This window comes from Oncorhynchus keta, chromosome 24 (genome assembly GCF_023373465.1).
Source record: "Oncorhynchus keta strain PuntledgeMale-10-30-2019 chromosome 24, Oket_V2, whole genome shotgun sequence".
NCBI classification, from domain to species: domain Eukaryota; kingdom Metazoa; phylum Chordata; class Actinopteri; order Salmoniformes; family Salmonidae; genus Oncorhynchus; species Oncorhynchus keta.
The window spans coordinates 18285678-18429856 of NC_068444.1; the positions used below are offsets into that span (position 1 = coordinate 18285678).

At 43.2% G+C, this 144179-nt stretch overlaps 4 protein-coding genes, 2 long non-coding RNA genes and 1 pseudogene across 21 annotated transcripts; 3 read left to right on the forward strand and 4 right to left on the reverse strand.

The window, feature by feature from the left end:
- Window positions 1–11391: 11391 nt before the first annotated feature.
- Window positions 11392–49597, reverse strand: LOC118402789 (SMC5-SMC6 complex localization factor protein 2-like). 15 transcript variants are annotated; one of them, XM_035801037.2, is made up of 17 exons: window positions 49359–49597; window positions 42672–42715; window positions 41675–41820; window positions 36193–36650; window positions 35298–35355; window positions 34664–34820; window positions 32849–34340; window positions 32461–32534; window positions 29269–29379; window positions 27203–27370; window positions 20731–20833; window positions 20047–20276; window positions 19704–19968; window positions 15532–15855; window positions 14295–14459; window positions 14013–14081; window positions 11392–12244 (listed from the first exon to the last, which is right to left on the reverse strand). In XM_035801037.2, exons 3-17 carry the CDS (start codon window positions 41688–41690, stop codon window positions 12110–12112), a joined length of 3825 nt encoding a protein of 1274 aa, XP_035656930.2. In that variant the 5' UTR covers window positions 41691–41820; window positions 42672–42715; window positions 49359–49597; the 3' UTR covers window positions 11392–12109. The 15 variants fall into 15 exon arrangements, with proteins under 15 accessions (XP_035656930.2, XP_035656931.2, XP_052333872.1 ...); XM_035801038.2 differs by lacking the exon at window positions 49359–49597 and adding an exon at window positions 47872–48025; XM_052477912.1 differs by lacking the exon at window positions 49359–49597 and adding an exon at window positions 47795–47939.
- Window positions 48269–48856, forward strand: LOC118402791 (uncharacterized). Its single transcript, XR_004829564.2, has 2 exons — window positions 48269–48378; window positions 48507–48856. It is a non-coding gene; the product is annotated as an uncharacterized LOC118402791 (long non-coding RNA).
- Window positions 49598–49749: 152 nt separating the features above from the next.
- On the reverse strand, window positions 49750–60526 carry LOC118402790 (phosphoglycerate mutase 1-like). Its single transcript, XM_035801049.2, has 4 exons — window positions 60235–60526; window positions 58391–58665; window positions 52590–52770; window positions 49750–52092 (listed from the first exon to the last, which is right to left on the reverse strand). Exons 1-4 carry the CDS (start codon window positions 60371–60373, stop codon window positions 51923–51925), a joined length of 765 nt encoding a protein of 254 aa, XP_035656942.1. The 5' UTR covers window positions 60374–60526; the 3' UTR covers window positions 49750–51922.
- Window positions 60527–60963: 437 nt separating this feature from the next.
- On the forward strand, window positions 60964–72852 carry LOC118402788 (phosphatidylinositol 4-kinase type 2-alpha-like). 2 transcript variants are annotated; one of them, XR_008078328.1, is made up of 10 exons: window positions 60964–62572; window positions 65753–65953; window positions 66026–66157; window positions 68330–68483; window positions 68598–68659; window positions 68795–68894; window positions 70431–70564; window positions 70782–70841; window positions 72025–72373; window positions 72498–72852. XR_008078328.1 is itself a non-coding variant. In XM_052477917.1 (9 exons), exons 1-9 carry the CDS (start codon window positions 62249–62251, stop codon window positions 72184–72186), a joined length of 1329 nt encoding a protein of 442 aa, XP_052333877.1. In that variant the 5' UTR covers window positions 60964–62248; the 3' UTR covers window positions 72187–72852. The 2 variants fall into 2 exon arrangements, 1 of the variants encoding a protein (XP_052333877.1); XM_052477917.1 differs by having other exon boundaries at window positions 72025–72852.
- Window positions 72853–74471: 1619 nt separating this feature from the next.
- Window positions 74472–85782, reverse strand: LOC127911408 (uncharacterized). Its single transcript, XR_008078329.1, has 3 exons — window positions 85637–85782; window positions 78613–78785; window positions 74472–76288 (listed from the first exon to the last, which is right to left on the reverse strand). It is a non-coding gene; the product is annotated as an uncharacterized LOC127911408 (long non-coding RNA).
- A 1753-nt stretch (window positions 85783–87535) lies between these two features.
- Window positions 87536–88875, forward strand: LOC118402792 (MARVEL domain-containing protein 1-like). The gene has a single exon (XM_035801050.2). It carries the CDS (start codon window positions 87797–87799, stop codon window positions 88283–88285), a length of 489 nt encoding a protein of 162 aa, XP_035656943.1. The 5' UTR covers window positions 87536–87796; the 3' UTR covers window positions 88286–88875.
- A 38897-nt stretch (window positions 88876–127772) lies between these two features.
- Window positions 127773–128755, reverse strand: LOC118357695 (toll-like receptor 4; annotated as a pseudogene).
- Window positions 128756–144179: the final 15424 nt, after the last annotated feature.

Sequence of the window (144179 nt, forward strand, 5' to 3'; positions counted from 1 at the left end):
TGTCCCTTTAGAGTATGAGTATAATATGTTAAATCTGCTATGGAGCTATAGCTAGACATCTTTATTCATACTCTTACTTACTTTGTGTAAAGGCTGAAAGGTCTCATCATAAAAGTGTTTATGTAACCGATGTGAAATGGCTAGCTAGTTAGAGGTGGTGCGTGCTAATAGCGTTTCAATCGGTGACGTCACTTGAGACCTCGAAGTAGTTGTTCCCCTTGCTCTGCAAGAGCCGTGGCTTTTGTGGAGCGACGGGTAACGATGCTTCGTGGGTGTCAGTTGTCTATGTGTGCAGAGGGTCCCTGGTTTGAGCCCGGGGAGGGGATAGACTAAAGTTATACTGTTACATTTTGTTAAAATGGGGTTACCTGTCCCTCTCTGCTGGACATAATGCATTCCTATGAGATTTGACCCAAAGTGACAATTACAGGGTAGGTTTTCTGTTACATTTCTATAACTTTTTTTCAAAAAGGACTTCTTTAGTTAGACATGTGTGTGAAATTTGGTGGACTATCAAAGTTTAAACAAATTCACGTAGCAGCTGGGCTACAGTCAAATGTACCTCAATATGACCTCCATGAAGGGCTTAAGAGTACTTTATGATCAGAAGTATTTTCTATGGCCTCCCGAGTGGTGTAGTGGTCTAAGTCACTGTAGCCTGTGGTTTGATCCCAGGCTACGTCACAACTGGCCGGGACCGGGAGTCCCAAAGGGTGGTGCACAGTTGTCCGTATATTATATGTGGGGTTTATTTAGTGGGTAGATGACCCTATTTTCATCTAGAATGTGGCTGCAAATACAGATGTTTCACGGTCGCCACCCCTCAAGCCCCTCCGGAAACTGCTTTCTCAAAGCTAAAGATCCGGATCACAAACTGCTTTCACAAAGCTAAGGATCCGGATCACAAACTGCTTTCTCAAAGCTAAGGATCCGGATCACAAACTGCTTTCTCAAAGCTAAAGATCCGGATCACAAACTGCTTTCTCAAAGCTAAAGATCCGGATCACAAACTGCTTTCTCAAAGCTAAAGATCCGGATCACAAACTGCTTTCTCAAAGCTAAGGATCCGGATCACAAACTGCTTTCTCAAAGCTAAGGATCCAGGATCACAAACTGCTTTCTCAAAGCTAAAGATCCGGATCACAAACTGCTTTCTCAAAGCTAAGGATCCAGGATCACAAACTGCTTTCTCAAAGCTAAAGATCCGGATCACAAACTGCTTTCTCAAAGCTAAAGATCCGGATCACAAACTGCTTTCTCAAAGCTAAGGATCCGGATCACGTTCTGCGCTTGTGTTATTTTATGCACACTGCATAGCTGCTGCTCACACTCCCCCTCTTATGTTTCTCTCTTTACTCCCCAGCCTCTCTGAACCATGATGAAGTATCTCTACCTCATATTTCTGAACAGGTGAAAAAAAGAAACTGCCGATTTGAACGAACATTCCCAAAAATATGTATTGAAGGCTATAAAACCTTCTCTGTCAGTTGTAACGGATATTGCATTTGCACAATAATTGCTGCAAAGAAACAACTACTAAAGGACACCAATAATAAGAAGAGACTTGCTTGGGCCAAGAAACATGAGCAATGGATATTAGACCGGTGGAAATCGGTCTTTTGTGAGACACAAAGTAGGTGAACGGATGATCTCCGCATGTGTGGTTTTCACCGTGAAGCATGGAGGTGGTGCGATGGTGCTTTGCTGGTCACACTGTCTGTGATTTACTTAGAATTCAAGGCACACTTAACCAGCATGGCTACCACAGCATTCTGCAGCGATACGCCATCCCATCTGGTTTGGGCTTAGTGGGACTATCATTTGTTTTTCAACGGGACAATGACCCAACATACCTTGAGGCTGTGTAAGGGCTATTTGACTAAGAAGGTGATGGAGTGCTGCATTAGATGACCTGGCCTCCACAATCACCCGACCTTAACCCGATTGAGATGGTTTGGGATGAGTTGGACTGCAGAGAGAACGAAAAGCAGCTAACAAGTGCTCAGCATATGTTTGAACTTCTTCAAGACTGTTGGAAAAGCATTCCAGGTGAAGCTGGCTGAGAGAATGCCAAGAGTGTGCAATGCTGTCATCAAGGCAACGGGTGGCTACTTTGAAGAATGTAAAATATAAAATAGATTTTGATTAGTTTAACACTTTCTTTGGTTACTACATGATTCCATATGTTTCGCTGAGTCATGGCTGAACGACAACACGGATATTATACAGTTGGCTGGGTTTTCCGTGCTTCGGAAAGACAGAACAGGTAAATCCGGTAAGCCAAGTGGTGGTGATGTGTGTCTGTCTGTCAATAACAACTGGTGTGTCTAATATTAAGGAAGTCTTGAGGTATTTCTTGCCTGGGGTAGGGTACCTCATAAGCTGTAGAACACACTACCTACAAAGAGTTTTCATTCACTTTTTTCAGAGATGTTTATTTACTACCACAAACCAATGCTGGCAATAAGACCTCACTCATCGACCTGTATAAAGCCATAAGCAAACAAGAAAATGCTCACCCAGAAGCGGCGCTCCTAGTGGCAGGGTACTTTAATTCAGGCAAATTTGAACATGTTTTACCTCATATATATACCAGCACGTCACATGTGCAACCAGAGGGGATAAAAACTCTAGACCACCTTTACTCCACACACAAACATTCGTACAAAGCTCTCCCTCTCCCTCCATTTGGAATTACCATAATTCTATCCTTCTGATTCCTGCTGACAAGCGAAAACTAAAGTAGGAAGTAGCAGTGACTCACTCAATACGGAAGTAGTCAGATGACGCGGACACTATGCTACTGTTTTGCTAGCACAGACTGGAATATGTTCCAGGATTCATCCAATGGCATTGAGGAGTATACCACGAGCAAAGAAACAGGCCCATATAGGATTAAGATTGAATCCTACTACCGGCTCTGATGCTCGTCGGATGTGGCAGGGCTTGCAAACTATTTACGGAATCACAGCTGCGAGCTGCCAAGGGACGCGAGCCTAACAAACGAGATAAATGCCTTTGATGCTCGCTTCGAGGCAAGCAACACTGAAGCATGCTTGAGAGCATCAGCTGTTCTGGACGACTCTGTGTCTCCATAGCCGATGTGAGTAAGACCTTTAAACATTCACAAGGCCGCAGGGCCAGACGGATTACCAGGATGTGTACTCAGAGCATGCATGGATAAACTGGCTCAAAATTATTTGTTTTAATGTAGTGTTGAGCTGGTCTTTTTTTTAGCAATCTTAAGAGCTGTCATTTTATTGTGAGGAACTGCAGTTTTATCAGACATTTTCTGTTTTGTCCTCTCCCTGACCAAGTCTGTAATAACTACATGTTTCAAGCAGACAACCATAGTCCCTGTGCCCAAGTACACGAAGGTAACCTGCCTAAATTATTACCGCCACGTAGCAATCACATCGGTAGCCATAGTGATTTGAAAAGTTGGTCATGGCTAACAACACTATCATCCCAGAAACACTAGACCCATTCCAATTCGCATACCGCCCCAACAGGTCCACAGATGACGCAATCTCAATTACACTCCACACTGCCCTTTCCCACACGGAGAAAAGGAACACCTATGTGAGAATGCCGTTCATTGACTAGGAAAGGCAAAGGCAAAGGGGGATACCTAGTCAGTTGTCCAACTGAATGTAATTCAACTGAAATGTGTCTTCCGCATTTAACCCAACCCCTCTGAATTAGAGAGGTGCGGGGGGCAACCTTAATCGACATCCACATCTTCGGCGCCAGGGGAACAGTGGGTTAACTGGCTGCAGCTCACTGTTCAACACCATAGTGCCCACAAAGCTCATCACTAAGCTAAGGACCGTGGAACTAAACACCTCCCTCGCAACTGGATCCTGGACTTCCTGACGGGCCACCACCAGGTGGAAAGGCTAGGCAATAACACTTCTGCCACACTAATCCTCAACATGGGGGCCCCTCAGGGGTGCGTGCTTAGTCGCTTCCTGTACTCCCTGTTCACCCATGACTCTGTCCAAGCACGATTCCATCACCATCATTAAGTTTGCTGGCGATAAGGTTTGGCACTATGTATTCAGGTAGGTAGCGATCTCTTGGCATCCACCAAACCCAGATTCGTCCATCGGACTGCCAGATGGTGAAGCTTGATTCATCACTCCAGAGAATGCATTTCCAAAGTGTTATGAAATGTAATGTCATATAGTATTTTTAATTGTATGTACCTGCCTTAATGTTGCTGAATCCCAGTAAAAGTAGCTGCTACCTTGGCAGGAGCCAATGGGGATCCTTAATAAACACCAGGAAGATTACCTGCTGCCTTGATCAATAGCTAACGACTACATAATCATCTCCTCCACCAGACTTCTCTCTGCCAACATGGAAACTAGCTAATTGTGTTTCAGTCCAGAGCTGTTTTAACTTAACACTATTATCTATTCTAGTCCCTGAGAGGACCTTCCATGCAGTGCAGTGTTCAATTTCTGCCGACCAAGGGGAATGAAGTGTTAATTTCTGCTTACAAGAACAAAAGCCACTGGTTCTGATCAAGTTAGAGTCGATTGTGTGTTGTCCAAAGGCGCTCCTTCAAGGAATACCAAGCCGGAGAAGGGTCATCATTCTCCATTGACCCTAATGTCTCTCTAACACACTCTAACATGTCCTGGGAGAGAAGTGTTACAGGAGACGAGCGGGAAACCTTAGATCGCTTAGACCCCCCCACACACACAGAGAGAGACCATGTATCACTCATAACATACTACTTCATTCCCTCTCCTGTGGGACGACAGGAGTTATTTTACCCAGCATAAGCTAAACAAGACAGAAAATTCACATTACACTGCCTGAAAATTAGACGATAACCTGTTTACGTCCTGCTGTTTGGTTGTTTTTGCACATTCAGTGAACACGCTTCCTTGAGTAACAGAACAGATACCTTCCTCGTGGGTTTTCTGTATTCCCTTGGCTGCTGCATTGTTAACTGGCATATTACCTATTATTGTATTTAACACAGGCGTTGGACTACTGAAGATGCTGACGGAGCTCAATGTGACACATTAGGAAACCATCTTCTGTTATGGAGACTCTCAAGGTGGGCCCTTCACTTAAGATGGTTTCCTTTAGTGCTCTTATGGAAGATGTCTGTCAGGGCTCTGTCATGATTTTATGTGGTCCTGTAAGGCTCAGTTGCAACAAGATTATCGTGTGTTCAATTTCTGGGACCAGCCATAGTTGAAATGTAGACACACATGACTGGAGGTCGCTTTGGATTAAAGCCTGCTAAATGTTATATTATGTACATGATTTGACGTCTGGCAACTTCAGGCCTCTGAATTTTACCAATGTTAACGAAAGCGCTTTAGATGTATGCTAAATACTATTAAAATAGGTCATATAAATGGTTAGAATGGAGTCAAGGCTTACTGGAAAATACTTCAGTTATCTTACTAACAAAAATATTTCTGCATCAACATGCCGTTCACCTGAAAATATATTTATTTAAACCTACTTTCAACATTGTGAAATCTTCTTTTTCCTTAACTGGAATTAAAAGTTGAAATCGCTCAGTCTACTTGTTCGTCTATCACTGGCTGATTCAGAATCAGCAAAAAAAATACTGTCATTTAAAACTATTTATAGAATTGTGTCAGTGTTATACGAAGCTAAACATTGAAATCACACCATGATATACAGTAGGTCAGTGAAATTGTTGAGTGAATAATGTGGATTTGGCCTACGTTAATTCCAACTGCAGTAAAGGGTTCCATGTGTAGACAATGCCCATTTGCTTATCGGTCTGAGATGCCGTCTGTGTATTCGGGGCCTGTATTTAAGTGGAGGACATTTTTGGTTTTATGCAACAGCTGCACCACCTTGTGGAAAATAATAAAATGGCAAACAAGAATATATATATTTTTTAACTGTACACCTATTATTTATTGTCTTTATAGCCTCGGAAATCAATCACATTTGATTTGTTTGTCTCCTTTTGTAAATACCTTTGTAATAAAGTGCAACCTGGTCCTAAACCCAACACAGAGCGAGCAGAAAGAAGCCACACCTTGCAGGAGTTTAACAACCCAAACACACACACGTTGCAGCACAGATGACAGGAGAGATAGGTAGAATTCATAGAGGACTCATCTTTGTATCTGGCCATCTCCATTTTGAAGTTGTACATTTTCTTAACAATAGGCTGACAGTGCCTTGCAAAAGTATACACCCTCCTTGGCATTTTTCCTATTTTGTTGCATTACAACCTGTAATTTAAATTGATTTTAATTTGGATTTCATGTAATGGACATACACAGAATAGTCCAAATTGGTGATGTGAAATGAAAAAAAGAACTTGTTTCAAAAAACTCAAAAGAATAAAAACCTGAAAAGTGGTGCGTGCCGATGTATTCACCCCCTTTGCTATGAAGCCCCTGAATAAGATCTAGTGCCACCAATTACCTTCAGAAGTCACACAATTAGTTAAATAAAGTCTACCTGTGTGCAATCTAAGTGTCACATGATCTGTCACATGATCTCAGTATATATACACCTGTTCTGAGAGGCCCCAGAGTCTGCAACACCAGAAAAAAATAAGCAAACACATTTGGTGTTCACCAAAAAGCATGTGGGAGACTCCCCAAACATATGAAGAAGGTACTCTGGTTAAATGAGAATAACATTAAGCTTTTTGGCCATCAAGGAAAATGCTATGTCTGGCGCAAACCCAACACCTCTCATCACCCCGAGAATATCATCCCCACAGTGAAGCATTGTGGTGGCAGCATCATGCTGTGGGTATGTTTTTCATCGGAAGGGGCTGGGAAACAGGTCAGAATTGAAGGAATGATGTATGGCGCTAAATACAGGGAAATTCTTGAGGGAAACCTGTTTCAGTCTTCAAGAGATTTGATACTGGGAGGGAGGTTCACCTTCCAGCAGGACAATGACCCTAGGCATACTGCTAAAACACTTGAGTGGTTTAAGGAGAAACATTTCAATATCTTGGAATGGCTTAGTTCAAGTCCAGACCTCAATCCAATTGAGAATCTGTGGTATGACTTAAAGATTGCAGTACACCAGCAGAACCCATCCAACTTGAAGGAGCTGGGGCAGTTTTGTAAGAATGGGCAAAAATCCCAGTGGCTAGATGTGCCAATCTTATAGAGACATACATCAAGAGACTTGCAGCTGTAATTGCTGCAAAAGGTGGCTCTACAGAGTATTGACTTTGGGGGGTGAATAGTTACGCAGATTAAAGTTATGTTTTTTTGTCTTATTTCTTGTTTGTTTCACCCAAAAATATTTTGCATCTTCAAAGTGTTAGGCATTGTGTAAATCAAATTATACACCCCCCCCAAAAAAAACATTTTAATTCCAGTTTGTAAGGCAACAAAATAGGAAAAAATGCCAAGGGGGGTGAATACTTTTGCAAGCCGCTGTAACTTGATGACTCGGTTGGACATGACTCTAACAGGGTCACCATGAGGGATTAGCCAGTGAAGTTGGAAGTCCCACCCAGTTGACTGCATTAAAATGGTGGAAGCTAATACTGCCATTTGGCCACTAATGGCCTCTTATAATTCTCTATGGGAGCATCTCAATTGCATACTCCTTGCACACCCTCTCTCCTCGCATTCTCAAAACCCATTGGAGGAAAAGGTCAGAGGGGAGGGACCTCTGGCTTTCTTATTCAATGGGTTTTGAGAAGGAGGTGAGGGAATGCTAACATAGTCAAAGGCTGATAGATTAGGAATGGGCTAATATCAGCCCAAAATACCATCCCAACCGATTGTCGGTCGGTTTCTAGTTGGCAGCACTTTTTACAATTTTCTTCACACTCATCTCTAGTTGGTCAAGTTCCTTATTCTGCACAGGTGTAAAGAGAAACTATTTCCACTCCATAACAGAAGTGATATGTGGGGGGGCATGTGTACTAATGATGCAGTGAAGAAATTCTACTCAAACACAATTGGGATTTGTTTGACAAACTACATTTATTTTTTACCACTTCTGCAATTGCAATAAAAAATGTATTTTTGGAAATAAGTTATTCAACAGCAGAAATGTTACAAAAAAACACGTGCAAATAGTAAAAGGAATGAACAGAACAGGTGAAATATATATAGGTAGGTCAATCCTACTAGGATTCATCTTTTACATTGTTCAACAAAGTGCCTGAAAGAAATCACGTGACGTTTGTTCACTTGAAGTGATTTACCTGAGAAAGTGGAACATGTAGACAGGTGAGTCCCAAATGGCACCCTGCTCCCTATATCATGCCCTACTTTTGACCAGAGCCCCATGGGACCTGGTCAAAAGTAGTGCACTACACAGGGAATAGGCCGGGGTGCCATTTTGGATGCAATCTTGGTCCAGTCTAGACGACAGGCAGTGGGTCTAGACAGGCACAATTCTATTTGGAAGCAGCCAGGTTATCTTCCATTGCATTCTTCTTTGGTTTCTTTCTGCCTCCTTCCTTCATAGAATCTTCATCCCTCCTCTCTGTGCTTCTCCCAGTCTCTTCCTTCAGTTCGGTGCTTCTCTCTGCTTCCCTTGTTTCTCCACCACTTTGCCCCATCTCTGAATCTTTCTGTAAATTGCCTCTCTCCTCAGTCTCTCCCTTCTGTCTGTTCTTCCCTTCTCTCCTCAGTCTCTCCCTTCTGTCTGTTCTTCCCTTCTCTCCTCAGTCTCTCCCTTCTGTCTGTTCTTCCCTTCTCTCCTCAGTCTCTCCCTTCTGTCTGTTCTTCCCTTCTCTCCTCAGTCTCTCCCTTCTGTCTGTTCTTCCCTTCTCTCCTCAGTCTCTCCCTTCTGTCTGTTCTTCCCTTCTCTCCTCAGTCTCTCCTCAGTCTCCCCCTTCCGTCTGTTCTTCCCTTCTCTCCTCATTCTCTCCTCAGTCTCTCCCTTCCGTCTGTCCCTCTCCTCAGTCTCTCCCTTCCGTCTGTTCTTCCCTTCTCTCCTCAGTCTCTCCTCAGTCTCTTCCCTTCCGTCTGTCTGTTCTTCCCTTCTCTCCTCAGTCTCTCCTCTGTTCTTCCCTTCTTTCCTCACTCTCCCCTTCTTGTCTGTTCTTCCCTTCTCTCCTCAGTTCTTCCCTTCTCTCCTCAGTCTCTCCTCACTCTCCCTTCCGTCTGTTCTTCCCTTCTCTCCTCAGTCTTCTCCTCAGTCTCTCCCTTCCGTCTGTTCTTCCCTTCTCTCCTCAGTCTCTCCTCAGTCTCTCCCTTCCGTCTGTCTCTCAGTCCCTTCCGTCTGTTCTTCCCCCTTCTCTCCTCAGTCTCTCCTCAGTCTCTCCCTTCCCTTGTCTGTTCTTCCCTTCTCTCCTCAGTCTCTCCTCAGTCTCTCCCTTCTGTCTGTTCTTCCCTTCTCTCCTAAGTCTCTCCCTTCTGTCTGTTCTTCCCTTCTCTCCTCAGTCTCTCCCTTCTGTCTGTTCTTCCCTTCTCTCCTCAGTCTCTCCCTTCTGTCTGTTCTTCCCTTCTCTCCTCAGTCTCTCCCTTCTGTCTGTTCTTCCCTTCTCTCCTCAGTCTCTCCCTTCTGTCTGTTCTTCCCTTCTCTCCTCAGTCTCTCCTCAGTCTCTCCCTTCCGTCTGTTCTTCCCTTCTCTCCTCAGTCTCTCCTCAGTCTCTCCCTTCCGTCTGTTCTTCCCTTCTCTCCTCAGTCTCTCCTCAGTCTCTCCCTTCCGTCTGTTCTTCCCTTCTCTCCTCAGTCTCTCCCTTCCGTCTGTTCTTCCCTTCTCTCCTCAGTCTCTCCTCAGTCTCTCCCTTCCGTCTGTTCTTCCCCCTTCTCAGTCCCTCTCTCCTCAGTCTCTCCTTCCGTCTGTCTTCTCCTCAGTCTCTCCCTTCCGTCTGTTCTTCCCTTCCCAGTCTCTCAGTCTCCTCAGTCTCTCCTCTGTCTGTTCTTCCCTTCTCTCCTCTCTCCCTTCCGTCTGTCCTTCCCCTCTCTCCTCTCTCCCTTCCGTCTGTCCTTCCCCTCTCTCCTCAGTCTCTCCTCAGTCTCTCCCTTCCGTCTGTCCTTCCCCTCTCTCCTCAGTCTCTCCTCAGTCTCTTCCCTTCAGTCTCTCCCTTCCAGTCTCTCCCTTCCGTCTGTTCTTCCCTCTCTCCTCAGTCTGTCCTTCCCCTCTCTCCTCAGTCTCTCCTCAGTCAGGTCTCTCCCTTCCGTCTGTCCTTCCCCTCTCTCCTCAGTCTCTCCCCTTCCAGTCTCTCCTGTCTCTCCCTTCTGTCTTCTTCCCCTCTCTCCTCAGTCTCTCCTCAGTCTCTCCCTTCAGTCTGTCCTTCCCCTCTCTCCTCAGTCTCTCCCTTCCGTCTGTCCTTCCCCTCTCTCCTCAGTCTCTCCCTTCAGTCTGTCCTTCCCCTCTCTCCTCAGTCTCTCCCTTCCGTCTGTCCTTCCCCTCTCTCCTCAGTCTCTCCTCAGGTCTCTCCCTTCAGTCTGTCCTTCCCCTCTCTCCTCAGTCTCTCCTCAGGTCTCTCCCTTCAGTCTGTTCTTCTCCTCAGTCTCTCCTCAGTCTCTCCTCAGTCTGTCTTCTCCCTCCTCAGTCTGTCAGTCTTCCCCCTCTCTCCTCAGTCTCTCCTCAGGTCTCCTCTCCCTTCAGTCTGTTCTTCCCCTCTCTCCTCAGTCTCTCCTCAGGTCTCTCCCTTCAGTCTGTTCTTCCCTTCTCTCCTCAGGTCTCTCCCTTCAGTCTGTTCTTCCCTTCTCTCCTCAGTCTCTCCCTTCCGTCTGTCCTTCCCCTCTCTCCTCAGTCTCTCCCTTCCGTCTGTCCTTCCCCTCTCTCCTCAGTCTCTCCCTTCCGTCTGTCCTTCCCCTCTCTCCTCAGTCTCTCCTCAGTCTCTCCCTTCCGTCTGTCCTTCCCCTCTCTCCTCAGTCTCTCCCTTCCGTCTGTCCTTCCCCTCTCTCCTCAGTCTCTCCTCAGTCTCTCCCTTCCGTCTGTCCTTCCCCTCTCTCCTCAGTCTCTCCCTTCCGTCTGTCCTTCCCCTCTCTCCTCAGTCTCTCCTCAGTCTCTCCCTTCAGTCTGTCCTTCCCCTCTCTCCTCAGTCTCTCCTCAGGTCTCTCCCTTCCGTCTGTCCTTCCCCTCTCTCCTCAGTCTCTCCTCAGGTCTCTCCCTTCAGTCTGTCCTTCCCCTCTCTCTCCCTTCAGTCTCTCCTCAGTCTCTCCCTTCAGTCTCTCCCTCAGGTCTCTCCCTTCAGTCTCCTTCTCCCAGTCTCTCCTCAGTCTCTCCCCTTCCGTCTGTCCTTCCCCTCTCTCCTCAGTCTCTCCTCAGGTCTCCTCCCTTCAGTCTGTTCTTCAGTCCCTCTCTCCTCAGTCTCTCCTCAGGTCTTCCCCAGTCTGTCCTTCCTCTCCTCAGGTCTCTCCTTCAGTCTGTTCTTCCCCCTCTCTCCCTTCAGTCTGTCTGTCCTTCCCCTCTCTCCTCAGTCTCTCCTCAGTCTCTCCCTTCCGTCTGTTCTTCCCTTCTCTCCTCAGTCTCTCCTCAGGTCTCTCCCTTCAGTCTGTCCTTCCCCTCTCTCCTCAGTCTCTCCTCAGGTCTCTCCCTTCAGTCTGTCCTTCCCCTCTCTCCTCAGTCTCTCCTCAGGTCTCTCCCTTCAGTCTGTCCTTCCCCTCTCTCCTCAGGTCTCTCCCTTCAGTCTGTTCTTCCCCTCTCTCCTCAGTCTCTCCTCAGGTCTCTCCCTTCAGTCTGTTCTTCCCCTCTCTCCTCAGTCTCTCCTCAGGTCTCTCCCTTCAGTCTGTTCTTCCCCTCTCTCCTCAGTCTCTCCTCAGGTCTCTCCCTTCAGTCTGTTCTTCCCCTCTCTCCTCAGTCTCTCCTCAGGTCTCTCCCTTCAGTCTGTTCTTCCCTTCTCTCCTCCTCCGCTGCTTCCCTCTTTTCTGTGACCCTCAGTTCTACTTCTGTCCTTTCTGCCACCATGTCTTCCATATCTGGTTCCTCATCTGAATCCTCTAGCGTAAGTTCCACAATCTCCTCCATCTTTAGGAATGTATCTTCCTCCTCCCCCTGAATGTCCTTTTCTTCCTCAGCTTCCTCCATGACTAAGTGCTTTTCTGGTGTCTTCTCTTTCTCATCACTCTCATCCTCCATTGCCAAAGACTTCACTGCAATCCTCTCCTCCTTGTCTTGTCCCTCTCCATCCATCACCTCGTCCCCCTCATCTTCTTCACCTTCCACCTCCCATGACCCTGTCCCCCTCTCTCTCTTCCTCCCCGTCGCTCTCCCTGTGGGAGTGTTGGCTCTCCTGGCTGCTGCTCACAGCATCCTCAGGCGGAGGCTGCCAGAAGTCATACAGTTTATCCTAGAGGCAATACACACATTATAAAACATATCACATTGCTATCAAACATAACCACAGCTTACCCTGTAGGGAATAAACATAATATTATTCTAACACTTTTACTCTGCAATAATAAACACAGCATTAAACCAAACACAGCTCTGCGATACTATAGTTACCCTGGGAATACTTCCCCGAACTAACTAACTACACACACACACACACACATATACACACAGTACCAGTCATAAGTTTGGACACCTACTCATTCAAGGGTTTCTCTTTATTTAACTATTTTCTACATTGTAGAATAATAGTGAATACATCAAAACTATGAAATAACACATATGGAATCATGTAGTAACCAAAAAGTGTTAAACAAATGAAAATATATTTGAGATTCTTCAAAGTAGCGACCATTTGCCGTGATGACAGCTTTGCACACTCTTGGCATTCTCTCAACCAGCTTCATGAGGAATGCTTTTCCAACAGTCTTGAAGGAGTTCCCACATATGCTGAGCACTTGCTGGCTCCTTTTTCTTTACTCTGCGGTCCAACTCATCCCAAACCATCTCAATTGGGTTGAGGTTGGGTGATTGTGGAGGCCAGGTCATATCTGATGCAGCGCACCATCACTCTCCTTCTTGGTCAAATAGCCCTTACACAGCCTGGAGGTGTTTTGGGTCATTATCCTGTTGAAAAACAAATGATAGTCCCACTAAGCCCAAACCAGATGGGATGGCATATCGCTGCAGAATGCTGTGGTAGCCATACTGGTTAAGTGTGCCTTGGATTCTAAATAAATAACTGACAGTGTCACCAGCAAAGCACCCCCACACCTCCTTCTCCATGCTTCAATGTGGGAACCACACATGCGGAGATAATCCGTTCATCTACTCGGTTGGAACCAAAAATCTCAAATTTGGACTCATCAGACCAAAGGACAGATTTCCACCAGTCTAATGCCCATTGCTCGTGTTTCTTGGCCCAAGCAAGTATGTTCTTCTTATTGGTGTCCTTTAGTAGTGTTTCCTTTGCAGAAATTCGACCATGAAGGCCTGATTCACAGTCTCCTCTGAACAGTTGATGTTGAGATGTGTCTGTTACTTGAACTCTGTGAAGCATTTATTTGGGCTGCAATTTCTGAGGCTGGTAACTCTAATTAACTTATCCTCTGCAGCAGAGGTAACTCTGGGTCTTCCATTCCTGTGGCGGTCCTCATGAGGTCAAGTTTCATCATAGCGCTTGATGGTTTTTGTGATTGCACTTGAAGAAACTTTAAATTCTTCAAATGTTCTGGTTTGAATGACCATGTCTTAAAGTAACGGTGGACTGTCATTTCTCTTTGCTTCTTTGAGCTGTTTTTGGACTTGGTCTTTTACCAAATAGGGCTATCTTCTGTATATCCCTCTACCTTGTCACAACACAACGGATTGGCTAAACCACATTAAGGAAAGATATTCCACAAATTAACAAGGCACACCTGTTAATTGAAATGTATTCCAGGTGACTACCCCATGAAGCTGGTTGAGAGAATGCCAAGAGTGTGCAAAGGTGGCTATTTTGAAGAATCTAAAATGTTAAATATGTTTTGATTTGTTTAACACTGTTGGTTACTACATGATTCCATGTGTTATTTCATAGTTTTGATGTCTTCACTATTATTCTACAATGTAGAAAATAGTCAAAATAAATAAAGATTGATTCCAGGGTTTATCTACACACACACACACATCTAGCTATGGCTTTATGTACTATAGCTGTACTGTATCTCTCTATGCATGTCTACCTGGAGAGGCCTGGTTCTCTGGACCAGCACGTGCCACTTGGTGTAGATCCTGGCAACAAGGTCCTTCACCTGGAGGGAGAACGAGTGAGCGATGAGGAAGAGAGAGCGAGAGGTGGGGTGGATGAGGAAGAGTGCGGAGAGAGAGGAAGAAGAGAAGAAAGAGGGAGAGAACGAGAAGGGTTAATAGCTGTTTAACTAGAGAGAACATATCATCATTAATGCATTCATGTGGTTTACAGTTCCCATAGAAATGTTGTCTATATGGAAGAAGTAACTACATACCCTGCTCCTGTAAAGCATCTTCTCACTCTCCCTGATGTCACTTTTGATGTGTTTCTCCAGCTCAGCACTTAGCAACAACAACTGGTTCTTTTGCTCCGAAGGGAAGAACTCAAAGTTGGTGGCTTCGTTGGCCAAGGCCAGGAGGCTGTAGCATAGGTAGTAGGCCTGAAAACAACAGTGTTCATTAGACACCAACTGGAAGAAAACAGGGATGACTTTGACAATTGGTCATATATATATACACACACACACATTTACATATATATACACACAGTTGAAGTCAGAAGTTCACATACACCTTAGCCAAATGCATTTAAACTCAGTATTTCACAATTCCTGACATTTAATCCCAGTAGAAATTACTTGTCTTAGGTTAGTAAAGATCACCACTTTATTTTTAAGAAAGTTAAATGTCAGAATAATAGTAGAGAGAATGACTTATTTCAGCTTTTATTGCTTTCATCACATTCCCAGAGGGTCAGAAGTTTACATACACTCAATTAGTATTTGGTAGCATTGCCTTTAAATTGTTGAACTTGGGTCAAACGTTTTGGTAGCCTCCCACAAGCTTCCCACAATAAGTTGGGTGAATTTGGCCCATTCCTCCTGACAGAGCTGGTGTAACTGAGTCAGGTTTGTAGGCTTCCTTGCTCGCACACGCTTTTTCAGTTCTTCGCACACGCTTCATTCATCAAATGATGTCAATTAGCCTATCAGAAGCTTCTGAAGCCATGACATAATTTTCTGGAATCTTTCATGCTGTTTAAAGGCACAGTCAACTTAGTGTATGTAAACTTCTGACCCACTGGAATTGTGATACAGTGAATTATAAGTGAAATAATCTGTCTGTAAACAATTGTTGGAAAAGTTACTTGTGTCATGCACAAAGTAGATGTCCTAACCGACTTGCCAAAACTATAGTTTGCTAACAAGACTTTTGTGGAGTGGTTGAAAAACGAGTTATACTGACTCAGGTCTAAGTGTATGTAAACTTCCGACTTAAACTGTATATACACTTCCCTTGCAAACCACTGTCGGTTGTGTGACCTAATGAACACAACCCCAGTTCTCCTGATTTAACCGGACAACAAGTGTAGTCACTTTGAACCAGACGCAAACAAACCTGGGAGGGACTAGCTGCTGCTCTTGTCCAATAAGAAACTCATATTTTGTTGCAAAACCAATTCTGTTGCAAAAATACCCTTATATACACCCTGGTAAATAACCCTTTGTTGACCTGCTGGTCCAGGGAGGCACAGTCCTCCGCTTCCTCCCGCTCTCTGTGTGGGTGGTGACTCCTCCTGTAGCAGGAGGTGGCCAGCCCCCGGAGGAGTGAGGAGGGCCGCATTTGGGAGAGGTAGGGACGCAGGTCTGACAGCTGGAACTCTGTGTTGGAGGGAATGTAAGTGCATCTGTTGTTTAGCAGCTTGGAGATCGCCGACACACTGAGGTGTCTCCTGAGTTGCTTGCCGCGCATGCTGTCTGGCAGGAGCTCAACCAGCCAGCGCAGGTTGTGGTGGTCCTCAGTCAGGGCAATCAGCGACATGCAGATCCTGGGTAGCTACAGAACAGGACAGGACAGGAGATCGATCAACATCAACAATCAGACAGGAGAAACAGACACACAACACAGTGAGATGAGTTTACCTAGGAAAGGAAAGAAAAGTTCAAACTAGCAAAATAAAGAAATGGTGACAAGCATTCATTCACCTCCAGCACCATACCAGTGTCTACATACAGTGAACTCCAAAAGTATTGGGACAGTAGCTAGGTTTCCATCCAATTCGTGACAGATTTTCATGGGAATATTTTTTTTAAAATCTGCATAGAATAACATGCTTATTTCCCACCAGAGATGTGTTTCCATCAAACTAACCTTTTGCGGATAAAAGGCTGTGCGTGATGATGTAGTGCACATAAAAATAACTTTTGCAGTTAAATTACAAGTTAAATGGGTTTCCATGGGGCCTCCCGAGTGGCGCAGCGGTCTAAGGCACTGCATCGCAGTATTTCCTCTGACACATTGGTGCAGCTGGTTTCCATTGGTGCAGCTGGTTTCCATTGGTGCAGCTGGTTTCCATTGGTGCAGCTGGTTTCCGGGTTAAGCGAGCAGTGTGTCCAGAAGCAGTGCGGCTTAGCAGGGTCGTGTTTCGGAGGACACATGGCTCTCGAGCTTCGCCCCTCCCGAGTCCGTATGGGAGTTGCAGCAATGAGATTGTAAATACCAATTTGATCTCACGAAATTGAGAAAAAAAAAGGGGTAAAAAGTAACATTTTATTTGTATATAAAATATGAGTTTCCATCGCATTTTCAACTTTACTGATGGTTTTGTAACAAAATTTTTTGCGTTATATTGCAAATGTGCCCACTCTAGTCTTGGCACATGCACATTAACCAACATCTCGCAGATACAGTGCTGGTAGGCTACCTATATTATGAGATTATTATGGAGAAGAGTGATATTTTTTGTATTTGTCAAACGGCAGCCAAGCATTGATGATCATGTCACCAGAATAAGACCCTCGATATTCATTGGAAAAGAGCATCAAGCTCATCACCTTGCACTTTCACCTCCTAACTTAGTTCATAATAAACAGCATGGTTTACAGATTTGGTAGTGGGAGGACCACACAGCATCGCGTGACTCCAACTTTACTTAAAAATGATGGTTATATTAATATTTGCTAATAAAGGCATTTCCACTGCCATTTCTCACATCATTTATTTTAGACTTAAAAAGATCCCACCATGTCGAATAAACAAATTGTCTGTTGGCATTTATACAATTGTACCGGCATCATGTTTCCATCAGCCCAGTCGTGATGGACTTTTTTCATGCGTCAGGTAATTCATCTGCATGAAATGGTTGGCTGGAAGCCTGGTTGGTGACACATTTTTTGGGGTGTTGGCTCTGGTCTACAGCACTTTGGATTTGAAATTATACAAAGTTACAGAGGCACAAACATCATACCCCCTAAGAAATGTTAACCTCTCCTGTTCTTGTAATGGTGAGAGATTAGCATGTCTTGGAGTTATGATATAAAATGCTAATCTCTACTGTTCTTGTAATGGTGAGAGGTTAGCATGTCTTGGAGTTATGATATAAAATGCTAATCTCTACTGTTCTTGTAATGGTGAGAGATTAGCATGTCTTGGAGTTATGATATAAAATGCTAATCTCTACTGTTCTTGTAATGGAGAGAGGTTAGCATGTCTTGGAGTTATGATATAAAATTCTAATCTCTCCTGTTCTTGTAATGGAGAGATGTTAGCATGTCTTGGGGGGATGATGTTTGTGCATCTGTAACTTTCTCACTCATCATTATTCATCATTGGGGCGGCAGGGTAGCCTAGTGTTTAGAGCGTTGGACTAGTAACTGAAAGGTTGCAAGTTCAAATCCCCGAGCTGACAAGGTACAAATCTGTTGTTTTGCCCCTGAACAGGCAGTTAACCCACTGTTCCTAGGCCGTCATTGAAAATAAGAATTATTTTTTGATAACTGACTTGCCTGGTTAAATAAATAAAAATAAATAAATGCAGTGACTGTTAATTCATTATCGAATCACAGCCTACTTCGTCAAACGGGTGATTATTTAACAAGCGCATTCGTGAAAAAAGCACTGTCGTTGCACCAATGTACCTAAACATCAATTCCTTTCTTAAAATCAATACACAAGTATATCTTTTTTTAAACCTGCATATTTAGTTAAAAGAAATTAATGTTAGCAGGCAATATTAACTAGGAAAATTGTGTCACTTCTCTTGTGTTCAGTATAAGCAGAGTCAAGGTATATGCAGCAGTTTGGGCCGCCTGGCTCAAACTGTGCGAAGACCATTTCTTCCAAAAAAGACTAATTCATTTGCCAGAATTTTACATAATTATGACATAACGTTGAAGGTTGCGCAATGTAACAGCAATATTTAGACTTATGGATGTGGTTCCGTATTTCACTGAAAGAATAAAGGTTTTGTTTTCTAAATGACAGTTTCCAGATTTGACCATATTAATGACCTAAGGCTCGTATTTCTGTGTGTTATTATGTTATAATTAAGTCTATAATTTGATAGAGCAGTCTGGCTGAGCGGTGGTAGGCAGCAGCAGTAAGCATTCATTCAAACAGAACTTTCCTGCGTTTGCCAGCAGCTCTTCACAATGCTTGAAGCACAGCTCTGTTTACGACTTCAAGCCTATCAACTCCTGAGATTAGGCTGGCAATACTAAAGTACCTATTAGAACATACAATAGTCAAAGGTATCTTAAATACAAATGGTAGAGAGAAATAGTCCTATCATTACTATAATAACTACAACCTAAAACGTATTAATTGGGAATATCGAAGAGGAACCACCAGCTTTCATATGTTCTCATGTTCTGAGCAAGGAACTTAAACTTTAGATTTTTTACATGGCTCATATTGTACATTTACTTTCTTCTCCAACACTGTTTTTGCATTATTTAAACTAAATTGTTTTTATTTATGTATTATATTAAGTTAAAATAAAAGTGTTCATTCAGTATTGTTGTAATTGTCATTATTACAAATATATATATAAAAAACGTCCGATTAATCAGTATCGGGGTTGAAAAATCATAATCGGTCGACCTCTAGCCACCACCCTTCTTCCATCTCCATATTTGACAGGGAAGCCTAAATGCTCCCATCCATGAGACTTAAATGAAGCGGGAGGCTTTTCCTGTTCTTCAGCTCCTCCGCCAGCCATGGCTGTCACTGCTCTTTTCTTCTTTGCTTTTTGCAACACGAGCATCCAGGATTGATACGTTGGGATTCAACACGTGAACAGTGAACACAACAGCTTTTTAAAAATTATTCAATCAGGCTTCAGAGCAAAACACAGCACTGTCTTTATCTTTTCAATGCATCGAGATTTAGAGAATTACTTTAAAAAGTAACAGCAGCAGTAAAATCACACTATGATGGTTAAACTCTGCAATTGATCTGCGGTTCACATGCGTGCTGAGCCGTGGGGGGTGATCTTTACGGATCACGGATCAACTACGGTCAATTACATCACTAGTCATGAGCATATGTAGATTAAGTGAAAGTGCAGCTTTTGTGATTGGACCTAGAAAATTCTTGACCCTGTTTTGGGACCGTGTTTAAAACAAGTCAGTGCTAACTCTGCTCCGGAGCAGGGCCAGCTAGCCCTGGGCTAAGGATGGTGCTAGTCCACTTTACAATGTGCAAGCGTGAACACTCCCTTACTTAGCCCTGGGCTTATTTAGACAGCAAATAACTGGATGGGAGAGACAAGCAAGTAGGAGATGAAGTTAGAAACGCTTAGGCGGGGATTGAACCCACAACCATTGGGGTTGCACATGTACACGTGTTTCTACGGCACCACGCAGAAGCCACAGAAGATGAAAGAAATAAAACAGTTGACTGACCATGATGTCCAAGTCCCTTATGCTGTTGACCAGGTTGTGCAGTAGGGAGCGGAGGTGCTCAGTGGGCTGGAGGGCGAGCTGCGTGTCCAGGCCCACTCTGCTCACCACCGTCAGGAGTAACAACAGTTCTCCGTCACTGTAGACCCGCGGGCACAACGACGTACAATGACACATGTACTTGACGACATTGTCAAAGTTGTGTTCAGGGAAAGTTCTGATCTCCTTCTTGCTGGACAGGCTCTCTGTGCTGATCTGGAGGCCCTCTCTACATACACACAGATAGTTATTATCTGTCTATCAAATTGTATGAACAAAGTAGTTATTGACACACATACATACTTACATCAGGTCTCCCTCAGTGAAGGGGGGTTGTAGGTTCTCCAGGGGGAAAAGGGTGACAAAGGGAACCCCCATGTTCATGAAGACCAGGGTCATGTCTCCAATACTGGGCACCCACACCTCAAACCTCTCACTCTTATTCAGTACCATGTGTTCAGCAGCAGAGCAGGCAATATCTCCAAGGGCCTTTAGTACCTGATGACAGGTCAGCCTGTCTGAGTGGACTGACATCATCTACAGGAGGGAGGGAGAGAGAAAAAGAGAGGCTGACGTTTTGTCTGTCTTTAATGAGCCATCCCCATTTGATTAAAAACAATTTAGTACCCCCTCGTTAGTCCTCCCCCTATGTTAGTCCCCCCCCTCGTTAGTCCTCCCCCGGGGCGGCAGGGTAGCCCGGAAGGTTGCAAGTTCAAACCCCCGAGCTGACACGGTACAAATCTGTCGTTCTGCCCCTGAACAAGGCAGTTCACCCACCGTTCCTAGGCCGTCATTGAAAATAAGAATTTGTTCTTAACTGACTTGCCTAGTTAAATAAAGATAAAATGTTAGTCCTCCCCACGAAAAAAGAGTTGCAAACCACCAAAGAGAGAGACATTAATACATTGATCAATTAAAATTAAGCAATTATACAAACAAATCAATCAATCTGATTAGTCTAGCACAGGTAAAAGGGGGTGTAGAGTAGTACCTGGAAGAGCCAGCGGGTCACCTGGGGAGGACAGGGGGAGGAGCAGTAGGCTCTCTGGAACAGCTGGGAACTGACCTGGGTCCTGAACTGGTCTGGAGAGGAGCTGAGAGACACAGAGGGAATGAGAGATGGTAGAGAGAGGGGGAAAACACACACCAGAGAGAGAAGGGAAAAACACACACCAGAGAGAGAGAGAGAGGGGAAAAACACACACCAGAGAGAGAGAGGAGAAAAACACCCACCAGAGAGATGAGAGGGGAAAAACACACACCAGAGAGATGAGAGGGGAAAAACACACACCAGAGAGAGAGAGAGGGGAAAAACACACACCAGAGAGAGAGAGAGAGGGGAAAACACACACCAGAGAGATGAGAGGGGAAAACACACACCAGAGAGATGAGAGGGGAAAACACACACCAGAGAGAGAGAGAGAGAGGGGAAAACACACACCAGAGAGAGAGAGAGGGGAAAACACACACCAGAGAGATGAGAGAGGGGAAAACACACACCAGAGAGAGAGAGGGGAAAACACACACCAGAGAGATGAGAGAGAGGGAAAAGCACACACCAGAGATGAGAGAGAGGGGAAAAACACACACCAGAGAGATGAGAGGGGAAACACACACCAGAGAGATGAGAGGGGGAAAACACACACCAGAGAGATGAGAGAGGGGAAAGCACACACCAGAGAGATGAGAGGGGAAAAACACACACCAGAGAGATGAGAGAGGGGAAAGGCACACACCAGAGAGATGAGAGAGGGGAAAAACACACACCAGAGAGATGAGAGAGGGGAAAGGCACACACCAGAGAGAAGAGAGAGGGGAAAACACACACCAGAGAGATGAGAGAGGGGAAAACACACACCAGAGAGAGAGAGAGGGGAAAACACACACCAGAGAGATGAGAGGGGAAAAGCACACACCAGAGAGATGAAAGAGAGAGAGGGAGGAAAAACACCAGAGAGATGAGAGGGGAAAACACACACCAGAGAGATGAGAGAGGGGAAAAACACACACCAGAGAGATGAGAGAGGGGAAAACACACACCAGAGAGATGAGAGAGGGGAAAAACACACACCAGAGAGATGAGAGGGGAAAAACACACACCAGAGAGATGAGAGAGGGGAAAACACACACCAGAGAGATGAGAGAGGGGAAAACACACACCAGAGAGATGAGGGGAAAACACACACCAGAGAGATGAGAGAGAGGGGAAAACACACACCAGAGAGATGAGAGAGGGGAAAAACACACACCAGAGAGATGAGAGAGGGGAAAACACACACCAGAGAGATGAGAGAGGGGAAAAACACACACCAGAGAGAGAGAGAGAGGGGAAAAACACACACCAGAGAGATGAGAGAGGGGAAAACACACACCAGAGAGATGAGAGAGGGGAAAAACACACACCAGAGAGAGAGAGGGGAAAAACACACACCAGAGAGATGAGAGAGGGGAAAAACACACACCAGAGAGATGAGAGAGAGGGGAAAACACACACCAGAGAGAGAGGGGGAAAACACACACCAGAGAGATGAGAGAGAGGGAAAACACACACCAGAGAGATGAGAGAGGGGAAAAACACACACCAGAGAGATGAGAGAGGGGAAAACACACACCAGAGAGATGAGAGAGGGGAAAACACACACCAGAGAGATGAGAGGGGAAAAACACACACCAGAGAGATGAGAGAGGGGAAAAACACACACCAGAGAGATGAGAGGGGAAAAACACACACCAGAGAGATGAGAGAGGGGAAAACACACACCAGAGAGATGAGAGAGGAAAAACACACACCAGAGAGATGAGAGAGAGGGGAAAACACACACCAGAGAGGAGAGAGAGGAAAAACACACACCAGAGAGATGAGAGAGGAAAAACACACACCAGAGAGAGAGAGAGGGGAAAAACACACACCAGAGAGATGAGAGGGGAAAACACACACCAGAGAGATGAGAGGGGAAAACACACACCAGAGAGATGAGAGAGAGGGGAAAACACACACCAGAGAGATGAGAGAGGGGAAAACACACACCAGAGAGAGAGAGAGAGGGGAAAAACACACACCAGAGAGATGAGAGAGAGGGGAAAACACACACCAGAGAGATGAGAGGGGAAAAACACACACCAGAGAGATGAGAGAGGAAAACACACACCAGAGAGATGAGAGAGGGGAAAACACACACCAGAGAGATGAGAGAGAGGGGAAAAACACACCAGAGAGATGAGAGAGAGGAAAAGCACACACCAGAGATGAGAGAGGGGAAAAACACACACCAGAGAGATGAGAGGGGAAAAACACACACCAGAGAGAGAGAGGGGAAAACACACACCAGAGAGATGAGAGGGGAAAACACACACCAGAGAGATGAGAGAGGATTAAAAACACACCAGACAGATGAGAGAGAGGGGAAAAGCACACACCAGACAGATGAGAGAGAGGGGAAAAACACACACCAGAGAGAGAGAGAGGGGAAAACACACACCAGAGATGAGAGAGAGGGGAAAACACACACCAGAGAGATGAGGGGAAAACACACACCAGAGAGATGAGAGGGGAAAGGCACACACCAGAGAGATGAGAGGGGAAAGCACACACCAGAGAGATGAGAGGGGAAAACACACACCAGAGAGAGAGAGGGGAAAACACACACCAGAGAGATGAGAGGGGAAAAACACACACCAGAGAGATGAGAGAGAGGGGAAAACACACACCAGAGAGATGAGAGAGAGGGGAAAACACACACCAGAGAGATGAGAGAGAGGGGAAAACACACACCAGAGAGATGAGAGAGAGGGGAAAAACACACACCAGAGAGATGAGAGAGGGGAAAACACACACCAGAGAGATGAGAGAGAGGGGAAAAACACACACCAGAGAGATGAGAGGGGAAAAACACACACCAGAGAGATGAGAGAGGGGAAAAACACACACCAGAGAGATGAGAGAGAGGGGAAAACACACACCAGAGAGATGAGAGAGGGGAAAAACACACACCAGAGAGATGAGAGAGGGGAAAACACACACCAGAGAGATGAGAGAGGGGAAAAGCACACACCAGAGAGATGAGAGAGGGGAAAAACACACACCAGAGAGATGAGAGGGGAAAAACACACACCAGAGAGATGAGAGGGGAAAACACACACCAGAGAGAGAGAGAGGGGAAAAACACACACCAGAGAGATGAGAGAGGGGAAAAACACACACCAGAGAGATGAGAGAGAGGGGAAAAACACACACCAGAGAGATGAGAGGGGAAAAACACACACCAGAGAGAGAGAGGGGAAAAACACACACCAGAGAGATGAGAGGGGAAAAACACACACCAGAGAGATGAGAGGGGAAAAACACACACCAGAGAGATGAGAGAGAGGGGAAAAACACACACCAGAGAGATGAGAGAGGGGAAAAACACACACCAGAGAGATGAGAGGGGAAAACACACACCAGAGAGATGAGAGAGGAAAAACACACACCAGAGAGATGAGAGAGGGGAAAACACACACCAGAGAGATGAGAGGGGAAAACACACACCAGAGAGATGAGAGAGGGGGATGAGGGGAAAACACACACCAGAGAGATGAGAGGGGAAAACACACACCAGAGAGATGAGAGGGGAAAACACACACCAGAGAGATGAGAGGGGAAAACACACACCAGAGAGATGAGAGAGGGGAAAAACACACACCAGAGAGATGAGAGGGGAAAAACACACACCAGAGAGATGAGAGAGAGGGGAAAAACACACACCAGAGAGATGAGAGAGGGGAAAAACACACACCAGAGAGATGAGAGGGGAAAACACACACCAGAGAGATGAGAGAGGGGAAAAACACACACCAGAGAGATGAGAGAGGGGAAAAACACACACCAGAGAGATGAGAGAGGGGAAAACACACACCAGAGAGATGAGAGGGGAAAACACACACCAGAGAGAGAGAGAGGGGAAAAGCACACACCAGAGAGATGAGAGAGAGGGGAAAACACACACCAGAGAGAGGAGAGGGGAAAACACACACCAGAGAGATGAGAGGGGAAAAACACACACCAGAGAGAGAGAGGGGAAAAGCACACACCAGAGAGATGAGAGAGAGAGAGAGGAAAAGCACACACCAGAGAGATGAGAGGGGAAAAACACACACCAGAGAGAGAGAGGGGAAAAACACACACCAGAGAGATGAGAGAGAGGGGAAAACACACACCAGAGAGAGAGAGGGGAAAACACACACCAGAGAGATGAGAGAGAGGGGAAAAGCACACACCAGAGAGATGAGAGGGGAAAAGCACACACCAGAGAGATGAGAGGGGAAAAGCACACACCAGAGAGATGAGAGGGGAAAAGCACACACCAGAGAGAGAGAGGGGAAAAGCACACACCAGAGAGATGAGAGAGGGGAAAAGCACACACCAGAGAGATGAGAGAGGGGAAAAGCACACACCAGAGAGATGAGAGAGGGGAAAACACACACCAGAGAGATGAGAGGGGAAAAGCACACACCAGAGAGATGAGAGGGGAAAAACACACACCAGAGAGATGAGAGAGAGGGGAAAAACACACACCAGAGAGATGAGAGAGGGGAAAACACACACCAGAGAGATGAGAGAGAGGGGAAAAACACACACCAGAGAGAGAGAGGGGAAAAACACACACCAGAGAGAGAGAGGGGAAAACACACACCAGAGAGATGAGAGAGAGGGAAAAACACACACCAGAGAGATGAGAGAGGGGAAAAACACACACCAGAGAGATGAGAGAGGGAAAACACACACCAGAGAGATGAGAGAGAGGGGAAAACACACACCAGAGAGAGAGAGGGGAAAAACACACACCAGAGAGAGAGAGGGGAAAAACACACACCAGAGAGAGAGAGAGGGGAAAACACACACCAGAGAGATGAGAGAGAGGGAAAACACACACCAGAGAGATGAGAGAGGGGAAAAACACACACCAGAGAGATGAGAGAGAGGGGAAAACACACACCAGAGAGATGAGAGAGGGGAAAACACACACCAGAGAGATGAGAGAGGGGAAAAACACACACCAGAGAGATGAGAGAGGGGAAAACACACACCAGAGAGAGAGAGAGAGGGGAAAACACACACCAGAGAGAGAGAGAGGGGAAAAAAACACACCAGAGAGAGAGAGAGGGGAAAAACACACACCAGAGAGAGAGAGGGGAAAAACACACACCAGAGAGAGAGAGGGAAAACACACACCAGAGAGATGAGAGAGGGGAAAACACACACCAGAGATATGAGAGAGGGGAAAAACACACACCAGAGAGAGAGAAGGGAAAAACACACACCAGAGAGATGAGAGAGGGGAAAAACACACACCAGAGAGAGAGAGAGAGGGGAAAACACACACCAGAGAGATGAGAGAGGGGAAAACACACACCAGAGAGATGAGAGGGGAAAACACACACCAGAGAGATGAGAGAGAGGGGAAAACACACACCAGAGAGAGAGAGGGGAAAACACACACCAGAGAGATGAGAGAGGGGGAAAACACACACCAGAGAGATGAGAGAGGAAAAACACACACCAGAGAGATGAGAGAGGGGAAAAAACACCACACCAGAGTGATGAGAGAGAGAGAGAGAAAAACACACACCAGAGAGATGAGAGAGAGGGGAAAACACACACCAGAGAGATGAGAGAGAGGAAAACACACACCAGAGAGAGAGAGAGGGGAAAAACACACACCAGAGAGAGAGAGGGGAAAACACACACCAGAGAGAGAGAGGGGAAAAACACACACCAGAGAGATGAGAGGGGAAAAACACACACCAGAGAGATGAGAGAGGGGAAAAACACACACCAGAGAGAGAGAGAGGGGAAAACACACACCAGAGAGATGAGAGGGGAAAACACACACCAGAGAGATGAGAGAGGGGAAAACACACACCAGAGAGATGAGAGAGAGAGGGGAAAACACACACCAGAGAGAGAGAGAGGGGAAAACACACACCAGAGAGATGAGAGGGGAAAACACACACCAGAGAGATGAGAGAGGGGAAAAGCACACACCAGAGAGATGAGAGAGGGGAAAAACACACACCAGAGAGATGAGAGAGGGGAAAAGCACACACCAGAGAGATGAGAGAGGGGAAAAACACACACCAGAGAGATGAGAGAGGGGAAAAGCACACACCAGAGAGATGAGAGGGGAAAGCACACACCAGAGAGATGAGAGAGGGGAAAAACACACACCAGAGAGATGAGGGGAAAAACACACCAGAGAGATGAAAGAGAGAGAGGGAGGAAAAACACCAGAGAGATGAGAGGGAGAGGGGAAAAACACACCAGAGAGATGAGAGGGGAAAAACACACCAGAGAGATGAAAGAGAGAGAGGGAGGAAAAACACCAGAGAGATGAGAGGGAGAGGGGAAAAACACACCAGAGATGGGGTATTGGGGCAAGAGAGAAGAGGACTGAACATTTCCTCTCAGTCACACACACACACACCATAGGATTGTTTTCTGTGTGGTGTCACACGGGGTGACGTTACAGCGTCTCAGCTGCAGTGTGTGTTGGCTGAAGAGACGGCCAAAGTTGTCCAGGTTGAACACCGCTTCCCCGGGGTGCAGGTCCTGGATGGCACTAGACAACACCGAGAAACGCTGCAGGAAATCCCTGGGGTTGACAAGAGATACACACATGGAAGTGTGGGATTGTGGTTATTAGTCTGTGTGTGTGTGTAGTTACCTCTGCTCCTAGGATTAACTGGAAATGGGGTACCTAGACAGTTCAACAGAAGATGTCCGCTGCATTTATCTGCCTTAAATCGACATCATTGGCGCCCGTAGAGCGGTTGTTGTTAAGTGCCTTGCTCACGGACAGAACAGCAGATTTTCCCACATTGCCCGGCTCAGGGATTCAAACCAGCGACCTCTGTTAACCTCTAGACTACCTGCACTCTGTTTTCTGTACGCTCCTCTTTTGTGTTTATATGGATGTACAGTACCAGTCAAAAGTACTAGGTTGACTTTATTTGTACTATTTTCTAGATTGTAGAATAATAGTGAAGACATCAAAACTATGAAATAACACATGGAATCATGTAGTAACCAACAGTGTTAAAAAAAATATATATATTTAACATTTGAGATTCTTTAAAGTAGTAGGAAAGGAAGACCCCAAGTTACCTCTGCTGCAGAGGATAAGTTCATTAGAGTTACCTCTGCTGCAGAGGATAAGTTCATTAGAGTTACCTCTGCTGCAGAGGATAAGTTCATTAGAGTTACCTCTGCTGCAGAGGATAAGTTCATTAGAGTTACTTCTGCTGCAGAGGATAAGTTCATTAGAGTTACCTCTGCTGCAGAGGATAAGTTCATTAGAGTTGCCTCTGCTGCAGAGGATAAGTTCATTAGAGTTACTTCTGCTGCAGAGGATAAGTTCATTACAGTTACCTCTGCTGCAGAGGATAAGTTCAAACCTCTGCTGCAGAGGATAAGTTGTTAGAGTTACCTCTGCTGCAGAGGATAAGTTCATTAGAGTTACCTCTGCTGCAGAGGATTTCATTAGAGTTACCTCTGCTGCAGAGGATAAGTTCATTGAGTTACCTCTGCTGCAGAGGATAAGTTCATTAGAGTTACTCTGCTGCAGAGGATAAGTTCATTAGAGTTACCTCTGCTGCAGAGGATAAGTTCATTAGAGTTACCTCTGCTGCAGAGGATAATAGTGTTCATCAAAGTTACCTCTGCTGCAGAGGATAAGTTCATGGAATCATGTACCTCTGCAACAGTGTTAAAAAAACTAAATATATTTTATAGTTACCTCTGCTGCAGAGGATAATTCTTTAAAGTTACCTCTGCTGCAGAGGATAAAAGAAGACTCTGCTGCAGAGGATAAGTTCATTAGAGTTACCTCTGCTGCAGAGGATAAGTTCATTAGAGTTACCTCTGCTGCAGAGGATAAGTTCATTAGAGTTACTTCTGCTGCAGAGGATAAGTTTATTAGAGTTACCTCTGCTGCAGAGGATAAGTTCATTAGAGTTACCTCTGCTGCAGGAGGATAAGTTCATTAGAGTTACCTCTGCTGCAGGAGGATAAGTTCATTAGAGTTACCTCTGCTGCAGGAGGATAAGTTCATTAGAGTTACCTCTGCTGCAGAGGATAAGTTCATTAGAGTTACCTCTGCTGCAGAGGATAAGTTCATTAGAGTTACCTCTGCTGCAGAGGATAAGTTCATTAGAGTTACCTCTGCTGCAGAGGATAAGTTCATTAGAGTTAACAGCCTCAGAAATTGCAGCCCTAATAAATGTTTCACAGAGTTCAAGTAACAGACACATCTCAACATCAACTGTTCAGAGGAGACTGTGTGAATCAGGCCTTCATGGTCAAATATATTTAGATTTTTTTAAACACTTTTTGGTTACTACATGATTCCATATGTGTTATATCATAGTATTGATGTCTTCACTATTATTTTACAATGTAGAAAATAGTAAAAATAAAGAAAAAGCCCAAACTTTTGACTGGTACTGTATGTTTTAAGTGTATGTGTGTGGGTGCATGTGTGCGTGCAGTTACTTTTGCTGCTGCGAGATAGCCTCCTCAATGTTCTCCTCCTCCTCTTCCTCAGCCAATCTCAGCAGTTTCTCCTTACAGGAGAGATGCAGCTTGGCTTCCATCTCCTTAGACCTGGGGAGAATAACCACGACATAGCACACATTGTTATGACATAGAACTCATTTAATTCTTAAAGTCTAAGCCGTTGGGGGGTTCTCAGCTGACATATGGAATTGTTTTAAGGTGGTCATACTATGGATCATTTAGCTATTTGATTTAGAATTTTTAGGTAACTAACAAAATATATATATTTGATAAAATATTGAATTTGGCCTTTACTACTATAGCCCAGAGAAACGCATTGAAAAACACATTCATAAATGGGAAAAAAGCCAGTCAAAAACTAAATCATGAGAAACAAGGTTTTGAAGTGTTTGCTCTATCTAGAGACATAAGAAAGAACAAGTATTTGATACACTGCCGATTTTGCAGGTTTTCCTACTTACAAAGCATGTAAGAGGTCTGTAATTTTTTTATCATAGGTACACTTCAACTGTGAGAGACGGAATCTAAAACAAAAATCCAGAAAATCACATTGTATGATTTTTAAGTAATTAATTAGCATTTTATTGCATGATATAAGTATTTGATCACCTACCAACCAGTAAGAATTTCCGTCTCTCACAGACCTGTTACTTTTTCTTTAAGAAGCCCTCCTGTTCTCCACTCATTACCTGTATTAACTGCACCTGATTGAACTCGTTACCTGTATAAAAGACACCTGTCCACACACTCAATCAAACAGACTCCAACCTCTCCACAATGGCCAAGACCAGAGAGCTGTGTAAGGACATCAGGGATAAAATTGTACACCTGTACAAGGCTGGGATGGGCTACAGGACAATAGGCAAGCAGCTTGGTGAGAAGGCAACAACTGTTGGCGCAATTATTAGAAAATGGAAGTTCAAGATGACGGTCAATCACCCTCGGTCTGGGGCTCCATGCAAGATCTCACCTCGTGGGGCATCAATGATCATGAGGAAGGTGAGGGATCAGCCCAGAACTACACGGCATGACCTGGTCAATGACCTGAAGAGAGCTGGGACCACAGTCTCAAAGAAAACCATTAGTAACACACTACGCCGTCATGGATTAAAATCCTGCAGCGCACGCAAGGTCCCCCTGCTCAAGCCAGCGCATGTCCAGGCCCTTCTGAAGTTTGCCAATGACCATCTGGATGATCCAGAGGAGGAATGGGAGAAGGTCATGTGGTCTGATGAGACAAAAATAGAGCTTTTTGGTCTAAACTCCACTCGCCGTGTTTGGAGGAAGAAGAAGGATGAGTACAACCCCAAGTACACCATCCCAACAGTGAAGCATGGAGGTGGAAACATCATTCTTTGGGGATGCTTTTCTGTAAAGGGGACAGGACGACTGCACCGTATTGAGGGGAGGATGGATGGGACCATGTATCGCGAGCTCTTGGCCAACAACCTCCCTCAGTAAGAGCATTGAAGATGGGTCGTGGCTGGGTCTTCCAGCATGACAATGACCCGAAACACACAGCCAGGGCAACTAAGGAGTGGCTCCGTAAGAAGCATCTCAAGGTCCTGGAGTGGCCTAGCCAGTCTCCAGGCCTGAACCCAATAGAAAATCTTTGGAGGGAGCTGAAAGTCCGTATTGCCCAGTGACAGCCCCGAAACCTGAAGGGTCTGGAGAAGGTCTGTATGCAGGAGTTGGCCAAAATTCCTGATGCAGTGTGTGCAAACCTGGTCAAGAACTACAGGAAATGTATGATCTCTGTAATTGCAAACAAAGGTTTCTGTACCAAATATTAAGTTATGCTTTTCTGATGTATCAAATACTTATGTCATGCAATAAAATGCTAATTAATTACTTAAAAATCATACAATGTGATTTTCTGGATTTTTGTTTTAGATTCCGTCTCTCACAGTTGAAGTGTACCTATGATAAAAATTACAGAAATTACATGCTTTGTAAGTAGGAAAACCTGCAAAATCGGCAGTGTTTCAAATACTTGTTCTCCCCAATGTATATATTCTTTACACATATTTAAGCCCTTTTGGGGTAGGCACAAATCTACCTTCATCCTTCCATTCCTTTTTTAAAATGGTACAGGTTACCTTCAGACGATACTTGTGGGGGGTCATAGAGCAAAATGGCGAACACCATCGTGTTTGTGTTTTGAAGCAAGAAATAGATCTCTGAACATTTCACCTATTACTACCTGTCAGGGCAATGAGATTGAGACTAACCTCATAAATATCTTGGAATTTTACTTGATGATGGCCTCTCTTTTAAATTGCATATTCAACAACTTACAAAAAAATTGAAGCTGGAGTTGGTATTTTATTTTAGGAATAAGGCCTGTTTTTCTGTCGAAGCCAGGAGGCTAGTATAAGCTACATGTATGCCTTTACTATACTGTGTTGATATTTTATATATGAATGCTTCCACTCAGTGTTTGAGATCAATTGACACCCTTTACCATTGAGCATTGAGATTTATTTTAAACTGCAAAACCCTTACGCACCACTGCACTTTGTATACCAGGGTTGGCTGGCCTTCTCTAGTCACTCGTAGGCTCAGTCACTGGTATACTTTTATTTACAAAGCCATTTTGGGTTTACTACAATTTTATTTGGGCATTTTTATTGTTCATAAATGTGGTGGGTACTCTCTTCGTTCGCTGGACTTTATCCTGCTAACTGTTCCAAATGTCCGAACTGAATTTGGTAAAAGGGCTTTTATGTACTCTGCACCATCGTCTTGGAACGCATTACAAAATACTTTTAAACCGGAAGAACTTGTCCTGATTGGTGTTTTTAAATCACTGATGAAGGACTTTGAGACTAATTCCCTGACCTGTCAATGTTTTTTTGAATTTGCTGTTTTATGATTTTGTTATATACATATTGTGAATATATATTGTGAATTCTATGGTTTGTACTAGATTACTTGTAGTTTTTCATGTTGTCTGTCTGTAATTGTGTAATGACTTGGTGCTGCCTATCTTGGCCAGGACGCTCTTGAAAAAGAGATTTCAAATCTCAATGAGCCCTTCCTGGTTAAACATTTTATTTTATTTTTTAAACGGTACGTTGTCATTTTAAAGCAATGCAGGGATTTCTCTATCTCCAAGACCCACATGGAGAAAATAGCACTATAATGTCACTTATGATAAAGTAATACCTTTGAATGCTCTCCTTTTCCTTCAGCATCTCATCCAGGTTGTTCCTGTAACTGGTGGCTTTAGATGAAGATGGCTGCCAGAGAAAACATCACATCAACGTTATCAACCCTTTTAGACTGAGGTAAAACACTGTAGCATGTTAGAGACGACTTGCACACTGTTTTACGGCATTTCAAATTAGTCCTTTGAACCTTTCTAACCTTCTACAATAAGTTACAACTAAACCATGTAAATGCCATTATAGAAAGTAGCTCCTTACAGACTGGTTATAGTGGCTATACTGGACCCCATTTAGGCCTACATCAAAACTGGAAAATTACAATAAGTGAATAAAACATTGTTGACCACGACCCATAGGGACACAGCCCTAAGAAAGTTGCATCTTACTGGTTGGCTGTGGTGTAGGAGCCCAATGGGGATGCTGGGTGCAGGGATGGTTCCTTCTTCTGGGGTGTCTGGAGGCCAGGCGGTACGGTCCAGGATCTGCTGCAGGGACGGCAGCTGGTCCTCGTCACTGCTGCTGCTGGTCTGGGATAGCGCCAACTCTAGCCCCAGGCTCAGGTCAAGGCCTAGGCTCAACTCCACATCCACAGGGTCCCCCTCCAGACTCTTACAGGAATTGTTCTTGATGCTTCTTTGTTCTCCTTCCTCAAGGAACGATAAACTCTTATGGACCTTCTGGTCTCCTTCCTTCCTCTCTTCACCCTCCTTTCCTTGTCCATGTTGGTCCAGGGTTGAGAAGGGACTGGTTTTGAGGTCTGCCGTCTCCATGCTAAATGACTTGTCCTTCCATGAGGATGAGGACTTTGCAGAGGCTGAGAGGGGGATAGTTTTCAGAACGGAGGACTCAGTCTTGAGGTAGGCATTCTCATCCTCATTCATAGTTGACACCAACTCTGCTGAAGCAATACCAGAAGATCTTGTTTTCAGTCCTGAGGCGACATCCTGAGGGGATGAGGGCTTCCCTGAGGATGATACAGTGCTGGTGATGGCTCTGTACAAGCCGGTCTCTAGTTTAGTCAAGTCATTCCTGCTCAACTCCAGCCTTACAAAGGAGGAGTAGATTTTGGGGTCCAGGAGTAGCTTACAGGGGTCCATTGCAGTGTCCGTACAGGAAGAGATCTTGGGACATGGGATTCGCTGTGAGCGGGATTTTGGGGGGATTTCTCTAGGGCTTGTTACATAGGGGGACCCCGGTTCCATACTAGCATCACTGACAGTAGCCAACACAACAGGCAGAGGAACCTTGTTGTGCACAGAGGGCGACCTGTCTCCTCTCTGGGGACTGGGAGAAAAGGTCATCGCTGCTCTAGACAGGCTAGAGGTTATGGGGTCAGGGGTGAAAAGGTCATTCAGGTCATCCGGCAAGGCAGACGTTCTCCGTGGGCGAGAGACGTGTCGCTTCTTTTCCAATGCGTGATGGCACCGAGAACTAGGGCAGCTCGAGTCCGAGCTCTGAGATTTTGAGTCGGGTTTGGGGGTTCTCCCGTCGGGGCGAACTGTCGGTTCTCTTCCTCCACTCTTTCGCTCTCTGGTCTCTTTAGCTCTACTACATTCTCCTCTACTAAGGATTGTGACTGGCAGGTTGGCTGGGTTGCCAGATTGGTGATTCATTCCCCTGTATCCGGCCTGAGGGTTGCTGTTCTCCCTCACATTATTGCAGCATGGTGTCTTTCCATGTGCGGTGCAGCGCTTCCTCGCAGGTTTGGGTGTGGAGAGTGGATAGGTTGGGAAAGTACTCCTGTCTCCCTCCATCCCTTCCTCTGTCTTCTTAGGGGTGAGACTCTCCTTCAACCTTAGAGTAGGACTTGAGCTCAGATTGTTCTTCATGAAGACTTTCTTCAGGTAGGATGGGTTGGGGTTGGTGGACATTTTAGAACTAGGAGTAAAGGGTCAAATGAAATCAAATGTATTCATAACAGAGCACTTAGCCATCACAAACCAGGCGTTACAGAGATCACAATCAGTAACATTTCTGGCTTTTCAATTGATGATATTATATTCATTGATCCTTGTAGAAGGCCTTATGAGCTTAGTTAGCACAATTATCTAAATTATCATAAGCCAAAATATAAGGTTCACTCCATCGTCCATCTTTCTGTAGTCATTTCCAGCTACTACATGGCATACAAAGTTAGCCCTAATAGTAATTGCTGAAGGGGACAAATAAAGTTGCATTGAATTAAATGTTTACCCCCTCACCTGGCTGTTCCATCGGGTGGGCAACAGGTACTGATAGGGTCTGGGATATCGTCCTCTGGATGAAGTCTCTTTTTAGCCATGTCCTCTCCTCTTCCTCTGTTTCTCTCCTCCAAGTCTGGGTGTCTGAGTCTCTTCAGAGACATGGATCTGGTGCCTCCTGGTGGGAAACATCAATCAACATTCACAGTAAATACAATATTTCATATAAAGTTCAACAAATAAAATACTAGAGAACGAGTGTGGGTTTTTACAAGGCCCCTCAACAAATGACAAAATATTACATTAATTGTGAAGTCAATTGTGATAACCCCCTTTTCAAGCGCTTTAGCACACATAACAGAGAGGCCCACTAGATAACTAGATAAAAGTGCACTTCATGCAAAATTAGCCTGAATTTGCATAGTATACTACTCTCAACAAATCATTAGTCAAATGGCAGAAGGGGCATCAGAAACTACTATACATGTCTGCATCAGCATTGTTACTGTACAAAAAGAACAACACTGAAACTTATCATTTGGAGATGTTAACCTATTGATGTGTTTATAGACTCATTTTACAAGGGTTCAGGATTCTAAAATAGGTCTATGATGGGCTTGTTATTTACATACAAGTTAGTAGGTCTAATTTGTACCTGGAGTAAACTGCTTGTTAGAGGGAGTGGTTCCTCTGTGGTCCAGGGAATCACGACTCTGTGGAAAGACCGAAAACAGAAGAGAACCAAATATCAACAACATTGAATTGTCATTATTGACGTGCCTGTGAGAGGTGAGAGTGAGACAGTTTAGATTATATTCTATTTGTTCGTATCTGCTTAGGACACAGACTTTCAGGATCAATGAAGTACAATACATGTTCAAAGGTATGTAGAGACCTGCTCGTCGAACATCTCATTCCAAAATCATGGGCATTAATATGGAGTTGGTCCCCCTTTGCTGCTATAACAGCCTCCACTCTTCTGGGAAGTCTTTCCACTAGATGTTGGAACATTTCTGCAGGGACTTGCTTCCATTCAGCCGCAAGAGCCTTAGTGAGGTCGGGCACTGATGTTGGGCGATTAGGCCTGGCTCGCAGTCGGCGTTCCAATTCATCCCAAAGGTGTTCAATGGGGTTTAGGTCAGGGCTCTGTGCAGGCTAGTCAAGTTATTCCACAACGATCTTGACAAACCATTTCTGTGTGGACCTTGCTTTGTGCACGGGGGCATTGTCATGCTGACACAGGAAAGGGCCTTCCCCAAACTGTTACCACAAAGTTGGAGGCACAGAATCGTCTAGAATGTCATTGTATGCTGTAGCGTTAAGAAACCCATTTCATGAAGCTCCTGACGAACAGTTCTTGTCCTGGCATTTCTGCCAGGGGCAGTGTGGAACTCGGGAGTGAGTGTTGCAACCAGTGTTTTCCCCACTGAAAAGCATTGAAGAGAGTTGGAATGGGAATGACAGTGTACTTCCTGAATTGACTGGAATTGACCCCAACCCTAATAGGGATGTGATCAGAGAAAAGAGAACAAACTCAAATGAAACTCTACCTTGAGTTTCTTGTTCATGTCTTCCCTCAGCACCACTCCATAGTCCCTCCTTCTGCTGGGGGCACTGATTCTGCATGGGGGAAGGGAGGAGGGTGACAGTGGGTTGTCCCTTCCCATACCACCCCAAGTGTTAAAGTTCTTGCCCCTATAGGGGTCAGGGGTCACAGGGCTGTGGGAATGCTGGGTTTTCCTGATTAGGGTGTTTGTAAAGTTGGCCGGGCCATCCTTGGCTTCACCCCCAACTCCAACCCGGGAGGCTCGGTGGTGTACCCCTGGCAGGTGGGGAGGGGGAGGAGGCAGGCCAGGAGCGGTCTTCGCCCTGAGTTTGGGCAGGGGGTAAGTGTTGGGGTTGGACAGGTGTCCGGGGGGCTGAGAGGGTTTCATCTCGGTCTCCTGGATGGAGGAGAGGGCCGGTGAGGGTTCAGGACGAGGAGACCCCAAAGGGATGACATCTTTGACTGCAAACACAGGTGGAGAAGGGATACAGGTGTGAGCACATAGATCAACAGAGACATGATCCAGCACCATACGGAGGAACCATCACCTCCCATTTCACAGCAAGCTTGCTCAAAGGGAAAATGCACACTGTATTAATGCAGGTTAACAGCCCCAAAGCATTTCTTGGCCCACCACCATACGATGGGCAACAACATATTAGGGTTGTCACAATACCAGGATCGCGATACTACGATACCTGATTTTCCATGGCAAAAAATAAAACACAAATTAGACTGAACTCTATAGCCCTATATTATCCTACTTTAAGGTTAAATTGTGGGTGCTACAGCTTGCAGATTAAACAAATGTGACTCTAGATTGTCAGCTCGATGGTGAGAGATTTTGGCGTGCCTACGGTCTGTCATCCAGAAGGCTGTGTCCATGATATCTCTTCTGCACACGGTTATGGCCAACTACTCCAATTTTGACACCATCGTCACTGACGTAGGTTTTAACAACCTTAGTTTTCGGCGATCTGAGGAAGGACTACAAACATTTTTTAAAGCCCTCGCTGGCACAGGGAAGAGCATAATTATCTCTGGCCCCCTCCCGTGCTACAGAAGGGCTTCAGGATGTTTCAGACGACTCTTTGCCCTAAACGAGTACCTGAAGAAACTTTGCAACGACAGGAATGTCTCTTTTTATGACAACTTTGATTTGCTGTGGGAGCAACCAAGACTTTTTAAAAGAGACAGGATTCACCCTAACTGCAGGGGTTCCAGGATTATTTCCAACAACATGGCAAACTGTTTTACAGACTGACAGACAGGTCTGGCAGTGCTCCAGTTCTCCCTGTCAGAATAAGCAACATAGAACTCAGAAAGCATATCAGCTCCTGTAGAAATGTCACTATGGTTATTGTGTGAGCTAATTTATGTTTCTTTAACTCCACCTTCTGTCATCTACCATTCTGATAGATTGGAGACTGTCAAAAAACGTGGTTGTAACGTTGATAGGTCTGGTTACTTCTAGGCAGACGCCCACACTCATTGAATGTCACTTTTAAATGTAAGAGCAATCACTAGTAAAAACCTCATTACTGACTGCAAATGTCATTGCATGTTTCTCACTGAAACATGGCTGTCTTCAGACTGTCGAGCCACTCTTATTGAAGCCCCCCGGGGCTAAAGATGTTCATACTCTATCAGAAAAGGGAAAAAGGGTGGGGGGCAGACACTATTTTTGCTAATTCTCTCAGCTGTAAGGACATTTCATTTGGATACTTTGGGTCTTTTCAGCATCATGCTATACTTTTGTCATTGTGTTGGGAGATGTTATATTCATGTTGACAAAGATCATTTAAGAGTCAGCTTTGACTTTATCCAGCTCTATGGACTTTATCCAACATGATGTCGCTTTGGATAAAAGCGTCAGCTAAATGGCATATATTATTATTATTATTTATCCAACATGTTACTTGGCCCACCCATAAGCACAGCCATTCTCTGGACCTGGTTATTACCAAGAGGCTTTCTATTTACATATCCTGTATTGTTTATGTTGCTTTATCTGATCACCACTGTGTGTTCATTACTACCTTGTTGCCCATAGCACAGGGTAATACTGAACACATTAAGAAACACTATGGAGTGTATGAACAATAACTACTCCACCACCTATTCTGCCTTCCTCTTGTGATGATTGAGTTGATAACTTTAATAACAAATGAAGGGTAACCATTGATGCCATAGTTCCAGTAAAGTTGACAAAGGCCACATCCAAATGGAGACTGAGGAAACTAATAAATGAAGGAGAAATTGCAGAAAGGCAGATCGGAAGTGGAGAAAGTCAAAGTTGCAGGTCCATTAAGATATTCCGAGAGCAACTTGGCATATAATGCTTTCGGAAAGTATTCAGACCCCTTGACGTGTTCCACATTTTGTTATGTTACAGCCTCATTCTAAAATGGATTAAATAGTTACACACAATACCCCATAATGACAAAGCAAAACAGGTATTTAGAAATTGTTCCAAATTTATATTTAAAAAAATATGGAAATATCACATTTACATAAGTATTCAGACCCTTTACTCAGTACTTTAATGAAGCAGCATTGGCAGCGATTACAGCCTTGAGTCTTCTTGGGTATGACGCTACAAACTTGACGCACCTGTATTTGGGGAGTTTCTCCCATTCTTCTCTGCAGATCCTCTCAAGCTCTGTCGGGTTGGATGGGGAATGTCGCTGCACAGCTATTTTCAGGTCGCTCCAGAGATGTTCGATCAGGTTAAAGTCCGGGCTCTGGCTGGGCCACTCAAGGACATTAAGAGACTTGTTCTGAAGACACTCCTGCGTTGTCTTAGCTGTGTGTTTAGGGTCATTGTCCTATTGGAAGGTGAACCTTCGCCCCTGTCTGAGGTCCTGAGCGCTCTGGAGCAGGTTTTCAACAAGGATCTCTCTGTACTTTTCTCCGTTCCTCCTTCCCTCTATCCTGACTAGTATTCCAATCCTTGCCCTGAAAAACATCACCACATCATGACGCTGCCACCATCATGCTTCACCATAGGTATGGTGCCAGGTTTCCTCCAGATGTGAGAATTGGCATTCAGGCCGAAGAGTTTGATCTTGGTTTCATGAGACCAGATAATCTTGTTTCTCATGGTCTGAGATGCCGTTAGGCAAACTCCAAGCAGGCTGTCATGTGCCTTTTACTGAGGAGTGGCTTCCGTCTGGCCACTCTACCACAAAGGCCTGATTGGTGGAGTGCCGCAGAGATGGTTGTCGTTCTGGAAGGTTCTCCCATCTCCACGGAACTCTGGAGCTCTGTCAGAGTGACCATAGGGTTCTTGGTCACCTCCCTGACCAAGGCTCTTCTCCCGCAATTGCTCAGTTTGGCCAAGTGGCCAGGCCCAGGAAGAGTCTTGGTGGTTCCAAACTTCTTCCATTTAAGAATGATGGAGGCCACTGTGTTATTGGGGACCTGCAATGCTGCAGAAATGTTTTGGTACCCTTCCCCAGATCTGTGCCTCGACACAATCCTGTCGGAGGTCTAAGGACAATTCCTTCGACCTCATGGCTTGGTTTCTGCTTTGATATGCACCGTCAACTCTGGGACCTTATATAGACAGATGTGTGCCTTTCCAAATCATGTCAAATCAATTGAATTTACCACAGGTGGACTCCAATCAAGTTGTAGAAACATCTCAAGGATGATCATTGGAAACAGGATGCACCTGAGCTCAATTTCGAGTCTCATAGCAAAGGGTCTGAATACTTGTGTAAATAAGGTATCTGTTTTTCATTTTTAATAAATGTGCAAACATTTCTAAAAACCTTTTTTCGCTTTGTTATTATGGGGTATGGTGTGTAGACTGAATTTTTATTTTATTTAATCCGTTTTAGAATAAGGCTGTAACGTAACAACATGTGGCAAAGTCAAGGGGTCTGAATACTTTCAGAATGCACTATATAACAAGACAATTAGAAAGGCCAAACTGACTTATTTTTCTAACTTGATCACTAATAATCAGAGTAATTCTAGTGCTCTTCTCAACCATTGATGGCCTGATAAATCCTATCCCTCACATTTTATGTGGACTTTTCTCCACATCTAAATGTGATGAGTTTGCGGCATATTTCAGAGATAAGATAACAAACATTAGGTTGGGTATCAGTCAAGCTAGACATGATGAAATGTTTGATATGTGCCCTAGTCTACTACGCAAAGGCACTAGGGATGTATTTTCCCTGGTGGACACAGACATGCTCGGGAAAGTGATATCACAACTTAACCTTCTACCTGCCTTCTGGATCCTATCCCCACCACCTTCTACCTGCCTTCTACCTGCCTTCTGGATCCTATCCCCACCACCTTCTACCTGCCTTCTGGATCCTATCCCCACCACCTTCTACCTGCCTTCTGGATCCTATCCCCACCACCTTCTACCTGCCTTCTACCTGCCTTCTGGATCCTATCCCCACCACCTTCTACCTGCCTTCTGGATCCTATCCCCACCACCTTCTACCTGCCTTCTGGATCCTATCCCCACCACCTTCTACCTGCCTTCTGGATCCTATCCCCACCACCTTCTACCTGCCTTCTGGATCCTATCCCCACCACCTTCTACCTGCCTTCTGGATCCTATCCCCACCACCTTCTACCTGCCTTCTGGATCCTATCCCCACCACCTTCTACCTGCCTTCTACCTGCCTTCTGGATCCTATCCCCACCACCTTCTTCAAAATAGTTTTTAATAGCATATCTGAAGAAGTGCAAGCTATTGTTAATCACTCCCTGTTCACAGGCACTTTCCCCTCTGCACTAAAAAATTATCTAGATTCAACAGTTCTTAACAATTTTCGGCCAATCTACAACCTTACATTCTTAAGCAAAATTCTGGATAAATTTGTTTCAAACAAGTAAATTACTTTTTCAGTGCCAACTGTATTTAAACAAAAATCCAAATCTGGTTTTCCGGCCCACCACAGTAGAGACAGCATTAGTTAAAGTAGTAAATGATCATAGAGCCAACAGATGTCAAACAGCTCTCTGTCCTTGTACTCTTGGATTTAAGTGCTGCATTCAACACTGTTGACCATGATGTCCTTCTGGAAAGACTGGAGAGGTGAGTTAGCCTCGCCAGTTCAGTTCTAAAGTGGTTTGGGACCTACTTCACCAGTGGAGAGTTTGTTGTCACCCTTGGTGAACATAACCTAGAGAAAATACATACCACATGTGGCATTCCACAAGGTTTGATTTTGGGTCCGGTATGGTTCAGTTTCTATATGTTACTCCTTAGCAGCATTAACAGAAAGCATCTTCAGTGCTACGCAGACCATACACAACTTAAAATTTGTGTCACCAGAGGATTTTAGCTTCACGGATAAATTATTAGACTGTATTTGTGATTTAAATACTTGGATGGCTCACAACGTCCTCCAGCTAAATCAAGACAAGACTGAGGTACTTATTGTTGGAGCAAAAGCACAGAGAGAATCTGTCTGTTTTTAAATCAATCCAAGGTTGTGCACACAAATACATACCAAGTAATGCACCCATTAGGTCCCTCTGGGACTGGCCTTTCAACGATCCCAAAGCCTTGGACCAAGAGGCATGGAGAGGCAGCTTTTAGTTATTATGCCCCCAGCCTCTGGAATAGCCTGCCAGAGAACCTGAGGGGGGGCTGAAACTGTGGACACATTAAAAAGAGATCTTAAAAACACACCTTTTTAGCTTTGCTTTTCCTTAAGATGATTTTGAGTAGTTCAGTTATTGTTATTCTGTAGTTTTTTTTATTCTCTTATGTTTGTTGTGTAGTAAATATTTCAGTTATTGTTTTGCATTCCATGTCTGAAATGGGCTTTAGAAATACATCTCGATTTGATAATGCTGTTTGTTTCTAACATTAGGACTGTTTTCCTCAAGAAATCTGCTTCATGATTTGTTTCCTTGCCACGATACTTCTGAATATTGCGATACTGGTATTGTGACAAACCTACAACTTTTCAGAATCCAGGGCAAGTGAGTGAGTGATAGTTTTGAGGTCGAGCTTAGAATAACCCTGTAGGCTATAGAGTTAGTTGTGGTTATTGTGCCGAGTGGTCAAACAAAATCCACACAGACAGAGTAAAACACAGCCAGAGAGACAGAGAAAAACAGACACACCCACACTACACTGTAGCAGCAAGGGTTTTGACCCAGTTCAAAGGTTAGCGTTAGCATAGCGTCAAATGATCCAACGATGAAGCATTATGCTGTAGAGTGTTAGTGCTCCATGCCCCAACTCAATACAAACTCTGTTTCTCACCCGCATTGGTGAAGTACTGTCTAAGGCTACTCATCCTTCTATATAATACGATCTCACTCCTTTACATTAGCATGGGGCAGCTCCTATGGCAGTCACACAAAGCAGCAGGTGCCACAGTCATCTGTGTGTGGAGTCAAATCACTTGGGTTTAACTACAATATTTCAGTGTGTGTGTGTGTGGATATAGTCTCATAACAAGTTCAGTGTTGTTTCATCAGTTCTCAAGATCTTACATCCACCAGTAATGCTTTTCGTAGAGAAGTAGTCTGCAATTGATCTGCAAAAAAAGACAAGACAAAAGTCAATCGAGAAGTAATTTCCATAAAAAGCATTATGCTTTGTTTGAGTCAATTAAACATAAACAAGAAATAATGCATACAACGGAAAGAGAAACTTGCCCTTTGAATTTTATTTAACTAGCCAAGTCAGTTAAGAACAAATTCTTATTTACAATGACGGGCAAACCAGGACGACACTGGGCCAATTGTGCGCTAGCTACAACCGTCATAGACTGTTTTTTTGCGGGCCAGCTGGCCTCCGCCCAGTACCCTGCTCTGAACTTAGTCACTGTTACTAGCCAGCTACTAACCAGTACTCTACACTCCACCTTATAGACTGCTGCCCTATGTACATAATCATTGAAAACTAACTTTAATAATGATTACATACTGTTTTACCAAGTTCATATGTATATACTGTATTCTAGGCAAGGATCATCCTACAGTGCATTCGGAAAGTATTCAGACCCCTTGACTTTTTCCACATTTTGTTATGTTACAGCCTTATTCTAAAAATGACTAAATAGTTATTTTTGCTCAATCAATAACCAATAACCCATAATGACAAAGCAAAACATATTCATAAAAAATCCTACAATGTGATTTTCTGGATTTTTTTTCTCATTTTGTCTGTCATAGTTGAAGTGCACCTATGATGAAAATTACAGGCCACTCTCATATTTTTAAGTGGGAGAACTTGCACAATTGGTGGCTGACTAAATACTTTTCCCCCCCACTGTATATATAAAAATAATAATTCAATCGCTGCCAAAGGTGTATCAACAAAGTACTGAGTAAAGGGTCTGAATACTTAAGTAAATATGATATTTCAGCAAAAACTAATAAGACTGTAAAGTAACAAATTGTGTAAAAAGACAATGACAAAGCAAAACAGGTTTTTAGAAATGTTAGTAAATGTATAAAATAAAACTGAAGAATCACATTTACATAAGTATTCAGACCCTTATTTCAGTACTTCGTTGATGCACCTCTGGCAGCGATTACAATCTCGAGTCTTATTCTCTAAAAGCTTGGCACACCTTTATTTGGGGAGTTTCTCCTATTCTTCTCTGCAGACCCTCTCAAGCTCTGTCAGGTTGAATGGGGAGTGTCACAGCACAGCTATTTTCAGGTCTCTCCAGAGATGTTCGATGGGGTTCAAGTCTGGGCTCTGGCTGGGCCACTCAAGGCTCAAGGACATTTAGAGACTTGTCCCGAAGGGACTAAAGCGCTGTCTTGGCTGTGTGCTTAGGGTCGTTGTCCTGTTGGAAGGTGAACCTTCGCCCCAGTCGGAGTCCTCTCTCGAAGAGATTACGAGCTAAATAGCTTCTATGCTCGCTTCGAGGCAAGCAACACTGAAGCATGCATGAGAGCATCAGCTGTTCCGGGCGACTGTGTGATCAGGCTCTCTGCAGCCGATGTGAGCAAGACCTTGAAACAGGTCAACATTCACAAGGCCGCAGTGCCAGACGGATTATCAGGACGTGTACTCCAAGCATGCGCTGACCAACTGGCAAGTGTCTTCACTGACATTTTCAACCTGTCCCTGACCGAGTCTGTAATACCAACATATTTTAAGCAGAACACCATAGTCCCTGTGCTCAAGAAGACCAAGGTAACCTGCCTAAATGACTACCGACCCGTAGCACTCACATCGGTAGCCATGAAGTGCTTTGAAAGGCTGGTCATGGCTCACATCAACACCATTATCCCTGAAACCCTAGACCCACTCCAATTTGCATAGTGCCCAACAGATCCACAGATGATGCAATCTCTATTGCACGCCACACTGCCCTTTCCCACCTGGACAAAAGGAACGCCTACGTGAGAATGCTATTCATTGACTACAGCTCAGCGTTCAACACCATAGTACCCTCAAAGCTCATCACTAAGATATGGACCCTGGGACTAAACACCTCCCCCTGCAACTGGATCCTGGACTTCCTGACAGGTTGCCCCCCCCCAGTTGGTAAGGGTAGGTAACAACACTTCTGCCACGCTGATCCTCAACACGGGGGCCAGTCCCCTCCTGTACTCCCTGTTCACCCATGACTGCATGGCCAAGCACGACTCCAACACCATCATTAAGTTTGCCAACAACACAACAGTGGTAGGCCTGATCACTGACAACAATGAGACAGCCTATAGGGAGGTCAGAGACCTGGCAGTGTGGTGCCAGGATAACAACCTCTCCCTCAACGTAACCAAGACTAAGGAGATGATTGTGGACTACTAGAAAAGGAGGACCGAGCACGCCCCCATTCTCATCGACGGGGCTGTAGTGAAGCAGGTTGAGAGCTTCAAGATCCTTGGTGTCCACATCACCAACAAACTAGAATGGTCCAAACACACCAAGACAGGTGTGAAGAGGGCACAACAATGCCTATTTCCCCCCAGGAGACTGAAGAGATTTGGCATGGGTTCCCAGATCCTCAAAAAGTTTGACAGCTGCACCATTGAGCGCATCCTGACTGATTGCATCACCGCCTGGTATGGTAACTGTTTGGCATCTGACTGCAAGACGCTACAGAGGGTAGTGCATACGGCCCAGTACGTCATTGGGGCCAATATTCCTTACATCCAGAACCTCTATACCAGGCGGTGTCAGAGGAAGGCCCAAAACATTGCCAAAGACTCCAGCCACCCTAGTCATAGACTGTTCTGTCTGCTACCACACGGCAAGTGGTACCGGAGCGCCAAGTTAGGTCCAAAAGGCTTCTTAACAGCATCTACCCCCAAGTCATAAGACTCCTGAATAGCTAATCAAATGGCTAACCGGACTATTTGCATTGTCCTTCCCCCACCCCCATTTTTACGCTGCTGCTACTCTGTTTATTATTCATGCAGTCACTTTACCTCTACCTACATGTACACATTACCTCAATTACCTGGACTAACCGGTGTCCCCGCACATTGACTCCGTACCAGTATCCCCTGTATATAGCTTCAATACTGTTATTCTATTGTTGCTCCTTAATTATTATTATTTATTTTTTCAGTTTATTTTAGTAAATACTTAACACTTTTTTTTCATAAAATGGCATTGTTGGTTAAGGGCTTGTAGTAAGTAATCATTTCACATGTTGTATTCGGCGCATGTGACAAATAAAATTTGATCCTCAAGGATTTCTATGTACTTTGCTCTGTTCATCTTTCCCTCAATCCTGACTAGTCTCCCAGCCCTGCCGTTGAAAAACATCCCCACAGCATGATGCTGCCACCAGCATATTCACCGTAGGGATGGTTCCAGGTTTCCTCCAGATGTGACGCTTGGCTTTCAAGCAAAAGAGTTCAATCTTGGTTTCATCAGACCAGATAATCTTGTTTCTCATAGTCTGAGATGCCTTTAGGCAAACTCCAAACGGGCTGTCATGTGCCTTTTACTGAGGAGTGGCCACTCTACCATAAAGGCCTAATTGGTGGAGTGCCGCAGAGATGGTTGTCCTTCTGGAAGGTTCTCCCATCTCCACAGAGGAACTCTGAAGCTCTGTCAGAGTGGCCAGCGGCTTCTTGGTCACCCCCGACCAAAGCCATTCTCCCCAGATTGTTCAGTTTGGCCGAGCGGCCAGCTCTAGGAATTGTCTTGGTGGTTCCAAACTTCTTCCATTTAAGAATGATGGAGGCCACTGTGTTCTTTGGGACCTTCAAGGCTGCAGACATTTTTTGGTACCCTTCCCTAGATCGGTGCCTCGACAAAATCCTGTCTCGGAGCTCTACGGACAATTCCTTCGACCTCATTGTGCTTGGTTTTTGCTCTGACATGCACTGTCAACTCTGGGACCCTATATAGACAGCTGTGTGCCATACCAAATCTTATCCAACATCTCAAGAATAATCAATGGACTCAGGATGCACAGGAGCTAAATTGAGTCTTATAGCAAAGGGTCTGAATATTTACGGAAATAAGGTATTTGAAAAATATTCTAAAAACCTGTTTTCGCTTTGTCTTTATTGGGTATTGTGTTTAGTTTTTTTTATTTAATCGATTTTAGAATTATCGGAATGGGCAACTAATTAGGGGAGATTTAAAGTTTTCATAACAATCGGAAATCGATTACAAATAAATACTTTTTTTATCTTTTATTTTTTTATCTGCAGATTAATCGGTATCTGCTTTTTTTTTTGGTCCTCCAATAATCGGTATCGGTGTTGAAAAATCTTAATCGGTCGACCTCTAATATGCATAATCACTTTAACTATACATTAATGTACATACTACCTCAATTGGGCCAAACAACCAGTGCTCCCGCACATTGGCTAACCGATCTGTTTGCATTGTGCTCCCTCCAACCCCTCTTTTACGCTGCTGCTACTGTAACAGTATAACTTTAGACCGTCCCCTCGCCCATACCCGGGCGCGAACCAGGGAACCCTCTGCACACATCAACAACAGTCACCCCTCGAAGCATCGTTTCCCATCGCGCCACAAAAGCCGCGGCCCTTGCAGAGCAGGTCTCAGAGCAAGTGACGTCACCGATTGAAACACTATTTAGCGCGCACCACCAACTAAGCTAGCGTTTCACATCCGTTACACTCACCCCCCCTTTGACCTCTTCCTTTTCCGCAGCAACCAGTGATCCGGGTCAACAGCATCAATGTAACAGTATAACTTTAGACCGTCCCCTCGCCCATACCCGGGCGCGAACCAGAGAACCCTCTGCACACATCAACAACAGTCACCCCTCGAAGCATCGTTACCCATCGCTCCACAAAATCCGCGGCCCTTGCAGAGCAGCGATTGAAACACTATTTACCGCGCACCACCAACTAAGCTAGCGTTTCACTACTCTCTGTTGATCATGTATGCACAGTCAATTTAACTATACATTCAAGTACATACTACCTCAATTGGCCCGACCAACCAGTGCTCCCACACATTGGCTAACCGGGCTATTTGCATTGCTCCCCCCAACCCCTCTTTTACGCTGCTGCTACTTTATGTTCATCATATATGCAGTCACTTTAACCATATCTACATGTACATACTACCTCAATCAGCCTGACTAACCGGTGTCTGTATGTAGCCTCGCCACGGTATATAGCCTGTCTTTTTACTGTTGTTTTATTTCTTTACTTACCTATTGTTCACATAATACTTTTTTGCAGTATTGGTTAGAGACTGTAAGTAAGCATTTCACTGTAAGGTCTACTACACCTGTTGTATTCGGCGCACGTGACAAATAATATTTGATTTGATCTTCAGGTCGGAAAGTCAGAGCTTTCGAAAGATGTTCCGAGTTTCCGACTTGGAATTCCAAGTTGGACGACCTTTACAAATGATTTCTCCCAGTCTGAGTTCGTATTTTTACGAGTTCCCAGTTGTCTTCTATGAACATACAGAGTATCTGACAGGAATAGACAGTCACACACAAGTCGACGTGTCCATTTGCATTAAGTCAATATGCATGTTCACAAAGCAATTTGTCTCACTCGTCAATTTCACTGGAACAGATTATTTGAATTAAAATTAATTGAAGTTGATTTCCTGGTGTTTTAAGTCTTATGTCCAACAATGAAAACAATTTTTTTTTTTTGGGGGGGGGGGGCAAATAAAACCACCCGCAGGAAGCCAGTTGGGGAACCTTGACCTAGTGGTAAACTAGCTAGCTTTCTAACAAGCTAACAGTCTAGCTTCTGTTGCACAGGAAGTGTAAGGACTAAGGTAACTTAATGAAATGCAGCTAACTCGTTTCTTACCTCCCATTTCCATTAGATCGTATTTTGTTTCATTATGACAAAACAAGTTGTCCGTTAAACACTAACCTTGCTATGTTATTTGTTTCCTATCAGGATATCAATGGTGCTTTCAAGACAAATGGTAACGAGAGAGAGAGAGAAAAAGAGGTCCAAATCTGACATCCTTTATATTCAGGTCGGAAAGTCGGAGCTCTACAAAGATGTTCGCGTTTCTGACTTGGAATTCCAAGTTGGATGACCGTTCAAAAATATTTTTCCCAGTCTGAGTTCGTATTTTTACGAGTTCCCAGTTGTCTTCTAGGAACAGAGCGTATATGCTTGTTCCTAGGTTGTCTAAAACACACTGAAGTCAGAGATTTCCGAGTTCCGACTTGTTTTGAACGCGGCATCTGACTGTCGACCTGCCTGTCCATTTGCTTAATATACTTATGTCCACAAAGCAATTTGTCTCACTCGTCATTTTTTTGTATAAAGTCATTCTGAAACAATTTATTAAATCGTCTAGAAAGCAAAACATGTATATGTTGCTAGCTTGCTACTGTACTCTAGCAACCAAATAGTGTCGACTTGTTAAAAAAACAAAATCTCACATTTCGTAAACAGGTGTGGACTTAACAATGACACGTTACTTAGGGCCCTTCCCAACAATGCAGATAACAAAAAAAGATCAATAGAAACATATCTAATAACAAGGAATAAATACACAATCATGAGTAATGATAACTTGGCTATATACGTTATTCAAACTCCCGACAATAACATCTAGCTAACTAGGTTGGTGTTACCCAGCAGTTTACACATCGGTGTGATATGACTAGCTAATTCTCTAACAAACCCAGATTTGACACGCCAAGACTGTCTAGCTTTGCTGCTGACTAGTTTCTGTTGCAAAGGAAGTGTAAGGACTAAGGTAACTTAATGAAATGTAACATGTAACATTCTTACCTCCCATTTCCTTTAGATTTTTTTTTCATTATGACAGAACAAGTTATCCGTTAAACTAACTTCGCTATGTATTTGTTTCCTATCAGGATATCAAGACAACTGTAAAACCACAAGTTTCCGAGTTTGACCATTCCAAAATACCCCCCCCCCCCGAGTTCCCAGTTGAATTCGGAGATTTCAGATTTCCCAGTTGTTTTGAACGCGATATGAGAGCGCTTTTCCATTCTAACACGCCAACTGTAAAGTCACAGTGAAGTTACGATACTTGACAAAAAAAAAATTGGACGGAAAAACACGTCACGTCCTGGCTGGCTGCACAGGTGTGCCACTGAGAGGCCTACTAAACCAGTGTCCTTAGATTTCCATAATAAAAATATAGACCAAATACATGTTATTTTTCCACACATTTATTGGTTCAGCACAGGCTTCAGAAACAGTGCATTACAATGAAGTTTAACACTAAATAACCTTTTATTAAAGGATTTTCCTTTCAGTCAGAAGATTGGCAACAATGTCAAAGGAGAATGTCTTGGGAACGGCTGGGGAAGGATAGAACAGGCATATCCTATAGGAATGGGTACTTGCATTGTAGTTTTCCCACTTAGAGGTGTTACAAACAGAAAAGGCAAACGTGAAGTTATCCCACCAAATATAAAATTAACACATCTTTTTCAGAGTAGAAGAGTGGTTCTAGCAGCAGACAGGGTGGTTAAGATAAACTTAGTATGGGCCTACTCATAGATTGTGGAATGCTCACAAAGTTGAAGATAGAAATTAAACGTATATACGAATCAGCTCGCTTGGACGTGGAAGAAGTGAGTTGGTCTGTTACGTGCAATCTATTTCTATCTACATCTAAAGCAGAAACAGACCGACAGTGCAGGTACCAAACGTTTGATCCCACTGACAAAACAGTATCAATGGGACACACTACTCAAGAGGAAATGGGATGGATAAACATGTTACAAACAGCAGTACATGCACATAGAAGCACCATCCAAGGCTAGGAAAGGTATTCAGTCAACTTCTGATATGGTTTTACAGTGAATTGTGAAAATACATGACACACAGAAGCAACATCAAGGGAAAGGGGCATGGGAGAAAGAGCTATTTGGTCTCTGCCACAGCTCTTAAAAACCTCTACAGGACCAGTGTCCCTATACCGGGACAGTTGAGCTAATGTGCACTAATGTGATTAGCATGACAGTTGTAAGTAAAAGCAAACTTTCCAGGACATAGACATGTCTTATATGGGTAGAAAACTTTAATTCTTGTTAATCTAACTGCACTGTCCAATTTACATTAGCTATTACAGTGAAATAATACCATGCTATTGAGGAGAGTGCACAGTTATGTACTTAAATGTATCAATAAACCAATTAGGCACATTTGGGAAGACATTTTGAACAGTAATACAATGGTGCATTGGATCAGTCTAAAACGTCACGCACACACTGCTGCCATCTAGTGGCCAAAATCTGAATTGTACCTAGACTCCTAAGTCATATAATGAATGGCCTCTCTTGCATTTCAAAGATGAAACAACATTTTTTGAAAAAGCATGTTTTTTTTTCTTTGTATTATATTTTACCAGATCTAATGTATTATATTCCTACATTAATTTCCACAAACGTCAAAGTGTTTATTTTCAAATGGTATAAAGAATATGCATGTCCTTGCTTCATGTCCTGAGCTACAGGCAGTTAGATTTGGGTATGTCATTCTAGGCGAAAATATGGGGGAAAAAAGGGGCGAATCCTTAAGAGGAGATGGACACTGTCGTCCAACTTCTGATGTGGTTATATAGTGAATCGCGCAACCACAGACAGGGCAGAGGAAAACAAAAAGTGAAGAACCAGTACAATTGTGTGTGTTGTGCAAATATGAATTATTTCTCCCTTTTGTGGTTTTAACTGTTTATTAATTTGGCTATTTTTTTGTTGTTGTTTTCTTTGGGTAGAAATCACATGACTGTTTACATGTTTAAGTGCAAAAATGATTCTTTAACATCTAAATATATACTATTTTCTAGAGAAACTTGGAAGTATAATAACGCAAGACCAACTATTCAAATAAATGAGGCTTCATCACCACATTCGTAATCTCAGTGATCCATCGTCAAACTGGGGAAACACTTTTGTTGGACATACAGAAACAGTAATAAGTCAGTGGAATGATGACTGTGTGATTTGATAGTCAGTGGTCCCCATATAAGTAGCTTGGTCAATAAATATCCACTTATACTAACTTATTAGTTACTTTATAATCATTTTTGAAAACATTCTATGCACAGTAGAGTTGAATATGAACACACATTCTTAGAGTGTGTGAGAGCTCCTTTGAGAGCTGTAGTATTGTTGACCCTCTACTCTGACCCATATCCCTTTACCCCTACTCTGAGCCACATGGAGTAGAATTAAGCTTCCCACAGAGAATGATCTAGGGTCAGTTATACATGCTTCCTTCCTAATGAAAGGTTGGGAATTGGTGGGAGGCTAAAATCTGATCCTAGATAAGTGCAACTTCCTACTGCACGATACACAAAGTGCCCCCTCTCTCTCCCTCTACTTTTTGGCTTTGCCCTGGGCTGCCACGGCCTCCATAGCCTTCCTGACAGTCTCCTCATCCCCCAGGAACTGCATGGGTTTGACGGGCTTCAGGTTCTTGTCCAGCTCGTACAGGATGGGGATGCCTGTGGGCAGGTTCAGCTCCATGATTGCCTCCTCTGACATACCTGCAGGGGGCAGCACAGAGCAGGACATGGTTGACAGCATTCTGTAAATCATGTCAATTAAAATATAATGACAAAAGAAAGTGCATTCAAAAAAATAAGGAGCACACAGATGGACACTTACACAGGAGGGTTGAGGTGCAACATATTTCAGTGTGCAATTTTTTTCAATATCATACATTCGATATGTGCCGATTAGAATGTGTAAAACCTCAGGCCTGAATATACGATACTACCACAGGTAGTTCCTAGAAAGTAATCAGGGTTCTCCAATTCCACTCCTGGGGATAATTGGTGTTTAGGCTTTTGTTTCAGCCCAGCTCTTAACACACCTGATTTGACTAATTGTGACCATGAACAGCTTATGAATTAAAAACTGGTGTTCATTTGCCAAAAATATGCATTATTACGAGGCTGTAACAAAAACCTGCACACCATGTGGCTCTCCAGAGCCAAGAGGTTAGAGATATTCACTGTTCTAAGCAGTTCCTACTACCTACCCTCCAGGTGCATGACAATGCCCCTGAGACTGTTGCCGTGGGCAGCAATGAGAACCCTCTTGCCCTGTTTGATCTGGGGGACAATCTCGTTGTTCCAGTAGGGCAGTGCCCGGGCGATGGTATCCTTCAGGCTCTCACAGGATGGAAGCTGCTCCTCCGACAGGTCGCCATAACGACGGTCCTAAAGAAAATATAATACGTCAACAAAACAAAGAAATGCCAAACAGCAACCTGGGCCTGAAGCCTCATACAATCATATTGCTTTCAATCAAATCACATTTATTAAGCTCTTTTTACATCAGCGGTGGTCATTTTAGGCTTTATTTACAAAGGCAGCCCAATTATGATCTTTTACCCAATTATTGGCAGAAGAGCTGATATGATTGGTCAAAAGACCAATTATACTGAACAAAATTATAAAACACATGTAAAGTGCTGGTCACATATTTAATGAGCTGAAATAAAAGATACCAGAACATTTCCATATGCACAAAAAGCTTATTTCTCTCAAATTCTGGACACAAATCTGTGCCCCTGCCCAGTCATGTGAAATCCATTGATTAGAGACTCATTTATTTATTTAAAATGGAATGATTTCCTTATATGACCTGTAACCCAGTAAAATTGTTGAAAGTGTTGCATTTATTTTTTTGTTCAGTATAGTAAAAAGAATATCAGAATTGAGCTGCCTGTGTAAACGCAGCCAAAGTGATATTACATTAACCCGGCCTAGACACCAAAAAGCAAGCAAAAGGCACATTGGCTCTGAAGAACTCCCTAAAATAAATACATCTTTGTTTATTCCCGAGAGAAGGAAGAAACGTTCAACTGTCCAGTGCTTTCAGTTCTATGTACAGTCGTGGCCAAAAGTTGAGAATGACAAATATTCATTTTCAAAGTTGGCTGCTTCAGTGTCTTTAGATATTTTTGTCAGATGTGATTATGGAATACTGAAGTATAATTACAAGCATTTCATAAGTGTCAAAGGCTTTTATTGTCAATTACATGAAGTTGATACAAAGAGTCAATATTTGCAGTGTTGACCCTTTTTCAAGACCTCTGCAATCCACCCTGGCATGCTGTCAATTAACTTCTGGGCCACATCCTGACTGATGGCAACCCATTCATGCATAATCAATGCTTGGAGTTTGTGGGTCCACCCGCCTCTTGAGGATTGACCACAAGTTCTCAATGGGATTAAGGTCTGGGGAGTTTCCTGGCAATGATATTTTGATATTTTGATATTTTGTCTCCCGAGCCACTTTTGCTTTATGGCAAGTTGCGCCATCATGCTGGAAAAGGCATTGTTCGTCACCAAACTGTTCTGGATGGTTGGGAGAAGTTGCTCTCAGGGGATGGGTTGGTACCATTCTTTATTCATGGCTGTGTTCTTAGGCAAAATTGTGAGTGAGGCCACTCCCTTGACAGAGCAACCCCACACATGAATGGTCTCAGGATGCTTTATTGTTGACATGACACAGGACTGATGGTAGTGCTCACCTTGTCTTCCCCGGACAAGCTTTTTTCCGGATGCCCCAAACAATCGGAAAGGGGATTCATCAGAGAAAATGACTTTACCCCAGTCCTCAGCAGTCAAATACCTACCTTTTGCAGAATATCAGTCTGTCATTGATGTTTTTCCTGGAGAGAAGTGGCTTCTTTGCCCTTCTTGGCACCAGGCCATCCTCCAAAAGTCTTCGCCTCACTGTGCGTGCAGATGCACTCACACCTGCCTGCTGCCATTCCTGAGCAAGCTCTGTACTGGTGGTGCCCCGATCCCGCAGCTGAATCAATTTTCGGAGATGGTCCTGGCGCTTGCTGGACTTTCTTGGGCGCCCTGAAGCCTTCTTCACAACAACTGAACGGCTCCCCTTGAAGTTCTTGATGATCCGATCATTTAGGTGCAATCTTACTGGCAGCAATACTCTTGCCTGTGAAGCCCATTTTGTGCAAAGAAACGATGACGGCACGTGTTTCCTTGCAGGTAACCATGATTGACAGAGGAAGAACAATGATTCCAAGCACCACCCTCCTTTTGAAGCTTCCAGTCTGTTATTCGAACTCAATCAGCATAACAGAGTGATCTCCAGCCTTGTCCTCGTCAACACTCACACCTGTGTTAACGAGAGAATCACTGACATGATGTCAGCTGGTCCTTTTGTGGCAGGGCTGAAATCCAGGGGAAATGTTTTTTGGGGGATTCAGTTAATTTGCATGGCAAAGAGGGACTTTGCAATTAATTGCAATTCATCTGATCACTCTTCATAACATTCTGGAGTATATGTACATTTCCATCATACAAACTGAGGCAGCAGACTTTGTGAAAATGTATATTTGTGTCATTCTCAAAACCTTTGGCCACGACTGTACATTGAATAAGTCTGACAAATGATTTGCATTATCCAAATGTTTAGTCTATGAAGATCAGTTGGCCAATGCACCTGTACTCTAAACCTCTGATAGTCCTACGTGGCAATTTAACACCTCTGTCAATACTGATGACGCATTCACCAATCGATTCTGATCTCAGCTTAACTTTGAACTTTACCGTCTTACATCATACTCCTCTGAAATACATTAACTCAGAGAGTTGAAACAACACCAAAAGACCCTGTTCTATATAAGAGCACCATGAATTTAAAAAATACTTCAAACATGTATGCATGTATGACGCGGCGAGGCAGAAGCCATTTTGTTTTAATGGTCAGGAGAACTAACCACCAGTATGCTTGAGGAAATGCTGCCCCTGTAGATTGTATCCAGTCCTGATCATAGCAACTTCATTTAAAGATCATTACTTCAATCAAATCGATGATTATAGTTCAACAATAAGTACTAAGATGGAACGAAATCCTGCACACAACAGCAGCTCTCTCGGGCTGGAGTTGGCACTCCCTGCCCTACCCTGGCCTGGCCTGTGGTCTTCCCATGGGACCTGGTGGTGCAGACAGAGGGCACAGACACAGAGGTTGTATCCCAAATGGCACTCTGTTCCTTATAGTGTGCACTACTCCTCTAGTTAAAAGTAGTGCACTATATATAAAATAGGGTGTCATTTGGGACACAGTCATAACCTAACACACACACCTCAGCATAACACACAGCCCATACTAGTCTCTATTTCTGCCCCTCTGTTGAGTCACTGTAATTAGGCATCTCCAAGCCCTGATGCTGCTGATGGTCATTAGTAACCTACCAAACTTTAACTGTCTGGTACTCAGCACTCCATTGTCCCTCTAATCATTCTGACATCAATACAAATGTATTCGATAATCTAATCAAACACTTCATGAGTGCCCATGAGCTCATGTTGAGCAACATTTCTATAGGCTAAGCAATAGGCACACTGCTTTGCAACAGGAGAATAGCCTACATGGCTGGCCTGAAAATGAACCATGGGGAAAGCGTCCTCCATACACTATTTAAGTGCATAGATTTTTTTTTGGTCCATTCTAAATAAAAATGAATATCACATATATTATTTAGTATATGTAAAGACAAAACTAAAAATTAAGAATAGTCTGATGGGTGGCAATATTAGCCTATCACCTGTGAATGATGCCCAGCTTGTGCATTAAGGCAAGAAACAGCACAACTTTTTTTTCACAACTTTTTCAAATCAGTTGCACACCTCATGTAGCCTAGCCCATAGGCCTATATGTTTTGATATGGTTTGTCCCACAACTATAGTGGCCAAATAACATCTTAAAATGAAGCACATTAACCGGTGTAAAGCCTAACTGGCATACATAGGTTGCGCATGAGTTTCAAGTTTGGGGAAGATAATTGTCACCATAAAAATGCACCTTTATAATAAAGCATTACATGCGTAATCACATTTGCAGTCACTTTCAATAAGAGTTTTTTCCCGCTAATTGATTGCGTTTGGAACATTCTCGCTTGTAGCCTACTGTGTGCGCATGTGAAAAAATATCCTAGTAGTTTATCAAAATGTTAAGATAAACGATCATCCTCATTGCTTTAAAATATTTTTTGTTGATGCGAGTTGTATTAAATTGGGCTCTATCATATCCCACTACTGTCCCAGACCATGTTTGGAATATGTATTTATAGCACTGAAGGACATGTTGACCAAAATAATAGGACTGTCACATTCTGACCTTTATTCCTTTCTTTTGTCTTTATTTAGTATGGTCAGGGCGTGAGTTGGGGTGGGCAGTCTGTTAGTTTTTCTATTTCTGTGTTTGGCCTGATATGGTTCTCAATCAGAGGCAGCTGTCTATCGTTGTCCCTGATTGAGAACCATATTTAGGTAGCCTGTTTTCCTTTGTGTTTTGTGGTTGGTTATTTTCAGTCTTTGTGTGTCTGCACCAGATAGAACTGTTTCGGTTGTCACTGTTTTGTATTTTTGAAGTGTTCAGTTTCTTATTAAAAAGATTAACCTTCTTCTTCCACCGACGACAGCCATTACAAGGACAACGTTTGTACTATGGGGGATAGTATATTGCTACAGGCTAGTGTTTTGGCTGTTCGTTAGGCTTACTCCGCTTGTTGGCTGATGAAAGTAGGATACATGTGGACAGTTCTAACATCTTCAATATGCACCTCAGAATTCCATAAGAGTGACGCGAGCATTTGCGTCCCTTCATTCACTTGTAGCCTACTTCTTAGCTGAAATGCATGTGAGAAGGACCCAATCACGGGACAGGCATTGGCTACATCTGAGAGAACCATGTGAGTGAGAGGTGCTTTGAAGCTTTGGCCACAAAAGGCATGGATTTTTATAGGGGGCATTACAGTCACACAGGGGGAATGCCGCCGGTAAATTCGAGGCCTGGTGAGAATATCAAGTTCTTGTCAAATTGTGAATGAGAGACTGATGAAGTGTGGGCAGCTTGTGACTTTTTTCAAATCACCATTAGAGTCCCATCATGCAGCCTTAGAATGTATTAAACATCAAAAAATATAGCCCAATGTTTGTATCACAACTAAAGTTGCATAAATCTCTCTAAATGAAGCATATAGGAGGACCAGTTTCTTTGTTTACAACTCAACACAGAATAGCTGCATGTGCGCACTTCCTTTGAAATCATTTGGGGAAAATATCCTTTCTATTTTATTAAGCCATGTTCAATTGTATTCTTCATACTATAAAATAATACAAATTCTAAGCAAATCTTGTCTGCTAAAAGAGCTAGTGTAGGCCACAGCCATATGGCATATTCAGATCAGGGCCTAACATAAGGACAACTCAGAGTATGCTAGGGGGCAGGGTAGCCTAGTGGTTAGAGTGTTGGGCTAGTAACTGGAAGTTCAAATCCCTGAGCTGACAAGGTACACATCTGTCGTTCTGCCTCTGAACAGGCAGTTAACCCACTGTTCCTAGGCCATCATTGAAAATAATAATTAGTTCTGAACTGACTTGCCTAGTTAAATAAAGGCCAAATAAATTACTTTCTTCTGAAATAGACTACATTTTCTTCATATCATGTTTATTTAGACCTGTATAAAATAAATAATGGATTTATTGTGATGGTGTAGGCTATATTAAATCGATTTTTTTGACTTTTAAAAATGTATATATTCCAAAGGTCTACATCAGAGGCTTGTAGGCTATTTGTGGAAGCCAGGAGATGCTAACTATGTTTATGCTAATTACCGGTAAATTACTGTGAGACAGGCAGGTATTTGCTTGACAATCACCGCCACAGCCCTAAACAAGACTGCCACTATAGGCTCTTCCCAATTTGAGTGAGCCTAAAGACAGATTCACGAATGATGTTGATGTCTGATGCCATAGCAGGTCAACTCTCCCCCATGTTAGTGAGTGTGTCCCTCACCTTGCTGATGACGGTGTAGAAGTCGTGGTCCGGATCCATAGTGGGAGGAGGGATATCGAAGCTCCGCCTCCAGATCTTCACCTGAGCCTCTCCGTGCTTGGCGGCAGTCTCCGACTTGTTTAATCCCGTCAGGCCACCGTAGTGGCGCTCGTTGAGGCGCCAGGTCCGGTGGACGGGAAGCCACATCTGGTCAATGCTGTCCAGACACAGCCACAAAGTGCGGATGGCCCTCTTTAGGACTGAGGTGTAGCACAAGTCAAACTCATAGCCAGCATCTGAGGACGAGAAAGGATGTGTTCAGGGTTTGATTCAGGTTGATTTTGGTGGGTGGTTGGACTGCTATGTAAGCAACATCTCTGGTCAGATTCAAATCAAATCAGGGTTACTAGAAGCCTAAGTTTTGGCCCACATATGTCTGAACTTGAGTCAGAAAGCCAGATATTTCCCTAACCAACACACTGAGTAAGTTTCATTTCATTCATTGCATGAAGCAGCACATCTAGAACGTCATGTTCACATCATGTTCACATTGGAAGAGCTGTAACAAAAGCAATGGATGCAGGATCTCCGTTGCTCCTTCGTCCATAGTAAAAGGGGGCTGAACTAATAGGCCCACCATAGATAGCAATACCACAGAACAAGTAATGGGTTAGTTATAAAAGTCACACCCAAGTCATTTCCATTGCCATACAGCTATTTAAAGTCCCCATCTTGTGCCTGTCGAATTTGTATTGCCCCTCACAATCACACATACCTGGCATGTTAATTGGTGTGTAGGCTATTTGGCGTGAGTGTACAGTTAAGCCCTAAAGTTTAGGTTTATGCTCTAATGCCAGAAAGGTTATTATTTCAGGCTAAATGTAGCCCATAAATAACAATAATTATACAGTTATAGGTTTTTATTTCTTTATTTTAGGCTAAATATATTTATTTTTGTATTATGTTTTTTAACTAGGCAAGTCAGATAAGATCAAATGATTTACAATGTGTAGCCTATAAATAACAAGAATTATACATTTATAGGTTTTTATTAAATGATTTTAGGCTACATGTAGCCTATAAATAACAATAAATATACATTTATTGATTTTTAAGGTGTTTTATCTTTATTCAACCCGCAAGCCTGCCCCTCACCTACACAATATTGAATGACCCTAAACGGATAGGCTACGACGGGGACTACGGGTTGAGAGTCAACCCGCGCATCACTAATGCATAGTAATGTTCAGACCGAGCATCAAGATTTTAATAAAACTCCCCCTACAGAAGACGCCTTGGTCCAATGACTCGTGTGTAGCGTAATGGAACGGAGTGTCACGCTCAAGGGATTGTATAGCAGACTGCCAACATCGTTGCTGTGAGATTATTAAAAAATCGATCGAAATCGTGAGGAAAAAAATTAAACCCTTTTTTCGTCCATAAAGAGCCTACCAGCCGTAGGTCTGTAGCGCAAACCGTTCACGAACAATTGAGGTTTGAAGGTCCGGCGAATATCGAACAATCAAACCAACTTTACCACGGTGGGGAACAGCCACCAAAACACCTCCATCCTATGTCAAAATGATGAGGTCGTCACGTGACATTACTGGTATTGGTAACAAGTGTTTCACAACTACAATTTCTATAGTGAATAGACATCAAATAAGTTAGTTGATCTTCCTTCAGGCAGCAAAATGGCCAAAAGGCTTCCAAAATACTGTAGGGCTAGCAGTTGCGACCGATATTTCAAATAGATTATGAAAATGTACAATCAATGTCAGTGTCTTTAGTGAGGAAACATTTTGTGTTTGTGTCTGATATAAAGTGAGTAGCTAGCTGGTCAAATAAAAAAAACAAGATTCCACCTTTCAGGGCCTGTCCTCCTCTCCTCGCCTCCCGTTCTCCAGTCTCACTCAGATCTGCGTCAAACCAGCCGCAGAATCGATTATCCTGGTTCCAGTTGCTCTCTCCGTGACGGATCAACACCAGCTTGTAGGCGGCCATAAGTGATATATTCGTTTGCGTTGATTAAGCTCCGAAAATAAGGAATAAACGCAAATGTTCAAATTGAAAAGACAGCAACAGAATGGGTGGACATGGACAGCTGTCTTTGACGCGAGAAGATACGAGTGATGCGATTGGTTATTTTTCTCGCTCTTTGTTTTACAGCAGTCTAATAGGATCCCCCTGCGATACTTCCTGCATATTCCTAGTCCAATGAAACAGAGGACCATTTTTGGAACTTCTGTGAGTGTAATGTTTACTGTTCATTTTTATTGTTTATTTCACTTTTGTATATTATCTACCTCACTTGCTTTGGCAATGTTAACATATGTTTCCCATGCCAATAAAGTCCCATCACCTCCAATAGGAGTTATTTTACATTGGCTCGGGTTGAACTGCGCAAAAGCCACTCCACGTCATCGGCTAAAGCGGAAGGGAGGAGCGCCCTCTGTGTGGCTTGGTCATTTTGTCAACAAGCAGCATGACGTATCGCCCAGAAGCGTACAGCATCTCGTTTCCATAAAATTAATGTTCTAATTTTCTATTTTTCATTGGGACGGCAGGTAAAGCATTTTTTTCAAAAGCAAATCACTTTTTATTGAAAACACAGAACCCTACTAATTAGCCAACGACACATTATTAATTACGTAATTTTTGTTTGGAACGGGGCACTTGGTTTATGCCCAGGGGGCAGCCCGATTCCAAATCGAATGCAAAACACGCTTTTACGGGCCCCCGGTCGAGATTAATCGAACCCCCTCGTTGTACGTTGGATATTAGTTGCCGCTGGTTCATTTAGCCATTAATGGGGAAAGAATGGGGTTTTGGGCGAAACGCCGAAAATAAGGTCTGAGTTTAACACAACGTTACAAAAAATATATGCCTACATTTTGTTCGGAGTTAATATCAGTCAGTTAGCATGACTTTTATGTGCTTGTTTCAATGACACGGCTAAGGGCTGTTCTTACTATAACGCAACACGGAGTGCCTGGACACAGTCCTTGGTATATCAGCCACATATCACAACCCCTCGAGGTGCCTTATTGCTATCATAAACTGGTTACCAACTTATACCATAGGTATGACAAAACATTTATTTTCACTACTCTAATTAGGTTGGTAACCAGTTTATAATAGCTGGTTACAAATTTATAGAAATTGTAGTTTACAGTTATGTAAAACTGAATAAAGCTCAGTGATACTAGCAAGAGCAGTGTGCAGGTTTCTGTTTTTTTCTCATCCTATTTAACTGCTACCATGCACCTGCAACAACGATATATTATATGCGCAAGTGCCTTTTTTGTAACATCATACCAAATGGGTGATGGACATCCACAAATTATTACATACCATAATAACTTGACTCTCCCGGATTTACATACAGAATAATATGAAATGCTCTGAGACCAGGTTGCTCTACTACAAAGTGACTACTACCACATTTCAGTGGAATCGAATGCAACCACTGAATTTGACTGAAAGTGATGAAGAATCGTAAATGTTATGATAGAACACTTGAGAAGTCATTTGAACTACCAGCGCCCAATTTTGCCTGATTTACCACATTCATTTGATCAGTGGGGTGATCAAAATATCGATGAGAATCATCGGTTACGTTAAGCATATTTTATTTCACCGATTTCACCACACAACAAGCGTTCCCTCAGAAACGGGGCGGTACCACGAGGAGGCTGGGCAGAGGAAACGCCAATTGCAAGTCTCTATTCCGAGTGGGTGGGTCTTTATGCAGAAGATGACAGTCATTATTTGTTTGAAAGCTTGGAATCAACAGCATCTAAACAACACCTCGTCTGATTCCCTGGCTCCTGTCTGTCCATTTACCGGCCGCTGTAATACCCGAAATCCCACGCTGAAATGGAAGAAACGAGCCCCCTCGTCTCTCCTCTCCAGCACTCCATAGATTACAACTACTGCCAGAGCGAAGCCAAGAGTCCAACAACTCCGGGTTCTGTGGTGCGAGTGTCGGCTGGGAGCCCTGGACGCAGCCGGGAGAGACAGCCGCTTTTGGTCAGGGACAGAGGGAACTCTCCGCGGGATCCACACAGGAATGAGTTTCCAGACGACCCAGAGTTTCGGGAGATCGTGAGGAAAGCAGAACAAGCCATAGAAGAAGAGATCTTTCCAGAGATCATCTGCCAAGGATCTAGTGGTAGTTACTTCGTGAAAGACTCTCAAGGGGTGAGACGGACTAGCTTTGTCCCGCAACTAGCTTTTTAAATGACCATTTATATAAACAATTTTGACTTTGACCTTTTAATGTTACATGTCATCTGTAACATTAAAACAGACAGGCTTCTAGCTAGGACTGCTAGTCTTTCGAGAGAGAAGTGTACACTGACTGACTGACTGACTGGCAGGCAGACATGGAGACTGATGAGGAGAGGATGCAATCTGTCATTTTTTTAAAATGCCCTTTGTTTTCAAGTAAGCAATATAACTCAGTCTAATGCAGCAGCAAGAGCACATGATTTTGCTTCCACTGTCTGTCTGCTCTGGCAACCTGATGTTGCTGATTCTAGCTCTCACAGTGTAGTGATGTCATCATGTTCTGTATTGACTTCCACCAGCATCTCTCTGCAGTGTTGCTTTTTGGGTGCTGTGACAGTTGAGGTGAGCAATTTACACATGGTGGTTTCTAGCCATAGTCGACCTTGCTGTATAGTAGATACGGGATGTAGTTCGACCATGCCAGGCTGGGGCTGTGACCTGGCATCATCATATGGCACAGTGGCAGTCCGAGTCCGTGTGGGAAAAACCTCTGTGGGCTGCCAGCCCCACAGTGGAGTGACGCGGTGAAATAGAAAGAAGTTGCCCCTAGACCTTGATCTAAGGATAAGGACACTAAGATCCTAGACATGCCTTGGGCAACTTCTATTAAAGCTAGTGTGGTGCACAGTGCACACAGGCCCAATCTTTCAAAGATTAGCTGTCACTATCAGTTCTCAGGCCTAAGCAAATGTGCTGATGTCACTGTATAGAAAAGGTTGAGACACTGTCATGCAGGAGATATATATATATATATATATATATATGGCAGGCTGGGAGAGTAATTATGCTTTGTTCACACGTTAATGTGATCTGCCATGGACCAGCCGAGGAGCTTTTTTTTTATTTTTTTTATTTTTTAAACCCATAGTAAATCAATTTACTCTGTGTGTACTGTGTAGGCTGCTGTCTGTGTGAATATGTTGTAGCTTAGGATAAGTCATGTGCTAGCAATCTGAATGGATAAAGGTAGAGCTCTCCATTTTCTCTCCAGAGGTAGGCCGAGTAATCAGAATCCTCACACTCTGAAGAAAATGGATACTCCATTTCCGTTCCCTAGCCTGCTGTTCCTCTCCTATGGACCAGTGGCTATTAAACGCAACAGATATAAACTTACAGGGTTGTATAGGCTGTGTTCCAGGGCATCTTTACTGTTGTCGTACCGTGTATATGTGGCGGAGGTGAGTTGGACTCACAATTTCATGGTGAGGCAGTCCTCCCTGCTAGCGACTTTACAAATCTTTGTCATCCTTGGCCCAATAGGGAATGTTCTCTTGGTCTAATGGTTAAGATGTTGGTTTTGACCAATAGACCAGGGTTCAGATCCCTGGCTGACATCCAGGTCACAGCCCCAGCCTGGCATGGTCGAACTACATCCCGTATCTACTATACAGCAAGGTCGACTATGGCTAGAAACCACCATGTGTAAATTGCTCACCTCAACTGTCACAGCACCCAAAAAGCAACACTGCAGAGAGATGCTGGTGGAAGTCAATACAGAACATGATGACATCACTACACTGTGAGAGCTAGAATCAGCAACATCAGGTTGCCAGAGCAGACAGACAGTGGAAGCAAAATCATGTGCTGGTGCTGCTGCATTAGACTGAGTTATAAGGCTTACTTGAAAACAAAGGGCGTTTAAAAAATGAGGGAGACCAGGGTTCAGATCCCACTCATGGCACATGCACTACATGACCAAAACTATGTGGACACCTGCTCGACAAACATCTAATTCCAAAATCATGGGCATTAATTATTATAAATGTAACCTTTTATTTAACTAGGCAAGTCAGTTAAGGACACATTCTTATTTACAATGATGGCCTAGGAACAGTGGGTTAACTGCATTGTTCAGGGGCAGAACGACAAATGTTTACCTTGTCAGCTCTGGGATTTGATCTAACAACCTTTCGGTTATTGGCCCAATGCTCTAACCACTAGGCTACCTGCCACTATGAAGTTGGTCCCCACTTTGCTGCTATAATAACCTCAACTCTTCTGGGAATGCTTTTTACTAGATGTTGGAACATTGCTGTAGGGACTTGCTCCCATTCAGGTCTGGGCTCTGTGCAGGCCAGTCAAGTTATTCCACACCGATCTCGACAAATCATCTCTTTATGAACCTCACTTTGTGCATGGGGGCATTGTCATGCTGAAACAGGAAAGGGCCTTCCCCCAAACTGTTGCCACAAAGTTGGAAGCACAGAATAGTCTAAAATGTCATTGTATGCTGTAGAGTTAAGATCTCCCTTCACTGGAACTAAGGGGCCTAGCCCAGACCATTATTCCTCCTCCAAACTAAACAGTCGGCACTATGCATTTGGACAGGTAGCGTTCTCCTGGCCTCTGCCAAACCCAGATTTGTTTGTTGGACTTCCAGATGGTGAAGCAGAATTCATCACTTCATCATGTGATTCAGCCAACACATTTCCACTGCTCCAGAGTCCAATGACGGCGAGCTTTACACCACTCCAGCCGACGCTTGGCATTGCGCTTGGTGAACTTATGCTTGTGTGCGGCTGCTCGGCCATGGAAACCCATTTGATGAAGCTCCAGATTAACAATTATTGTGCTGATGTTGCTTCCAGAGCCAGTTTGGAACTCAGTAGTGAGTGTTGCAACCGAGAACAAACAATTTCTCTGTGCTACGCTCTTCAGCACTCAGCGGTCCTGTTCTGTGAGCTAAGCCACATCAATGTGGTTCCAGAGATGTTAAACACTTCTCCAGGTGTTGTGAGATATGATCTTCTGGCACAGTCAGCGAGACTGCATTAAAGACGACTTGGAACGTGCCCATAGACTACAAAGCCAGCCTCAGTCTCTGTGCTTAACCTCCTGTGTGGCTCCCTCCACAGTTGATCATGTGAGGAAACTCAAGTTAATCCGATTGACTTTAATGGCTTGCAAAACTATTCCAATTCCAGCTTGTTAGCCCCATTCTGCAGGTTCTGCTGCACCATGAATCACCCTCTTTGATTGGGAAAGGTTGTGTTATGTCACTTCCTCTGACATTACCACTCTGTCTCTTACTATGGGTAAAGAACATTAGAAGTACCAATAATAATCCCCTGTCTGTCCATCTGTCTCTAGAACGTAATCGGTGTGTTCAAGCCTAAGAACGAGGAGCCGTATGGTCAGCTGAACCCAAAGTGGACCAAGTGGCTCCAGAAGCTGTGTTGTCCCTGTTGCTTCGGACGGGACTGTCTAGTCCTGAACCAGGGCCATCTGTCTGAGGCCGGGGCCAGTCTGGTGGACCAGAAACTACAGCTCAATATTGTGCCCCAGACCAAGGTAAGGGGGGGTTACAGGCAGGCATGCATTCACGCACATACGCAGTCAGTCATCTCTCTCTCTCTTCTCTAGGTGGTGTACCTGGCCAGTGATACGTTTAACTACAATGCTATAGACAGAGTCAAGTCTCGGGGAAAGAGGCTAGCTCTGGAGAAAGTTCCCAAAGTTGGACAGCGCTTCAACAGAATAGGCCTCCCTCCTAAGGTGGGTTCAGCTGCCGCCTGGGGTTCAGAACCTACAACTGGGCAGTGTTCATTCGGCATGAAATGGGAGAAACCAATCTAAAACGGCTTGAAACAGTGAGGCATTGTCTGAACTTGTCCAATAAGAAACACACATTTTGTACAATGTTTAGAAATGTTTTGCAACAGTGAACACAACGCTGTTAAGGTGCTTCTGTCTCTGCTTTAGCCAACACTTAATGCATCATACATGCCACATGTAGCGTTGTTGACTAATTCAACCAATCAAGGGCTTGAGGAGCAGTTGATGAGTTGAATCATGTATGTTAGTGCTGGGTTAGAACCGAAGCCTGCAATCCCCAGGACTACAGTTGAAGAACACTGCCCTAAAGTAAATAATATGGTAACCCTTAAAGGGAAAACTTACAATTGAAACAATAACAAAGCTGGTACCCAGCCTCAGTTTTGGTAAAAAGCTGAGGGATCAGGCCTGACTAAATGTAACTACTAAAATGCATCATCAGAGCTATTGATGTAAAGACTGACCATCTAAGATATCAACATTGTAGTTGTAAGCATGTTGAGGCTAACATTTACAATGTTGACCAACATTGGGGTAAAACAAGCTTATATTTTGGGTTCTGATGGAGTACAACAGTTGAACTAAGCTCAAGTGGCTTGTGATAGTAATCACACTCCTTGGCATTTTTTCCTATTTTGTTGCCTTACAAACCTGTAATTTATTTTGGGGGGGTTTGTATCATTTGATTTACACAACATGCCTACCACTTTGAAGATGCAAAATATTTTTGTGAAACAAACAAGAAATAAGACAAACAGAACTTGAGCGTGCCTAACTATTCACCCCCCCAAAGTCAATACTTTGTAAAGCCACCTTTTGCAGCTGCAAGTCTCTTGGGGTATGTCCTTATAAGATTGGCACATCTAACCACTGGGATTTTTGCCCATTCTTACAAAACTGCCCCAGCTCCTTCAAGTTGAATGGGTTCTGCTGGTGTACAGCAATCTTTAAGTCATACCACAGATTCTCAATTGGATTCAGATCTGGGCTTTGACTAGGCCATTCCAAGACATTTAAACGTTTCTTCTTAAACCACTCGAGTGTTGCTTTAGCAGTATGCTTCGGGTCATTTTCCTGCTGGAAGGTGAACCTCCATCACCAGTCTCAAATCTCTAGAAGACTGAAATAGGTTTCCCTCAAGTATGTCGTATGTCCCTGTATTTAGCGACATCATCAATCCTTCAATTCTGACCAGTTTCCCAGTCCCTGCCGATGGAAAAACATCCCCACAGCATGATGCTGCCACCACCATTGGATGGTGTTCTCAGGGTGATGAGAGGTGGTTGGGTTTGCGCCAGACAGCGTTTTTCCTTGATGGCCAAAAAGCTACATTTTAGTCCCATCTGACCAGAGTACCTTCTTGTTTGGGGAGTCTCCCACATGCCTTTTGGCAAACACCAAACATGTTTGCTTATTTTTTTTATTGAAGCAATGACTTTTTTTCTAGCCAGCTCGGTGGAGTGTACGGCTTAACGTGTTCCTATGGACAGATAATCCAATCTCCGCTGTGGAGCGGGTTCTCCTTCAGTGTTATCTTTGGTCTCTTTGTTGCCTCTCTGATTAATGCCCTCCTTGCCTGGTCTGTGAGGTTTGGTGGGCGGCCCTCTCTTGGCAGGTTTGTTGTGGTGTTATATTCTTTCTATTTTTGAATAATGGATTTAATGGTGCTCTGTGAGATGTTCAAGGTTTCAGATATTTTTTATAACCCAACGTTGATCTGTACTTCTCCACAACTTTGTCCCTGACCTGTTTGGAGAGCCCCTTGGTCTTCATGGTGCCCCTTGCTTAGTGGTGTTGCAGACTCTGGGGCCTTTCAGAACAGGTTTATATATATATATATATATACTGAGATCATGTGACACTTAGATTGCACACAGGTGGACTTTATTTAACTAATTATGTGACTTCTGAAGGTAATTGGTTGCACCAGATCTTATGCAAGGCACTCTAAGTTATATTCTTCAAGAATCAATGAGTATCATTCCTTTATAAGTCCAAAAAATGGATGTAGCTACTGCAGATTGCGCCTTTTTAAAGCCTGCAGGTATAATAATGTAGAACTTCCTGTATGAGCATTTGTCTTATAATAATCCATTTTCCTCCATGGCTCAGGTGGGATCATTCCAGTTGTTTGTGGAGGGCTACAAAGACGCAGACTATTGGCTAAAGCGATTTGAGGCAGAGCCTCTTCCAGAGAACACCAATCGGCAGCTGCAGCTTCAGTTCGAGAGACTGGTGGTCCTCGACTATATAATCAGGAACACAGGTGTGTGCAAGAAACATAGAAACTAGTATGTCATCGTCAGGAACACCGGTATATATGTGTGTGTGTGGAAGGGAGGATGAATAACTGAATTAGATGCCGTGTTGATGCTTGCAGATCGGGGGAATGACAACTGGCTGTTAAAATACGACTGTCCAGTGGACATAGAAAGAAACCGGGTGAGTAGACTTACAAAATAACATTTTAAACGTAAGATTTTGACTTGTAGCATTAGTTTTAAATGGAGTTATTAAAGAAAGTGTGAAACTGGATTGTCACATTCTTATTGTCGCGCTCTCCCTGTGTGTGTGTAGGAGACAGACTGGGTGGTGGTAAAAGAGCCTATTATCAGACTGGCAGCCATAGACAATGGTCTTGCCTTCCCAATCAAACACCCTGACTCCTGGAGAGCCTGTGAGTGTCTCTCACACACATACATGTGTGTATATGTGTGTTGAAGTGGGAAGTTTACATACACTAAGGTTGGAGTCGTTAACTTGTTTTTCAACCACTCCACAAATGTCTTGTTAACAAACTATAGTTTTGGCAAGTTGGTTAGGACATCTACTTTGTGTAGGACACAAGTAATTCTTCCAACAATTTTTTAGAGACTATTTTACTTATTCACTGATCACAATTTCAGTGGGTCAGAAGTTTATATACACTAAGTTGACTGTGCATTTAAACAGCTTGGAAAATTCCAGAAAATTGTCATGGCTTTAGAAGCTTCTGATAGGCTAATTGACAACATTTGAGTCAATTGGAGGTGTACATGTGGATGTATTTCAAGGCCTACCTTCAAACTCAGTGCCTCTTTGCTTGACATCATGGGAAAATCAAAATAAATCAGCCAAGACCTAATTGTATACCTCCTCAAGTCTGGTTTATCCTTGGGAGCAATTTCCAAATGCCTGAAGGTACCACGTTCATCTGTACAAACAACAGTATGCAAGTACTGTACGCAAAGGACCTTGTGAAGATGCTGGAGGAAACGGGTACAAAAGTATCTATATCCACAGTAAAAAAATTTTCCTATTCACATAATCTGAAATTTCAGCAAGGAAGAAGTTTAAACCACCATTAAAAAGTTGACTACGGTTTTTAAACATGGGGACTAAAATCATACTTTTTGGAGAAATGTTCTCTGGTCTTGAAACAAAATGGAACTGTTTGGCCATAATGACCATTTTAGTGTTTGGAGGTGTACATGTGGATGTATTTCAAAAACACCATCCCATTGAAGCACGGGGGTGGCAGCTCAGTGCCTCTTTGCTTGACATCATTTGGGAAAATAGAATCATGAAATCAAATGATGTGAATAAATATTTCCATCATCTCAAGACATCAGTTAAAGCTTGGTCGCACATGGGTCTTCCAGATGGACAATGACCCCAAGCATACTTCCATGTGGCAAAATGGCTTAAGGACAACAAAGTCAAGGTATTGGAGTGGTATCACAAACTCCTGACCTCAAACCCATAGAACATTTGTGGGCAGAACTGAAAAAGCGTGTGCGAGCAAGGAGGCCTACATTCCTGACTGAGTTACACCAGTGCTGTCAGGAGGAATGGGCCAAAATTCACCCAATTTATTGTGGGAAGCTTGTGGAAGGCTACACAAAAAGCTTGACCCAAGTTAAACAATTTAAAGGCGACACACTCTAAGTATTTAGTATCATGTAAACTTCTGACCCACTGGGTATGTGATGAAAGAAATAAAAGCTGAAATAATTCTCTCGACTATTATCCTGACATTTCACATTCTTAAAATAAAGTGGTGGTCTTAACTGACCTAAAACAGGGAATGTGTACTAAGAATAAATGTCAAGAATAAAAATGTTACATTTAAAAAAAAATGCATTTGGCTAAGGTAATGTAACTTGTAACTTGTAAACTTCCGACTTCAACTGTATGAGAAGAACCCACACTACTTCATTCCTCCTCTCTGTAGATCCATTCTACTGGGCGTGGTTATCTCAGGCTAGGGTTCCTTTCTCTGAGGAGATTAGGGACTTGGTTCTGCCGAAACTGACCGACCCCACCTTCATCAAAGACCTGGAGGAAGACCTCTACCAACTCTTTAAGGTTAGCAGGGGGTGTAATTTGCCTGGCCCCAGATCTGTTTGTATTTCTGCCAACTCTTATGGACAGCACAAACTTACCTGGGACCAAGTTTTTCATGGCCTTGATGTCACTTGACGTCGCAACAAAGTTCTACTCTACTCCATTCTGTCATCCTCACAACACTTCTTGAATCATGCCAGCGTTATTATAGTGACATCTTGTCCTGTGATCTCTACAGAAGGATCCAGGCTTTGACAGAGGACAGTTCCACAAACAGAAAGCTGTGATGAGAGGACAGGTGAGTTGGTGGGGGAATACCTGGACATCTGAACAGTGTCAGTATTTCTCATTGTCCTCCTATTCAAATCAAATCGTGTTGGTCACATACACATATTTAGCGGATGTTTTTGTGGGTGTACCGAAATACTTGTGTTCCTGGCTCCAACAGTGCAGTAGTATCTGACAATTCACAACAATACACACATCTAAAAGTGAAAGAATGGAATTAGGAAATATATGAATATTAGGACGAGCAATGTCGGAGTGGCATTGACTAAAATACGGTATATACATATGAAATGAGGAAAACATTGTGTAAAGTGACTAGTGTTCCATGTCTATGTACATAGGGCAGCAGCCTCTAGGGTGTAGGGTTGAGAAACCAGGTGGTAGCTGGCTAGTGATGGCTATTTAACAGTCTGATGGTCTTGAGATCCCTATGGTGTTGAAGGCGGCGCTATAGTCAGTGAAGAGCATTCTTACATGGGTATTCCTCTTGTCCAGATGGGATAAGGTAGTGCGATGGTGATTGCATCGTCTGTGGATCTATTGGGGCGGTATGCAAATTACAGTGGGCCTGGGGTATCAGGTAGATGTGATATGATCCTTAAATAGCCTCTCAAAGCACTTCATGATGACAGAAGTGAGTACTACAGGGCAATAGTTATTTAGTTCAGTTACCTTAACTTTCTTGGGTACAGGAACAATGGTGGACATCTTGAAGCAAGTGGGGACAGCAGACTGGGAGAGATTGAATATGTCCATAAACACTCTGGTCTACACATGCTCTGAGGATGTGGCTCGGGATGCCGTCTGGGCCGATAGCCTTATGAGTGTTAACACACCTTAAGTCTTATTCATGTCAGCCTAGGAAAAGCAGAGCCCACAGTCTTTGGGAGTGAGCCACGTCGGTGGCACTTATCCTCAAAGCGGGCAAAGAAAGTGTTTAGCTTGTCCGGGAGCAAGACGTCGGTGTCCAACGTGGCTGATTATCCTTTTGTAGTCCGTGATTGTCTGTAGACCCTGCCACGCACGTCTCGTCTGAGCCCTTCTCTGTACTGACGTTTTTCCTGTTCCACTAAGTGTGTGTGTGTGTGATGCTGAAGCTGTGTTTCTGTCACCAGATCTTATGTGTGTGTGTGTGTGTGTGTTTCCATCTGTTTGTGTAAACCTGTGTTGAAGCTCTGTATGTCTACCACCAGATTTTGAACCTGAGCCAGGCCCTGAAGGAGCGTAAGACCCCACTACAACTGGTCCAGATGCCCCCAGTCATAGTGGAGACAGCCAGAGCACCACAGAGAGCCAACAGTGAGTCCTACACACAGAGCTTCCAGAGCAAGAAACCCTTCTTTACCTGGTGGTAGAGGAGGCCAAGTAGAAGAGGAGGTAAGAGAGGGAGAGACTTGAGATGGAGGAAGACTGTATAGCACTGGAGCAGAAAGAGAGGATAGTGAGAAGCGAGACAGATGAAGAGTAGGGAGGAAGAATGGACCAGATTGAGAGACTGGAGAGGAGGAAGACTGTATAGCACTGGAGCAGAAAGAGAGGATAGTGAGTAGCGAGACAGATGAAGAGTAGGGAGGAAGAATGGACCAGATTGAGAGACTGGAGATGGAGGAAGACTGTATAGCACTGGAGCAGAAAGAGAGGATAGTGAGTAGCGAGACAGATGAAGAGGGAAGAGTAGGGAGGAAGAATGGACCAGATTGAGAGACTGGAGAGGAGGAAGACTGTATAGCACTGGAGCAGAAAGAGAGGATAGTGAGAAGCGAGACAGATGAAGAGTAGGGAGGAAGAATGGACCAGATTGAGAGACTGGAGAGGAGGAAGACTGTATAGCACTGGAGCAGAAAGGGAGGATAGTGAGAAGCGAGACAGATGAAGAATGGACCAGATTGAGAGACTGGAGAGGAGGAAGACTGTATAGCACTGGAGCAGAAAGAGAGGATAGTGAGAAGCGAGACAGATGAAGAGTAGGGAGGAAGAATGGACCAGATTGAGAGACTGGAGAGGAGGAAGACTGTATAGCACTGGAGCAGAAAGAGAGGATAGTGAGAAGCGAGACAGATGAAGAGTAGGGAGGAAGAATGGACCAGATTGAGAGACAGATGAAGACTGTATAGCACTGGAGGAAGAATGGAACGAGACAGATGAAGATTGAAGAATGGACCAGATTGAGAGACTGGAGAGGAGGAAGACTGTATAGCACTGGAGCAGAAAGAGAGGATAGTGAGAAGCGAGACAGATGAAGAGTAGGGAGGAAGAATGGACCAGATTGAGAGACTGGAGAGGAGGAAGACTGTATAGCACTGGAGCAGAAAGAGAGGATAGTGAGAAGCGAGACAGATGAAGAGTAGGGAGGAAGAATGGACCAGATTGAGAGACTGGAGAGGAGGAAGACTGTATAGCACTGGAGCAGAAAGAGAGGATGGTGAGAAGCGAGACAGATGAAGAGTATGGAGGAAGAATGGACCAGATTGAGAGACTGGAGAGGAGGAAGACTGTATAGCACTGGAGGAGAAAGAGAGGATGGTGAGAAGCGAGACAGATGAAGAGTAGGGAGGAAGAATGGACCAGATTGAGAGACTGGAGAGGAGGAAGACTGTATAGCACTGGAGCAGAAAGAGAGGATAGATGAAGAGTAGGGAGGAAGAATGGACCAGATTGAGAGACTGGAGAGGAGGAAGAAGAACACCGTTCAAAAACCTCTGCCTTACTTCACTTTCATCAGCCAAAAAATCTCTTCCCTGCTCATAACCAATAGGAAGTCAGATATGTTTCTACCTTCCCTGGAACCCATCAGAGACAGTTGTGCTGTAACTACAGACAGAAGAGAGAGAGAGAGAGTAGTGTCAAAATTCAGAACGACTGTATCTTACAAATGATCTTCTTAAATAAATATAAAGGGGTAAAGAATGGTATGTTAAGACAGTTGGGTAGCCCTGCACTGGTAGTCGGCTGAAAGAAATGATTATAAAGACCCCAAACTGTGAAATACTCCCACTGTGGAAGAGGTTACGTTCCCATTGCCAATTGATGGTTGTATTTATTGTAACCAGTCACTGAAGGAGAATGCTAAGTCTTTTTTTTCTATCATTGCAAAATGTCAACATATGGTTACCTAAGGTTAAACATTTCAGCCCCAACGGGTAACTTTCCTTACCAAGTTCCAGCCTTCTAGCATCTCTTATGAACAGTATGGCCTGTAGCTAGCAAGCAGAGAAGTCAAGTGTCCTGATATTCCTAGCTATAATCTTTATGGTCTGTTAGGGTTGCAACATTACAGTAACTTTCTCAAAGTTCCTAGGTTTTTCAGAAATCCTGGTTGGAAAATTTCCTGCTTTTACCCTTCTGATTCCAGGAATTTTCCAACCAGAAAACCTAGGAATGTTGTGAAAGTTACTGTAATTTTGCAATCCTATGGTGGTATGTATGCATGTGTGCTGTGGTCAGACATTCAGCATTTGGGCCTTTATTTGAATGAGTGTCTTCCTTTGACCCAGAAGAGCCTGACCACAGGAGGTTGGTGCCACCTGAATTGGGGAGGACGGGCTGGTGGTAATGGCCGGAGCGGAATAGTATCAAATGCATTAAATAAATGTTTCCATGTGTTTGATGCCATTCCATTCACTCCATTCCAGCCATTATGAGCCGTTCTCCCCTCAGCAGCCTCCACTGAGCCTGACTGAAGTAGCCTGGTTAAACCAGAATGAACGCAGCGCTCACCATTGTTTCACTTCATGAGTGCAGTGTTAAATACGGGTTAACCAGGCTATGATAGAAGGGCCACGTTACAGGTGGTACTAACTACTCATACTGGGATTGCAGATTGTACTGGGCCATGTTCATTAGGGCAAACCATGGGAAATTGTTTTGCAACAGGAAACAAAAATAAGCATGTCTTATTGGACAAGGCCAGATGGTACCTTCTGATTTCACTCCTTTTTGGACACTTTTCGTCCATTTCGTGCCTACTGAACATAAACCAGGTAACAGTGCCTGTTGTGTTATCGGCATCTGCATGTGATGGCAGCCCTGTGGCGCCACCTATGGGATGACTGCAATGTACTGTCTCAGAAACACACATTGCCTGTTTCTTCACATCTTGTTTATTTAAATGTACATTTCCTTGCTGTAGTAACCAAACTGTCCTACTGATGTATTGTATTGACAAATCACAGGAGGTTGGTGGCACCTTAATTGGGGAGGGGCTTGTGGTAATGGATGGAGTGGAATGGGTTGGTATCAAATACATGGTTTCCATGCGTTTGCCATTTCATTTACTCCGTTCCAGCCATTATGAGCTGTCCTCCCCTTCGCAGCCTCCACTGATGCGATTTGTACTGTATGTAAAGAATGAAATGCATAAAGAATTGTACTATTCCATTATCAAGGTTTCTTGTACTTTTCTTGTCTCTTAGATTGCATCCTGATTTTCTACCCTTCTCCCAAAGCGAGCCCTTGCACACTTTTCTAACATGGATTTAGCACTCGTGGCAACTCAATCCAGCCCATACTTACACCAGTCACATGGTTTTAAATCCATGACCAAGACTGTCCAATTGCTGACTTCTAGAGAGGGCGGAGAATTGGGAGGCAGAGTTGGTTGATTTATTTCAAAGGAATGTTGATCAAATAAAATCAGGTCATTATTATGTATTGACTTCCTCTTAGCCTACTATTTCCAGGTAAACACCAGATAATTTAGCGGTACCTTACGGTCTGCTGGTTTATGTCATTCCACAGTTCAGTCGTGGACACTGGCGGGCGAGCCACAGGATAATTCTGTTATTCTCTGTCTCATTTTAACACGACATGAAAGTTTTATAGAGAACCAAGGATTAGTTAGATTTGTTTTTTTACTGAAGATTGTTTCATATGATCGTGTTTAGCTTTTTGTGTTGTGTTTTTCATGTATAGTGAAATGTGTATATAGTTGTGTAATTGATGTTTGTGTGTGTGTATATAGACTGGTATGGTGTGTGTGTATAGACTGGTATAGTGTGATTGTGTTCATGCAGGGCTCATAAAAGGGGGAAACGGCAGCTCTACTGAGAGCCTGTGTGTACAAAAGGGGGAAACGGCAGCTCTACTGAGAGCCTGTGTGTACAAAAGGGGGAAACGGGGGGGTCACTGCAAATAGTCTGGGTAGCCATTTGGCTTGAGGGTAGAAGCTGTTTAGAAGCCTCTGAGACCTAGACATGGCGCTCCGTTGCTGGTTACTGTGCTGTAGCAGAGAGAACAGTCTATGACGAGGGTGGCTGGACTCTTTGATGATTTTTAGGGCCTTCCTCTGACACCTCTTGGTATAGAGGTCCTGGATGGCAGGAAGCTTGGCCGCAGTGATGTTCTGGGCCATTCGCACTACCCTCTGTAGTGCCTTGTGGTTGGAGGCTGAGCAGTTGCCATAACAGGCAGTGATGCAACCATGCTCTCGACGGTGCAGCTGTAGAACCTTTTGAGGATCTGAGGACCCATGCCAAAACTTTTAATGTACATATGTGTACATTATATATATATAACACGTGTGTGTGTGTGTTTATATATACACACACACAGTTGAAGTCAGAAGTTTACATACACTTTAGCCAAATTCATTTAAACTCCAGTTTTTCACAATTCCTGACATTTAATCCCAGTAAAAAGTACCTGTTTTAGGTCAGTTAGGATCATCACTTTATTTTAAGAATGTGAACTGTCAGAATAATAGTAGAGTGATTTTATTTCAGAAATGATTTCTTTCCTCACATTCCCTGTGGGTCAGAAGTTTACATACACCCTATTAGTATTTGGTAGCATTGCCTTTAAATTGTTTAACTTGGGTCATGTTTCAGGTAGCTTTCCACAAGCTTCCCACAATAAGTTGGGTGAATTTTGGCCCATTCCTCCTGACAGAGCAGGTGTAACTGAGTCAGGTTTGTAGGCCTCCTTGCTCACACACGCTTTTTCAGTTTGGCCCACAAATTTTCTATAAGATTGAGATCAGTGCCTTGTGATGGTCACTGCAATACCTTGACTTTGTTGTCCATAAGCCATTTTGCCACAACTTTGGAAGTATGCTTGGGGTCATTGTCCATTTGGAACATCCATTTGCAACCAAGCTTTAACTTCCTGACTGATGTCTTGATGTTGCTTCAATATATGCACATAATTATCCTGCCTCGTGATGCCATCTATTTTGTGAAGTGCACCAGTCCCTCCTGCAGCAAAGCTCACAACATGATGCTGCCACACCCGTGTTTCATGGATGGGATGGTGTTCCTTGGCTTGCAAGCCTCCCCTTTTTCCTCCAAACATAACGATGGTCATTATGGCCAAACAGTTCTATTTTTGTTTCATCAGACCAGAGGACATTTCTCCAAAAAGTATGATCTTTGTCCGTATGTGCAGTTGCAAACCATAGTCTGGCTTTTTTATGGCGGTTTTGGAGCAGTGGCTTCTTCCTTGCTGAGCGGCCTTTCAGGTTATGTCAATATAGGACTCGTTTTACTGTGGATATAGATACTTGTGTACCTGTTTCCTCCAGCATCTTCACATGGTCCTTTGCTGTTGTTCTGGGATTGATTTGCACTTTTTGCACCAAAGTGTGTTCATCTCTAGGAGACAGACCGTGTCTCCTTCCTGAGCGGTATGACAGCTGCATGGTCCCATGGTGTTTATAATTACGTGCTGTGGTTTGTACAGATGAACGTGGTACCTTCAGGCGTTTGGAAATGGCTCCCAAGGATGAACCAGACTTGTGGAGGTCTACAATTGTTTTTTTGAGGTCTTGGCTGATTTTCTTTTGATTTTCCCATCATGTCAAGCAAAGAGGCACTGAGTTTGAAGGTAAGCCTTGAAATACATCCACAGTACACCAACAATAGGCTAATTGACATCATGAGTCAATCAGAAGCTTCTAAAGCCATGACATTTATTTTCTGGAATTTTCCAAGCTGTTTAAAGGCACAGACAAATTAGTGTATATAAACTTCTGACCCACTGGAAATGTGATACAGTGAAATAATCTGTAAACAATTGTTGGAAAAAATTACTTGTGTCATGCACAAAGTAGATGTCCTAACCGACTTGCCGAAACTATAGTTTGTTCACAAGAAATTTGTGGAGTGGTTGAAAAATGAGTTTTAATGACTCCAACCTAACTGTATGTAAACATCTGATTTCAACTGTGTGTGTCTAAACATTGAGTCATTTAATGACTCCAGAGCGATTTACCTGCATTCACTTATGACATCCAGTGGAAAGCCACTTTACAATAGTGCATCTAAATCTTTTGTGTATGTTGTCTATATGTGCATACATACACTTATATTTAACTTTGCAAGTCAGGTAAGAATAAATTCTTATTTACAATGACTGTCTACTCTGGCCAAACCCGGACGATGCTGGGCCAATTGTGCACCGCCCCATGGGACTCCCAATCACGGCCGAACGTGATAGAGCCTCTTGCGCTGAGAAGCAGTGCCTTAGACCGCTGCGCCACTTGGGAGCCCAGCTGGGCCCTCCGCCGTGAACAACTCCTGCAGCTGACACAGATTCACGGTCACCTGTTTACCCACGGTAAATAAATTGCATACATAATTGGCAGTTTTATTTGGACTCTTTTCAACCAGGTAAGTCATTGATAACTACAGCTGTCAGATTGAATGATTCCTAACCTTGATGCTTACCCTAACCTCACCTCCTTAGTTCTAACCTTACCTTAACCTTCACCTGTCAATCCCTGTGCTGAACCTTTACCTTCGGATCTGCCGACTGAATATCCACATCTTAAATGATAACAAACTCACCCAGTCAGAGATGTTCCCTGAGCCCGCCTTCCTACTCCTCCACTCTGGCAGACACCACTGTGTGGAGGGCCCCGCCACCGTGGAGGAGGGAGACGGAGATGCTGCCTCCACATCCATCCTCCCCAGGGGAGAGACACCAAGAGTGGTGAGAAGATCCCACCAGATGGGCCTACCTGTGGAGTATATGTAAGGATAGGATTAAGGGCTAGCACTCACTCGTTGAATTTGCATTGTTTTTCATGTGAGTTTGTTTCTAGGTGCAACTTGATCTTACTCAGAGGAATGACTGTGCAAGTTACAGACTTAGGATGGTGTGACTGAAGCATGTCCTGGCCAAGGAGAAACTCTGGGCCCTTATTTGTTTACGGCGGGGTTATGGTTTAGGAAAACCTCCAGGCCCTTTGTAAGGGAAACCCGGTGGGGTGCAAGGCAAGCTGCTGCCAGTCTACCTGTCCTTGACTGTTTAATCCTGCTTTGAGGAGAAGAGAGAGAGGAACCCGGTCCATCCGGTCCCAATGACTATTACACTGCATCTGGTAAGAACCAGTCTACCTGTCCTTGATTGTTTAATCCTGCTTTGAGGAGAAGAGAGAGGAACCCGGTCCATCCGGTCCCAATGACTATTACACTGCATCTGGTAAGAACCAGTCTACCGATACAGTAACTCTGGTAAGAACCAGTCATCTAATTTAAGTCTGCTTGGTCACACATGAAGAACTGACACAGTGGCAGGCAGTGTAATGGTATTATCAGAGTTATGTAAGGTACAGTCGTTACCTGGCTGTGTCACTAGGTCAACTGTAGCCTACTGGAGGAAAGTAGGGCTCCGCTCCAATATCCATACTAGAATTCCATTTAAAAAGCATGCCCAATACATTGCTCCATTTGAAGTTGTATGTTAGTGTGGTTATTTGGAATGTAGCCATTCTCTCTCTCTCCACCATGTGGAATTAGAAAGCATTTGATCTAATTCAGTTAAATCAGATTGTATGATAGGCCTATCTACTGTGTTTCTGTTGAGGTTCTAGAATAGACGGCAACCTGAGGAAGTCACTTTAGAATGTTATGCACCGAAGGTGACACAGCGTAGCCTAGTGGTTAGAGCGTTGGACTAGTAACCGGAAGGTTGCGAGTTCAAACCCCCGAGCTGACAAGGTACAAATCTGTCGTTCTGCCCCTGAACAGGCAGTTAACCCACTGTTCCCAGGCCGTCATTGAAAATAAGAATGTGTTCTGAACTGACTTGCCTAGTTAAATAAAGGTCAAATAAAATAAATTTAAAAAAACATCAACACATCCATAATGTCAGTGAAATGCTAAGTAAAATATTGCATTAACCCTTGAATTGTCTCTTCTTGAAAATTCTTATTACTAACAACTCAAATAAGAACTTCCCTTAGTTTTTTTTCCAACTTCATGTTTATTTTGGAAATAATGAGTTCTACTAGGAGGTTGAGTCAGGTCATACCAGCAATGCCATATTAGAATGGCAATTTGCAGAGCATTTGTGACCGACCACCTCGATTTGAAAGTTTTTTTTTTTTTTTACGTAGGATAAGAGATTCAGAGCTAGAAAATAGTACACTGCTCAAAAAAATAAAGGGAACACTAAAATAACACATCCTAGATCTGAATGAATGAAATATTATTATTAAATATTTTTTTCTTGACAGTTGAATGTGCAGACAACAAAATCACAAAATTATCAATGGAAATCAAATGTATTAACCCATGGAGGTCTGGATTTGTAGTCGCACTCAAAATTAAAGTGGAAAACCACACTACGGGCTGATCCAACTTTGATGTAATGTCCTTTAAAACAAGTCAAAATGAGACTCAGTAGTGTGAGTGTCCTCCACGTGCCTGTATGACCTCCCTACAACGTCTGGGCATGCTCCTGATGAGGTGGCAGATGGTCTCCTGAGGGATCTCCTCCCAGACCTGGACTAAAGCATCCGCCAACTCCTGGACAGTCTGTGGTGCAACGTGGCGTTGGTGGATGGAGCGAGACATGATGTCCCAGATGTGCCCAAATGGATTCAGGTCTGGGGAACGGGCGGGCCAGTCCATAGCATCAATGCCTTCCTCTTGCAGGAACTGCTGACACACTCCAGCCACATGAGGTCTAGCATTGTCTTGTATTTGGAGGAACCCAGGGCCAACCGCACCAGCATATGGTCTCACAAGGGGTCTGAGGATCTCATCTCAGTACCTAATGGCAGTCAGGCTACCTCTGGCGAGCACATGGAGGGCTGTGCGGCCCCCCAAAGAAATGCCACCCCACTCCATGACTGACCCACCGCCAAACCGGTCATGCTGGAGGATATTGCAGGCAGCAGAACGTTCTCCACAGCATCTCCAGACTCTGTCACGTCTGGCACGTGCTCAGTGTGAACCTGCTTTCATCTGTGAAGAGCACAGGGCGCCAGTGGCGAATTTGCCAATCTGTGTTCTCTGGCAAATTCCAAACGTCCTGCACGGTGTTGGGCTGTAAGCACAACCCCCACCTGTGGACGTCGGGCCCTCATACCACCCTCATGGAGTCTGTTTCTGACCGTTTGAGCAGACACATGCACATTTGTGGCCTGCTGGAGGTCATTTTGCAGGGTTCTGGCAGTGCTCCTCCTGCTTCTCCTTGCACAAAGGCAGAGGTAGTGGTCCTGCTGCTGGGTTTTTGCCCTCCTACAGCCTCCTCCACGTCTCCTGATGTACTGGCCTGTCTCCTGGTAGCGCCTCCATGCTCTGGACACTACGCTGACAGACACAGCAAACCTTCTTGCCACAGCTTGCATTGATGTGCCATCCTGGATGAGCTGCACTACCTGAGCCACTTGTGGGTTGTAGACTCTGTCTCATGCTACCACTAGAGTGAAAGCACCGCCAGCATTCAACAGTGACCAAAACATCAGCCAGGAAGCATAGGAACTGAGAAGTGGTCTGTGGTCACCACCTGCAGAACCACTCCTTTATTGGGGGTGTCTTGCTAATTGCCTATAATTTCCACCTGTTGTCCATTCCATTTGCACAACAGCATGTGAAATGTATTGTCAATCAGTGTTGCTTCCTAAGTGGACAGTTTGATTTCACAGAAGCGTGATTGACTTGGAGTTACATTGTGTTGTTTAAGTGTTCCTTATATTTTTTGAGCAGTGTATATCATACGCTGCAGTTGAGGAACACATGGGAAAGTAATTCTGCTTTTAAAGTTGATAAACTTGTAACCACACTTTTGAGAAAATAGACCTTGAATGTTTTGGTAAACCTACTGGAGAGCTCTTTTGTCTACACCCATTCAGCAACGTTCACACCCTCTTAAGCCTTTGCCCCACACATCTCTTTAATGATTCACATGTGAGGCCATGTGCTAAATAGTGAGTACGGTAGTTTTCTAACAAAAGATTACCAGACTAGAGGCCGGTTTATACTACTTCTATAGACATGTCTGTATACAGTTGTCGCAGTGACATCATGAACATTCTATTGTCGTCTAACATCAAACATGTCGTTATGAAAAAGTATAAACACACAAGAACAACAGGCTGCATAACATAATGCAGCCTGGGGGTCCGAAATAGAATAACTGGTGTTTTTTACACCAATAAACCCATCTGTTTAAAAATGTATTTCATATATGTCAATCTAGCAAACCAGGCAACTAAAATGACATTTTACCCCTTTTGTGTGATATCCAATTGGTAGTTAGTCTTGTCCCCATCGCTGTAACTCCAGTACGGACTCGGGAGAGGCGAAGGTCGAGAGACATGCGTCCTCCGAAACATGACCCCGCCAAGCCGCACTGCTTCTTGACACACTGCTCACTTAACCCAGAAGCCAGTCGCACCAATGTGTCAGAGGAAACACTGTACACCTGGCAACCGTGTCAGCGTGTATGCGCCCGGCCCATCACAGGTGTCGTTAGAATGCAATGGGACAAAGACATCTAGGCCGGCCAAACCCTCCCCTAACCAGGATGACGCTGGGCCAATTGTGCGTCTCCAAATGGGTCTCCAGGTCGCAGACGGCTGCAACACAGCCCGGGATCTAACTCGAATCTGTAGTGACGCTGTTAGCATTGCGATGCAGTACCTTAGAGACCGGGCAACAACCTCTCCCTCAAAGTCAGCGACACAAAGGAGCTGATCGTGAATTTCAGGAAACGGAGGGCTGAGCAGACCACCATTCACATCGACAGGGCTCTAGCTGAGCGGGCCGAGAGCTTCAAGTTCCTCTGTGTCAACATCACTACGGATCCATCATGGTCCAAACACACCAACAAAGTCGTGAAGAGGGCACAACAACGCCTCTTCTCTGCAGGAGTCTGAAAATAATTGTCATGGGCTCTCAGATCCTGAAAAAGTCCTACAGCTACACCATTGAGAGCATCTTGACTGGCTGTATCACTGCTTCGTATGGAAACTGCTTGGCATCCAACGGCAAGGCGCTACAGAGGGTAGAGCGGATGGCCCAGGATCTCTATACCAGGCGGTGTCAGAGGAAGGCCCTTAAAATTGTCAGACTCGAGCCACATTCACTACTTAGTGAGTGTTGGAGCAGGGAAATCACTTCAGAGAATGTTTGAATCACACTTCCCCATCTGCCAGTCCGACGGACGTATTTGGGTTTGGCAGATGCAAAGAGAACGCTACCTGCCTGTATGCATAGTGTCAACTGTAAAGTTTGATTGGTGAAGGAATAATGGTCTAGGGCTGTTTTTTTTGTTTTTTTTTATGGTTCGGGCTAGGCTCCCTTAGTTCCAGTTAAAGGAAATCTTACTGCTACAGCATACAATGACATTCTAGACGATTCTGTGCTTCCAACTTTGTGGCAACATTTTGGTGAAAGCCCTTTCCTGTTTCAGCATGACATTGCCCCTGTGCACAAAGCAAGTTCCATACAAAAATGGTTTGTCAAGACTGGTGTGGAAGAACTTGACTGGCCTGCATAGAGCCCTGACCTCAACCCCACCGAACAGCTTTGGGATGAATTGGAATGCCGAAGAGCCAGGCCTAATCGCCCAACATCATTGCCCGACCTCACTAATGCTTGTGGCTGAATGGAAGCAAGTCCCGCAGCAATGCTCCACCATCTAGTGGAAAGCCTTCTCAGAAGAGTGGAGGCTGTAGTAGCAGCAAAGGGGGAACCAACTCCATATTAATGCCCATCATTTTGGAATGAGATGTTTGACCAGCAGGTGACCACTTACTTTTGGTCATGTAGTGTATAACCCTCAATGACCTTGTACCCCTTGTAAATAACCATGTTATCGTTACTCATTGTGTATTTATTATTACATGTTTTACATTATTTCTCTTTTCTTTCTCTCTGCATTGTTGGTAATCATTTCAATGTTAACCCACACCTGTTGTTTACGAAGCATGTGACAAATACATTTGATTTGATAGGCGACCTTTCTTAAGGCTAGGCGTCCCGCTAGCGGGACAACTTCCGGTGAAGCTGGAGGGCGCGCATTTCAAATAAATAATCATAAAAATAATGTATATACAACATTTAGGAACATACAACATACATACAAGTCTTATATCGGTTAAAAGCTTATATTCGTGTTAATATAACTGCACTGTAAGATTTACAATAGCTATTACAGCAAAAGCATGCATGTGGTTGTTTGAGGATGGCGTCCCACATCAAAATATTTTTCCATCGGTTTCATCAATTCACAAATAACGATTAAATATACTTACTTTTTGAAAATCTTCCTCTGATTTGTCATCCAAAGGTTCCCAGCTACAACATGTTGCTGTTTTGTTAGATAAAATAATTTTTTATATCCCAAATAGTCTGTTTAGTTGGCACCATCGATTTTGAGTAAACTCGTTCAACATGCCAAGATAGGAATCCGAAAATCTACCCCTTAACTTTGTTTCAACAATTCAAAATATGTTTCTATTTAATCCTCAGATACCCTAAAATGTAATTAAACTATCATACTTCCTTCCTTATAAAATATGTTCAATGGGAAAACGATATTAGCAGGTCCGTGTCCTCTTCCTCGCGCGCATACACGAATTTCAAAATCTATCCCTGTGGTAAAACATATCATTCTTCCTCTTTTTGGAAGAAACAAGCCTGAAACCTTGAACATAGACTACTGACACCCAGTGGAAGCCATAGGAATTGCATCCTGAGAGCTAGATTTCAGAATGACCCTATACTTTCCACTGTAAGAGCATGGGCTCTCAAATGGTTGGTTTTTCTTTGGATTTTCTCCTACCATATCTATTGTGTTATAGTCTCCTACATAATTTTAACATTTCTACAACCTTCAAAGTGTCTTCTTTACAATGGTACCAATTGTATGCATATCCTGTCTTCAGGGCCTGAGCAACAGGCAGTTTACTTTGGGCATGTCAGTCAGGTGGAAATTGAGAAAAATAGGACAATAGCCCTAAAGTGTTAAGTCTGAATATTGATGAATTGATCCCATATGTCATGAAATGTGGTTTATTATATATTATAATATAGTGTGTTGTCAACGATTCAATCATGGGGCGGCAGGTAGCCTAGTGGTTAGAGCGTTGGACTAGTAACTGAAAGGTTGCAAGATCAATCCCTGAGCTGACAAGGTAAAAATCTGTTGTTCTGCACCTGAACAAGGCAGTTAACCCATTGTTCCTAGGCTGTCACTGAAAATAAGTATTTGTTCTCAACTGACTTGCCTTTTTAAATAAAGATTTAAATGCACAGATAGGACTCTAGTAATTATGCTGCAATAGTTTGTGTCGGGGGGGCTAGGGTCAGTCTGTTATATCTGGAGTATTTTTCCTGTCTTATCCGGTGAAAGTAAACGTGTTTATTTTTCTTTTGTTAGTCTGCATCAAAACATACATATTTGGACTCCTTTTGTGTAAAGGTACGAGGCCAGAAACGACTGTATTTCAGCTGCAAACAAAGGGTTTTGGAAATTAGTCTTCCACCCAGCCAATATAGGTCAAGGATAGTCTCGTGCGTAAAAGCCGAATACACAACTCTGGAATAACAAATACTATAGGAAACACGTTCTTACCATAAAACGATAGTGACACGTTCTTATTCTTTTTCCAATATCATTTTCTCTATGTTATTTTGTTCTGTCCTACACTGCGGTATATCCGGTCAGTTATAGATAATCAAGGACCTTTGATTTATCAATGGCTCTGTGCACTCGGTGTTGTCAATTGGCCGCACGCTGTAGTTTTGTCATCTCTGGTCTACACCACTGTGCCTATCTACCAATGAGAACGGACATGGTAATCAACCTCACCCTATAGGGCCGGATGGATTTTTTTCTCGAGCAATCAGAGTTGGGGGCGGAGCATGGTGTGAAGATCCGCCCCTCGGCCACGTAGTTCATCTATTGACGTCAATGCTCCTGGCACGAATCTGTGTGTGACGGGCTTGACGATTATGTGTGAGACAAAAATCACTCCCCTACTGTGTGTGTGTGTGTGTGTGTGTGTGTGTGCCTTTGCCTGCTTGGGTACGGAATGTCCCTGTAGTGTATGGCATCTCCCTGTGCGCACTAACTTCACACTTTTCACAGTGGGTTACAAGATTGCAAGAGTTGAATGCACTCATGACATAAAACTGTATAATTGTGCATCATCAAGAAGGGACATGGCATCATGCTGACATTTAGAAACCCACGTGAACTGATCTTTAGGTTGCCATTATGTGTTCTGCCCTGACGTCAACGCACTCAGTAACTGATGGAAGACTATTGATTACTGCACGACCTTTGGCTTCCATGACCTCCAGCCATTGACCTGACCTAATCATATCTACAATGATCAGACTGACATGTTGCATCATATCTTAGAAGGATATAGTGTAATGTGTATTACCTATGCCCTGTGTGTCTGTGGGTGTGTTGTGTGATGTGTGTATGGCCTAGTTAAATAAAGGTTAAATATATATTTTTAATAGCATATAAAATATTGTGCACAATGAGGCTGTGTGTATGTTCAGTGTAAGTCTGTGTGTATGTGCGTTCATGTGTGAGTATGTACAGTATGTCAAATCAAATCTTTGTGTGTGTAGGCCACCAAGGGGCATCCGAGTGCTTCAGAAGGATTAGTAACCTCTTGGAAGTAACCTACTGCTGGAGATGATTTGAGAACCATAAAACAGGAAAACAGACTCTGTCTCAGAATTTCTGACACTCAGCCAACTCAAGGTTCCTTCAAGATAAACAGTTATTTTCTGCTCTATTCTTATGCATCACATTCCAAGGTGTTGACTACACTCTGAAAACAGCATATGTGTCTTTTTGACAACTTGGCATGAAAAGAGTGCATGGTTTAGTCAAACTGTTAACTTTTTTAATCTACTTTAATACGGCCAGCTAACGAAACACATTGTTGTATTAACATTGTCAAGAAAACTGTTTCAGGAGTGTGAACAGATTTAATGCGCTTAAAGAACAGAAATTAATGAGGAACAAAGAGAATAACATGAATCAAACAAACTCTCAGCAAAGCTCTGTCTCTTTCAATTCAGTCAATTTCAATTCAAGGCGCTTTATTGGCATGGGAAACATATGTTAACATTGCCAAACCATCTCTCTCTTGCACGAACACACACACACACACACACACACACACAATATGACCTGCAGAGAGTGAGAGAGAGAACAAACACCATTGTAAATACAACCCATATTTATGTTTATTTATTTTGCCTTTTGTACTTCAACTATTTGCATATTGTTACAACACTGTACATAGTCTTGATATATTTTAAATGCTTATTATTTTGTGAGTGTAATGTTTAATGTTAATTTGATTGTTTTTCACTTTTGGTTATCTATTTCACTTGTTTTGGCAATGTAAACATGTGTTTCCCATGGCAATAATGTCCTTTGAATTGAATTGAGAGGAGGAGCGGTCTTTGAATTTGAATCCGTCCCCCTTTCGGTTTCCTACCCCAACCCCCGAGAGAGAGCGAGGGGGGAGTGGAAAGGAAACGGAAAAGACGAAACACACACAATCCTCCTAATTTCAAAACCCCGGACTGTGCAGAAGAAAAGACAACTCGCTGGAAAAAATTACACTTCTAACCACCTATTTATTTGTCAATCTACCCTCCCTTTTACTTTTCCGTTTTTTCTGTCCTTATTATCAGTCGGTGGTAGGTTGAACTCCCCTGCTCTACTCAGTAAAAGGTCCCAGTGTTCGCTGGAGCAGAGATGCCCCCCCAGCCGGAGGTGAGCACACATTTCCGGGACTTCCTCAAGAGTTTTCTCGGCATCATCCGAATTCTCCAAATCCTATTTGGAGCTGGACTATGGGTCACAATCGCCGCCAACAAATACGAAGGCTCCATCCACTTCGTCCTGTTTGTGGCAGTCCTCTTCTGGCTCCTCACCCTCGCCGCCTTCTTCATCACTCTCCTGGACAAGAAGGACCTCGTCCCCATTTTAGGAGGGGACCGGTGGTTGCTTAGCAACCTTCTTCACGACATCGCGGCCGCGGTGCTTTATCTACCGGTGATCGGCGTCATGATCTACAAAACGGAGCGCTACGCATACTGCAACCTGGAGCAATACAAACACAACTGCCTGTATAAAGTCTACCTGGCTGCCACTGTGTTCGCATGTCTGGGCGCTGTGGTGTATCTTGTCTCCGCGGTGTATATGGGCTGTAGGAAGTGCCGGGGTGAGCAGACGGTGGTTTAGAGAAGGGAGGACAGAGGGGAACAGAGTGAGGGATAGGGCAGAGGACTGGTGGAGGGAGGCAAGAGCTTTCTCTGGATAGGGGAGAGGACACGAGTGGAGAGGGGGTATTTTATGTCCTCCAAAACTGAGTGTCTTCTTGGCTCAAACTCCTACAGGTTTGTCCATATTCTGTTCTGTAATTTAATGTCAGTATAATTTCAGTAGCTTACCAAAGTATATATTTTATATTTTTATCTGTGTGTTTTTTTTTGTTGGACTATAATACTTTTTTGGCAGGCCTACTCCAGTGTTTTTGTTTTGACTGACAACAACATTCCAAAGCTCTGAGATGTCCAGTCCAGGCATGGGCGTGTTATCCGTGCCTTTAAAAACAAATACCTTATGCTTTTCAGCCTACAACAAGCTGTAATAGCAAGGACATGAGATGATATGAAAATAACTACACCATATTTGTTGCTAATGTTTTTAAGTGTTCTTTTAGCAAGAATGAATCCTTGTCTATATCAAAAACAAAACCAAGTCTGTTCCTAATTAAAGTGTCCTTCATGTTAAGACCAAATGTTGATGCATTAAAACCAATGTCAGGGTTATTTTCTTTGGTAATAACACTGTCATTAATGCCGGAGCTGAGTACCAGCATCTCAAACGTTCTACTGCTTGAGCTTCTGTTCCTATTATAGAATATTAGCTCAAAAGCATTATGGAGCTCCTGAACCTACATATAAAGTGTACCGGCACACACAATGAGTACCGGAACCTATTTCAGTCCATGTCAAGCATTGCCTACAGTAGTCCTGTTTGTTTCCAATAATAACAATCTCCAGAGTTTTTTCTAATCTGAAAAGTATGCCTCTGCAAACTCTGTCTGGCCCTACTTTTATGTGTGTGTGTCAATGTGAGTGTGTGTATTGAAGTGCAGATGATGGTGTTGGTTTCCCAAACGAGAGCCAGATTGGTGTGGGGAGCAGATTGGGGTGGGGAGCCCTCAGCTACTTCCTGTCTGAGACAAACTGACTTAGCCAATCAGCAGGGGTGGCCGGGATGCCACACAGCCACATGAAAGACAGAAGAGTGTGTGCCTTTACTCTGTAATCACGTCCTCTGTGACTGGAATTGTGTATGTGTGTGGGTATATATTTGTGTGATTATTGTTATATATGTGAGTGAGACAGAGAGAGAGATAAAGATCATAGTGTTTGGGAAAGTGGCAGTTCTTACAGGAATTAACGGTGGGGGTTTAGGGTGTGTATGTGGAGGGGGAGGGAAGAGAAGGGTTGATGATTAGTGATTTAGAAGTGGTCTGCAGGGAGATGAGGTGAGTAGTGGTCTATTCCTGGGAAACACACATTTCCTGCTAACTTCCTCCTCAGAGCGAAAAAAGAAACAAAGCACGACAATGAAGCAGAAATAAATCCAGCCACAAGGTGTATGACACAGCCTAAACCTAGTGGACCTAAACCTAGTGGACCTAAACCTAGTGGACCCATGTTCTGTGCTGAGCCAGAGAGACATGAAAGAAGGGAGGGATGTAGGAAGCGATATTAACCTTTTGGAACAGGACCCATGTTCTGTGCTGAGCCAGGGAGACATTATTACGAAAGGGAGGGGTGTAGATGAAAATGTTTAACAGGACCCATGTTCTGTGCTGAGCCAGAGAGACATGAAGCAAGGGAGGAAGGAAGCATTGTGAAAATGTTGGTTGCTGAGCCCTGAGTAGACTGGAGGACACAAAACACAAGATGGAATGGTAAGGCTAATGTTGAACAGATGCATTGCAGGGATATAAAGTGTGTGTGTGTGTGTGTGTGTGTGTGTGTGTGTGTGTGAGAGATAATTAGTGATGGGTCTGCAACACAGGCCAAGAAAACAGCTCAGATAGAAAGTAGATCATTCCCTCCTCAATAAGACCTGCTAACTCCACCCCTCCTACGCTCACAACTTCAATCAGTAACAAATACTTTTCATTTGATCCTCTTTCCAAAAGTACAGCTATGTGAATCTGATTTGTTTTTAGGGAAGCTGACAGCTTTGCTTATGTTGCATAAAGGAGTTGTCGTTTTCTCAAATTTTCTCTCTAGTCAGAACCAGATATTTTGACTCAGCCATGTATGGACTGACTGTAAGAGCAAGACACTGTGCCTAAGAGCGTCTGCCAAAGGAACTATGTGTAATGTGTGTCGGAGCTGCTGCCTAGTGTTTAAGAACATGGGTGAGTGAGAGAGAGAGAAAGAAAGAGAGCCATTGGACAGATGTGGAATAGAGTGAGATTGTGTTTTACCATCTTAACGAAGAAATAAAGTGAGAAGGGAGAGGTAGGACAGAGACGAAGGGAGAGGTAGGACAGAGACGAAGGGAGAAGAAGAAAGACGGGGACGAGAGAGTGAGGAAAATATAAAGAGTGAGAGAGAATGAGCGAGTGAGAGCATTGGGATAGAGAGAAACCCTGGGAGAAGGGCACTTCAACACATATAAAGCCAGACAGATTAGTTAAGAGTGCCAGCCCAGTGATATTTACTCTGGCTACTCAACCAGAGAGACATTTCCTGTATGGACTCAAACTGGACTAGAGTTAACTGGTCTCGCCCAGTCTACACTTCAATGGTCTCTCTCTATCTCACTCAATTAAAATAAATTCAAAGGGGTTAGGAACATATGTTTACATTCCCAAAGCAAGTAAAATAGATAATAAACAAAAGTAAAATAAATAATAAAAATGAACAGTAAACATTACACTCACAAACGTCCCAAAGGAAGAGAGACATTTCAAATGTCATATTATGCCTGAACAGTGCCTTCCAGAAGTGTTCAGACCCCTTGACTTTTTCCACATTTTGTTCGGTTACAGCCATATTCTAAAATGGATAACATAAAAAAAGCTCAGCAATCTACACACAATACCCCATAATGATATTTCTGCAAATTTATTAAGAATAAAAAACTGAAATACCTTTTTTACATAAGTATTGAGCTCAGGTGCATCCTGTCTCCATTGATCATCCTTGAGATGTTTCTACAACTATATTGGAGTCCACCTGTGGTAAATTCAATTGATTGGACAAGATTTGGAAAGGCACACACCTGTGTATATAAGGTCCCACAGTTGAGTGGATGTCAGAGCAAAAACCAATGCATGAGGTTGAAGGAATTGTCCGTAGAGCTCCGAGACAGGATTGTGTCAAGGCACAGATCGGTGGAAGGATACCAATTGTTTTTTACATCATTTAAGGTACCCAAGAACACAGTTGCCTCCATCATTCTCTTCCTAGAGCTGGCAACCTGGCCAAACTGAGCAACTGGGAGAGAAGGACCTTGGTCAGGGAGGTGACCAAGAACCCGATGGTCACTCTGACAGAGCTCTACAGTTCCTCTGTGGAGATGGGAGAACCTTCCAGAAGGACAACCATCTCTGCAGCATTCCACCAATCAGGACTTTATGGTAGTGACTAGACGGAAGCTGCATCCTTGTCTCCCCCCCACGGCCCTGTGGAAAGAAATATGTTTTTTTGCCAATTTTAACCGTGCACTTGTTGTTGGTGTACATGGATTTTATATTGTCGTATGTTTATCCCCAACACCGCTTTCCATCAGTTTATTTAGCAGACCCTCATGCCAAATTGAGTCAAAAGCTTTTTTTAATAAAAAAAAATCCTTTATTTAACTAGGCAAGTCAGTTAAGAAAAAATCGTATTTACAATGACGGCCTACACCGGCCATACCCGGACGATGCTGGGCACATTGTGCGCTGCCCTATGGGACTTCCAATCATGGCCAGTTGTGATACAGCCTGGATTCAAACCAGGGTGTCTGTAGGAACGCCTCAAGCACTGAGATGCAGTGCCTTAGCCCGCTGTGCCAATCAGGATCTCAACAAAGCGGCAGGTAGCCCAGTGGTTAGAGTGTTGAGCCAGTAACTGAAAGGTTGCAAGATCGAATCCCTGAGCCGACAAGGTAAAAATCTGTCGTTCTGCCCCTGAACAAGGCAGTTAACCCACTGTTCCTAGGCTGTCATTGTAAATGAGAGTTTGTTCTTAACTGACTTGCCTAGTTAAAGCAACAATCAACAAGGCATGAGAAGATTTTGCCTTTGTTTGTTTGTCAATTAGGGTGTACAGGGTGAATATGTGGTATGTTGTACAGTAAATATAGCCAATTGGAAATTTGATCAGGTGTAGAAGGGGAATAAACTGATCTGTGTGGCTGGGGTTTGTTTGGGGAGGGGTCAACTGGTTGGGGTGGGGATGTGTCTCTCTCTCCATGTCCCCTTTACCTGTCTTTTTTTCTATCTGTCTCTATCAAACCCCTAAAAACTAGTGCAGAGTGAAACAAGTCCTAAAGGATAGGGAGAGACAGTGAAGCACTGTATCTTACAAAAAATAATACTGTTGCTATGGACTGAAATCAACTAGCTGAATGACTGATAGGGATGTGTTGTCGACCATTTTCTGCCAAGAAATCTAAAACAGACTTCATCATTCCAAATGGCCCACAATGACTCGACTGTGATTCACAACTATAATTACATCACTGGCAGGCTTTCTGATTCAGAGTGGTTGGGTTAAATGCGGAAGACACACTACGGTTGAATGCATCCAGTTTTGCAACTGACTAGGTGCCCCCTTTCCCTTTCTGTATCTTCAAGAACATGAACAAAGTGCCGTCTGTCTCTCTATTTGGGAATTTCTGTGCCCATATTAACAAATCATACCCAGAGTAGAGTAGGCCCTCATCCTAGATCAGCTGTACCTGGGTCTGTGCAGAAGAAAAAACAACTCTCTGACAAATTTGACACTTCTAACCACCTATTAAGCAATCTACCCTCCTTTTTTCTATCTTTTATTTGAGTCGGTGTTAGATTGAAAGCCCCTGCTCTACTCAGTAAAAGGACTCTGTGTTCTCCAGAGCAGAGACCCCCCCCCCAAACATTTTCGGGACTTCCTCAAGACTTTTCTCAACTTCATCCAAATCCTATTCGGAGCTGGACATTGGGTTACAATTGCCGCTAACAAATACGAAGGCTCCATCCACTTGGTCTTGTTTTGTGGCAGTCCTCTTTCTGGCTCCTCACCCTCGTCGCCTTCTTCATCACTCTCCTGGATAAGCAGGACCTCGTCCTCATCTTGGGAGGGCAACCTAATTCATAGCATGGCAGCCGCGGTGCTGTATCTACCAGTGATTGGCGACATGATCTAGAAGACCAGCGGTACGCACACTGCAACCTAGAGCAATGTATAAAGTCTACCTGGCTGCCAACGTGCTCGTATTGTGGTGTATCTTGTCTCGGCAGTATATGTGGGCTGTAGGAAGTGCCGGGCGAGCAGACGGTGGTTTGAGAGAGAGAGGGGAGGACAGAGGGGGACAGAGGAGTAAGGGATGGGGGACTAGGGGAGGGAGACAGGAGGTCTCATATGGATGGGAGAGGGGGGGGATTTTCTGTACCCCAAAGATAAGGGAGTGTCCTCTTGTCTTCTTGGCTCAAATTCCTATAGGTTTGTCCATATTTTGTTCTGTAATTTAATGTCAGTATTAATTTATTAACTTATAAGTATTTATTTTATATTTTAGTGTGTTTTTTAAAATATGGCAGCAAGCTATCAACCAAAAACCTTTAAAAAATATTTTTTTTGTTTTGGGGGGCGTGACTAATAATTTTGGTAGGCCTAGTCCAGTGTTTTTGTTTTGGGGGTGGGGGGCGTGACTATAATCATTTTTGGTAGGCCTAGTCCAGCGTTTTTGTTTTGGGAGGGGGCGTGACTATAATAATTTTTGGTAGGCCTAGTCCACTGTTTTTGTTTTGGGGGGCGTGACTAATAATAGTCCAGTGTTTTTGTTTTGGGGGGGGGGTGGGGGGCGTGACTATAATCCTCTTTGGTAGGCCTAGTCCAGCATTTTTGTTTTGGGGGTGGGGTGGGTGGGGGGCGTGACTATAATCATTTTTGGTAGGCCTAGTCCAGCGTTTTTGTTTTGGGGGAGGGGGCGTGACTATAATGATTTTGGTAGGCCTAGTCCAGTGTTTTTGTTTTTGGGGGCGTGACTATAATGATTTTTGGTAGGCCTAGTCCAGTGTTTTTGTTTTGGGGGGAGCGTGACTATAATAATATTTGGTAGGCCTAGTCCAGTGTTTTTGTTTTGACTGGCAACAACATTCCAAAGCTCTGAGCAGTCGTCAGGGCAGCATGGGCGTATTATCTGTGCCTTTACAAACACACCACTTGTGTTTTGCAGCCTACAATAAGCTGTAATGGCAAGGACATGAGATTACATACTTTTGATATGAAAATAACTACACCAAATGTGTTGGCAAGAAAGAATCCATGTCTATATCAAAAACAGAACCAAGTCTGTTCCTAATTATTCCTGAAATGTCCTCCATGTTAAGGTCAAATGTATTAAAACCAATGTCACTGAACACCAGAGACAGGGTTCTCTTCTTTGGTAATAACACCCTCATTAATTAACATTCTACATTTGACATTTTTTGTCATTTAGTAGATTCTCTTATCCAGAGCGACTTACAGTTAATGCATTCATCTTAACATAGCTCTGTGGGACAGCCACATATCACAGACAAGAGACCTGAAGTGACAGACCGGAGTGCTCGGGTTGGGGTGTGGAGTTTGATCATAGCCTGAAGGTAGGGAGGGGCAGTTCCTCTTGCTGATCCGTCAGTAAGCACCATGGTCTTGTAGTGGATGCAAGCTTCGACTGGAAGCCAGTGGTTGTACAGAGGAGTGGGTGACATGAGAGGACTTGGGAAGGTTGACAACCAGGCTGGCTGCAGCATTCTGGATAAGTTGCAGGGGTTTGATGGCACAAGAGGAGAACCCAGCCAACAACGAGTTGCGGTAGTTCAGACGGGAGAGGACAAGTGCCTGGATTAGGACCTGTGCCTCTTCCTGTGTGAGGTAGGGTCATACTCTACTGATGTTGTACAGCATGAAACTGCAGGAGCGAGTCACTGCTTTGATGTTTGCAGAGAACGACAGGGTGTTGTCTAGGGTCACGCGAAGGTTATTTACGCTTTGGGAGGGCGACACTGTGGAGCTGTTAACCACTGGTGGAGAGGTTTTTGAGCAGGCAGGCAGGCAGGCTTCCCTGGGAGGAAGAGCAGCTCTGTCTTGTTGAGCTTGAGGTGGTGGGCCGACATCCAAGTTGAGATATCAGCCAGGCACGCAGAGATGCGTGTCGCCACTTGATTATCATCCTCACAGAAATTATAGGAGAGACAATGTGAGGACATGACTTGGTGTATAGAGGGAAGAGGAGAGAGACTAGAACCAGGGGACACCAGTAGTGAGAGTACGTAGTGCAGGCACAGATCCTCTCCACGTCACGTGGTAGGAGCGGCCTGCCAGGTAGGATGCAGTCCAAGAGTGTGCAGCGCCTGAGACGCCCAGCCCTGAGAGGGTGGAGAGGAGGACCTGATGGTTCACGTGTCGAAGGCAGTGGAGAGATCTAGGAGGATGAGAACAGAGGAGAAAGAGTTAGCTCTGGCAGTGAGCCTCCGCGACACAGAGGAGAGAGAATCAGCTCTGGCAGTGCAGAGAGCCTCCGCGACACAGAGGAGAGAGAGTCAGCTCTGGCAATGAGCCTCCGCGACACAGAGGAGAGAGAATCAGCTCTGGCAGTGAGCCTCCGCGACACAGAGGAGAGAGAGTCAGCTCTGGCAGTGCAGAGAGTCTCCGTGACACAGAGGAGAGTGAATCAGCTCTGGCAGTGCAGAGAGTCTCCGTGACACAGAGGAGAGAGAATCAGCTCTGGCAGTGAGCCTCCGCGACACAGAGGAGAGAGAGTCAGCTCTGGCAGTGCAGAGAGTCTCCGTGACACAGAGGAGAGAGAATCAGCTCTGGCAGTGCAGAGAGTCTCCGTGACACAGAGGAGAGAGAATCAGCTCTGGCAGTGAGGAGAGTCTCCATGACACAGAGGAGAGAGAGTCAGCTCTGGCAGTGAGGAGAGTCTCCGTGACACAGAGGAGAGAGAGTCAGCTCTGGCAGTGCAGAGAGCCTCCGTGACACAGAGGAGAGAGAGTCAGCTCTGGCAGTGCAGAGAGCCTCCGTGACACAGAGGAGAGAGAGTCAGCTCTGGCAGTGAGGAGAGTCTCCATGACACAGAGGAGAGAGAGTCAGCTCTGGCAGTGCAGAGAGCCTCCGTGACACAGAGGAGAGAGAGTCAGCTCTGGCAGTGAGGAGAGTCTCCATGACACAGAGGAGAGAGAGTCAGCTCTGGCAGTGAGGAGAGTCTCCATGACACAGAGGAGAGAGAGTCAGCTTTGGCAGTGCAGAGAGCCTCCGTGACACAGAGGAGAGAGAGTCAGCTCTGGCAATGAGCCTCCGCGACACAGAGGAGAGAGAATCAGCTCTGGCAATGAGCCTCCGCGACACAGAGGAGAGAGAATCAGCTCTGGCAGTGAGCCTCCGCGACACAGAGGAGAGAGAGTCAGCTCTGGCAGTGCAGAGAGTCTCCGTGACACAGAGGAGAGAGAATCAGCTCTGGCAGTGAGGAGAGTCTCCATGACACAGAGGAGAGAGAGTCAGCTCTGGCAGTGAGGAGAGTCTCCGTGACACAGAGGAGAGGAGTCTCAGTTGAGTGACCCGTCTTGAAGGCTAGGGTCAAGAAAATCATTCTGATAGAGATAGCGAAAGAGTTGATCCTAGACAGCATGCTCAAGGGTTTTAAAAAGAAAAGAAAGAAGGGATACAGGTCAATCGTTTTTGACACCAGATGAGTTGAGTGTTGGTTTATTTTGAGGAGGGGAGCAACTAAACAGAGAGTATGCAGTTGCAGAATACCTGACCACTGTGACTGACCCAAAATTAAGGAAAGATTTGACTATGTACAGACTCAGTGAGCATAGCCTTGCTATTGAGAGGGGCGAGAAGGGTTGATGATTAGTGATGTAGAAGTGGTCTGCAGGGAGATGAGATGGTCTATTCCTGGAAACACACATTTCCTGCTAACTTCCTCCTCAGAGAGAAAAAAAGAAACAAAGCACGACAATGAAGTAGAAATAAATCCAGCCACAAGGTGTATGACACAGCCTAAACCTAGTGGACCTAAACCTAGTGGACCTAAACCTAGTGGACCTAAACCTAGTGGACCCATGTTCTGTGCTGAGCCAGAGAGACATGAAGGAAGAGGTGTGAAAATGTTGGAACATGACCCATGTTCTGTGCTGAGCCAGAGAGACATGAAGGAAGGGAGGGATGTACGAAGCGATATGTATTTTTCTGTCTGGTTCCTCTATCGAGTTTCTCCCAGTTTCTCTTCTCTGTCTCTCAAATCCCTGGACACTAGTGCAGAGTAAAGGATGTCCTAAATGACAGGGAGAGACCGTGAAGTACTGTCTTACAAAAAAATATTGGAATACAACATCATAGATACTATGGACTGACATCAATTAGCTTAAAGGCTGATAGGAATGTCTTGTCAGCCATTTTCTGCCAAGAAATCTGAAACGGACTTCATCAGTCAAAATGGCCCACAATGACTAAATAATGATTCACAGCTATAATTACATCACTGGCAGGCTCTCTTCAAGAGCATGAACAAAGTGCCATCTACCTCTCTCTTTGGGAATTTCTATATCTGTACTTACAGAGCTAATTCAGAGTAAGAGTGCTGATCTAGGATCAGACGCTTTATGAATATGTGTGTCCTGCTTTAATTTTCGCTTGAAAGCAGGAATCTGGAGGATAGAATTATGGTCAGATTTGCCAAATGGAGGGCGAGGGAGAGCTTTGTATGCATCTCTGTGTGTGGAGTAAAGTCTATACAGGACTCTCTTGGTGTGGTCTATACATGACTCTCTTTCTCAACTCTTTTGACTGACAAAGTATTCCATTAAATGTAAAAACCATTCGAGCCCTCAACTCTCCACCTCGAGGTGAGTTCCACTGAGTTTTTTCATTGTTCGTCTCTAATCTGGGCCTGATTTAGACCTGGGATACAAGGTGGGTGCAATTAATTATCAGCTAGAACAGAAAACCAGCAGGCTCCAGAGCTCGTAAGGTCAAAATTGAATACCCCTGCACGAGAGCATCAAACAGGCTGTGATGAGGGTTGACTAATAGTTAGCATGTTCCTAGCCTGAATGCCAGTCTATTTCTGCTAATATTTGGCAGATCCCTAGCCTGGACGCCAGTCTGTTTCTGCTAATAGTTAGTATATCCCTAGCCAGGACGCCAGTCTGTTTCTGCTAATAGTTAGCATATCCCTAGCCTAGATGCTAGTCTGTTTCTGCTAATAGTTAGCATATCCCTAGCCTGGACGCCAGTCTGTTTCTGCTAATAGTTAGCATATTCCTAGCCTGGATGCTAGTGTTTCTGATTCAGCCCACTCCTCTGTCATTGTCATGTTTGAATATAGGGCAAGAGCTGGCTTAAGCAGAACCAGATTTGCATTACTATTGCCCTCTTTTCCCTCCCCTCTTCTATGTATTAGTGTGGCGGTAATGTCTGACTACATAAAGCAGACAAAGTGAACAATCTGGAGTGCTCAGTTTATGATATTGGGTGCCGTAGCCCAGAAGTAGCCAAAAATCCATGACGTAGACTGGCTTAGTACCCATAATCCTGTAACATCTCTCTCATTTTGCACCTTGATGTGTTTGATACCATTCCACTGATTCCACTCCTGCCGTTACCAAGAGACTGTCCTACCCAATTAAGGTGCCACCAACCTCCTGTGCTGGGGTCACTTCTAAGGGCCTGGATTAGTGATAGAGGCCGGATCCAGTTGTGATTAAATCTTTAGGTAAGGGAAAGGGAGAAGCAGACAATGTGTGAAACATACTGTACCAAATGTTTAATAATCTCATTCTCACATTTCTCATTCAATTTTACTGTAATTCTTATCAATGAGACAATTACAAGAGCAACATAGAGTATTTAGTCATTAATACAAAGCACAGAAGACTGCTGAGGGGAGGACTGCTCATAATAATGTCTGGAATGGCGTGAATGGAATGGTATCAAACACATGGAAATCATGTGTTTGATGTGTTCGATTACCATTCCATTCCATTGATTCTGTTCCAGACATTACTATGAGCCCATCCTCCCCAACTAAGGTGCCATCAACCTCCTGTGATACAAAGTGTTCCTCCCAAAAAATGTGTATCCTTCATTTTTCCCCAAATCACTAAATATTACAAGAAATGACAGATATAGTTGGTGTTCAAACCACCTCAGATAGCTTTGAAAGGAGCTATATATAATGCTGTAGTGCTCTGGGGCATTGGGATTGTCTGTTGGCGTTGCTATGCATGGAGATGTGATCTCCATGTAGACCATCTCTTTCAGTTCCACATGGAACCACAGAGACGATGATGTTGTCCTATGACACTGATCTAAGGTCAGTGTTAATTTTACTCCCTTCCACCAACCCAAAGGGTCAAGATTTGTGTCAGGTAAGCTGATTCTAGATGTGTGACATAACCAATTAGCCTGTACATCGGCTAGATCCTCTTTAGGATAAATTGACATTATTCATTAGTTAACTCAATATACAGTGCCTTGCGAAAGTATTCGGCCCCCTTGAACTTTGCGACCTTTTGCCACATTTCAGGCTTCAAACATAAAGATATAAAACTGTATTTTTTTGTGAAGAATCAACAACAAGTGGGACACAATCATGAAGTGGAACGACATTTATTGGATATTTCAAACTTTTTTAACAAATCAAAAATGGAAAAATTGGCCGTGCAAAATTATTCAGCCCCTTTACTTTCAGTGCAGCAAACTCTCTCCAGAAGTTCAGTGAGGATCTCTGAATGATCCAATGTTGACCTAAATGACTAATGATGATAAATACAATCCACCTGTGTGTAATCAAGTCTCCGTATAAATGCACCTGCACTGTGATAGTCTCAGAGGTCCGTTAAAAGCGCAGAGAAGAACAAGGAACACACCAGGCAGGTCCGAGATACTGTTGTGAAGAAGTTGTCTGTCGTCTCACTGGATCACTTTGTCGTCTCACTGGATCACTTTGTCGTCTCTCTGGATCACTTTGTCGTCTCTCTGGATCACTTTGTCATCTCTCTGGATCACTTTGTCTGTCGTCTCTCTGGTTATCTTTGTCTGTCCTCTCTCTGGATCACTTTGTCTGTCGTCTCTCTGGTTATCTTTGTCTGTCGTCTCTCTGGATCACTTTGTCTGTCGTCTCTCTGGATCACTTTGTCTGTCGTCTCTCTGGATCACTTTGTCTGTCGTCTCTCTGGATCACTTTGTCTGTCGTCTCTCTGGATCACTTTGTCTGTCGTCTCTCTGGATATCTTTGTCTGTCGTCTCTCTCCGTCTTTCCGTGTCTCTATATCTATATCACTGTCTATCTCTGTCTTTCTCTGTGTCAGACCAGCTCTGTCTGGAGATGAACGCTTCTCTCTTAAAATATCAATCAGATACCAGTTTGTTCGCATGTGGAGTCAGTTGTATTCAGTCTCTCTCTCTCTCTCTCTGTCTCTCTCTCTCTGTCTCTGTGTGTGAGAGAGACATGGTGAGGACAGCAACACAATTACACTCAACCAAATCATGAGAACTAAAAGTTTCTGCTTGTGTGACAGTGTGAATGGTTTTAGTCAATTACGATTCAGCCACTGTCCATTGTGAGCATTGTTGGAAGTTGATAACGCAGATTGTCAACTTTGAGCATACAGTATATGGGCTCTGACTTTTCTTGGCATGGGGCCGTGTTGCAGGAACTCTATATATGGGCATAGGGCCGTGACAGCCGCTTTGCACACCTGCTCAGTGAAATTCATACACATTTTTTCATCAGAAAATGCTAACATTTGGTCTACCAAACCAAAGTATGGATTGCAGTTACTCGTAAGAGCCGCAAGGTGACCGGAAACATGGCCGAATACAAACAGTGTAGCTATTCCCTCTGCAAGGCAATTAAATTAGCTAAGCGTCAGTATAGAGACAAAGTAGAGTCGCAATTCAACAGCTCAGACACGAGAGGTATGCGGCAGGATCTATAGTCAATCACGAGCTACAAAAAGAAAGCCAGCCTGTCACGGACCCCGATGTCTTGCTCCCAGACAAACTAAACAACTTCTTTGCCTGCGGGCTCTCTTTCACCGCAGCCAACGTGAGTAAAACATTTAAACGTGTTAACCCTCGCAAGGCTGCCTGCCCCAGACGGCATCCCTAGCCGCGTCCTCAGAGCATGTGCAGACCAGCTGGCTGGTGTGTTTACGGACATTTTCAATCAATCCCTATCCCAGTCTGCTGTTCCCACATGCTCCCAAGATGGCTAAGGTAACTGAGCTAAACGATTATCGCCCCGTAGCACTCACTTCTGTCATCATGAAGTGCTTTGAGAGACTAGTCAATGATCATATCACCTCCACCCTACCTGACACCATAGACCCTCTCAAATTTGCTTACTGCCCCAATAGGTCCCCAATAGGTCCACAGACGACACAATAGCAATCATACTGCACACTGCCCTAACCCATCTGGACAAGAGGAACACCTATGTAAGAATGCTGTTCATCTACTACAGCTCAGCATTTAACTCCATAGTACCCTCCAAACTCGTCATTAAGCTCGAGACCCTGGGTCTCGACCCCTCCCTGTGCAACTGGATCCTGGACTTCCTGACGTGCCGCCCCCAGGTGGTGAAGGTAGGAAACAACATCTCCACTTCACTGACCCTCAACACTGGGGCGTGTGCTCAGCCCTCTCCTGTATTCCCTGTTCACCCACGACTGCATGGCCATGCACGCCTCCAACTCTATCATCAAGTTGCAGATGACAGAACAGTAGTGGGCTTGATCACCAACAATGATGAGACAGCCTACAGGGAGGAAGTGAGGGCACTCACCTTGTGTCAGGAAAACAACCTCTCACTCAACATCAACAAAACAAAGGAGATGATCATGGACTTCAGGAAACAGCAGAGGAAGCACTCCCCTATCCACATCGAAGGGTCTGTAGTGGAGAAGGTGGAAAGTTTTAAGTTCCTGGGCATACACATCACAGACAAATTGGAATGGTCCACCCACACAGACAGTGTGGTGAAGAAGGCGCAACAGCACGGAAACTGCACCGCCCTCAACTGCAAGGCTCTCCAGAGGGTTGTGCGGTCTGAACAACACATCACTGGGGGCAAACTACCTGCCCTCCAGGACACCTACACCACCCGATGTCACAGGAAGGCCAAAAAGATCATTAAGGACAACAATCACCCGAGCCACTGCCGGTTCACATCGCTGTCATCCAGAAGGTGAGGTCAGTACAAGTGCATCAAAGCAGGGACCGAGAGATTGAGAAACAGCTTCTATCTCAAGGCCATTAGACTGCTAAACAACAATCATTAACTCAGAGAGGCTGCTGCCAACATTGAGACCCAATCACTGGACACTTTAATAAATGGATCACTAGTCACTTTAAACAATGACACTAAATAATGCCACTGTAATAATGTTTACATATCTTACATTACTCATATCACATGTACAGTATATATTGTATTTTATACCATCTACTTCACCTTGCCTATGCAGCTCGGCCATATATTTATATGTACATATTCTCATCCACCCTTTTAGATTTGTGTGTATTAGGTAGTTGTTGGGGGATTGCTAGATTAGTTGTTAGATTTGTGTGTATTAGGTAGTTGTTGGGAATTGTTAGATTATTTGTTAGATATTACTGCACTGTTGGAACTAGAAGCACAAGCATTTGGCAACACTCACATTAACATTGCTAACCATGTGTATGTGACCAATACGATTTAATTGCAACAGTTGTTTTGCAAGAGTTTTTGTGAGTAAAATGTTCAATATATTTCTTTAAACATTCTGTGTTGAGTGCTGAGGCTTTTACCATTGATATGTTCTGGGTCTTTTAGAGACCTTATTAAGGAACATCAGGTACTGCTGATAGGTCTACGTATGGTATCTCCATCTTTATGTAAAAAAAATACTTTATCAGCTACAATAGATAGTTAGGCTGTCTCTGTCGTTTTCTGTCTCTTTCCTTTGTCTCTGTCTCTTACTGTTTCTCAACTTCTCTTTCTCTCTGCCGCCCCCCCTTCCTTATCTCACATTCTGTCAATCCCTCTCTCTCTCTTCCCTCTCTCACTCTCTTCCCTCTCACATGATCTCTCAATTCCATAGAAATTAAATTTCAATTCAATTTAAGGGCTTTATAGGCATGAGAAACATGTGTTAACATTGCAAGTGAGGTAGATAATATACAAAAGTGAAATAAACAATAAAATTGAACAGTAAACATTACACGTACAGAAGTCTCAAAACAATAAAGACATTACAAATATCATATTATGTATATATATAGAGTGTTGTAACAATGTACAAATGGTTAACGTACACAAGGGACAATAAATAAGCATAAATATGGGTTGTATTTACAATGGTGTTTGTTCTTGACTGGTTTTCCTTTTCTTGTGGCAACAGGTCACAAATCTTGCTGCTGTGATGGCATACTGGAATTTCACCCAGTAGATATGGGAGTTTATCAAAATTGGGTTTGTTTTCGAATTCTTTGTGGATCTGTGTAATCTGAGGGAAATATGTGTCTCTAATATGGTCATACATTGGGCAGGAGGTTAGGAGGTGCAGCTCAGTTTCCACCTCATTTTGTGGGCAGTGTGCACATAGCCTGTCTTCTCTTGAGAGCCATGCCATATTTTAGCAGAATTCTGCATGCAGAGTCTCAATTTGGTGTTTTTCCCATTTTGTGAAGTCTTGGTTGGTGAGCGGACCCCAGACCTCACAACCGTAAAGGGCAATGGGTTCTATGACTGATTCAAGTATTTTTAAGCCAGATCCTAATTGGTATGAGGAATTTTATGTTCCTTTTGATGGCATAGAATGCCCTCCTTGCCTTGTCTCTCAGATCGTTCACAGCTTTGTGGAAGTTACCCGTGGCGCTGATGTTTAGGCCAAGGTATGTATAGTTTTTTGTGTGTTCTAGGGCAACGGTGTCTAGATGGAATTTGTGGTCCTGGCGACTGGACCTTTTTTGGAACACCATTATTTTGGTCTTACTGAGATTTACTGTCAGGGCCCAGGTCTGACAGAATCTGTGCAGAATATCTAGGTGCTGCTGTAGGCTCTCCTTGGTTGGTGACAGAAGCACCAGATCATCAGCAGACATTTGACTTCAGATTCTAGTAGGGTGAGTCGGGTGCTGCAGAATTTCCTAGTGCCCGCGCCAATTCGTTTATGTATGTATGTATGTATGTATGTATGTATGTATGTATGTATGTATGTATGTATGTATGTATGTATGTATGTATGTATGTGTTGAAGAGGGTGGGGCTTAAAGCTGCATCCTTGTCTCACCCCACTTTCCTGTGGGAAGACATTTGTTTGTTTTTTGCCAATTTTAACCGCAAACTTGTTTGTGTACATGAATTTTATAATGTCGTATGTTTTACCCCCAACACCACTTTCCATCAATTTGTATAGTAGACCCTCGTGCTAAATTTAGTTGAAGGCTTTTTTGAAATCAACAAAGCATGAGAAGACTTTGCCTTTGTTTTGGTTTGTGTGGTTGTCAATTAGGGTGTGCAGGGTGAATACATGGTCTGTTGTATGATAATTTGGTAAAAAGCCAATTTGACATTTGCTCAGTACATTGTTTTCATTGAGGAAATGTACGAGTCTGCTGTTAATGATTATGCAGAAGATTTTCTCAAGGTCTCTGTTGACACATATTCCACGGTAGTTATTGGGGTCAAATTTGTCTCCACTTTTGTGGATTGGGGTGATCAGTCCTTGGTTCCAAATATTGGGGAAGATGCCAAAGCGAAGGATGATGTTAGAGTTTTAGTATAGCCAATTGCAATTTGTTGTCTGTATATTTGATAATTTCATTAACCTCTCTGGGATATGTGGGATGCTAGCATCCCACCTGGCCAAAAGCCAGTGAAAATGCAGAGTGCCAAATTAAAATAAATGACTATAACAATCAAACTTTCATTAAATCACACATGCAAGATAGCAAATTAAAGATACACTTGTTGTGAATCCAGCCAACATGTCAGATTTCAAAAAGGCTTTTCGGCGAAAGCAAACTATGCTATTATCTGAGGGTAGCACCTCAGTAAATAAAGAGAGAGAGAAGCATATTTCAAATGGTCCATTTGTTCAATTAATTCCGTCGATATGTATCAAAAATGTCAATTTATTTGGCGCGTTTGATCCAGAAAAACACCGGTTCCAAATTGCGCAGCGTGACTACAAAATATCTCAAAAGTTACCTGTAAACTTTGCCAAAACATTTCAAACGAATTTTGTAATACAACTTTAGGTATTTTCTAACGTAAATAATCGATAAAATTGAAGACTGGATGATCTGTGTTCAATACAGGAGGAAAACAAACTGTAGCTGGCATTCTGGTCACGCGCCTCTAACTGTACACTTCAAGTGACCCTCGTTCAAGATGGCCGTACGTCTTCATTACACAAAGTAAAAACCTCCACCAATTTTTAAAGACTGTTGACATCCAGTGGAAGCGTTAGAAACTGCAAGAAGGTCCCTTAGAAATCTGAATTCCCAATGAAAACCCATTGAAAAGAGTGACCTCAAAAAAAAAATCTGAATGGTTTGTCCTCGGGTTTTCGCCTGCTAAATAAGTTCTGTTATACTCACAGACATGATTCAAACCGTTCAGAATGTTTTCTCTCCAAATCTACTAATAATATGCATAACTTATCTTCTGGGGATGAGTAGCAGGCAGTTGAATTTGGGCATGCATTTCATCCGGACGTGAAAATACTGCTTCCCTGTCACCAAGAAGTTAAGGATATCATCAACACCACATGCCTCTCTCTCTCTCTCTCTCTCTCTCTCTCTCTACCAGATTAAGGTTTGTCAGTTTCTCTCCTCCAGTCTGTAACACATTCCTACCATCTGTTGGGGTTGGCAGGCAGGGAGGGGGGTGGAGGCAGGGAGGAGGAGGAAGCTGTGGTATTTCTAAGCCTTCTATAAATAGCCCATACCCCACAGTCAGCCAGCAAGTCAGTCAGTTCGCCAGTCAGTCACTAACCTACCTAGCACAGGAGCCTGCTGAGGGGAGGACGGCTGTACTTGATACCTTTCCATGTATTTTCTCTCTCTCTCTCGCTCTCTCTTTACATTGTTCTTTCTCTCTCAATTCAATTTCCATTTAAGGGCTTTATTGGCATGGGAAACATATGTTAACATGTTATGTTAAGTGCAGTAACAAAAGTGAAATAAACAATACAAATTAACAGTAAACTGTCTCTCTCTCGCACACCAGTGGAATGTGTGTCTCAGCAGTTGGTGTGGAGAGGGTGGTTAACAGGGACTTTGTGTGTGTGTGTGTGTGTGTGTGTGTGTGTGTGTGTGTGTGTGTGTGTGTGTGTGTGTAAATGTGTAGAGCCAGAGACCATGGAAGTATCACAGGGTTATCTAATGGCAGAGAGATGTGGTGGGCCATGGTTAGGGTGTGTTCTGGGCTAGGAGAAGGTATGGGGTCGGGCTTTTGAAAGGACTACATGGATTTAGCCTGGGAGTATGTGTATGATGTATAGCAGGGGTTAAACTTTTTTTTTAAAGCATGAACACACTTTACTCCCCCCCCCCCCTACTAGCACTGACTTTGCTGATAGCTACTTTGAAGAAAAATGGACTTACTATGACATGTGGTTGTCCCACCTAGCTATCTTAAGATGAATGCACTACTGTAAGTCACTTTGGATAAGAGCGTCTGCTAAATTACTCAAATGTGTCGAATGTACAGTGGGGGAAGAAAGTATTTAGTCAGCCACCAATTGTGCAAGTTCTCCCACTTAAAAGATGAGAGAGGCCTGTTTATTATTATTTTTATTTTTTTCACCTTTATTTAACCAGGTAGGCTAGTTGAGAACAAGTTCTCATTTGCAACTGCGACCTGGCCAAGATAAAGCACAGCAGTGTGAACAGACAACACAGAGTTACACATGGAGTAAACAATTAACAAGTCAATAACACAGTAGAAAAAAAGGGGGGAGTCTATATACAATGTGTGCAAAAGGCATGAGGAGGCGAATAATTACAATATTGCAGATTAACACTGGAGTGATAAATGATCAGATGATCATCTACAGGTAGAGATATTGGTGTGCAGAAAAGTAAATAAATAAAAACTGTGGGGTTGAGGTAGGTGAAAATGGGTGGGCTATTTACCAATAGACTATGTACAGCTGCAGCGATCAGTTAGCTGCTCAGATAGCTGATGATTGAAGTTGGTGAGGGAGATAAAAGTCTCCAACTTCAGCGATTAAAAAAAAAAAAAAAAATATTTTTTTTTTATTTATTTATTTATTTTATTTTTTTTGCAATTCGTTCCAGTCACAGGCAGCAGAGTACTGGAACGAAAGGCGGCCGAATGAGGTGTTGGCTTTAGGGATGATCAGTGAGATACACCTGCTGGAGCGCCTGCTACGGATGGGTGTTGCCATCGTGACCAGTGAACTGAGATAAGGCGGAGCTTTACCTAGCATGGCCTTGTAGATGACCTGGAGCCAGTGGGTCTGGCGACGAGTATGTAGCGAGGGCCAGCCGACTAGAGACATTTACATTTAAGTCATTTAGCAGACGCTCTTATCCAGAGCGACTTACAAATTGGTGCATTCACCTTATGACATCCAGTGGAACAGCCACTTTACAATAGTGCATCTAAATCTTTTAAGGGGGGGGGGTGGTGAGAACGATTACTTTATCCTATCCTAGGTATTCCTTAAAGAGGTAGAGCATACAAGTCACAGTGGTGGGTAGTATAAGGTGCTTTAGTGACAAAACGGATGGCACTGTGGTAAACTGCATCCAGTTTGCTGAGTAGAGTGTTGGAAGCAATTTTGTAGATGACATCGCCGAAGTCGAGGATCGGTAGGATAGTCAGTTTAACTAGGGTAAGCTTGGCAGCGTGAGTGAAGGAGGCTTCAAAGCCGACTCTTGATTTGATTTTCGATTGGAGATGTTTGATATGAGTCTGGAAGGAGAGTTTGCAGTCTAGCCAGACACCTAGGTACTTATAGGTGTCCACATATTCAAGGTCGGAACCATCCAGGGTGGTGATGCTAGTCGGGCATGCGGGTGCAGGCAGCGATCGGTTAAAAAGCATGCATTTGGTTTTACTAGTGTTTAAGAGCAGTTGGAGGCCACGGAAGGAGTGTTGTATGGCATTGAAGCTCGTTTGGAGGTTAGATAGCACAGTGTCCAATGACGTGCCGAAAGTATATAGAATGGTGTCGTCTGCGTAGAGGTGGATCAGGGAATCGCCCGCAGCAAGAGCAACATCATTGATATATACAGAGAAAAGAGTCGGCCCGAGAATTGAACCCTGTGGCACCCCCATAGAGACTGCCAGAGGACCGGACAGCATGCCCTCCGATTTGACACACTGAACTCTGTCTGCAAAGTAATTGGTGAACCAGGCAAAGGCAGTCATCCGAAAAACCGAGGCTACTGAGTCTGCCGATAAGAATATGGTGATTGACAGAGTCGGAAGCCTTGGCAAGGTCGATGAAGACAGCTGCACAGTACTGTCTTTTATCGATGGTGGTTATATCGTTTAGTACCTTAAGTGTGGCTGAGGTGCACCCGTGACCGGCTCGGAAACCAGATTGCACAGCGGAGAAGGTACGGTGGGATTCGAGATGGTCAGTGACCTGTTTGTTGACTTGGCTTAGATTTGGATATAGGTCTGTAAAGACCTTAGATGAGGCAGGGCAGTATGGATATAGGTCTGTAACAGTTTGGGTCCAGGGTGTCTCCCCTGGATTTTGAAGAGGGGGGATGACTGCGGCGGAGCTTTGGCCAATCCTTGGGGGATCTCAGATCGATATGAAAGAGAGGTTGAACAGGCTGGTAATAAGGGTTGCAACAATGGCTGGCGGATAGTTTCAGAAATAGATGCTATTGGTGCCCAGATTGTCAAGGGCTGTATCCAGCTGATTTTTATATCGGGTCCAGGTTTTGCAGCTCTTTCAGAACATCTGTTGAGGCAGTGGTCGCTGAGATCCTGGTTGAAGACAGCGGAGGTGTATTTGGAGGGCCAGTTGGTCAGGATGACCTCTATGAGGGTGCCCTTGCTTACAGAGTTAGGGTTGTACCTGGTGGGTTCCTTGATGATTTGTGTGAGATTGAGGGCGTCGAGCTTAAATTGTAGGACTGCCGGGGTGTTAAGCATATCCAGGTTTAGGTCACCTAACAGAACAAACTCTGAAGCTAGATGGGGTGCAATCAATTCATAAATGGTGTGCAGGGCACAGCTGGGAGCTGAGGGGGGTCGGTAGCAGGCGGCAATAGTGAGAGTCTTATTTCTGGAGAGAGTAATTTTCAAAATTAGTAGTTCGAACTGTTTGGGTATGGACCTGGAAAATATGACATTACTTTGCAGGCTATCTCTGCAGTAGACTGCAACTCCTCCCCCTTTGGCAGTTCACTTGGTGATGATGAGAGAGGTTGTATCTGGTTGTAATGGGTGAGGTCACCTCATATGTGGGAGGTGGGACAAAGGAGGTATCAGGGGTATGAGGAGTGGGACTAGGGGCTCCATTGTGAACTAAAACAATGACAACTAACCTGAGCAACAGTATACAAGGCATATTGACATTTGAGAGAGACATACAGCGAGGCATACAGTAATCACAGGTGTTGAATTGGGAAAGCTAGCTAAAACAGTAGGTGAGACAACAGCTAATCAGCTAGCACAACAACAGCAGGTAAATTGGCGTTGACTAGGCAACGGGGCCGACAGATAAAACAAACAAGCAGAATGGAGTACCGTGATTAATGGACAGTCCAGCGTGCATCAGCTATGTAGCCAAGTGATCAGTGTCCAGGGGGCAGCGGTGGATGGGGCAGGGGAGCTGGACAGGCGAGTGTTATCCAGGTTAAAAAACTAACAATGACTAAATAGCTTGTAGCTAGTTAGCTGGTTAGCTTCTGGAGGTTCTTGAGTGAGTTCTGGGCTAAACAAGCTAGCAGTTAGCAGGCCGAATTAGCAAGCAAGGAGATAGCAAGGGCTAGAGAGTTAGCCTTTGGGGGACGTCGCAATGGGGTGAGTCTGTTTATTCCTCGTCATGCGGTGACATCGATAGACCGGTCGTGGGTCCGGGTATTGTAGCCCAGGAGTATACTACGGTGGTAACACAGGGGCTCTGGCCGGGCTAGCTTCAAGCTAAGTGGGTGGAAACGCTAGCCAGGAGTAATCAACCAGGGTTGCGGTTTAGCTCGATTAGCTAGTTGTGAAGATCCAGCTGAAAAATGTTCCGTTTGCGGTGGGAATCCGGGGATAAAAAATAAATAGGTCCGTTATGCTCTGGTTAGCGTCGCGTTGTTCGAACTGGCGAGAACTGGTTAGCTGAAAAGGTTAGCTGATGACCGGTTAGCTGAAGACCACTAGCACCGCTAGCATAGCTGGTGGTTAGCTGGCTAGCTTCAGTTGAGGGGTTCCAGTTCCGAAGTAAATATAAATACTTTAGGAAAAAAGTAGCTACATTGGGTGAGGCGGGTTGCAGGAGAGTATTTGGAAGCTTAGGTTTAGCAAAATGTTTTTAAAGATATGCGAAGGGACGACTTACTGCTACGCCATCGTGGAATCCTGTAATTTTCATCATAGGTACACTTCAACTATGACAGACAAAATGAGAAAAAAATACAGAAAATCACATTGTAAGATTTTTAAAGAATTTATTTGCAAAATATGGTGGAAAATAAGTATTTGGTCAATAACAAAATTTTCTCAATACTTTGTTATATACCCGTTGTTGGCAATGACAGAGGTCAAACGTTTTCTGTAAGTCTTCACAAGGTTTTCACACACTGTTGCTGGTATTTTGGCCCATTCCTCCATGCAGATCTCCTCTAGAGCAGTGATGTTTTGGGGCTGTTGCTGGGCAACACAGACTTTCAACTCCCTCCAAAGATTTTCTATGGGGTTGAGATCTGGAGACTGGCTAGGCCACTCCAGGACCTTGAAATGCTTCTTACGAAGCCACTCCTTCATTGCCCGGGCGGTGTGTTTGGGATCAATGTCATGCTGAAAGACCCAGCCACGTTTCATCTTCAATGCACTTGCTGATGGAAGGAGGTTTTCACTCAATCTCACGATACATGGCCCCATTCATTCTTTCCTTTACACGGATCAGTCGTCCTGGTCCCTTTGCAGAAAAACAGCCCCAAAGCATGATGTTTCCACCCCCATGCTTCACAGTAGGTATGGTGTTCTTTGGATGCAACTCAGCATTCTTTGTCCTCCAAACACGACGAGTTGAGTTTTTACCAAAAAGTTATATTTTGGTTTCATCTGACCATATGACATTCTCCCAATCTTCTTCTGGATCATCCAAATGCTCTCTAGCAAACTTCAGATGGGCCTGGACATGTACTGGCTTAAACAGGGGGACATGTCTGGCACTGCAGGATTTGAGTCCCTGGCGGCGTAGTGTGTTACTGATGGTAGGCTTTGTTACTTTGTTCCCAGCTCTCTGCAGGTCATTCACTAGGTCCCCCCGTGTGGTTCTGGGATTTTTGCTCACCGTTCTTGTGATAATTTTGACCCCACGGGGTGAGATCTTGCGTGGAGCCCCAGATCTCGGGAGATTATCAGTGGTCTTGTATGTCTTCCATTTCCTAATAATTGCTCCCACAGTTGATTTCTTCAAACCAAGCTGCTTACCTATTGCAGATTCAGTCTTCCCAGCCTGGTGCAGATCTACAATTTTGTTTCTGGTGTCCTTTGACAGCTCTTTGGTCTTGGCCATAGTGGAGTTTGGAGTGTGACTGTTTGAGGTTGTGGACAGGTGTCTTTTATACTGATAACAAGTTCAAACAGGTGCCATTAATACAGGTAACGAGTGGAGGACAGAGGAGCCTCTTAAAGAAGTTACAGGTCTGTGAGAGCCAGAAATCTTGCTTGTTTGTAGGTGACCAAATACTTATTTTCCACCATAATTATCAAATAAATTAATTTAAAAAAAATCATACACTGTGATTTTCTGGATTTTTTTCCCCTAATTTTGTCTGTTATAGTTGAAGTGTACCTATTTCAGGCCTCTCATCTTTTAAGTGGGAGAACTTGCACAATTGGTGCCTGACTAAATACTTTTTTGCCCCACTGTACATGGTTTGGAGCAGGGCCATGGCCAGGGTCTGAGAAAGTTGAAGCTAATTTACTGTATTTCTATACAATTTAAAAACTTTAAAATAGCTATTTGAAGAACAGAAAAAACTAGCAAAAAAATAACCCAGGCTTTACCATCTTGGCTGCTGTAGCTTCATTCACCTCAGTCCATCTACAAACACAGCCTGGTAGCTATAGAATTAGCCACTACACTAACTCAGCACTGGGATTCTAAACTATAATTTAATAGGGATCTATTTGCAGAGAAAGTATTTTAGTAACAAAAAATAAACTTATTTTCTACAGAAGAATTTTACAGCAAATTTCCTACAATTCTACACAAGTTGAGTAAAAAATAAATAACCCAGGTCTGAACTTCGGTTTCCTCATATGTAGCTACTACGGCCCTGGGGATTAAATGATGTTCCCGGGGGTGTTAGGACAGACATGCCATTTAGGATTAAGTTGCTCTCAGACACTGATCTACAGTCAGTTATATTTCCCCCTCAACTTGTTAAGGTTAGTATTCAAAGATGGAAAGCTCATTCTAGAGATGTGCCTAATGGCAACTTTTGGTCACTATTGGCCCCGACTGCTTTGGGTCACAAAGTGGTCTTTCTAGAGTCACTGTACTGCCACCTATAGGCAGACATTGAAAAGTGATTCAAGGTGCATCCCAATAAGCTCTCCTAAGTGTACTCTCGTTCGCTACTCCCCCCCCCAAATGGAAAAGCATTGGATTGGTGTTAGCATGTGCTAGAGGGAGTTTCCATATACCAGTCATTTCATTGCAAAACTATAAAGGGAAATGAACAAGTGCACACCTCATGAGAAAGTAGATGTAATTGAGACACAGCCAGGGTAAACAGCATCTCAAGTGTTAGTTTATAAACGCTTGCTGAATCTTTGGGCCATTTTTCCAAACCTCTAGCAAAAGCAAACATAAAACTGTTCTTTCCTAAATGTTTTTTTTTGCATCAAAATGACACACGTCATATGACTAGATCGGTCTACCAACCAACACACTGATGTGCTCAACACAAAACACTGAATATCCCAGCAGTAGGTTTATAACTTTAGCAGTTTCTGTGTTACTGTAGCTGGTTGTAAATATTGTTACAGTAATGGCTACCAACTCAAACATAGAAATGCAATACAGTAACAAAAAACAGTAATTTATTTCCAAAATGCAGAATTTTTGAACACTTGTGTTTTGTATGTAACACTTTCCGTACCCAACAGGAGAAAACATGCAGTAAGATAAATGGTTTTCTATACAAAAACAAATGAGTGGCTCATTCTTTCAAAGCACTAAACACAAAGACAAAAAACACATGCAAAATGTAAGAAAAAAGACATTAGGCTGCATCCTGCCTCCTATTTTGGTCTGACCACAGCACCTCATCTACATCACAAGACATGTTCTCCCTGGCTAAACAGCACCTCATCTACATCACAAGACATGTTCTCCCTGGCTAAACAGCACCTCATCTACATCACAAGCCATGCTCTCCCTGGCTAAACAGCACCTCATCTACATCACAAGCCATGTTCTCCCTGGCTAAACAGCACCTCATCTACATCACAAGCCATGTTCTCCCTGGCTAAACAACACCTCATCTACATCACAAGCCATGTTCTCCTGGCTAAACAGCACCTCATCTACATCACAAGCCATGTTCTCCCTGGCTAAACAGCACCCCATCTACATCACAAGCCATGTTCTCCCTGGCTAAACAGCACCTCATCTACATCACAAGCCATGTTCTCCCTGGCTAAACAGCACCTCATCCACATCACAAGCCATGTTCTCCCTGGCTAAACAGCAGGGAAATAATCTTCTGGAGTGAAGGCTCCAGCCGCCGAAAGCCCCAGCATCAACTTCACCACATCCATCCTCCATTGCCTGGAGAAGATGCATGCGTGTGAGGGGATGGCGGTCATACACCTGACATTGTCATGCCGAAAATAACTATTCAATTGGGTTTAGGAATGGGGAATATGGTGGGCGGTATAGAACAATACATTCTGGGTGGTCGATGTACCAGTTGCGGACCAGAGCAGCCCAGTGGAAACTCAGTGTCCCTGATGACAACATACCAGGGCTGCTCTGGTCCACCCCTCTGCTCGGATGGAATGAGGATGTCATGTAGCGTGTCCAGGAATGTGATGAGGAGGGCAGTGTTGTAGGGTTGGCATGTTGATAAGGACGCCTTACTGGCTAACGGCTGTGCACATGGTGATATTCCCTCCACGCTGTCCAGGGACATTCACAATGGCCAATAACGTTCCGTCCCTTTCTCTTGGCTAGGTTGAAGCCAGCCTCAATGTAAATATAAACGTGATGAATTGCAGCGGCATCCAGCGCCAAGACTGAAACAGACAAGACAATATGTGACAGACCCAGAGCAGTCAATATGGTGAGGCACAATACACAGGATTACAGTACTGTAATGTGTCTATACACTGCTGATAGGATAGTAAATTCACAGTATAGTACTTGCACATATTCATAGCGCTGTTCTTTAACCCTCTGAGTTTCACTCCGATGGCACCCTGTAAACCTGTTTCATCCGGATTCGGTTGCCCTGTAACACACAGTCCAATGTAGACAAGCCTGGTGAATGTTATTGAATATTGTGTTGTCTGCAATTATGTGGTTGTGGATTTCTCATAGTCTAATGGTGTTGTTTGCCACCACCATGTTCACACTAGCGGTCTCCTCATTCTGGTGTGAACAGCCGGTGTCTTCTACCATGGCCTGGCCGCCTCTCAGTTCTGCAGAAGTTCCACAAATATGATATGATTGGTTACAGTAAGCTAAAATAAATTATTTGATTTCAATATGAAATTACTGTAACAATGGTCAACAATCACTGAGTAACAAAGGCCTACTGATGTGTCGGACTGTAGTATACATACATAAAGAGCATAGTGTAGATGGTAGGTAACTTACCAGTTCCCATTTCTGAATGAACGGATGATAGATGCAACCGTATAGCGGCTCCGGTTGGGCTGAAATCTCTGGCCAGCCTCCCTCATACTCAATCCATGGTTGAGGACATGGTCAACCAATGTGGCCCTGATCTCATCTGAGACAACTGTCCTTCCTCATCCTCGATGACGACGTCCTCCTCCTCCTCCTCCTCTTACTGTTACTCTTCCTCCCACTTCTCCACCTCTCGCTCTTCCTTCACCAATGACTTCCATTTTCCTCCAAAACAAAAAAAAACTAATATGTGGCTTTTAATAGCGCTAAAACTCTGATTTCTAAGTGAACAATTCAGCAGCGAGTGTTTACATCTGTGAGGAGTGGGTGTTGCTAATTGCTGTATAGAGCTTGACATTGTGATTGGCATTGCTTTCCAAAGGGACTAAAGAGATTTAAATTTTGAATGCTGTGCCTAATGTAGAGAACTGTGTGTAGTGTTTTGCAAAAAGTGTGATTTGGAATTGAAAACTGTTTGCAAAGCAGGAATTGTGCTTGCAATTTTGCAGACTTTTTTTTTAGGGATTTGGTACATGAGTTTCAGGTTTTGGTGATTGCATTTCAAGTTCCAATTTTAGTGTGTAAGCAATTGGGAAAAACTGTAATTAACTTGCTTAGTTAAACGTTAAATAAAATAAATGAAACCGTTTCAAATGCAAACCCACTAGATGTCCATAAGATGGCGCCAGAGCTTTTGAGATGGTAAATCACTTATAGGCCTACATTGATTTATTCTAAGGAAAGCTACGCTGTGAAGGAGGATAGAGGAAATGTATTGATTAATCAGTTTTATCCACTTGTACATGCTTTCGGTATGTGTTGGACTTGGCCTTCTGCTAAGGCTCACGGCCAGTGGATAAAGTAACAGATTAAAGCTTCAGTATAATGTTCTAAATGACTAGTCCGAGGAGTACCTTGTTTTTCCTTGGGTTTTCTGTATCCTGAGTGTGGAGGGTTGAAGATAAAGGTTCTTTAATTGTCTGTTACTGAACATGCTTACAGTCCTGAGGCAAATACTTAATGATGTGTATGTACTATGTAAAAGTACCAAGACGTCCCTAGTGCCACCGAAAACTCACAAATGTGTGCCACAGTGTTCTACAGGAGCACCATCGAGAGCATACTGTTGGGCTGCATCACAGCCTGATACGGTGACTCCACCACCGCAAACCGCAAGGCTCTTTAGAGGGTGGTACACTCAGCCGAATACACCAGGTGTCACAGAAAGGCCAGGATATAATCAGGGATCCCAGCCACCTGAGCCATGGCCCATTCTCCCCGCTTCCAACAATAAGATGCAGGCAGTACAGGAGGATCATGACAAAAACTGGAAGACTGGCCAATAGCTTCTACCCCCAGACTATCAGGCTGCCCCCCCCCCCTAACACTGTACATGTGACTATTAAACTTCTAATCTAATCTTTACAGTCACAATGTATCTTATATTCCGCCATAATTATAGCAGCAGTTATGTCTGCTAAAAAGAAACTGCTCAGGACCATAAATTCTGGGTTTTAAATTGAAATATTTTAACTGAGATCGTAAATGTGTTTTATAGCAGGTTTGTTTCCTCGTAGATCAACCATCTATTTGCCACTTTGACGGCTAACAAGTTTCTTCATGCCCGTTTAAGAACTTCTTCTGGAACCGAGGGGCACAGTAAGGAAAGTGAATATTGTTGTTTTGGGAAGCTGTAGAGCTATAGAAACAGACAAGTGCTTCGGCTCATAGCTGGATGGATGTTGTTTTCTAAATGACAAATATCTTTAAAAAACATGTTACTACAGGTAACTGCTGAAATAAAGGAAACACCTGAGTAAATGAGGAATACAAATATTGAAAGCAGGTGCTTCCACACAGGTGTGGTTCCTGAATTAAGCAATTAACATCCCATCAAGCTTAGGGTCATGTATAGACATTTCCAGTTGACCATTATTTTGGCTACCATGGCTAGAAGAAGAAATCTCAGTGACATCAACAAAACACCAAACATTCTGGCCTCTGTACTTCCTTTAGGCTATCCTGTAACTCCATTGTTGACCACTTGGGGGCCACCTTCCTGTGTTGATTTGTGTTATTTGTTTAATGTGCTAAATCCTGTAGAAGAAGAATTGTTTACTTTCCAAAATGGTGAAAGTCACACTGTGGAGCTGGAGACTTTATCAAACTCCAGCCTTCTTTTCCAAACTCCAGCCTTCTTTATCAAACTCCATCCTTCTTTATCAAACTCCAGCCTTCTTTTCCAAACTCCACCCTTCTTTATCAAACTCCACCCTTCTTTATCAAACTCCACCCTTCTTTATCAAACTCCACCCTTCTTTATCAAACTCCAGCCTTCTTTATCAAACTCCACCCTTCTTTATCAAACTCCATCTTCTTTATCAAACTCCACCCTTCTTTATCAAACTCCATCCTTCTTTATCAAACTCCATCCTTTATCAAACTCCATCCTTCTTTATCAAACTCCATCTCTTTATCAAACTCCATCTTCTTTATCAAACTCCATCCTTTATCAAACTCCATCCTTTATCAAACTCCATCCTCTTTATCAAACTCCATCCTCTTTATCAAACTCCATCCTCTTTATCAAACTCCCAAACTCCACCCTTCTTTATCAAACTCCATCCTTTATCAAACTCCATCCTTCTTTATCAAACTCCATCCTTCTTTATCAAACTCCATCCTTTATCAAACTCCACCCTTCTTTATCAAACTCCATCCTTTATCAAACTCCATCCTCTTTATCAAACTCCCAAACTCCACCCTTCTTTATCAAACTCCATCCTTTATCAAACTCCATCCTTCTTTATCAAACTCCATCCTTCTTTATCAAACTCCATCCTTTATCAAACTCCATCCTTCTTTATCAAACTCCATCCTTTATCAAACTCCATCCTTTATCAAACTCCATCCTTCTTTATCAAACTCCATCCTCTTTATCAAACTCCATCCTCTTTATCAAACTCCATCCTCTTTATCAAACTCCCAAACTCCACCCTTCTTTATCAAACTCCATCCTTTATCAAACTCCATCCTCTTTATCAAACTCCATCCTCTTTATCAAACTCCCAAACTCCACCCTTCTTTATCAAACTCCATCCTCTTTATCAAACTCCATCCTCTTTATCAAACTCCCAAACTCCACCCTTCTTTATCAAACTCCATCCTTCTTTATCAAACTCCATCTTTTTTTTATCAAACTCCATCATTCTTTATCAAACTCCATCTTTTTTTTATCAAACTCCATCATTCTTTATCAAACTCCATCATTCTTTATCAAACTCCATCCTTTATCAAACTCCATCCTCTTTATCAAACTCCATCCTCTTTATCAAACTCCCAAACTCCACCCTTCTTTATCAAACTCCATCCTCTTTATCAAACTCCAGCCTCTTTATCAAACTCCATCCTCTTTATCAAACTCCCAAACTCCACCCTTCTTTATCAAACTCCATCCTTCTTTATCAAACTCCATCTTTTTTTTATCAAACTCCATCATTCTTTATCAAACTCCATCCTCTTTATCAAACTCCATCCTCTTTATCAAACTCCATCCTCTTTATCAAACTCCCAAACTCCACCCTTCTTTATCAAACTCCATCCTCTTTATCAAACTCCATCCTCTTTATCAAACTCCATCCTCTTTATCAAACTCCCAAACTCATTCATATATCCTTATGTACATATTCCTTATCCCCTTACACTGTGTATAAGACAGTAGTTTTGGAATTGTTAGTTAGATTACTTGTTGGTTATCACTGCATTGTCGGAACTAGAAGCACAAGCATTTCGCTACACTCGCATTTAACATCTGCTAACCATGTGTATGTGACAAATACAATTTGATTTGATTTAATTTGAACTCCACCCTTCTTTATCAAACTCCATCCTTCTTTATCAAACTCCATCCTTTATCAAACTCCATCCTTCTTTATCAAACTCCATCCTTCTTTATCAAACTCCATCTTTTTTTTATCAAACTCCATCATTCTTGCATTTTGTAGAAGCATTGTTATGGGATCAATATCATGCCAAATTTATTTGCAAATGTAAGTCACCAATCTACAAATATGAATACAAATATCTACAGATTTGGCAAAACTGCAACTCCATATTTGGAAGCAATCACACATAGAAAACAAGTTCTCAAGTGTATAAAGTGATTTGTATTCGTAGAAAAAAGGTTTGTACCCATAGAAAGCGATTTCTAAGCATCAATGGGAACTTTTTTTCTACTACTACAAATTGCTTTGTACCTTGATAACTTTTTTCTATGTGTGAGAACTTCTTGTCTTTTTCTTGTCGTCAAATCCCTGACAAAAGTCAGGTGACCTAAGCGCTTCCAAATATGGAGTTGCAGGTTTGCCAAATCTGTCATGTTTGCGCAAATCTTTATGGCAGTCATTTTACTTAAGAACCTCAATTTACAAATACAAATCAAAAGGTGTTTGTTTGTGGATAGTGAAATGCATTTGTGGATGGCGATTTACATTTGTGGATTGGTGATTTACATTTACAAATAAATTTGGCATGATATTGATCCCTTACATTGTCTGAAAGTAAAATGATTTATTTTATTTGGCATTCAATTCATGATGATATTTTGTAAGGATGATCGTTTTAATGAGATTTATGAATCTTTTTGATAGCCACATGGATATCTGTTCAGTGCATTTGATCTTGTCATGTTTTGGGTAGTTATTTACATCCAATTTAATGCATAATGCTGCATATTTCTGTGTTCATGAACATGTATACAAAAATACATGCTGTGTTATTATTGAGAATTAAGCCTAGTATTCAGCTAGCATAGAATAAGTTATACTCATTGTTCTTTTCTTTCTATTTTTCAATTTTACTCATTTCAGTCACTAGTACTGTACCTGCGAAGAGGTGGCAATAAATCATTCTTCAACACTACAGTAGCCATACCAGATGTATCTGTCTGCTGAACTTAAGAAGGGGACTCTTTAGTGAGAGCAGAACAGTAAAAAGACACTCAACAATGATTGCATCCTCTAGAGGACATGATATCCAGTCCGCTCTACTCTTTTACACACGTCCAAAGCAAATGTCAGCTTTGGAACGTCTTGACGGCCTTGCAACCAGGTCAGAGTGTTTTCTTCATCTAAGTCATCACGATGTCAGCTTCGGAACGTAAGGGTCTTGCAACCAGGTCAGAGGTCAGAGTGATCTCTTCATCTAAGTCATCAATATGTCAGCTTCGGAACGTAAGGGTCTTGCAACCAGGTCAGAGGTCAGAGTGTTCTCTTCATCTAAGTCATCACGATGTCAGCTTCGGAACGTAGGGGCCTTGCAACCAGGTCAGAGTGTTCTCTTCATCTAAGTCATCAAGATGTCAGCTAGAGGTGAAGATGAAGAAAGCCCAGCTTAAAGTGGAGGAGACCCATAAGGAGGCCACATTAGAGGCTCTTCAGCATGAAAATGAGGCAGAGGCAGCCTTAGATGAGGCTAATGTGTTTGAGGCCGCAGCGGATGCAGAATACCAAATTATGGACTTTATTGTCCTATTCCTCCAATAGAGTTTCAGACATTTTAAGTTTATTTCCAAAACACTATATCCACATATTTGTCACATTTGTGTTTTTTCATCAGAAATGATTTATTCCCCCCCTTTTCGTGATATCCAATTGGTAGTTACAGTCTTGAACCATCACTGCAACTCCCATACTGACCACGGCGAGGAGGAAGTCGTGAGTCCTCCAAAACACGACCTGCCAAGCCACACTGCTCACTTAACCCAGAAGTCAGCCACACATATGTGTCAGTGGAAACACTGTACACCTAGCGACCGCATCAGTGTGCATGTGCCCAGCCCACCACACAAGTTGCTAGATGGGCAAGGACTTCCCTGCAGGCCAAAGTCTCCTCTGAACCCAGACGATGCTGGGCCAATTGTGCGCCGTCTCATGGGTCTCCCAGTCGTGGACAACTGCATCACAACCTGAGGTTGAACTAGGATCTGTAGTGATGCAGTTAGCACTGCCATGCCTTAGACCACTGCACCACTCGGGAGGCCAGAAATGATTTCTTATGTGTACCTTCATGTGTGTGTAAAATATAACTGTTTTCAGATTTTTTATTATTAGATTTTAGATGTGTATGATTTTAAAGTGTAATTTTTTGCAAAACTCTATCTATTATTTAGCTGGAATTGAATGTTCGTATCCTGTATATTTGACTGTGATATGTGGGCGTCTCACCTAGCTATCTTAAGATGAATGCACTTACTGTAAGTCACTCTGGATAAGAGCATCTGCTAAATGTCCAGTGTCAATGTTTTACATACAAATCACAAATCTCATACACATAAAAAAAATGAGGTTTTCTCAAGGGTTCTTTGGGAAGGGTGATGGTTTTATGTGGAGCCATACTGATCCAAATAACACTTTGAGTCCTCCAATGATTCTTTGCTGTTAAAAAAACATGTTATTTCATATTTTAGTGATGATTAAAATGTAGGGGTATTCAAATATTCAAATATTTTGTGGCGTGGTTCGGTCACTGCTTTTTTTGTGCAACAGTGAGTGACAGTGTCAATCCAGTTCATTTGATCTGTTGTGTTATGCTCTGAGATGTCATTTATGACAATGGCCAGTGACGGTGTCTTGTGAAAGACTTGAGAACGGTTGACTTAGTCAGTAGTTCTTCATTCTCTTCTCAGGGAATCCAAACCATTCCAGGGTTAGCACACCTGATTCAACTTGTTAATAAAAACAACAGTAGAAATATGGAATTTTAACAATATAATATCGCTATTAAACCAGAATAAAAAACCCTGTATGTTCTATAAAGAACCTTTGAGATTGAGAATGGTTCTATAAAGAACCTTTGAGATTCAGAATGGTTCTTTAATTAAAGTACTGTTGAGACTGAGAATGGTTCTATAAAGAACCAATAAAAAGGGTCCTATATAGCCTGGGTAGTTTGAGCCCTGAATGCTGATTGGCTGACAGCCGTGGTGTATCAGACCGGATACCACGGGCATTTATTTTTAATGCTCTAATTACTTTGGTAACCAGTTTATAATAGCAATAAGGCACCTCAGGGGTTGGTGGTATATGGCCAATATACCACAAAACCCAGAGGTGCCTTATTGCTATTATAAACTGGTTATTTCTAGTTTGACGAGCTGTTTTCAGCAACGGATATTTTTTTATCCAGTTGTCATATTGCCAGGTTTGCTAGCAACAAACTATTTAGCTAGCTTCTAGCCTGGTGTTTGATATGCAATGTGATCTCCTCGTAATGAACAGTCAGTGTTGACGAGTGTCCTGACGAGAAGGCAAACTTTTCTAGCTATACCAGGCAAAATCGGGCACATCAGCTCATTGTTATGGATATATCCAAATTAATGTCAATAGCAGTGGAGGTTGCTAAGGGGAGAACGTCTCAAAATAATGGCTGGAACAGAACGAATGGAATGGCATCACACACATGAAACCATGTGTTTGATGTATTTGATACCATTCCACCTATTCCACTTCAGCCATTACCATGAGCCCATCCTCCCCAATAGATGTGCCACCACCTCCTGTGGTCATTAGAAAACAGTTACTTTGCTGGCTGCAGAACAAACGACTGGGTCGCGTCTCCAGCCACCAAAAGATATGAAAGTATGAATTTATAAACTTATAAAAAATAAATTAGTAACAAAAAAAAGAGGATTTATATCAGTAAATGTGTTCTTTCATATTGTTTTGTTTTTGGCAGCTGGGCTATAATCGGGATAAACAGAGTAAACAAACGTAATGAGGGAAGACGTTATGTAGCTAGTTGGCTAGTTAGCAGCAAACAAGGGATAAGAACGTTGCCACTGAGCATGGCAATGGAACATAAAGAAGGAACCACTGGGTCACGTCTCTAGCACTCAAAAGAAAGTATGAATTTACTCATAAACATGAAATTATTCTACCGGTAAATGTGTGCTTTCCTATTGTTTTCTTTGGCAACTAATATAACTGGGATAAATTCCTCCTTTCTGTGCATTACCTTGGACATATTTGTGTTGTCCATTATTTCCAATGTAGTGTTTATCCCTTACTGATAGAACCCTTGGAAATGGTTATTTAAGGCACCATACAGGTTCCATTTAGAACCTTATGACCATGGTTATTCATAGAACCTTCAAAAAAAGGTTCCATATAGCACCAAAAAGTGTTCTGCTATGGTTACAAGCCAAAGAACCATTATTTGGCACAAGAAATAACCATTTTTTTTTTGTGTTACTGTAATGGGTTATTAAATATCAATGTTACAAATGTATCATTTGTACATTTCTTTAAAAAAAATAGTTATTTGTTACATTTAACTTTGATTTAATGTAAAACCTAGCAGTACTACTTATTTATTTGACTGTGAGGCGGATACATGTGCAGTATAAAGCATTTAGCAAAAAAATATGATTATTTGTTTCTCTGAAACAAGGCAAGGAGGAAAGGAGAGAAGAAGAGAGCAGAGAAGAGATATGGAGAAGGGGAGAGACCAACATGTAGAAGAGAGAGAAAAAAAGGAGAGGAGAGAGGGAGGGAGAGGAGAGATGGAGGGGAGTACAGTAGATAAGAACTCTGTATGTATTGTATGATGGACAGTAGAAGCTGGGTGAAGGCTTTAAATAATGTGATCTGAGAGCAGTGTGTCCCTATAGCATTGTAATTACAGCAGAGCACTGCAATTAGTGAAATTATATATACAGTACATGCTCCCTGTGCACTCTTATAATAATCACACACACTCTAACTCTACACTTTACTCAAGGTCTTCAGAGGCCGCAAAAACACAATACTGCGGCAAGTCTCTCCACTGAAATTCTTTCCTCTGTGTCAGTGTATGCCTTTGTTCTTATGGTCTCTGTCTGTCTGTCTGTCTGTCTGTCTGTCTGTCTGTCTGTCTGTCTGTCTGTCTGTCTGTCTGTCTGTCTGTCTGTCTGTCTGTCTGTCTGTCTGTCTGTCTGTCTGTCTGTCTGTCTGTCTGTCTGTCTGTCTGTCTGTCTGTCTGTCTGTCTGTCTGTCTGTCTGTCTGTCTGTCTGTCTGTCTGTCTGTCTGTCTGTCTGTCTGTCTGTCTGTCTGTCTGTCTGTCTGTCTGTCTGTCTGTCTGTCTGTCTGTCTGTCTGTCTGTCTGTCTGTCTGTCTGTCTGTCTGTCTGTCTGTCTGTGGTGTGTGTGCCATACTGGGCATGTATGTTGATGCGTTTGTGAGTGTGTCTGAATTCAGACTAATACCAGCATGCAATGATCCGATTGAGAGAGTAAACTGGGTGTAATTCCTGTGGAACGTATAGCAGCGAGGCGTAGCTAACAGAGAACAAACACCATATCTAAATAATTCAACTATAATAGGGACCTCCTAACCAGGCCACACTACTGTTACATAACAGATAGAGGATACCATGGTCAATGAAGGAGACAGATATGAAAACGCACTTGCACACACACGCGCGTACGCACACACACTCAGGCACGCAGTACATGCAAATGTCAAGGACAAAGTCATGCTGCTTGCTTAGTGGTTACTGCTTTCCCCCGATCGGCTCATACAGTCTCGAACTCAGAACCTCTGCCTTGCAACCCCACATGACCGGCATCCTGAAGCATTCCAACCCATTGCACTTTTGAAAAGACCTTCTTCAATGGCACAAGGGGCGATACCTCAGGGTGAGGAGTGAGTTTCACACCATCTTTAATATATCACCTTTTACACAAACAAGCACACACCTTCCCTCAGCTAGTCATACATATTTCACAGTTAGTGTAAACCTAATCACGCATGTGTGCTGATGAGAGTGGAAGTGTGTGTGTGTGTGTGTGGAGAGTAGGGTGTGGGTCTCCTGAGAAGATTCAAACAACCCTGTGGGATGAGAGGACCTAGCACTGATGTCGGTTAAACACGCAAACCGTGGCAGGGGTTACACACACATGCACACAGACACGCACACACACATGCACACACGCATACTGAAACACAATAACAGTTTATTCAGTGACCTTTTGAGGTTTTCACAGGAGATCGCTCTCAGTGCAAAGGAGGGCTCACACACACACACACACACACACACACACACACACACACACACACACACACACACACACACACACACACACACACACACACACACACACACACACACACACACACACACACACACACACACACACACACACACACACACACACACACACACACAGGTAGTGGCTGAATAGGTATCTGGGTTTAGTAAATCTGATCTAAAATAAATGTCAGTGAATGATACAGTTTGGTGAAGGAGACAGAGAATCCTCACATGAATTAACAGAATAAAAGATATGATAAAATGGCGCATTTCCTTCAGAAAAACATCAGTAAGCTATTGCACGCTTGCTGTCACACCCTGATCAGTTTTACCTGTCTTTGTGCTTGTCTCCACCCCGCTCCAGGTGTCGCCCATCTTCCACAGTATCCCCTGTCCATTTATTCATGTGTTCTCTGTTTGTTTGTAGCCAGGTCGTCTTGTCTTGTCAGGTCTTACCAGCGTGCTTTCCCAACCTCTGCCTGCCCTGACAGCGAGCCTGCCTGCTGTTCTGTACCTGCCTGACTCTGACCAGATTACAAACCTCTGCCTGCCCTGACAGTGAACCTGCCTGCTGTTCTGTACCTGCCTGTCTCTGACCAGATTAAGAACCTCTGCCTGCCCTGACAACGAGCCTGCCTGCTGTTCTGTACCTTACTGACTCTGACCAGATTACGAACCTCTGCCTGCCCTGACAGTGAGCCTGCCTGCTGTTCTGTACCTGCCTGACTCTGACCAGATTACGAACCTCTGCCTGCCCTGACAGTGAGCCTGCCTGCTGTTCTGTACCTTACTGACTCTGACCTGGATTACGGGCCTCTGCCTGCCCTGACAGCGAGCCTGCCTGCTGTTCTGTACCTTACTGACTCTGACCTTGATTACGGGCCTCTGCCTGCCCTGACAGCGAGCCTGCCTGCTGTTCTGTACCTTACTGACTCTGACCAGGATTACGGACCTCTGCCTGCCTTTGACCTGTCTTTTGCCTGCCCCCTGTTTGGTCAATAAACATCTGTGATTCTAGCTGTCTGGATCTGGGTCATATCCTTGAGTTCTGATACTTTCTCAACCTCCAGTAGGTTCAATGACCACGCTTACTTGCAAGATCATCAAGTGAATTTAATCTTGCAATCTAGCTCGTGTTTTGGTTCATTAGCTTGTCAGCTAGCTAGCATTGGCAAGTGGATAACTTTCTAGTTCAAATTAGGCAGAACTGACAAAGATATGAATATTACAAACTTGGATTAATCATTTCAGGAACATTAAGACATTAGGACACAATTGCAAACCGACTTTGAAATGGAATAAAATGTATCCCAATCTACAGAAAGCCTACAGGTGTATTGTGGTCCACTACTATTATGCTCAGGGTTAGATATCCCCATTGACTGGGGGTTCATTGATATAGACGATTCAGTTACTATTTGGATGTCCAGTCCCCCTATAATTAGAACCCTACCTGGGCTCTAACTTTGCATTTACCCAACCATGTATTTCAGCATCCATGTCCTCATCTTCTTACCTGTAAACACTGCATACGGCATGCAGGGCAAAACCCAAGCATGTATTTCAGCATCCATGTCCTCATCTTCTTACCTGTAAACACTGCATACGGCATGCAGGGCAAAACCCAAGCATGTCACAAACACATGTTCTTGCATTTGGCCATCACGTCCTATATGCTGCGTACATACAGTACACCATGGAGATCCTTATAAAGGACTAATACACCTTCTGCTACTGGGCCACCATTGCTATTGCTTTGTAGAACACTAGTTAGACAACTAATAATGTTGTGTAGTTGCATGAACAGTGTGTGTCAAGATTATGATAACTAACCCTGTACTCTTTCATCTGCGTTGTGTGACGGTAGAGATATTGTTGAAAATAGGTGTATTGTGTGAACAACAAAGGGCTCATAACATCCACAATATATTCATAAATTATGTGTCTCTAAGTAATTTCTTCCTGCATGTTTATGACTATGTACTGAGAATGAAATGCAATCAGCAACATAAGCTTCCTCCTGTACCTCTCTGCAGTACAGATTCTCACTGGCAGTAGACACAACAACACATATTTGAAGATGACATTAGATTGCAAGTTATCCCTAAATGCTTATGACAAACTTTCTCCAGAACCAGCCATCGTCAGTGTTTTGGCTAATATTTTGAACACTAGCCTAAAGGTGGCACGTGTTGTTTATTATCGTTGCCTAGACAAGGTCACATTCACTTGGAGGTATCTGGATGTACCAGCACCGCTGTATCACAGATAACAAGGAGCTTCTTTGGCTGTATGCTAGCTTGCTGTATGTGAATAAATGACTCTTAGATGGCATCTGTGATGATTTCTATAGTGGGTTTGCCTGGCAGGACGTCACAGTGTTGCAGACATAGCCTCCAGCCCTGCTACCCATCCAGCTCTGTCTGTAGCTCCCTCATGACCCAGGGCTCATTATGGTCATTGTAGGATATGAAGGTGTCATACTGATTAACTTGAGGCTCCCGAGTGGCCCAGCAGTCTAAGGCACTGCAACTCAGTGCTAGAGGTGGCACTACAGACCATGGTTCAATTCCAGGCTGTATCACAACCGTCCGGGATTGGGAGTCCCACAGGGCGGCACACAATTGGCCCAGGGTTGTCCGGGCTGGGGTAAGCCGTCATTGTAAATAAGAATTTGTTTTCAACTGACTTTCCTAGTTAAATACAAAAAGATCAAAGCCGCATGCCTGTTTCTCTGTTTGGTGTCGTAGAGATAAGTCAGGAAGAGGTACTAGGTATAGTCCACTTGCCATCTCAGAACTTACGTTTGGATTTTGTTTATCACCCACTGAATGAACCAAGCATGGCTGCAGTCACAATTAAACAAGTTATTATTCAGGTCCATGTAACTCAAAGAAGGGAGAGAATGCATCAATATCTCATTGATAGCTGTAAGTTCGTTATTTCTTACTTGCAAGTGAGACGCTGGCAATAATTGGCTCATATAAGGAAATCTAAAGACTCTTGTGGAGGTTTTAACAGAAAGATTTTCCTGAGTTCTAGGATTGGGTAACACAGCTCTGGAGTGAGAGTTGTGAATATATTGCTGCTGATGTCAAGGTACATCAACTGGGGTGTGTAAATGAATGTGTCTGGGTGCAGAGATTTAATACTGAGATTCCCTAACCATATTGTTAATAAAGACTTCACCTTCAAGACAGCTTGATAGTAGATTATGCATTCCTTCCGGACACTGGCTGTAGATTTTCAGATATTCGAGAGATGACAAGTGAAAGAACGGTGGAGCGTTTAGCGAGGGTTCGTCCATTTTACAGTTCTCTAATTGCTCCTGAAGGGATTTTATTTCCATACAGAATGAGATCTGTAAGGTTGACCAAGGCCCTGTCATTCATACTGGTAAAATGATTGTCAACTAAATCCAAATAGTTGAGTGACTGTAATCTTTTAGTCTTCTTTCCCAATGGAGTTTGGTTGATTTCCTCCAATCCCCAAGATCTCTAGTTTTTCCAAACCATTTTTGAAAGCACTATTCATGGTCAGGATGAATTTTCTATTTCTATTTTCTGCTATACTATTTTCTACCAGTTTAAGGACCGTTAATCCTGGAAGACATAGTTTTCTAGATTATGAATTGTATTACTGTCTTAGTTTGTTTTGCCAATATCTCATTTGTTGTCATGTTAAGATTTATTTTTTTCAAATACAGGATAGTGTGTGTGAGATGAACAGTGGTGCTGTCAAAGGTTTGAGGTGGGGGTGGGGGGTTAGTGCAGCCCTCAGTTTTGGGCATCTGAAGAATAAATATAGGCTATGAGACAATAAAAATGAAGGGTGAAAGCACAAGTGGAGTCTGTGTTTTTAATAAACCGATTTAGGTAATGGTGAGGCAGTTCAGTAGTTTGTCTAGTTCTGTCAAACCAGCCCGGATAATATTGTCATAATCTCATATGTTTTATAGGGAACAAGGGGGTGTGTCACATTTTGCAGTCATGTGATGTCCCAAGTTTGCTTTTCCCCTCGTACTTAGTTCCTGAATCACTCAAACCTATTTTCCCCTTACTTACCTCCTCCTCCAAATAGGACTAGTTGAAGTCTCTCTCTCAAGATCCAAATATACACTGAGTGTACAAAACATTAGGAACACCTTCCTTTTCCCCTCAGAACAGCCTCAATTTGTCGTGCATGAACTATAAGGTGTCAAATGCGTTCCACAGGAATGCTGGCCCATGTTGCCTCCAATGCTGTCTGGATCCTTCCTAGGAAGAGGATCACCCCTCTCTAGGTTTATTCCTAGGTTCCTACCATTCTAGAGATTTTTTTTCTAGCCACTGTGCTTCTACATCTGCATTGCCTGCTCTTTTTGGGTTTTAAGCTGGGTTTCACATTGTGACAACTGCTGATGTAAAAAGGGCTTTTATAAAATCAATTTGATTGATGATTGATTCTGTATGTAATTTGCCATATGAAAAGTCTATGTTGTGACGGTGTATTCTCTTTCTTTTTTATTATGTGTGGATTTTCCTCTCTTCCACCACACATTTTATCTAGATTTACTAAACTCAAATACAACAGGCCCCTGTGTATATACAGTTGAATATGGAAGTTTACATACACCTTAGCCAAATACATTTAACTAAGGATAGCAGTATTTTGACGTCCGGATGAAAAGCGTGCCCAAAGTAAACTACCTGTTACTCAGGGCCAGAAGCTAGGATATGCATATACCTGGTAGATTTGGATAGAAAACATGCTAAAAAATGTAAACTGTTAAAATAATGTCTGTGAGTATCACAGAACTGATTTGGTAGGCGAAACACACAGGACACACCATCCAGGGGAAAAAATTTGAGGTAATAGGATTTTCCAATGGATTTATATGGGATACCCTTAATATTAAAAACCTGGTTGCAGTTCCTATGGCTTCCACTAGAGGTGAACAGTCTTTAGAAATTGGTCGATGATTTTCTTTTGAGAAATGAAGAAGTAGTGCTATTCATTCCATGTGTCACTCTGAAGGTGCCGACTATTTTGGTGCGTGTGAACAGGAACTATTGGAGACAGATTATCCCGTCTTAAATTTGATCAATTATTTATATTTTATATTTTAGGATACCTGAGGTTGGATTAGGAAAGTTGTTTGAAATGTTTGGAACAAGTTTACAGGTAACTTATTAGATACTTTATGCTACCAGCGCCACACACACACACCAGTGGTGGTCAGATGAGGGAGATGTTCTTTTCATGAGCATGGCCTTATTTCTATTACAGCATATTGGATGACTATCATTCATATTTCATTCACCCAGTTCAATGAACAGCGATAGGTTTAGGCAACTACATGATATTCAAATTTCCCTACAACCATCATGAGGTTGCTACAACCTAGCCTATGAATGACAGTTTACAACGTACAGTAGGTGCAAACAGGTCGAGAGACAAATTTGAGGTGACATTTAATACCACCTTGCACACTCTTGCCTGCATCTAGCTGATCTATGGTGTAATCATTAGTCCAACAGTTACAAACAAGAGTTTCTATTGGACAAATTCAGATATGTTTATCCCCGTTTTGTTCCGTTTATGTCCGTTCAAGAAACGTTTTTCAACAGAATCAGCGGAATGAATACACCCCTGATCACGCGTAAACACAGTTCACATTCATTGCAGCCACGTTGTATTCCTTCTTTCATCTATGCGCTCTTCTTCTTTCACCTTTTCCCTTCGCTTGTGGACTTCAATCAACAGCACGTCAGCTCTATGTGACCATGTAGTAATGTTATAGTCAACATAGATAATAGAAATAATGCGTTAGTAAACCCACTATAATCATGCAGTAACGTTACAGTGTACAGTAAGTAAGCAGTTAGGCAGGCCACAGTGGAAATAAATTAGTAAAATCAAAAGCTTACCTTGACGTGGAAGAGTTCCAGTGTTGTGTTGGATAGTCATAGCCAGCTAGCTAATATAGCATCCCTCTGTTTGAGCTGGGTGTTTCGGTAGGAGTAAGTAGCTAGCTGCATTTGCTAGCTAAGTAAGTGAAACTGAAAATGAAAAAAAATGACACTCTTTCTCTCTCTATTTTTCTCTTGCTTCTCCTTCATTTTGGAAGAAATGAATTTGTTAAAAACTGTTCAACTATTGTCTTTCTCTTTCTTTGAGTCAACTACTCACCACATTTTATGCACTGCAGCTAGCTGTCGTTTATGCTTTCAGTACTAGATTAATTATCTGATCCTTTGATTGGGTGGAAAACATCAGTTCATTATGCAAGAGCTCTGATAGATTGGAGGACGTCCTCCGGAAGTTGTAATAATTACTGTGTAAGTCTAAAGAAGGTGGTGAGAACTATGAGCCTCCTAGGTTTTGTATTGAAGTCAATGTACCCAGAGGAGGACGGAAACTAGCTGTCTTCCGGCTACACCATGTTGCTACCCAACAGAGTGCTGCTGAGGCTATTGTAGACGTTTGTAAAATAGTGTGTTTTAATCAATTATTTGGTGACGTGATTATACTGTATTTAGTATAGTTTTATCTAAAAATTATAACTTTTTAAATGTTTTACATTTTGTATTTTTATGAAATTCACGCAGGAGGATGGTCCTCCCCTACCTCCTCTGAGTAGCCTCCACTCCCAAACAGATGCATACCACATACACGCACTGGGACACACAGAACAAACATAGTGGTTTGCATGCATCACACAGTTCCACAGATGGTGTTCTGTCACTTTTACTCATGTTGTCTCTATCCATTTCAGGTCACATCACACACACACACACACACACACACACACACACACACAGAGAGAAACTGTTGGCTATATCAATTTCAGGTCACATTATCCCCCTGTGCTTTTGCTCTCAAGCTGAAATCATTCCACCAGACCGGATTATTCTTATTCATATTTTTTAAACTGTATTGTTGGTTAAGGGGTTGTAAGTAAGCATTTCACTGTAAGGGTTACACCTGTTGAATTAGGCACATGTGACTAATAACATTTGATTTGATTTTATGTGATTTGATTGTTAAGTGGGTTGCTGCTAACTTTAATCACATGTATCTTCCATAGTTGAGTGTGTGTGTCCGTGTGTGTGTGTGTGTTATACTTTATTCATCAACTGATTGTTTGCCAGTAGAGAATATACTGTTTGTTACAAACTTGGAGAATACAAACACATGTACACATTCACGTGTCAGGAAGTTCTGTAAATTCTCCGAATTTAATTACATTTTTTGTTTACTTCTGAAATCCCATTTAGTATGGTTCTTTTTATTCCGTTTGTTGTCAGATTTTTTTCCAACGTCATTTTGTCTTTGAAGTAGTACTTGGAAACAGGATTATGTTGAACATTTAGTAATACTAAAACCATATGAAGAGTAACAAGTTTTAAAGCTCACATTGTATAGAGCATGTCTGTCAATATATTTTCTGCCTAGTTTGAACCCTGTCATTTCTTCCAATTCTTAAATGTTTCATTCCAATGTTCTATTGATTGTCGAATGTGTTCTAACTTTTTCTTTTCAACAAATCAGAACCACATTTTGAAAAATATTTTGTTTACTGATTCAACATCGTTTTAGAAAAATAATGACAACATAATCTATCAATGTGTACTTCCAGTTTAGTTTGAATCATTGCGCTTTCTGTTCCTTGACTGCCTGCCATGTTATTGCATGCAGACAACACTTAATATGTCAATCATGTTAAACACAATTCATTCATCATTTGTCTGTATTGTATTTTTCATGCATTCAACATGAAACACAATGAAGATTGATTGAATAAAACTGTCAGTAATTATTGTTATTGTGGACAGTGGCTGGCTTACCATGAAATTCCAACAGCTATTCATCCCCATTTTGAGTCATGCAACTATTATCAACTGTTTCAAAGACTCTGACAATAACTATGGCTAAAAATATATTAGATAAACAAGCATAACAACAAATGGTGGATCCGCTAGACTTTGTTTCTTTTTAGTCAGTCTGGATAGAAAAAACCTTGATTTTTAAGGAGGAGGAAGGTTAAGAGTGAAAGTGGTTCATAGAGAATAAAATAAACCTCAATGTTATAAACTAGAAGGAGATGGTTGTATTCCATTTCCTTAGACAGCTCTTGGATCAGTGTGTGTGTGTGTGTGTGTGTGTGTGTGTGTGTGTGTGTGTGTGTGTGTGTGTGTGTGTGTGTGTAAATCTTTGTCAAGTTAAGGACACAAATAACCATACAACATCTCTTTGGTGGGGAAATATACACACTAAAGATGAAAGACTGTGACAACTGCCTGTAGTCAATTACTAATGACCTTAAACATGATTGTGAGAGGACACACACACACACAAATTACATTTTATTTGTCACATGAGCCAAATACAACAGGTGTAGGTAGACCTTAAAGTGAAATGCTTACTTAACCAACAACACAGTTTTAAGAAAATACAAACAAAAAAAAATAACGCAAAGAATGAAAATAATTAAATAGCAGTAGAAAATAACAATAGCGGGGCTATATACAGGGGGTACCGGTACAGAGTCAATGTGTGGGGGCACCGGTGTCGAGGTAAATTAGGTAATATGTACATAGGTAGAGTTATTAATGTGAATATGCATAGATAATAACAGACAGCAGCAGCATAGAAGAGGGGGGCGAGGGGGCAATGCAAATAGTCTGGGTAGCCATTTGATAATGTGCTCAGGAGTCTTATGGCTTGGGGTAGAAGCTGTTTGGAAGCCTATTGGACCTATATTTGGCGCTCCGGTGCCGCTTGCCGTGCGTTAGCAGAGAGAAAAGTCTATGACGAGGGTGGCTGGGGTTTTTGACCATTTTTAGGGCCTTCCTCCGACACCGCCTCATATAGAGGTCCTGGAAGGCAGGAAGCTTGACCCCGGTGATGCACTGGGCCATACGCACTACCCTCTGTGGTGCCTTACGGTCGGAGGCCAAGCAGTTGCCATACCAGGCAGTGATGCAACCAGTCAGGATGCTCTCGATGGTGCAGCTGTAAAACCTTTTGAGGATCTCAGGACCCATGCTAAATCTTTTCAGTCTCCTGAGGGGGAATAGGTTTTGTTGTGCCCTCTTCACGACTGTCTTGGTGTACTTGGACCATGTTAGTTTGTTCGTGATATGGACGCCAAGGAACTTGAAGCTCTCAACCTGCTCCACTACAGCCCCGTCGATGAGAATGGGGGCGTGCTCGGTCCTCCTTTTCCTGCAGTCCACTATCATCTCCTTAGTCTTGATCACGTTGAGGGAGAGGTTGTTGTCCTTACACCACACGGTCAGGTCTCTGACCTCCTCCCTATAGGCTGTCTCATCATTGTCGGTGATAGGGCCTACCACTGTTGTGTCATCAGATAACTTAATGATGGTGTTGGAGTTGTGCCTGGCCGTGCAGTCATGAGTGAACAGGGAGTACAGGATGGGACTGTGGGGCTTCTGTGTTGAGGAAGTCCAGGATCCAGTTGCAGAGGGAGGTGTTTAGTCCCAGGGTCCTTAGCTTAGTGATTAGCTTTGCGGGCACTATGGTGTTGAACGCTGAGCTGTCGTCAATGAATAGAATTCTCACATAGGTGTTCCTTTTGTCCAGGTGTGAAAGGACAGTGTTGAGTGCAATAGATCTGTGGATCTGTTGGGGTGGTATGCAAATTGGAGTGGGTCTAAGGTTTCTGTGATAATGTTGTTGATGTGAGCCATGACCAGCCTTTCAAAACATTTTGTGGCTACAGACGTGAGTGCTACAGATCGGTAATCATTTAGGCAGGTTATCTTAGTGTTCTTGGCCACAGGGACTATGGTGATCTGCTTGAAACATGTTGGTATTACAGACTCAGACAGGGAGAGGTTGAAAATGTCAGTGAACACACTTGCCAGTTGGTCAGTGCATGCTTACAGTACACATCGTGATGATCCGTCTGGTCCTGCGGTCTTGTGAATGTTGACCTTTTTAATGGTTTTACTCACTTTGACTGTAGAGAGAGTGATCACACAGTCCCCCGGAACAGCTGATCTCATGCATGTTTCAGTGTTGCTTGCCTCAATGAAGTTATTTATCTGGTCTGGTAAGCTCGTGTCACTGGGCAGCTCTCGGCTGTGCTTCCATTGGTAGTCTGTAATGGTTTGCAAGCCCTGCCACATCCGACGAGCGTCGGATGCCGTTATAATACAATTCGATCTTAGTCCTCTATTGATGCATTACCTGTTTGATTGTTCATTGGTGGGAATAGCAGGATTTCTTGTAAGCTTCAGGGTTCGAGTCTACTCTTCAGCTCAGTGCAAATGTTTCCTGTAATCCATGGCTTCTTGTTGAGGTATATACGTACAGTCACTGTGGGGATGACGTCATCGATGCACTTATTGATAAAGCCAGTGACTGATGTGGTGTATTCCTCAATGTCATCGGAAGAATCCCGGAACATGTTCCAGTCTGTGATAGCAAAACAGTTCTGTAGTTTAGCATCTGCTTCATCTGACCACTTTTTTATAGACCGAGTCACTGGTGCTTCTTGCTTGAATTTTTGCTTGTAAGCAGGAGGATAGAATTATGGTCAGATTTGCCAAATGGAGGGAGAGGGAGAGCTTTATATGCGTCTCTGTGTGTGTAGTTAAGGTCGTCTAGAATATTTTTCCCTCTGGTTGCACATTTAACATGCTGATGGAAATGAGGTAAAACTGATTTAAGTTTCCCTGCATTAAAGTCCCCGGGCCACTAGGAGCGCAGCCTCTGGATGAACGTTTTCCTGTTTGCTTATGGTGGTATACAGCTCATTGAGTGCCGTTTTCGTGCCAGCATCGGTCTTTGGTGGTATGGAGACAGCTACTAAAAATACAGATGAAAACTCTCTAGCTAGATAGTGTGGTCTACAGCTTATCATGGGATACTCTACCTCAGGTGAGCATAGCCTCGAGACTTCCTTATATATCATGCAACAGCTGTTGTTTACATAAATGCATAGGCCCCCACCCTGTGTCTTACCAGAAGCGGCTTTCTATCCTGCCGATAGAGCATATAACCCGCCAGCTGTATGTTTTTAATGTTGTCGTTCAGCCACGACTCTGTGAAACATATGATATTACAGTTTTTAATGTCCCGATATCGGGATTGCAGCCATAACAGGTTAACTCTGTTCCTCCTACCCCTTCTAGGTACTCTGGAACACCCGTGTGTGAACTTAGAACATTCAGTACTGAACATTCTGATTGATGACATCACAATCAGCTGATCAGTGAGAACTCAGAACTGAGTTCTAGAATAGAGAATAAAGCTACTGTGCGTGACCAACTGCATGTGAAGAAAATAAGCGACAGACTACCCCAAAGAAGCCACCTCTCCCATAATTGACCACATCTGATATTGTGCAAACGTTGCTTTCAACGTTTTCCAAATGTCGCTTTAGGTTTTTAGCTCAAATGAGACTGACTGTCGCTCCCTGAGTCTGTGTTCTGCCAGGCTGACAGAAAACGCCCCAGGAGAATCCTGCACAGACACACACGCACTCACACACTCACACGGACATGGACACAGGCACACGCACAAACGCACAGATGCACAAAGCGTAGACTCACACACACACACACACACACACACACACACACACACACACACACACACACACACACACACACACACACACACACACACACACACACACACACACACACACACACACACACACACACACACACACACACACACACACACACACACACACACACAGACAGACATAGACACACGCACAAACACACACAGAAGTTCCCTCATATCAGAGGAATGCTGCTTAGACACATTTGTGTTTTGTTAGCTTGTTAGAAGGTCACCTAAATATAAAGTGATGGATAAAGAGAGGCCATTTCAGGTTAGGGTGTTAGCTACAGCACACTTTCTGAGGGAGAGGAACACACACATACAGTTGGAAGTCGGAAGTTTACATACACTTATGTTGGAGTCATTAAAACATGTTTTTCAACCACTCACACATTTCTTGTTAACAAACTATAGTTTTGGTAAGTCGGTTAGGACATCTACTGTGCGCATGACACAAGTAATTTTTCCAACAACTGTTTACAGACAGATTATTTCACTTATAATTCACTGTATCACAATTCCAGTGGATCAGAAGTTTACATATACTAAGTTGACTGTGCCTTTAAACAGCTTGGAAAAATCCAGAAAAAGATGTCATGGCTTTAGAAGCTTCTGATAAGCTAATTGACATAATTTGAGTCACTTGGAGGGGTACCTGTGAATGTATTCCAAGGGCTACCTTCAAACTCAGTGCCTCTTTGCTTGACATCGTGGGAAAATCAAAAGAAATCAGCCAAGACCTCCACAAAAAATTGTAGACCTCCACAAATCTGGTTCATCCTTGGGAGCAATTTCCAAACGCCTGAAGGTACCATGTTCATCTGGACAAACAATAGTACACAAGTATAAACACCATGGGACCACGCAGCCGTCATACAGCTCAGGAAGGAGACACATTCTGTCTCCTAGAGATGAACATACTTTGGTGCAAAATGTGCAAATCAATCACAGAAACAACAGCAAAGGACCTTGTGAAGATGCTGGAGGAAACAAGTACAAAAGTATCTATATCCACAGTAAAACGATTCCTATATCGACATAACCTGAAAGGCCGCTCAGCAAGGAAGAAGCCACTGCTCCAAAACCGAAAAGCCAGACTACGGTTTGCAACTGCACATGGGGACAAAGATCATATTTTTTGGAGAAATGTCCTCTGGTCTGATGAAACAAAAATAGAACTGTTTGGCCATAATGACCATCGTTATATTTGGAGGAAAAAGGGGGGGCTTGCAAGTCGAAAAACACCATCCCAACCGTGACGCACGGGAGTGGCAGCATCATTTTGTGGGGGTGCTTTGCTGCAGGAGGGACTGGTGCACTTCACAAAATAAATGGAATCACGAGGTAGGAAAATGATGTGGTTATATTGAAACAACATCTCAAGACATAAATTTAAAGGTTGGGTGAAAATGGGTCTTCCAAATGGACAATGACCCCAAGCATACTTCCAAAGTTGTGGCAAAATGGCTTAAGGACAACAAAGTCAAGGTATTGGAGTGGCCATCACAAAGCCCTGACCTCAATCCTATAGAAGATGTGTGGGCAGAACTGAAAAAGTGTGTGCGAGCAAGGAGGCCTACAAACCTGGCTCAATTACACCAGGTCTGTCAGGAGGAATGGGCCAAAATTCACCCAATTTATTGTGGGAAGCTTGTGGAAGGGTACCCGAAATGTTTGACCCAAGTAAAACAATTTAAAGGCAATGCTACCAAATACTAATTGAGTGTATGTAAACTTCTGACCCACTGGGAATGTGATGAAAGAAATAAAAGCTGGAATAAATAATTCTCTCCACTATTATTCTGACATTTCACATTCTTAAAATAAAGTGGTGATCCTAACCTTCCTGAAACAGGACATTTTTACTGGGATTAAATGTCAGGAATTGTGAAAAACTGATCCCTTCATGCGCCAATCCCTTTAGCGTGATCGATTTGACAACATCCAGTGAAATTGCAGAGCGCCAAATTCAAACTACAGAAATATCAATATTCAACATTCACGACAATATAAGTGTAATACATCAAAGCTTAATTTCTTGTTAATCCAGCCGCTGTGTCAGATTTCAAAAAGGCTTTACGGTGAAAACAGACCATGCGATTACTCGAGGACAGCGCCCCGCATACAAACACATGAAAATCATTTTTCAATCATGCGGTGCGACACAAAAGTCACAAATAACGATATAATAAATTCCTTTGAAGATCTTCTTCTTTTTGCAATCCCAAATGTCTCAGTGACACAATGAATGGTCATTTTGTTCGATAAATTCCTTCTTTATATCCCCAAAATGTCAATTTATTTGGCACGTTTGATTCAGAATACATCGGTTCCAACTCGCCCAACATGACTACAAAGTATCTTAGGGGTGGATCTGTTCTTTCTGTTCAATTCTTCAGTCCAGTTCCATTTAGAGTGAACACACACACAGGCACTCATGCACACTCATGCACACTCACACACACACGCATACACACGCACAAACACACACACACACGCACACACACACACACACACACACACACACACTCCATAGTGCTGCAGTTCTTTACGCGTTGCATGTTTTATAAATCTAGAGGTTGAACCTCTATGACATGAAATCACAGCTTTACTCAGAGATCAACAAGCTCTCACACAAATGTCTCAGAATCAGACATTTGTCCAGAAACGTCAGATAAACCATAAACGTCAGAAGGTTAAGTTTAGACATTAATTTTCAAGTTAACTGTTTAGTCACCCATTCTTAAATGTTAAGGTAAAGGTTAAAGTAAGTGGGATAGGGATGAAACATTAAGTTTAGTCACTCATTCTGAATGGTTAAGGTAAGGGTTAAGGTTTGGGATAGGGATAAAACATTAAGTTTAGTCACTCATTCTGAATGGTTAAGATAAGGGTTAAGGTTTGGGATAGGGTTTAAACGTTAAGTTTAGTCACTCATTCTGAATGGTTACGGTAAGGGTTAAGGTTTGGGATAGGGTTTAAACATTAAGTTTAGTCACACATTCTGAATGGTTAAGGTAAGGGTTAAGGTTTGGGATAGGGTTTAAACATTAAGTTTAGTCACTCATTCTGAATGGTTAAGGTAAGGGTTAAGGTTTGGGATAGGGATAAAACATTAAGTTTAGTCACTCATTCTGAATGGTTAAGATAAGGGTTAAGGTTTGGGATAGGGTTTAAACGTTAAGTTTAGTCACTCATTCTGAATGGTTACGGTAAGGGTTAAGGTTTGGGATAGGGTTTAAACATTAAGTTTAGTCACTCATTCTGAATGGTTAAGGTAAGTGTTAAGGTTTGGGATAGGGTTTAAACATTAAGTTTAGTCACTCATTCTGAATGGTTAAGATAAGGGTTAAGGTTTGGGATAGGGTTTAAACATTAAGTTTAGTCACTCATTCTGAATGGTTAAGATAAGGGTTAAGGTTTGGGATAGGGTTTAAACATTAAGTTTAGTCACTCATTCTGAATGGTTAAGATAAGGGTTAAGGTTTGGGATAGGGTTTAAACATTAAGTTTAGTCACTCATTCTGAATGGTTACGGTAAGGGTTAAGGTTTGGGATATGGTTTAAACATTAAGTTTAGTCACTCATTCTGAATGGTTACGGTAAGGGTTAAGGTTTGGGATAGGGTTTAAACATTAAGTTTAGTCACTCATTCTGAATGGTTAAGGTAAGGGTTAAGGTTTGGGATAGGGATAAAACATTAAGTTTAGTCACTCATTCTGAATGGTTAAGATAAGGGTTAAGGTTTGGGATAGGGTTTAAACGTTAAGTTTAGTCACTCATTCTGAATGGTTACGGTAAGGGTTAAGGTTTGGGATAGGGTTTAAACATTAAGTTTAGTCACTCATTCTGAATGGTTAAGGTAAGTGTTAAGGTTTGGGATAGGGTTTAAACATTAAGTTTAGTCACTCATTCTGAATGGTTAAGATAAGGGTTAAGGTTTGGGATAGGGTTTAAACATTAAGTTTAGTCACTCATTCTGAATGGTTAAGATAAGGGTTAAGGTTTGGGATAGGGTTTAAACATTAAGTTTAGTCACTCATTCTGAATGGTTAAGATAAGGGTTAAGGTTTGGGATAGGGTTTAAACATTAAGTTTAGTCACTCATTCTGAATGGTTACGGTAAGGGTTAAGGTTTGGGATATGGTTTAAACATTAAGTTTAGTCACTCATTCTGAATGGTTACGGTAAGGGTTAAGGTTTGGGATAGGGTTTAAACATTAAGTTTAGTCACTCATTCTGAATGGTTAAGGTAAGGGTTAAGGTTTGGGATAGGGATAAAACATTAAGTTTAGTCACTCATTCTGAATGGTTAAGATAAGGGTTAAGGTTTGGGATAGGGTTTAAACGTTAAGTTTAGTCACTCATTCTGAATGGTTACGGTAAGGGTTAAGGTTTGGGATAGGGTTTAAACATTAAGTTTAGTCACTCATTCTGAATGGTTAAGATAAGGGTTAAGGTTTGGGATAGGGTTTAAACATTAAGTTTAGTCACTCATTCTGAATGGTTACGGTAAGGGTTAAGGTTTGGGATGGGGTTTAAACATTAAGTTTAGTCACACATTCTGAATGGTTAAGATAAGGGTTAAGGTTTGGGATAGGGTTTAAACATTAAGTTTAGTCACTCATTCTGAATGGTTACGGTAAGGGTTAAGGTTTGGGATATGGTTTAAACATTAAGTTTAGTCACTCATTCTGAATGGTTAAGGTAAGGGTTAAGGTTTGGGATAGGGTTTAAACATTAAGTTTAGTCACTCATTCTGAATGGTTAAGATAAGGGTTAAGGTTTGGGATAGGGATAAAATATTAAGTTTAGTCACACATTCTGAATGGTTACGGTAAGGGTTAAGGTTTGGGATAGGGTTTAAACATTAAGTTTAGTCACTCATTCTGAATGGTTAAGATAAGGGTTAAGGTTTGGGATAGGGTTTAAACATTAAGTTTAGTCACTCATTCTGAATGGTTACGGTAAGGGTTAAGGTTTGGGATAGGGTTTAAACATTAAGTTTAGTCACTCATTCTGAATGGTTAAGATAAGGGTTAAGGTTTGGGATAGGGTTTAAACATTAAGTTTAGTCACTCATTCTGAATGGTTAAGGTAAGGGTTAAGGTTTGGGATAGGGTTTAAACATTAAGTTTAGTCACTCATTCTGAATGGTTAAGGTTTGGGATAGGGTTTAAACATTAAGTTTAGTCACTCATTCTGAATGGTTAAGGTTTGGGATAGGGTTTAAACATTAAGTTTAGTCACTCATTCTGAATGGTTACGGACTGGGATTGAAAACTCAACCTTCTAATCCAGAGCTCTGGGGATTATGTCAATCAACCACATAAGTGCACAATGCCTTAGCAAAAGCGAACCTACTTGATGGTAATAGTGCTCATTGTTGCCCCTAGTGGCCGGTTTTGAAGGCCTTTCCCTACATCCTCAGGACATGGACACGTGGTCAATTTCCACTTCAATCTCGACCGATCTCCCTGGTGTGAGGCAGCTCTGACAGGTCTATATTGATATGATGGTGAAGGTTCTCGGGCATTTAACTGTTTTCTATCACCCTGTCCATTTACATCTGCATTGACACACATCTCTCATACACACACACCCCTTAGCTATTATCCCACTCTCACAGAGGAAGTATCATTTAGCAGTTTACCCTGGCTCCTACTCCTAAACGCTCCTGGGCTTCTGGAGAGAGGGGGAAGGAGGAGGGTGTGGAGAAAAGAGACAGCAATAGGGAACAAAAGAGAAAGAGAGACGGGAGAAGAAATTCACAACAGGAGGGAAATTGAGACAAATGAAATCTCCAGGGTTTCAGGAAGTATTTAATGAGGTGCAAGCGTTTAAATGTCATACCATCTGGCTACAGGCTGTGATGTCATCATTGATGGACGATGGATACGCGGCAATGTAACTCAAAGTTGTCTTTTTTGAATACACAATTTTATTACATGTATGTTACCCCCTTTAATATATTTATGGAAGCAACAGTGAAATATGCATACTCTCCAGCCTGTGTGTGTGTATGTGTGTGTTGTGTCAGTCCTGACTTATCCCCTGCCGGGTGCGACAGTCCACATCAGTGTTAGCTGTCATAGTAGAGAGACAGAGGAGAGACAGAGGAGCACTGACATGCACACACACACACACACACACACACACACACACACACACACACACACACACACACACACACACACACACACACACACACACACACACACACACACACACACACACACACACACACACACACACACACACACACACACACACACACACACACACACACACACACACACACACACACACACACACACACACACACACCAACAATCATCTCTCTCTCTCTCTCTCTCTCTCTCATATCAGTCAATTCAAAAGGCTTGATTGGCATGGGAAACATATGTTTACATTGCCAAAGCAAATTAAATAGATAATAAACAAAAGTGAAATAAATAAAATAAAAATGAAGAGTAAACATTACAACGTTCCAAAAGAATAAAGACATTTGCCTATATACAGTGCCTTGCGAAAGTATTCGGCCCCCTTGAACTTTGCGACCTTTTGCCACATTTCAGGCTTCAAACATAAAGATATAAAACTGTATTTTTCTGTGAAGAATCAACAAGTGGGACACAATCATGAAGTGAAACGACATTTATTGGATATTTCAAACTTTTTTAACAAATCAAAAACTGAAAAATTGGGCGTGCAAAATCATTCAGCCCCTTTACTTTCAGTGCAGCAAACTCTCTCCAGAAGTTCAGTGAGGATCTCTGAATGATCCAATGTTGACCTAAATGACTAATGATGATAAATACAATCCACCTGTGTGTAATCAAGTCTCCGTATAAATGCACCTGCACTGTGATAGTCTCAGAGGTCCGTTAAAAGCGCAGAGAGCATCATGAAGAACAAGGAACACACCAGGCAGGTCCGAGATACTGTTGTGAAGAAGTTTAAAGCCGGATTTGGATACAAAAAGATTTCCCAAGCTTTAAACATCCCAAGGAGCACTGTGCAAGCGATACTATTGAAATGGAATGAGTATCAGACCACTGCAAATCTACCAAGACCTGGCCGTCCCTCTAAACTTTCAGCTCATACAAGGAGAAGACTGATCAGAGATGCAGCCAAGAGGCCCATGA

Bases quoted from the DNA above. Each gene is read 5' to 3' on its own strand.
- LOC118402789 (XM_035801035.2), bottom strand. From the start codon at position 49,387: ATGAAAAAAAAATCTAAAGGAAATGGGAG. The intron at 35,356-36,192 runs GTAGAGTTTCAT...GTCTTTCCACAG, and splicing joins ACATGAACAAGAAACTCAAG to AGTCGTGATTCCCTGGACCA. The intron at 14,460-15,531 runs GTCAACAAAGGG...TGTTGTTTTCAG, and splicing joins GTGCCTCCCTGGACCAGCAG to GCCTACTACCTATGCTACAG.
- LOC118402788 (XM_052477917.1), top strand. From the start codon at position 62,249: ATGGAAGAAACGAGCCCCCTCGTCTCTCCTCTCCAGCACTCCATAGAT. The intron at 66,158-68,329 runs GTGGGTTCAGCT...TCCATGGCTCAG, and splicing joins GAATAGGCCTCCCTCCTAAG to GTGGGATCATTCCAGTTGTT. The intron at 68,660-68,794 runs GTGAGTAGACTT...GTGTGTGTGTAG, and splicing joins TGGACATAGAAAGAAACCGG to GAGACAGACTGGGTGGTGGT.
- LOC118402790 (XM_035801049.2), bottom strand. From the start codon at position 60,373: ATGGCCGCCTACAAGCTGGTGTTGATCCGTCACGGAGAGAGCAACTGG. The intron at 58,666-60,234 runs GTGGAATCTTGT...TCTCGTCCTCAG, and splicing joins AGGAGGACAGGCCCTGAAAG to ATGCTGGCTATGAGTTTGAC. The intron at 52,771-58,390 runs GTGAGGGACACA...TATTTTCTTTAG, and splicing joins TCTACACCGTCATCAGCAAG to GACCGTCGTTATGGCGACCT.
- LOC118402792 (XM_035801050.2), top strand. From the start codon at position 87,797: ATGCCCCCCCAGCCGGAGGTGAGCACACATTTCCGGGACTTCCTCAAG.